The 144179-nt window shown below is 32.8% G+C and overlaps 12 protein-coding genes, 1 long non-coding RNA gene and 1 other non-coding gene across 17 annotated transcripts in view; 8 read left to right on the forward strand and 6 right to left on the reverse strand.

The window, feature by feature from the left end:
* LOC122580313 (putative rRNA methylase YtqB) overlaps nucleotides 1-2600 on the forward strand; it is a 3872-nt gene extending 1272 nt beyond the window's left edge. Inside the window, exons 4-7 of the mRNA XM_043752588.1 lie at nucleotides 1338-1530; nucleotides 1619-1692; nucleotides 1811-1966; nucleotides 2233-2600. Coding sequence (XP_043608523.1) covers nucleotides 1338-1530; nucleotides 1619-1692; nucleotides 1811-1966; nucleotides 2233-2356 — 547 coding nt within the window. The 3' untranslated portion in view covers nucleotides 2357-2600. The remainder of the gene's footprint in view (nucleotides 1-1337; nucleotides 1531-1618; nucleotides 1693-1810; nucleotides 1967-2232) is intronic.
* A 23381-nt stretch (nucleotides 2601-25981) lies between these two features.
* On the forward strand, nucleotides 25982-32500 carry LOC122580191 (protein RRNAD1). The gene is made up of 11 exons (XM_043752467.1): nucleotides 25982-26187; nucleotides 26271-26366; nucleotides 26736-26819; nucleotides 26950-27024; nucleotides 27095-27175; nucleotides 28247-28386; nucleotides 28511-28684; nucleotides 29144-29318; nucleotides 29389-29611; nucleotides 31850-32025; nucleotides 32096-32500. Exons 1-11 carry the CDS (start codon nucleotides 26065-26067, stop codon nucleotides 32276-32278), a joined length of 1530 nt encoding a protein of 509 aa, XP_043608402.1. The 5' UTR covers nucleotides 25982-26064; the 3' UTR covers nucleotides 32279-32500.
* An 8194-nt stretch (nucleotides 32501-40694) lies between these two features.
* On the forward strand, nucleotides 40695-54729 carry LOC122579844 (NAC domain-containing protein 21/22-like). The gene is made up of 3 exons (XM_043752094.1): nucleotides 40695-41008; nucleotides 53711-53988; nucleotides 54109-54729. The coding sequence occupies exons 1-3, from the start codon at nucleotides 40789-40791 to the stop codon at nucleotides 54640-54642; spliced, it is 1032 nt and encodes a 343-aa protein (XP_043608029.1). The 5' UTR covers nucleotides 40695-40788; the 3' UTR covers nucleotides 54643-54729.
* A 3796-nt stretch (nucleotides 54730-58525) lies between these two features.
* Nucleotides 58526-62411, forward strand: LOC122580455 (dnaJ homolog dnj-5-like). 2 transcript variants are annotated; one of them, XM_043752725.1, is made up of 9 exons: nucleotides 58526-59019; nucleotides 59464-59578; nucleotides 59656-60140; nucleotides 60322-60402; nucleotides 60845-60940; nucleotides 61062-61178; nucleotides 61269-61352; nucleotides 61423-61494; nucleotides 61601-62411. In XM_043752725.1, exons 1-9 carry the CDS (start codon nucleotides 58753-58755, stop codon nucleotides 61871-61873), a joined length of 1590 nt encoding a protein of 529 aa, XP_043608660.1. In that variant the 5' UTR covers nucleotides 58526-58752; the 3' UTR covers nucleotides 61874-62411. The 2 variants fall into 2 exon arrangements, with proteins under 2 accessions (XP_043608660.1, XP_043608661.1); XM_043752726.1 differs by having other exon boundaries at nucleotides 61065-61178.
* Nucleotides 62412-64034: 1623 nt separating this feature from the next.
* On the reverse strand, nucleotides 64035-78766 carry LOC122578116 (peroxisome biogenesis protein 5). Its single transcript, XM_043750001.1, has 14 exons — nucleotides 78452-78766; nucleotides 78089-78317; nucleotides 77696-77889; nucleotides 77341-77589; nucleotides 77079-77201; nucleotides 76832-76990; nucleotides 76546-76739; nucleotides 65655-65901; nucleotides 65331-65415; nucleotides 65152-65261; nucleotides 64850-65074; nucleotides 64625-64690; nucleotides 64415-64509; nucleotides 64035-64330 (listed from the first exon to the last, which is right to left on the reverse strand). Exons 1-14 carry the CDS (start codon nucleotides 78563-78565, stop codon nucleotides 64252-64254), a joined length of 2169 nt encoding a protein of 722 aa, XP_043605936.1. The 5' UTR covers nucleotides 78566-78766; the 3' UTR covers nucleotides 64035-64251.
* A 3233-nt stretch (nucleotides 78767-81999) lies between these two features.
* On the reverse strand, nucleotides 82000-87702 carry LOC122578953 (chloride channel protein CLC-f). Its single transcript, XM_043751017.1, has 9 exons — nucleotides 86920-87702; nucleotides 85828-86224; nucleotides 85157-85351; nucleotides 84625-85079; nucleotides 84415-84519; nucleotides 83893-84111; nucleotides 83602-83814; nucleotides 82518-82744; nucleotides 82000-82408 (listed from the first exon to the last, which is right to left on the reverse strand). Exons 1-9 carry the CDS (start codon nucleotides 87298-87300, stop codon nucleotides 82327-82329), a joined length of 2274 nt encoding a protein of 757 aa, XP_043606952.1. The 5' UTR covers nucleotides 87301-87702; the 3' UTR covers nucleotides 82000-82326.
* A 14293-nt stretch (nucleotides 87703-101995) lies between these two features.
* LOC122578888 (photosystem I reaction center subunit V, chloroplastic) lies at nucleotides 101996-102655 on the reverse strand. The gene has a single exon (XM_043750937.1). The coding sequence runs from the start codon at nucleotides 102537-102539 to the stop codon at nucleotides 102093-102095; it is 447 nt and encodes a 148-aa protein (XP_043606872.1). The 5' UTR covers nucleotides 102540-102655; the 3' UTR covers nucleotides 101996-102092.
* Nucleotides 102656-102874: 219 nt separating this feature from the next.
* On the forward strand, nucleotides 102875-102946 carry TRNAW-CCA. The gene has a single exon. It is a non-coding gene; the product is annotated as a tRNA-Trp (tRNA).
* Nucleotides 102947-104190: 1244 nt separating this feature from the next.
* Nucleotides 104191-107665, reverse strand: LOC122611232 (uncharacterized WD repeat-containing protein C2A9.03-like). Of its 2 annotated transcripts, XM_043784221.1 has the most exons (11): nucleotides 107341-107665; nucleotides 107082-107160; nucleotides 106625-106770; nucleotides 106348-106515; nucleotides 106154-106240; nucleotides 105932-106066; nucleotides 105714-105824; nucleotides 105520-105611; nucleotides 105316-105421; nucleotides 105116-105202; nucleotides 104191-104831 (listed from the first exon to the last, which is right to left on the reverse strand). In XM_043784221.1, the coding sequence occupies exons 3-11, from the start codon at nucleotides 106763-106765 to the stop codon at nucleotides 104418-104420; spliced, it is 1341 nt and encodes a 446-aa protein (XP_043640156.1). In that variant the 5' UTR covers nucleotides 106766-106770; nucleotides 107082-107160; nucleotides 107341-107665; the 3' UTR covers nucleotides 104191-104417. The 2 variants fall into 2 exon arrangements, with proteins under 2 accessions (XP_043640156.1, XP_043640155.1); XM_043784220.1 differs by lacking the exon at nucleotides 107082-107160.
* A 12502-nt stretch (nucleotides 107666-120167) lies between these two features.
* Nucleotides 120168-126158, forward strand: LOC122580412 (actin-related protein 8-like). 2 transcript variants are annotated; one of them, XM_043752679.1, is made up of 13 exons: nucleotides 120168-120440; nucleotides 120545-120959; nucleotides 123844-123962; nucleotides 124052-124122; nucleotides 124212-124279; nucleotides 124386-124447; nucleotides 124534-124631; nucleotides 124720-124801; nucleotides 124905-125047; nucleotides 125131-125279; nucleotides 125355-125488; nucleotides 125655-125689; nucleotides 125807-126158. In XM_043752679.1, exons 2-13 carry the CDS (start codon nucleotides 120553-120555, stop codon nucleotides 125879-125881), a joined length of 1443 nt encoding a protein of 480 aa, XP_043608614.1. In that variant the 5' UTR covers nucleotides 120168-120440; nucleotides 120545-120552; the 3' UTR covers nucleotides 125882-126158. The 2 variants fall into 2 exon arrangements, with proteins under 2 accessions (XP_043608614.1, XP_043608613.1); XM_043752678.1 differs by having other exon boundaries at nucleotides 120179-120440; nucleotides 125571-125689.
* Nucleotides 126159-126798: 640 nt separating this feature from the next.
* Nucleotides 126799-128950, forward strand: LOC122580182 (probable calcium-binding protein CML21). The gene is made up of 5 exons (XM_043752456.1): nucleotides 126799-126869; nucleotides 127548-127743; nucleotides 127822-128024; nucleotides 128334-128499; nucleotides 128599-128950. The coding sequence occupies exons 2-5, from the start codon at nucleotides 127563-127565 to the stop codon at nucleotides 128694-128696; spliced, it is 648 nt and encodes a 215-aa protein (XP_043608391.1). The 5' UTR covers nucleotides 126799-126869; nucleotides 127548-127562; the 3' UTR covers nucleotides 128697-128950.
* A 2072-nt stretch (nucleotides 128951-131022) lies between these two features.
* LOC122579140 (THO complex subunit 3) lies at nucleotides 131023-133315 on the forward strand. Its single transcript, XM_043751252.1, has 10 exons — nucleotides 131023-131159; nucleotides 131296-131548; nucleotides 131627-131718; nucleotides 131815-131883; nucleotides 131999-132056; nucleotides 132161-132260; nucleotides 132411-132497; nucleotides 132584-132662; nucleotides 132917-133049; nucleotides 133120-133315. The coding sequence occupies exons 1-10, from the start codon at nucleotides 131079-131081 to the stop codon at nucleotides 133152-133154; spliced, it is 987 nt and encodes a 328-aa protein (XP_043607187.1). The 5' UTR covers nucleotides 131023-131078; the 3' UTR covers nucleotides 133155-133315.
* A 2143-nt stretch (nucleotides 133316-135458) lies between these two features.
* On the reverse strand, nucleotides 135459-137463 carry LOC122609761. The gene is made up of 2 exons (XR_006325389.1): nucleotides 137090-137463; nucleotides 135459-135850 (listed from the first exon to the last, which is right to left on the reverse strand). It is a non-coding gene; the product is annotated as an uncharacterized LOC122609761 (long non-coding RNA).
* Nucleotides 137464-141638: 4175 nt separating this feature from the next.
* Nucleotides 141639-143384, reverse strand: LOC122580326 (transcription factor MYB80). Its single transcript, XM_043752600.1, has 2 exons — nucleotides 143122-143384; nucleotides 141639-142419 (listed from the first exon to the last, which is right to left on the reverse strand). Exons 1-2 carry the CDS (start codon nucleotides 143382-143384, stop codon nucleotides 141639-141641), a joined length of 1044 nt encoding a protein of 347 aa, XP_043608535.1.
* Between the last annotated feature and the right edge of the window lie 795 nt (nucleotides 143385-144179).

Here is a 144179-nt window from a genome sequence, read left to right on the forward strand (position 1 = left end):
TCTGAGGGAGGTTAATCGGGGAAACTCATATTATTAACTTTTATAAGTCTTTAAGGTCATAATCTCTCGATGATTTTTTTGATTAAAATATATATGAAGTGACACCCTTTAGATTTTTCCTGATTCCTAGCTAACAACTCATATTGATTAATGAATACATTTGATAGTCTTCTTTCTACTTTTTGGGATAGAAAGGAAAGAAGGAAGAAAAAAAAAATTCACTTCTAAATTCTGACTATGAGATACGAATACTCCTGACCTCTTGGTAAATTGTACAAGTGAGATGACATTTTACACGTTATAATCCAGGATGAGAATGTCATCTAAAAAGAAAATTTAATGCAACATGCCTCATTATTTTTATAATAATAGCCAAATAACCTTTAACAAACCAAAAACACATCTAAAAAAGTCTTGCCACCAACCATCAATAGATGGATTGGTACTTGGGGTGACTTGAGACTTTGAGGTATTGGGTTTAAATCCTAGTGGTGAGCAAAAGTGCTAGGTATATGAAGAGGCAATTCGCCGTTAAAAAAATAATACTAAAAAAACAAACCCGAGCCAAATACTGATTAGCTAGCTAGGACTGTGGTAAATTTCAATTTTCGACTGGTCATAATCTCTAGGAAATCTTTTGATTAAAATATATGAAGTTTTTGTTTTTCGTGTTTAGTTAATGTGGTTTTAATCTTTCTAACCATGCTTATGTTTAAACTACATTAATTAATTGATTAACTTCTTGTAAATGTTGGGTGACAACATATATATGCACCTCAAGCAAAATGAACATGCACATAGCAAAAAACACAATAAAGTAGGTTACTAGCTGAGAACCTTTCCCCTATCTTGAGTGCCAAATCCACTTTGAAAATCCCTCATTCCATGTTGATAAGAAAAACAGTAAAAACGTTAAAAAGCTTGTCTTATTCGCTCGAAAGTTGGGGATTGTCTTAGCGGCGTGAATCGTTGATTACAGTTTAACTACCTAACCTATGTATCCCTTAGTAGTTGCTACCATGGAAATACTATGGTTAAGCTTGTCATACTTGAGATTGGACATGGGTGCTTAGTACAAAACTCAAATATAAAATGAACTGAACTTAGTACGAGAAACTTAGGTTTATTCGTTTCCGTGGAGTAATAACAAAATGAAACGCCACCTGCTATATTTATATAAGTTTCTATAAATACCAATTTACTTAATATATGTTCTCTAGTTACATGATGAATCTATGTTCCATTTAAAGATATCCACGAATCCTTATAAAAAAACTGTTCTTTCTGGATTCTGCACATCCATGTTTTACAAATTTCTTCTAATTCGTGTATTACAGTATCTGGAAACATGTTGTCCAAAAAGGGGACATAGTTGTGGATGCCACTTGTGGAAATGGTTACGATACCTTGGCGATGGTGTATATGGTTGCTGATAAGTCATGTACCGGCCGTGTTTATTCAATGGACATTCAAGAAACTGCATTACAGAATACCACATCTTTGTTGGATAAATTACTTGATCCTGATGAGGTGCCAATTTTCTTAATTTTCCATTCCTTGTAATCTGTGATATACTTTTGATAAAGTAATTTAGTTTATTTATATTTATTGCTTTCAGAAAGAAATTGTAGATCTCTCTATTAAGTGTCACAGCAAAATGGAAGAAGTTGTTCCAAGGGGCATCATGGTGAGGTATAGAGAAACTCATGTATATGTTATGTACATATTATCAATTACTCCGGTATTAAACTATTATAACTACTATGAATCTATGCCCTTAAAACACCTGCGTGTTGTCTTTTGGGTATAGGCTAGTTGCATTCAACTTGGGATATCTTCCGGGGGGTGACAAAACAATAATTACCAATTCAAAAACAACCCTCCTAGGAATGGAGGCTGCAAGCAGAATCATAGCATCTGGAGGTCTTATCAGCTTGTTGGTTTATGTGGGGCATCCTGGTGGAATGTAATGATACTCTTTCATTATGTTATCAGATATATATATTTTGTATTTCCATGTTTCTTTGAATGATTTTTGCTTCTTAAAAGTATAATATGCAAAGAGAAAAGTACGATTTATTAACATCCATTTTTCAATTTTCTGAGCTATAGAATGATAACATCCAACACTTCTCAACATAATGAGTAATTTTCTGGAGATAGAAGACAGAAAATTGTTTTCCGCTACTAAACCATCTTCAGATTTAAAATCAGAATGTTGATGATATGCAGGGAAGAATATAAGATGGTGGAAGAGTTCGCTTCTAGATTGCCAGTCAATGAGTGGATATGCTGCAAGCTCCAAATGTTGAACCGGCCACTAGCTCCCATAGTTGTTCTATTATGCAAGAGGTAGATGGAGAGGAGATGCGGTTGCCTCTCTAAACTTTAAAAGAAGGATCTTAATTAATTTAATTATTGCAGGTGATTTATTATTGTCTTCCACTTAACGGGATCTGTTTTGTTTTTGTTAGTGTCCTAAATCTGAAAGTGACTTCCAGTAAGGGTCATGTGACACTCTTTTCTCATTGTTTATTGAACCGGTGATGATGCTATTATTGCAGGTATGTTGTTGCAACAAGAGTTTGTTTCTATATATTATCCTATGGTTATTTTTTAAGATGATTAGAATGCGAATGGTCTCATACATTTTGGTCATGCTTTTAAGTTGTTCCAAAAGAAAACTTAATATTTGACGTGTTGTGGCCAATGTTTTGAAAATCATGTTGGACTCTAAACTGGTCAAATCGGAGTCGGACTAGACTATATATAAAATAAGCAAGTAACACCCATTGTCGTCTTTTATGGAGTTTGGGTCTCAATACCCCGATGGTATGTAGCCTTGTCCTTACCTGAGGTATATAGGATTTATCTAAGATTGAAAAGAACCGCTGGTTTGTAAGTCATGAGGATAAATACTGACCTATTGTCTCGTTAACCACATGTTCCAATTTTTTTGGGTTTCCGACGAGACTATGTATATGTAGTAATAATTAGGAGTCAGGCCGGACTATTTATACATAATAAAATTCTGTAGTCGCACAATGCACTAGTGACAATTTGCAGCGCATGAGATGTCATGACGGTGATAATTTACACGTGATAAGCATTTTCTACTATGTAGGATTTTTACTGACGGATTTAAATTGTCAAATATTCCTTAGAAATTCACTTGTTAAATAATCAAAGTGCTTACACTTGTCTAGGTTAATGCTATGTTTGCTTACCGATTGATGAACAATGTCGCTAAGTTAACTATTGATATCACCAATTGCATTGTTAAAGAAGAAAACAGTGATCCTAACTTGACAATTGTTGAATCATTTACCTTTGATACTACAAAAAACAATGTCTTCTATAAGTACCTAAAAATGTTATGAACTGTACACATATGTTTATGTTGTTTAATGAATTACTTAGATACTTAGTGTATGTAACGAATTTTAAAATCCCGGTTATTGGATGTATCTGTTAAATAAAAAGCTTACAAGTGGCGGAATACTCGGATACATATTGTAATCAGGATTTTGAAAGTTCATTACATAAAATAAACATCCGAGTAGTTTATTGCGCAACATAAAGATTCGTGTATACTTCATTACACTCTCAAATACTAATCCCATTTATCTGTTGTAGAAACGGATAGTTAACATAGAGGCAATTCAGTGTTGCTGAACTAAAGAATGTATCTGTTTGGTAAAGATTATCCGAGTTAGACTTTATTTTAGAAAACCAATATTAGAGGTACCAAGACAGGCAAGGGCCAAGGACCCCTATAAAATCAACATGAATCTAGTGATTCTAGTCTAACAAAACAAAAATTATACTACATGACAAATAGATTAATCAAGCAACACATGCACCTCTTTATGAATCGGGTAGTGGGCTCTTCAACTTCAAGAACTTCACCATCATTCGAATGGGCTGAATCATTTTCTGTAGTTGAAACGTTTGTGTATTTATTTGTAAATATATTAAAAAATAATTTTGAAGTTGAAATATTAAGTGAGTTCTGTATTTTCAATTTTGATTCTCATCGGTTTGGTTGGGTATCCGAGCTTTTGTTATATAAAAGTTCTTTCACGCTCATGTCACGTCGAGGTACTACTGAATCAAAAACTGACTGTTGGCGGGTCGTTGCTTTTCTTTCTGTTACTTCGAAGAGTTTAAGGCTTGAAAGCAATTGAATTGAGGTCTTTAAAGCAATTATGTATAATTTGATCCCATTTATTCGTGAGGATAGTAAATTTAGCTACTGGGTATATGAATTAGTTGTTGGGTCGGATTCTCTGTTGTGTTATCAAAGTCTGCATTATGACTAGTCCAACTAGTCAGACACATTTCAGGTTTACCTAAGGTCTTGAGTTCTTGAGTTCGATCTTTAGGGATGGCAAGTCTTGGAGTTTTTTTGCTCCGAATATTTGTAACGGCCCATGGTCAACATTTTGTTGTTTAGAGTACGTGCAAGACTTCACCATTATAGGGTGAGGTTTCCCTGATGTCCATAATATTAATGCATTTATATCATCCACAAAATTAACACTAATCTGTTCACTTTTTTTTTTACAAAATAAAAGGGTTTTTAGTTTCTGAATTGAAGTGCATATTAGGTCCAAATTTATGATCACTAAAATGAGCTATGAGGATTTCCTCAACAATTATTTTTCGTAAATATTTTAAGAGTTAAATGCTCGTATGGTCCTTGTGGTTTGTCAATGTTTACAACTGACAGTCCCTCCCTGTTTTTTTTAGTAACAATCCCTTGACTTCTAACTTCCAGTTTCGTTACAAGTGCGGTCCAATTTGATGGATCCGTCTAATGAGAGCCTTTAAATGCCCCATGAGCCCCTCACATGAGGGGTAGAAATGACCTTTTATACATCTCATCCGCTTTATATATTTTTTTTCCCTTTGCTTTTTTTGTGTAGACATCATCACCAACATTAAATTTGTATCAACAAAGCTAAGGTTATTTCAAATGGAGGTGTTCTTGGATGCCCTTAATTGTCTTTGGATATCCTTCACCGTTGAACTTTGGCCAAAACTGATTATTTTTTGAAGGACGCTCTTACGTAAGGGCATGCCTTTACTTGTCCTTAACTAATATTTTTTTGTTTTTAGTGGAGTTAAGGGATATGTAAGGATATTTGTATAGTTGGAGATAAAATATAGAATTTGAAAGATTTATAAGGATGTGTAAGAATTTGTAAAGATATGATGTGACAACTCAAAGACGCTGAAAAGCGTCCTTAGCATTGGAGATAGCCTAATAGCCATCAACATCTAAGCTTAGATGGGGAACCTCTCACATTCAAATATTTTAATATTTTTTGTATTTCAAATAAAACCATGGGCCCCCATGACTTTATGATTAAAAAAATAATGCGAATGGTTCCCCATCTAAGCTTAGATGAGGGACAACCCTATATTTATTTCCCCATATATATATATATGGAGTATGTGGCTGTTAGATACCCAAATTGGGTGTAAAACCCTTCACATCTTGCTTTTTTAATCAATGAAAATCAGGGGCCCAGGCATTTATACATATATATATATATATATATATTAAAATATTGGTATGTGAGGGGTTCTACACCCAAGCTTGGGTATCTAACAGCCATATACTCCACTCCGGTGAGAACACTCTTAAAATAAGAACGGTGAGAACACCTTAAAAACATCATTTTGATGCATTAAAAGTCCATAAAACTAACATAGTGTATAACTAATTATTATTATTTAAGTGTTTAACAATACATTCATCCGTCAAAATCGAAATAATCATGTTTTTTGTTTTGTGCATCCATCTTTGATGCATATTCATCAAAATTATGCATCCAACAAAAACCGTGATTCTTTCGATTTTGATGAATCAATGTGTTGTTAAACACTTAAATAATGATAATTAGTTATGCACTATGTCGGTTTTATGAACTTTTAATGCATCAAAATGATGATTTTAAGGTGTTCTCACCGTTCTTATTTTAAAACTGTTCTTATTTGATTGTCCCCCTATATATATATATATATATATATATATATAGTTAGGTTATTGTGAGAACTTTATTTTTGTCGAGAACTATGAGAACTATTTAAAACCATCTGATTAGATTAATCAATGGTTATTAATAGATGATGACATATTTGTAATTATTGTAAATTCAAATTAATTTACAAATAAATAAGAATTAGAAAAGGACATAATAGGAAAATTTAAAAAGTGGCATACGTACAAACGGTTGAGATAAACATGGAGCTTTTTAGTTTGCAAGTCAACTTTCTTTTTAGTATTATTAATATTAATGATAATAATTAAAAATAAATACAAACTTTTAATTATTCAATAAAGATTTTGTAAAATTTAAAGAACAAGTAAATTCTTCTTTTATTATTATTATTATTATTATTATAGGTATTTAGTTTAATTTTATTAATTATTTAATATATTTTCATAACATAGGATTATAACATGTGATAATATTTAACTAATGAACATTTGCCACAAAAGTATACTTTGAAAATCATAATTATTTGGGTGGTATACATGTGGATAATTTTATTCACATGTGTTCATAGATATCTTTAACTATAAAACTTTCAATTGGTACACATGATTTAACTTGTACACATGTGTAATAATTTTAAAAATTATAAATTTTTTAACTAATACACATGTAAATGATCTTATTCACAAGTGTATATTAATTTTAACTATAAAACTTTTAACTAGTACACATGTTTTAACTGGTATATACATATAATAATTTTAAAGACTATAAACTGTTAAACTTTTACACGTGTTTTAATAATATAATATTATATGATTACATTTAACTCGTGAGCAAATTGTAAAATTATAACTTTGTTTTAGTCTAAACATATGTGTTCCACAATGTATAACGTTTATATATATAGGTTATAGCTTTCCCTTTGGTTCAGCACTTCAGTGTGAATGGATATGGTAAACATGTTAAAAAAAAATTTAATGTGTTGTTTACGTACGCAGATGGTCTAAGGATTTTAATTTTTTTGTAACTGCCTATTATTAATGGAGGACCTATTCATGGGGGATTTTTATTTATATTTAATAATTAATTAAATTGTATTAATTAAGTGACATAATTACCCCTAAACATATTAATTAAATATTAGTTCTCGCAGTTCTCAACAATTACTTGGTTCTCATTTTATCTTTTTACTATATATATATATAGTGGCCATCCAATAAGAAAAAATTAAATAAGAACAGTAAGAACAATTTTGGGCCTTAGGATATTATGATCTATGGTTGAGATTAATTGAATGATATTTTAATTTAAATAAAGGGAAAAAAGGGCAATATTGGAATATAAGAAAAAGAAAAAAAAAACACGTTTACACTTTAGAAAAAAAAATAGAAAAGAGAAAAAAAGGAAAACAATAACTGCCATATATAACCGACATCCATGTAATCGTGTACCATGTTTCCATATTGTAATTTTGCATTCAATTAACAATTAACTTGTTTTACATATTGATGATTGTCTTTTAATAATAATATAATAAATTTTTAGATTCTAAACTTTTTTGTTTTATGGATGAAAACATGTTGGTTTGAATTGTACATTTCTTATATTTATTTTATGTATATTCAAAATTTCGTACATTCATATTCTTTATATATACAGAGATAAATATAAAATTTGGTGCATCCATGATTTATTACAAAAAATACTATATATGTAAAATTGTTAGCCTTAAAATTTTTATGTATATCTATAATTTGGTGCATCCACAATTGTTTATGTGTATGTAAAACCTTTTACATCCATTATTTATAATTATACTTTTGTGAATCTATAAATTTATAATTTGTGCATCCATAAAGTTAATGCATCCACCATTGTTTATGCATATGTAAAACTTTTTGCATTCATTATTTATAATTATAATTTTGTGAATCTATAAATTTATAATTTGTGCATCCATAAATTTGATGCATCCACCATTGTTTGTGTATGTAAACCTTATGCATCCATAATATATAGTTTATAACCTTGTGCATCCATTATTTATAATTTATAATTTTGTACATCCATAAATTTATTCTAGAAAATTAAAAAGGATAAAACAACTAATGGTATAAATTTTGTTATTTAAAAAATTAATGTGTTTAATTTAATTGCAATCAAATAAATTGAAATGGAAGTTTTTTTTTTCTCTAAAAAGAACTAGAATAATAGGTGGTTACACTTTCAAATTAATTGAAAAATAAAATCCATCCCATGTTAAAATTCCTATTTTACCCCTTATTCTCACCATTCTTATTTTAAACATGTTCTTACTGGAAAGTTACCCTATATATGAGAGTCATCTAATAAGAACCAAATTAAAATAGGAACAAGTGAGAACCAATCATAAATGGCCACATCATTAGCATTTTAAGAGGATAATATTGGAATTTAAAACTGACAGTTTTTTTCTAATAATAAAACGGTTATAGAACAAGCTTTTTATTCTATCAAAATTAATTTAATCAAACTTTCCGTACAGTGCATGTTGCTATATTTTGAAAAAATTGACTTGATACTTCATACTTTATATATGTCAGATGAAGAATAGCGACAATCAATAAAGTAGTAAATTTTTTGTTTTTGTTTTTGGATGCACAAATACAACATCAATTAATTTAGGATGCATAGTTATATATAAGGATGCACAATTATATCAAATGGAGAATAGCGGCAACCAATAAACTAGTAATTTTATTTTTGTTTTTGGATGCACAAATACAACATTAATTGATTTAGGATGCACAATTATATCTAAGGATGCACAATCGAATATTAATTTGGATGCAAATGTCGGAAACATGATCCACACGTAGACTAACCAACCATTAATTTTGAAAACTTCCACATAAAATGAAACTGCCATGTACGTGTGTTATGTTTAAGTATTTTCTTTTTCTTTTTGGATTTTTTAATTACCATATTGTCCTTAAACATTACATGCAAATAGACAATTTTGCCATTAATTAAAAGTCTTCTTACAAAAATGCCACTCATCATCTTAGATGTTCATTTTTTTCTTCTGAAGGACCAAAATTGTTCTCACCATTTTTATTTTAAATCTGTTCTCACTAGAAAGTTATATATGTATATATATATATATAAGAAAATGGAGTATGTGGCTGTTAGACAACCAAACTTGGGTGTAGAACCACTCACATACTAATTTTTTAATATATATATATAAATGTTTGGCCTCATGCTTTTTATGGATTAAAAAAACAAGATGTGAGGGGTTTTACACCCAAGTTAGGTGTGTAGATGCAGATTCGTGTGACAATCGCAACATAGATTTGATTATTGTTTTTGTTTTAGGAATTATGTTTGTAATCATTTAAATAAGAACTTCCGTTGGTATTTAATGATTACGTTTGAACTTCAATATTATATCTGTTTGTGTGTTATATATTGTTTTGTAGGTACAAGAACATAGAATCAAGGTTTATAAGTGTCGTAGGATACTTAAACGATGATTGGATGTTATGTACAGTTCAAACGAAGTCAAACAAAGAACCAAGGGGTCGAACCTCATGCTGACGTCATCAGCATGAAGGATCAACCTCATGCTGACGTCAGCGTGAGGGAGACCGATTGGTTGATTGTTAATCGGGCCTAATACTTCGATTAAGGCCTAAGCCCACACGAACCAAAACCCTACTAGTATAAATACAAACCTAATCTACGAAATTAGGTTAGTTGTTAATTTAATATTGAACGAATTTACGAATCTAGGTGACTTGTTGCTCGTGTGACCTCCTACACGAACCACGAGCTTCGTGCACATCCTTAGGTTGATTAATTGCTCATTAATCAACAAAAGGAAATAGCAATCTAGTTATCTCAAGAGGATTCCACACTCTTGACATAACGAAACACGTCTTATTCGATCCATACAACCATAGGATCTTACAAGTGGTATCAGAGCCCTAAGGTTGATTACCAGAAGGTGTAAGATCGTTTGATTAGCTTTGATTGCAAGTTCGTTTCGAATTTCGTGATTATAAGCATTTTCGTGCTCTTCTTCGTGTGACCTCGTGCATACGTCAGCACGAGGTGAACTTCGTGTATTGCTTACGTCAACTGTCAGCTCGTGTCACGTGTGCCTCGTGTGACTTCGTGTGTCGGCTCATGTCACGTGTGCCTCGTGTGACTTCGTGTGTCGGCTCGTGTCACGTGTGCCTCGTGTGACTTCGCAACATACGAACTTCTTGTTATTTCATTTAATTTGATTTAAAAAGATTCGAAATGACTACCATACCAGCTGCTGCAAATTCACCAAATGCCCTACTTACTAGTCAGATGATCATGCACGATCATGAAGTTGGTCGTGGAAACACACCTCCGAAGTTGTTCCGTATGGAAAACTATTAGATGTGGAAAAGACGTTTCGAAGATTATATTCGTCTGAATGATATGGAAATGTGGCTTATGATAACTCAAGGTTTCGATTGGCCTACTTATGAAAAGAATGGAGTAATCAGGAAACATACATATACTGATATGCCAGTTGAAGAGAGGAAAAGGTACGAAGTTGAGGGAAAAGCCTTATCGACACTTACTATGGCCTTACCTCAGGAAAGTGTACATCTATTTAAAAAGTACACTACTTCAAAGGACTTATGAGGGCGATGCTACTTTGAAGAGAAATTGTATCAAACTTCTCAAGCGGCAATATGAAGCCTTCAATGGACTGAAAGGAGAATCTCTTGATGAGATTATAGCTCGATTCAGTCATTTGACTATTGAGTTGTCATATTTTGAAGTTGTGTATCCTCAAACTGAGTTAGTTGACAAGTTTTTGGATTCACTAACAAAAGCATGGACTGATTATGTGCATCATCTTCAAGATGACAAAGAATATAGTTCATGGGACTTTGAAATGGTAGTTTCAAAACTTACAAACAGAGATATGAAAAGAAAGATCAAAGAAACTCATTTTGATTTCACTCAAGATCCATCTCTATATCATGCCAACACTGTTCATTTGGCAAGTAATAGCTCAGGTAATGCATTTCTAAGTGGTGCTGATGCAACACCAATAGTAGATCCAGATGGTCTTGTTGGGTATGTTGCTTATGACAATGTGAATACTAATGTCAAAAGCAATGCACAATCCTTCCACTCTATGCCAATGAGTATGAGTTCTGCAGAAGGTAGAATGAGTATTTACTCAGCTTTTTGCACTGCTCATGAAGCATTTATTGGAGGAAAAGTAACTGATCCTGCACTGATCGATGGGGATTACAATCAGATAGATCCTCATGATTTAGAAGAAATGGATTTACAATGGCAGCTAGCTATGCTTACCATCAAGGTCAGAAGATTCACTCGGAGAACTAGGAGACCTATAGGTAATGGCACTAAAGGTTTTGACAAATCCAAGGTGAAATGTTATAATTGCGATGGATTTGGTCATTTTGCAAGAGAGTGTCAACGACCTAAGAGGTTGGATAGTACCGTTGCCGGTCGTCAGAATTACAATCAAGGCGGTATTACTCCTCCACCAAATCAAAAGACTCAAGCAATGATTACATATCCTGCTACTCCACAACAATCTGTTTCTACACCATTCTTGGAATCCAAGGTTGTTGTTGTCCAAAATCCAGATGGTACTTATCAATGGGATACACAAACTGAAGATACCTCAAATCATGCTTACATGGTTGAAGTTTACGATGAGGTAGCTGCAACGATTGACTATGTTGTATACTCAAGTGAAGAAAGTGCATCTAAGATAGTAAAGCAGAATGTACGAAATGTTGTTGAGACTGTAAGATCTGAGAGTGAAGTTATGACAGCGGTAAAAGCATCTGAAGAAAATGTTGAGTCATCTTATCTAGTTGATGACATGTCTAATAAGAGCATTGAAGATCAAATGAAGAACTTTGTGATACCTGAAGGTATGACAACTGAAGATGTCGTTGCATACATGGCAGATTGCAAGGCTGCAGATCAAAAGGTATCTTGTTCTTTATTTTCAATTATTGATGTTTGTAAAATGGTGTCTGATTTGAAGTTAGAAGTATTAAAGCTTAGTGAAATTGTAACTAGTCTTAATACTGAAAACGCTATTCTTTAGAAGGAAAGTAATGTCTAAAGATTCAGTTTTATTTCCACAACAAAATCACCAACAGATTGAGTTAGATTTTGATTCTAATGAAGTAGTCTCTTATACTCTTAAAGACTGTGAAACAATTTTTCTTGATAAAGAAGTTTCAGTAACTAGGATACACCCTAAATCTATAATTGATAAAGTCTGGTGTGTGGATAATAAAGAAGAATGGTTGGCAGAACAAATTCCATATAAGGATAGACACTATGCTCCATTTAAGCCTGTAAGAACTATGGAAGAAACGGTAAAGACTTTAGATACCATAGATGAAATGAAGGTTTATGGAATACCAATCCCTGAAATAGCTTATGATCATCCTAAGAAACAGACTAAAAAGTGTTATACTTGTCGGGAAAGATGTCATCTAGCTAATGAATGTCCAAATAAGAAGGACAAAAATTCAAAGAATGATATTCAAGTCATGTCAAAGGATGACATTGGAACTTCTAAAGGGAAGGGTAAATTAGTTGATTTGGTAACTTCACCCAAATTTATGAGTGCATATAAAAGAAAATATCATGAGGATTATGCTAAACGACATCATGATGAGAAAAATGCACAAAATTACGTGAAGTTTCTCAGATCAAGCAATTATGGAGATTTAGATCAGTTGAATGAACAGTCGAGGTTATATTTGAGTAGTTCATCTCCTCAAAGGATGCAATTTACAACTAAAGATATTGCAACTCATAACAATAGATCTAAGACTCCGAAACGACAGGGACCTTCACAGAATACTACTACTAGTAGTGGAAGTCCGAGTCGTTCTCGTACACCTCAAAGGAGTAATTCACCTAGGAAAAATGCTCAACAGATCCGATCACCACCTACTAGAATTAATAGTTCGTCTAAATTCTATGATCGGTTAGGGAGTCAGCCTAGATTTGGTTCTCATTCACCAAGGAATTCTCCTCCCAAGGCTTGTTTCAGTTCACCAAAGAAACAGTCAAAGACATCATCCTCATCCAAGGCTCCAATACAGAGCGATGGATATTGGACCGAATTAATTATAAGAGATGAATTCGGTAAACCTAAACCTTAGAAGGTTTGGGTTCCCTTCAGAAACTAACCATCTTATTGTCTGATGTGTAGGGAGAACCAAGGAAGCCTATCAGTCTTTGGTATGTTGACAGTGGATGCTCTCGGCACATGACAGGGGACAAAAATGTGTTGTCCAATTATGAAGATGTTATTGGTTCATATGTTAGTTTCGCAGGTCCTAAGGGCGGCAACATCTCGGGCCAAGGTGATGTTGTCAATGGGAAGATTACGCTGGAGAAAGTCAATTATGTGGAACAATTATCTCATAATCATTTGAGTGTTTCTCAGATTTGTGACAAGAGAAATCATGTCCAATTTACTGAGAAAGAAGCACTTATTTTGAAGTCGGGATATGTTATTCCTGAAGACTGGATCCTGCTTAAAGCTCCTAGGAAGAGAGACATCTATGGCCTTGTGTTAGGTGTTGATAATCCTAAGGAGTCAGTTTGCTTATTGACTAAAGCAAACGAATCTGAATCTTTACTATGGCATAGAAGAATGGGACATATTCATTTCCGAAAGATGAATGAAATTGTGAAACATGGTTTGGTTGAAGGTGTTCCAATGAAACGGTTTGAAATGGAAGACAAATGTGTACCTTGTCTGAAAGGGAAACAACAAAAGTCTGCCCATAAACCGAAGCAAGTAAATTCTATTGCCAACCCATTTGAGCTACTTCATATGGATTTATTTGGTCCAGTGAATGTAAGAAGTATCGGTGGGATGTATTACTTTTTGGTGGTTACTGATGATTACTCAAGATTCTCATGGGTATTCTTTCTTCAGTCGAAAGATGAAACTCCACAGATTTTGATAAATTCTTTGTCGAAACTGAAAATGTTTATGGAGTTCGTATCAAGAGAATCAGGAGTGACAACGGAACTGAATTCAAGAATAAAATGTTGGAAGTCTATTGTTTGTCCAAGGGAATTCAACATCAATTCAGTACACCGTATGAACTACAATAGAATGGAGTTGCTGAAAGAAAGAATAAGACTCTAATCGAGACAGCCAGAACAATGCTAGCTGATTCAGGGCTTCCTACTATGTTTTGGGGGGAGGCAGTGAATACAGCTTGTCATATTTTGAATAGGGTTTCTGTAGTTAAGCGTCATAATAAGACATGCTATGAGCTTCTACATAAACGGAAACCAAACTTACAGAATGTTGAACCATTTGGTGTACCGTGTACTTTCTTGAAATATCTACCTCAGTCAAAGTTTGATCCAAAGGTTGAAGAGGGATTTTTCATGGGTTATAAACCGGGTACTTCAATTCGACGGGTTTACAAATTAACCGGCATAGTTGACTTGGGTACTAATGTCAAGATTGTCAGTCATAAGCCCGTTGTACATTCTGGATCTGTCAAGAATTTTGATTATGACAGCGTATTTCGTTCTTTACACGGTCCTGCTTCTTATTCAGATTCTGAAACAGTCGACGATGTGATCATTTTAAGAGATCATTTGGACTATACTCCTATTCCTACATCTTTTCATGCTCCGAATGTCGATACTACTCCGACCAAAGTTCAGTCTTCTACTGTTGTTGGTGAAAGTAGTAAGGACAAGAATAAGTCAACAGATTCAGATAATAGTGAACCTGAGAACACTACACCACTTACTCTGTCAAAGGTTTCATTGCCTGATGATGATCCTATATCTGAAGAATCGGAAAATGATTTTAGTTCTCCAGAGTTGCAGATTCAAACGAACTTAGGAGAAAATCTAAATGTTAATTCGGTTCCTCAATATAGAATAAATAAGGATCATCCAGTTTCAAATAATCTTGGTGATGCTTCAAAGCCTGTTCGAACTAGAAATGAGTTGAATGAAGAGATGACTAGTTTGTTTTGTGAAGTTAAAGACACTGGATTGATAACTGAGTGTTTATATTCTGGTTTCATTTCACAAGTAGAACCAAAGAATATTAAGGCGGCACTTCAAGATCCTTGTTGGGTTGAAGCTATGCAAGAAGAATTAGCTCAATTCTAAAAACTTGGAGTTTGGGAGTTAGTAGATGTGCCTAGAGGTAAGGAACCGATTGGAACTCGTTGGGTATTCAAATGCAAACGAGATGACAAAGGGGTCGTTAATAGAAATAAGCCATGTTTGGTTGTTCAGGGGTTTGCACAACGAGAAGGATATGACTATAACGAAACTTTTGCACCAGTTGCTAGGATTGAAGCTATAAGGTTATTTTTAGCCTATGCTAGTTTCAAAGGTATAAAGGTGTATCAGTTAGACGTTAAGAAGACCCTAATTATCCAAGAAGAGCATATCGATTTGATAAGGCTCTTTATGGATTACATCAAGCACCCAGAGTGTGGTATGAGAAGTTGTCGACACATTTGTTGACAAATGGATTTACAAGAGGATCGATAGACAGCACATTGTTTATCAAATGGAAGAAGCGAGATTACTTGATTGTACAAGTTTATGTTGATGATATCATTTTTGGTTCATCTAACACAAAGATGTGCAAAGACTTTGAAATGAGCATGAAAAAGGAATGTGCTATGCGGGAACTGCAATTTTTCCTCGGACTGCAAGTTGATCAAAGAAAGGATGAATTTTTCATACACCAGTCTAAGTATGTCGATGACATCTTGGAAAGGTTTCAAATGTTAGAATCCAGGACATATGGTAATCCTATTCAACAGAATCATGGTTTAGGAGTTCTCAATCCAAAAGATGAACTTGTGGATGCAACTTATTATCGTGCCATAATTGGCTCATTAATGTATCTGGCTGCTTCGCGTCCAGATAATATGTTTGCTGTTTGTCTTTGTGCTAGATTTCAAGCTAGTCCGAAAGAGTCACATTTAACTGAAGCAAAGCGTATCCTACGTTATCTTATGGGAAACCAAGGGCTTGGCCTATGGTATCCAATGGAAGGAACGTTCGATTTTGTTGCATATACTGATTCGGACTTTGGCGGTTGTAAAAATGACAGGAAGTCTACGACTGGAGGTTGTCAATTTTTAGGAGGAAGATTAGTATCATGGCAATGCAAGAAGCAGACATGTGTTGCTCAGTCTTCATGTGAGGCAGAGTATATGCTTCCTGGTAGCTGTTGTTCCCAGGTATTGTGGATTCAGCAACAACTTCGTGACTACGGTATGGATTTTCTTGATACTTCTATTAAAATAGACAATAAGTCAGCTATAGATATTACAAATAACCCTGTCATGCATAAGGTCACCAAGCACATTAATATTAGACATCATTTCTTGCGTGATTGTGCCCAAAAGAAGTTAATTCATTTGGAACAAGTTATAACTGATGATAATTTAGCCGATTTGTATCCCAAAGCATTTGATAAGACTCGATTTGAGAAGTTAATTCTTCTCAATGGGATGAAGAATGCTGATTCATATTAAATCTCTCAAAGAACTAATTTTGTAAGTTTGTATAAATAGCTAGAGTCATAAAAATACAAAAAGAGTTCATAGTGTCATGAAAATTATAAAAATCAGAAAACTGAGAAAATGACAAAAATAGATATCACAGAGATTTAAGTTGATGTGTTAAGACGATTAGAAGTGAGGAAAACCTTAGCTTTTAAGCCTGCTTAATCATAATATAACTGTTTAGTTCAGTGATTACGATTTAGGATATATCGGTAGGCACAAAGTAGCAAGGTTTCCCTGAATTAATAAGCTTTCAATGATAATGCTCTTGTGGGAAACATGTTCATATATATGGCTGAGAATGGTTGCTTTTCAGAAATGATTAGATCTGGTCCTTAAATTATGTGAAAGATCTAGCATTACTATAGGATTTATTCAGTATATATGTAAGAATTTCTACAAATCATGAGCATGAAAGTTAATTTAGTTATGATGTGATATTTATTATTCTGTTAATGCAAATGAAATGAATGTAAATTAATGGGGCTAATATGGTCTTTGAGATTCGGACAAGTAAGTCCTCGGGGTGTCTTCGTATACCTAGCCTACCTAAAGCTTCCAACTTGGGATAGGTTGTCAGAAAGTTTGCTACACGGGTCTCATAGAAAATCACGGATTCCTAAATGTGTTGAAATGCAAGAACAAATAAAGAAATTAAATCGCAAGATACTAAAGTCACTTAATTGTTTAAATCTTAAAAAGTATCTCATGATTTGTTCAAGCAAGTTGTTGGATATATATTGAATATTTGTTATTTTAGTGCTTGTGTCGATTATGGAAGTATATCTGAATGTGGGTCACATAAGTTTGCAAATAATAATGTGGCATGAGTAACTTACTAGGTTACATGGTGACTGTCCTTGGCTAAAGTAATACGAAAGTGTCACAACCCAAAGGAAACTGGAAGCACCGAGTGTTTAAGAGGACAAATATACCGGTAATCGTTGTTGGGTCATTGTTCATAACTAATAATAAGAGAATTATTTCTCACCCGCAGGCTTATGTAAATGCTAATCTGATCTAATCTGCAGAAACTTAGAGTTTCATGTAAATAAATAAAGTGGTTTAGTTTTTTTTATTTATATTTATTTTTATATTTATATTTAATTTTCTTTTATTTTTGTTTTATTTTGTATATAAATAAAGTTAGTTTCTGAGTCAAACTAGTTCTTATTGCACGAGAGGTTAATAAGCATCTAAGGTTCCATGAAAGTTATATGATTCTTAGTGAATTATATAAGTCTTGTTGCTTACGGTATAAATGTTTAAAAGATGGATTTTCTAATTATAGACATAAGTTGTTTAAGGTTAGAAAATGATTTTATCTAAAAATTGAAAATGATTTTTGAATGTGTTTCAAGCAATTTTTGAAATTTCAATTGTCTTTGGTTGATAAGTATGCTTGACAAAGATTGGACTTGACTTAGTTTATTAGACAGGTTGCTAGGTTGAGATTTTTGATTGTTTTGCATATTTATGTTATTTATGTTGTTTTTGGTGCATTAATGAAGTTTGTTAAGTGTGCAGGTTACAGATATCAAATTTCATTTTTACAAAGAAGGTCATTTGTTGATTAGTGTGTGTCATTAATCATATGAATACAATCACCAAATGAGTATACATCTAAGGTTGAATGATGTATGAAGATTATAACCTAAGACTTAGTGTGATATGTTATATTTATCAAGTTCACAACCTAAGATATATTGTGATAGGTTGTTGATATGACAATTTGATGTATTTGTAATGCATTATACATTAAATATGTTTTGATGTAAGTTTGCATTTGTTAAGTTGAACATCAATTGAGAAATGATCGATTTTGTGTCAAGATGATAATGTAAGATTGAATTGATACATTATTTTGATGACATGTTAGTACGGATGATTTGTATACGATTGTATATTCGAGCAGATATAAGTTTTTGGTAAACAAATATCTACAGGTTTATGTTTTTTGTAATTTTTCTATGTTAAGTTTTCTGGAAAAATTGACAAAATTCGAAGTTTGCAGCTCGTGTGTAATTTAAATTCATATTCGTCTGTGCTGACGTCAGCATGGCTTGCGCTGACGTCAGCTTAAAGCCCGTGAAGGACTTCTTTGGCCCGGCCCACGAGTTTGGATATATATATATACGGGTTTTAATCTTGGTTATTTACCATTAATCGGATATTAACCCTAAAAAATTAACCACACGAACCTCCTCCTTCGTGCGACTGTTCATCCACTTCCTTTTCGATCGATTTCATCATCTTTTTGTGATATCTATTCAGATTTGTTGGTATATTTACAATCTGGAATAGTTTATTGATGTTCTAATTTCGAAAATCATTAATTTTGAGCCGTTATAATGCCCGATTTTCGAAATTCCTTCGCGTGAACAGTAACATGGACGAACCAAGGATTAGATCTTCTATTCTTGATGATTTGACTTGTAACTGGACTTAAAATTGGATTAACTAATGTTTTTACATGTTAAATCTAACAAAATCATTAATAAACAAGTGTTAAATCAGGATTAATCGAAGAGAATGTGGTTCGGTTACTATTCACACGAAGCAGACGAAGAACATGTCCCTTCGTGCATATAAAATCGAATTTAGATTGATTTCTGGACATTTAAATGACGATACTCATGATAAACAAGTCCAAGTTGAAGTGTTAGATTGATTTCAATCAATTTTCACATCGAATGGAGATGTTTTTCCATGAACATGAAGTGCAGTTCGTGCTGACGTCATCACGATGAGGCTTTCCTTCATGCTGACGTCATCACGAAGCAGGTTGTGAGTTTTGTAATTTTTGATTTTCTAACTTAATTTTTCTTGTCGTTTTTGTCTGTTTTTGTGCAGGTTTGGCAGGACAAGGTGCAGGTGCTCGAGTGTTCATCAAGGAGCATAATGCTGCTATAGATCTCAGCATTACTCAGCCGGGATGCACACCAGAGTTTCACGGTGTCCTTCAGTATCTCACACGCTCCCGCATTCGATATGCTTTGACCGAGATTCCTCCGTTGGTTGAGAGTCTGATTAGTCAGTTTTGGAATTCAACTAGACCAGTGTTGGTGGGAGTTCACACTGCTATTCGTACTACTGTTGCTGATCGTACTTTTACGTTCACTGCTGGAGACTTGAGGACCATATTACATTTAGGAGATGTTGATATTGAGCAAGGTCCGATAGAGTTTGCAGAGTCATTCTGTGATGGTGCTCTTAGACGTATGGGTTATACTGGTGTTATTACACATCCATATCGTCGAAAACATCTTAGAGGCAAATGGAAGTTGTTTGCCTACTACTTATTAAGGTCCATTAGTCATCGGAGTACGGGTCATGATCAGATGAATATCTATTCTGCTTCACAGATGATTACTCTTGTGCTGAACAAGCCATACAGCTTTTCTCAGTACATATTTGATAATTTCATTAAGCAGTTAAGAGGATATGACACCGACAAAAAGTTCTTATTGTTTCCAAGGTTTGTGATGCTGATCATTCGGCACTTTGTAGCTGATTTGCCATTTGACGATCCTACGTTCAATTTAGGTCGTCTTACTTATAAGGCTTTTGATGAAAGTCTTAAGCAGTTTGGATAATCCACCATTGTTTGGAAATTTGATTAATCCTAACTATGTTGCACCAAGAGAAGGTTGGGAAGATGAAGAACCCGTTGTTGCTGCTGCTGCTGGTGATGATTAGGCTCAAGAAGATCCTCAGGAAGAGCGAGCTGATCAGTTTGAGGGACTCAATGATGTTCCTTTATATACTGGAGACTTGGAGAATGATCCATAGTTTAATGCTCTTGTGGAGGATATTGATGATCCTGCAAATCTTGTGCCACCAACTACTGGAGTTGCTACTACTTCTTCTGCTCCAGTTGGTGATGATGCTGGTCCTTCTGGATTACCAGTTACTGTTAATGCTGGTGATGATTCAGAAGATGACGAAGATGAAGAAGAAGAAAGATTGCCAAAGAGAAGAAGAAGACAAAGGAAAGGGATTGAAGTTGTTGAGCGATTACAGCGATCACAGACTAAAGTTGATAAAGATTATGCTGCATATCAAGAAGCCATGGAGAGGTCTCATGCACCTAATGTTGGTGATACTTCATTGGTTGCTGCTTTACGAGCTTCAGTTTCTGTTGTTCTTGCTTCGATGTTTGCTACTTCTGTTGGTACATCAGTTGGAGAGAAAGGGCAGAGAACCAGGTTTGTTATACGTGGAATTGGTTCTAAACCTCAAGTTGTTACTGAGGCAACGACTGTTATGATTCCCTCTGCTCCCGAATCGTTAGTTCGTCAAGAACCGGAGCCGATTGTTGATGCTCCTAGGCCTTCTTCTACTCCTGCTCAGGCTACAGTTCATGTTTCTACAGTTATGAGACGTTTGAGGATGCCTTTGCAAAGACCTCAGATGCCTCCACCAGGGACTTTTAGTGCTCATATGCCTTCATTTGAAGCTACGTTGCCACAACCTGCCTCTACATCTGCTATTGCTTCTACTTCACGTTCAGTTTTGCCTGTTCAAGTGCAGTTGAGTCGTGTTATTTCCGAAAACAAGATGTTAGAGATGAGAGTTCTTGTAAGCATCAAATGAAGATCCAAGCTGATAAGCATCAAGAAGAGATGGACTTAATGACAACACTTGTTCATTCTCTTGGTACTCGACTTGACCAGTTCTTGGCTCAAGGAGGAGATAAGAGTGTTTGTAAGGATTATGAGCTTGCAAAGAAGACTAGAGATGATGATCATGAAGATCAAGATCCAGATCAAGGTCCAAATCAAGCACAACCATCAGTTGGTGAGCCAGAGAATAGAGATCAAGGTCAAGGTCAAGATGCTACTGCTACTGCTATGGATTCAGAGACTGCAAATATTCAGGGGGAGTCATCAAGACAGAGAGAGTCAGAGGTTGCTGGTACAGCTAGAGCTAGTACATCTGGGACTCAAGATAAAGGAAAAGTTGTGATGGTTGCTCCAGATGCAGATCCTGAAGATTCAGATGATGATGATGATGATGATGATGAGGAAGATTCCAATTCAGGTAACTCCAATTCTAAGTCTAATATAATAGAAAGGGAGATACGATAAAAGGTTGCAAATGATTCTCATCAGAATGTTGAAAAAGAGTCTGAAAATCATAGCAATACCTCTTCAGAGTCATCATTGCATCCATTGATTGTGCATAGACTAGAGAAGAGAATGGGTTATGATCCACAAGCTCATATGAAAGCTAGAGCTGTAGTCTGGGATCCTAAAAATTATTATGATCCAGGATCAATGAGAGATCAAATGAAAGAACGGTTAGGATTGACTCATACTCCTTCAGAGTCGGAGTCGAATTCTGATTCGGATTTCGAACCCTACTGCTAATGATTTTTGTACTTTAGATAATAATTAATAATGATTATAAGATAAATATGAATGTATTAAGTAGTTACATTATATTTATGATATAATATTATTAATGTAAGTTAAAATAGATAAAGATTGTAAGATAAATGTTAATGTATGTTTACATTATATTTATGGTATAGGATTATTTATTTTTAAGTTGTTGTATGTATTTATACTAATGGTTTATGTCTTGACTTATGTGTTATGTTCTTTGTGTTTGCGTATTTGGATTGTTAAATTTGCAGATAAGCTTCAAAAGATAGGAGCTTTGGACGATCTCGATGTTGAAGATGATTTTGACAGCATAAATGATGAAGATCTGGAAGAAGGAGAGTTTATTACTTCAGAGGTTGACTGGAAAAGGTTACTTGATATACCTTATGACTTTGATGCAGATGAAGTCTTTTAAATCGAACCGATAGCTGAAGAAGAACATCTCAATCTTAACCCAATCAGAGAAGGTCCAGATGATCCAAGGAATGCAGCAAGTTTGAGGTTTGCTGTATATGCAAATATAGTAGACGAAGGACAAGACAATGTTGTTAATCTAGACTGGACGATTGATGCTACTTGAAGGATTAATTTTAGAAGATTTAATATTCCTCCGATAGAGCAAGATCCTGAGTTCCTTATTGATCGAAGGGCTCCAGTTGTTTTAACTCGTGTTGGTTTTCACGTGGGTGGAAATTTGAAACCATCGGTGTTTTGGGAGTTTATCTCAGACAAGGATGCACCCAAGTATTTCTCAGTGATACAAAGTTGGTTTTATGATGAAAGAATCAAATTGTTTATTATCAAGAGAAAAGAAGGATGCCAGTACATGTCAATAAGTCAACGACACTTCCACTCTCTTAGTGATTCCGATATGTTGGATTTGGGAAGACGTTGGTTTGTTAATCTTCAACAAAACGGACTTGCAGACTTCTACTGGAATAAATTCCGAGATGAAAGAATTAGGAATTTCAGTGATGGAGGTTTGAAGCCAAAAGATAGGTTTATTAAGCCTACACCATTAAAGAAGATTAAGAATCAAGATGGCACATTTAGGTTTGTCCAGAAAAGGATTAAATGTGTTAAGAAGGTTCCCGCAATCAAATGGGATCAAGATATGCTGACAACGATGACATTTTGGCAGATAGATATCAAGTCAGGCGAAGCACAAATGTTTGTTGATAATTCAAAGGAACAGATGTTGCTACGCATGTATGATCCAATGCAAGTAGTCAATTTGTCAAGAGGTGATCAGAGAAGACTCTTAGATACACCTTGCTCAGCAGTGGAGTTTTAGAGAGTTGAAGAAAGGCGCTATCGCAAAATTCTTGCTTTTTGTTTAGCTGAAAGAATTCATGCGAATAGCATAAGACTTTTGTTTAATGGATAGCTTTGAAGTTCAAGTTTTCAGAACTTTAAGGAAATCTAGTTGCAACTGTCAAAGGGGAGTCTGTAGCTGCAGATTCATGTGACAGTCGCAACAAAGATTTGATTATCGTTTATGTTTTAGGAATTATGTTTGTAATCATTTAAATAAGAACTTCCGTTGGTATTTAATGATTACATTTGAACTTCAATATTATATCTGTTTGTGTGTTATTTATTGTTTTGCAGGTACAAGAACATAGAATCAAGGTTTATAAGTGTCGTAGGATACTTAAACGATGATTGGATGTTATGTACAGGTCAAACGAAGTCAAACAAAGAACCAAGGGGTCGAACCTCATGCTGACGTCATCAGCATGAAGGATCAACCTCAGGCTGACATCAACGTGAGGGAGACCGATTGGTTGATTGGTGGTACCGGCTTGGGTAATTCGACTAGTAGTTAGGTGATTCGATAATTTGTTCACGGTTGGTGGTACCACGTGAGTAGCTTAATCTTGTCACGATTATCTTTTAAACTCTAGAGAATTTGTTTTTCATCAAATGCAATCACATTTGAAGTCAAGGGAAGTCAAGGTGGATGACTTTTAATTATACTGTTTGAACTGTTCTTTTAAATTTATGCAATCATTTTGCAAACCAATTTATTTAATTGTCAAAAGGAATTTCGAAGCAACACCTGTTTTCCAAACCATTTTACAGGCAACTAATCATTTCACAGTCCCTGAGAACGAACTCAGACTCACCTCTTAACTATATTACAAACGATCGGGTCCACTGCCCATGAGTGCGTAGTAGTGAGTTCTTTGGTAGTTTTAGTTTATAAATTTTAAAGCTCGATTTTGCACATCACCCATTATGTAATGGAGTATGTTAGTGCATAACTTGGTGACAACCGCATCTAAGAAATGTTGTCTTGATTCATTAGTATATGTAATTAGTTAAACGACATGTTTTGTATGTAATAAGGTCAAAAACGACAAATTCAAACGAAGAAATTGACCAAATGGTCTAAGTTGGTCTAGGTAGACCTAGGTGGTCTAGCTAGACCTTGGCCGAAATTCTTAGTATAAATAGGAAATTCTTAAGGTTAATCTCTCTAGCTATTTGTTCTCATTTTCTCTAGTTGGGAGAGCTCGTTATTATTGAAGTAATACAAGGCTTCGATTATCCCATTCATATATTGTTTATCATATATTGTTCGTGTTTATAGTATTGTTGATTTTTAGCTCTTGAGAGTTTTCGCACTCAATAGTTAGTTATCTAATCTCGTAGATCTGGTGGCTAAGGGACTTTCAATTGGTATCAAAAGCTTTGGATTATGTATTCGTTCGGGGTTAGAGTTTTCAACAATTGTAAGCCGGTTTTTTTTGGTACGTTTCTTCAAGGTTTCGAGAGATTAAGCAAGAAAGAAGGTACGGTTCTTCAAGGTTTTGACAGGTATAGGTCTAGCTAGACTGGTCTAGCTCGTGTAGTTCGACCAAGGTCTAGCGCGGCCTTCTTGCCGATCAAGTTACTTTATTTCGGTTCCTAGTCCTATAAGTACATCTTTCGGCTCATTGTGTAACGAATCTTTTATGGATTTGTTTTGGATTAAGGTTAAGCTCGACCAAGGTCTAGCTCGACGAGGTCTAGCTCGACCAAGGTCTAGTTCGGTTTCATTGGATGACAAACTTTTCAGTTTTGATCAAGTTTAGGTCTGAAATTTTCCGACTCTTCTTTGAACTCATAAACTCTCTTGAGTTAAGGTTTGAAATGTGTCTTTCGAGTTTGGACCTGTAAACTTGAACAATCGTTAGGTTCTGAACTTATCCATTCCATTGAAATGAGGAACTTGTAATCTTGGTTAATTAAACTTGAAAACTCATTTGAGTTTTGGTTTGAAATTCTATAATTCGAGTTTGAGACTTGTAAGCTTGGTCGAGTTTATGTTCTAAACTTAACCTTTCGAATCATTGACGGCTCGAGGTCTATCTTTTATAGAAGATTATGGGAAATCTTAGAGAAAATTTAAGATCATGCCAAAAAGGTTTTTCTGACATGGTTGTTCTGGCACGGAAGATAAGAATGAGAGATAAGCTGAAACCAAAAACAAGCATAAATAATATCACATTATGAGTAAAAATGGTTTCAAAAAATTTATAGTTGAAAATTTATTGTAGCATGTGTCTTGTGAAATGACTACAACAAACAATTCCATCTATATGTCTCAGCTAATAATGACAGTGACAACCATGTGATTATTGTATTACAACTTGCAAAGTATAACACTTAAAACCGTATATCTTCAAAAAATATAAGCTTTTATAAATGAAATGTATGAAGACCTAATACGATGATAGTTATGACACACGTTGATTTTCAGTAAAGAGAAACATATTCTTTTATTTGTTTTTACTTGTAAGCAACCTTATCCTTATCACGACAGTATAGAGAGACTGTTTTCAAGCTCTTTCTAAAGACAAAAAAATATCAAACCTTGCAAGGGATGGGATACCTAAATATTTGTGAATTGTGTATTCATTAATTGAGGTTTACTATGACATCCTTTTTTATTAACGATTACAGTTTTTTTTTTTTTTTCTTTTCCAATGTTTGACATCCTCTTCTGTTAACCATCTACGGGTGCTTATCCCCTAAACCCCAAACAATACACATCCGTTCATCATTTGGATGGAAAAGAAGGCTTACTCATGCGGTAATGCTGGTGAAACCCTGGAATGGATTGGTGCCATCATTGATTTTATAAAACCTTACTCTTTCTTTTGGGATTCTCATGTCGTTCATTTCCTCACGGTAATAGGTCACCACTCCTTTCTATTTGTTTTTTATTTTTAAAAAATTCAACCAATGGATCTCTTATTGAATTAATACTACAGCATAGATTGTGGGAAGCTGTTGATAATGAGTGGCTTGATACCCTTCGGAATGAACCTCTCGACTATCTTATTCAAATTCCCTCGGGATTTGTCCAGGTTTAAGGATTCCCAATGTGAAATTATATATATTAATCTGTGTATGTTTCCATCCGATCTTCAGATACTGCAATGGTCCATATCTGATTCACGCAGAAGTCGCCACGCCATACATATAAAAATAGAAATAAACACACACGATATAAGTCTACATTCTATAGACTTTGGACTTACAGTTTGAATATATTTTCAGACACATTGTATTATTTCTTAATAATTCAATCTAACTCCAAGAATAACGTGTAATTCCGCCTTGTATTATTTCTTAATAATTCAATCTTAGATGAATAATTTTATTGTGCACTCATCTTGTGTTGAACCTTAGTTAATAGATTGATTGATATGTGTTTTTTTTTTTTTTTACACCAGGACCGCTGGCCTTCTTCATTGAAAAAATTTATTACTACATCGACTGCCCTTTCTTTCCCTCGTGAGCAGGCAGATTTCAACAAGGTTTGTATTGCTTGTGGTAATTTTTTACACATAACTCCTATCACACTTGGTGGTAATAAATTTATGTCTATCTTCTTCATTTTCCTAACTGCAATGAGCGTTTAGATTGTAATATATGTATGTTTTCTAGATATTCCCGAATACGCAGACGATTTTGCTTAACAATGTTATAACTCAAGGCATGAGCCAGAAGAAAAGACATGAAGTAAGTCACCAAGACATTTCTTTTTTTTTTTCACTTGTAATATGAATCATTAAAAAAATATTCTGTGCAGATAGAGGCTCTCGCAGCAGTCATTGGTTCAGTGGCAAAAGATGTTGATACTAATACAGTTATTGACTTAGGTGCAGGTCAGGTAGATATCAACCCTGTGTAGTCAATTTATATATCTATATATATATAGAGGGAAGGGAATATGTGGCTATCATGTAGTTAAGCTTGGGTATAGAACCCCTCACATGCCATTTGTTTATGCCATCAAAATCATGGGGGCCATGTGATTTATTAATTTTATAACAAATATTAAATATTGATATGTGAGGGGATCTATACCTAAGCTTGGGTACATGATAGCCATATTTTCACTTTTCCCATATATATATATATATAAGGGTGGGATAAATTGAGTCTAGCTAATTTGAGTCCAAAAAAAGTTCATGTAACTTACACATGTGTAAGTTAACTCCGACCACCACCACCATCATCTCCGGCCACCACCATGATCCTCCGGCGAGACATACACATGTGTAAGTACGTGTAAGTACAACTTACACATGTGTAAGTTCACTTTCCGGCGATGATGGTGGCTGGTGGGGGGTGATAGGTCATAGAGGGTGACCGGTGATGGGTGATCTACCTAACGGGCTCCGCCCTTAGCCGCTATGGCTCCGCCATGGACTGACGGGCTCCGCCCTTGGCCACTGCCATAGTGCCATGGATTGACGGGCTCCGCCTTTAACCTTCATTGTTGTGTACATAAGTTGTACTTACACATGTGTAAGTCTCGCCGGAGATGGTCGCCGTGGCCGGATGATCATGGTGGTGGTCGGAGATGATGGTGGTCGTGGTAGGAGGTGGTTGGAATTGGAGGAGATGGAAGAAAATCAATGGACTTTTTTTGGACTCAAAATAAGCTGGACTCATTTTATCTTTCCCCTATATATAAAATTAAGATTGACTTTGATCTCTCTACCAAGTTTTAAGTATTAATTATTAATTACAATAATTATTATGAGAAACGTGAATATGTGGTTGTTATGTACCTAAGCTTAGGTATAGAACCCCTCAAATACTAATTTGTGTAGGGTTATAATTACGTAACGCCTACCATCTTACATTCAAGCTGCCATTTCCCCTTAATATCCGATTATCGATAAGTATATAGAATTCAAAGTTTCCTACATCTGTTTGACTTGAATTTGTGTAGGGTTATCTGTCTCAAGTACTCTCTTTTGAGTACCACCTATCTGTAATTGCAATTGATGCCTCTGATCATCATGGAAGGATCACTCATGCACGTGCACAGCGTATTAAGAAACATTATGATGCCAGGATGCATAAATCTAGGTATTATACAATATGATAAAATATAAGTTATTCTAATCTGTATCGACACAAGAATTTTAAAAAAACCATGATAATGTAATCTTTTGTGAATATGCTAACCTTAAGCATATAAACTTTTTATTAGTTTAGGAGGAAGAGAAGTAATGACCCCCAAGACAGTTACTTGTAGTGTCCTCTCCCCAGACATGTTGAATACTCTGCTTAACTTCAAGGACATTGATGAATGTTGTCTCCCATCAAAACCCTTGCTTCTCACTGGTCTTCATGCTTGTGGGGATCTATCTGTAACAATGCTGAGGTTGAAGAATATTATAATGTCAATTTAGTTATTATTACCGTTGTAAATCTCTGATTACATGTCTGAGTTATTGACGAGTAATTGCTGGACGGTTAGTGGCCCAGGCAACTTGAGCCGGATAGACCAAAATATCAGTTTGAACAAAATTTGCTTTTAATTCGGTCAAACTTGGTGTTAATTTGGTCAAAGTCGGGTTGAAGTAGTTGAACAATTCTGTTGATGTTTCTAAACATAGTTCTAGGTTCTTATGAACTCGAGTTAAAACTTTGAAATATTGAAGACATATATATTTGAAGTTCATATAATTTTGAAGTTAATGTCATACATATAATTCTACATCTCAACAGACTTCTGGAGTACCATCTAGCAAGTTTTACACCATTGATTAATATATTATCTTGTGAATGGTGCTAACACAATTAATATTACACTTATTTATGGCCATTCTTATTTATGAAGGACGTTTTTGGCAAATGAAGAAGTGAAAGCAATAGTTAGCGTTGGCTGTTGCTACAACTTGCTATCAGAAGAATCTGGAATGGATAATGATGCATTATGTGGTTTTCCTGTCAGTAAAGGTGTTAAATCAAGTGGCTTACATCTTGGGAGAAGTTCACGTGATCTTGCTTGTCAGGTATCTAAACTTCTACCTGTTTCTCAAGAATGATCAACTGAAAATAATCTATGAAGTTTTTTCATACTAGAGTGCAGATAGATGGAGAAGTATGGAAAAGGATGCTAGCCTTCATAATTTTGAGTTGCATGCCTTCCGTGCTGCTTTCCAAGTGGTACTTTCTAGATATTTTCCTGAGACTTTGACGATAATTCCCACAATAGGACGACAGGGAAAGGCTTTGCGCCGCCGACAACAAAGTTCTAGTATGCATGGTTATTTTTCCACTGTTAATTGTTGCAGAGCTGAAACAGGTAATCAGAATATGTATAAGTATAAATTATTTATATTGCTATAAAGTAGGCTGGGGTCTGGTATTGATTTAGATCCCGTCTGATCCCCATGTGTATGACCAGTAGGTCGAATACTTGAGCCAATGGACTGGCCCATTTAAATGGATCAGTACTTGCTTTGATTCATGACCTGTCTCGGCTAATCCATATATGATAGATCTATCATGTTTTTTCCTTAAACACCCCCTACGTACCCTCTCATGCCCTAGCTCTCATACATCACATCCATCATCCTTCTCATCCCCTAACCTTATGAACCTACATTTTAAAGATGAGTGAATTTATTGTCGCTAATTTAAAAATCTACTAGTTTCTTTAAGAAAAAAGTAACAAACTTTTTTCATTGTGATACCTTTTGAGAGATTGAATGTTTAGTAGACCTTTTGATGCATGAGAGTAGCATGAGTGCATAATTATTCAATATCTTAATTATTGTTTTAAAATATGTTGTTTTACAACCTCAAAATTTGAAAAGATGTTCAAAACTTCCTTTTTTTTATCAATCACATATGGGAATACTTGACAAATTTTCTGGTCTTTAATTGTCTAAATAATCTTACAATCTTATTGAGGGTTCCTCGACCCCAGCTCCTCCACCTCCGGCGACTCCCTTCTCGTTGGACTTGTGTTTCATATAAGTTTTTTAAATTAGATATAGACTTATGGTATTTATTTTTAAGCATGCTAAACTTTTTAGTTTACTTACTTTGTTAGGATATTTCTAATATTTGTTTATCTTTTTTAATCAAAATCCCTTTGTAATTTATGGTCGCCGCCAAGACCGACATATCACGGATATATCACCACCAAGACCGATTTATCGTTTCAAGGTATATGATACCTCAGACCGACATTTACAACCTTGTTCTGGAATAACACTTCTTACCATGTCTTCACAACACGACCCCCTTTGAAATTGTATATGGAAGGGCCCCTCCGGTGATACCCCTGTTGTTCATGGTGAGGACATGAGATATGGTTAAGCACTCATGCGTGATTGTTAGATAGGGACGACTGACGAGACACTTAAGTCACTTAAATATTATATTACTGGAGCACATGAAAATATGAAAACAGCAACTGATAACCGTTGTCGGGATGTGGACTCTGCAGTATGGGATTGGGTATTTTCCAAGCTTTGTTCCCCATCAGCAACATTCAACAGTTGGTAGAATTAACCAAAAGCTTGCGACTTGATTCTTTGCACCATTCATTATCATTGTTGCTTTGGAGAACTGGCTTAAAAGCTCCAACTCCCGAAAGGTTCAAAAACCATCCCGTATTCCATGTTTCACTTTTAAAAAATCTGTGGGATCTAGTCCAGCTGAAATTTCCTTCTCTTGAAACATATAAATGTTTAGACACTCATGATGTGTTCAAGAATGGTGAGCTATGGTGTATCAAAGATGCTACCTGAGAGTATGCTCACCGAAGTCAATTTCCTGTTTTCGGACTTGGGACAATTTTGCTTTTCATGAAGCCGGTATTGATAGAGAAGGCAATATGGATCAATTGTTAGCCGAGTTGGGCAGCCCAACGGGTCTGAAGTTTGGAAAGTTTACAGAAGGAGATGTGGGGAGACACACGTGTTATGTGTAGAATAAATGAGATTATGTTATTATATTTCCCTAGTAGTGGGAGTAATTAGGGTATTCTGGTAAAATAATTTTTGAGTGTTAGGGTAACTGGGTAAGTAGCTTGGGCTGAGATTTTAACTATTTGGCTGGTTCTATATATTCTAATAATGCAAACCATCTTTATGTGGTGACGGTATTTTTTTTTTTTATGTGACTCATATATGTAATCAAAATTTCGAAATACATTTTTAAAATAGGATATTATGAAATTTAAAATAATAGGTTTTTGAAAACGTAAAGGAGAAAGAAACAAAACAAAGACAAAAAAGACGTTGTGAAAATTTGAAAACAAATAGAGCGAGGGACATCAAAATAGGGTTGGGGTGGGTAAAATGGTGGATCAAATGTTTAAAAGCAAGTGAATATTAAATGCCATGCGTTGGATATAATTCGTCTATGTAGATTGGTTGGGTCTTGGGTAAGGTTTTGATCCAATAATTCAATGGTTGGATACTGATCAATTAAGTTTGGGCAAGGGTGATGGGTTAAATCAGATCGTTTGTTGATGGATTCCTATAGATGGGACTTAGTTTTAAAGGTTAGTATTCTGTTAACATTGTAGGCTTGACCACGGGCGGGGTTCTCTGTAAATCAAATTCTACTGGTGGAAAGGCTGAACATGATGACAGATGTTTACTTTTTGAGAAATTCAGTCAGTGTGGAATGCATCGTCTCAATTTAAACCAAATGCACGGTATTGATTTTGCTGGGATATGGAAGGAAGCAGAACCGTTTGCTGTATGTTTTTTTCTCTCCTCTTTTAGTTTTAGTTTTGAAATAATGAAATGATGTGGATGTGATGATGTAGGAACTGATAGGGCCATATTGGTCGCTTAGAGCAACTCTTGGTCCTGTATTGGAGACGTTGATTTTGCTTGATCGACTATTGTTCCTTCAGGAGCAAGGTGATTCGGTGGAAGTGAAGATGTTACCCATTTTTAATCCTAGTGTCTCGCCCAGAAATGTTGCTTTGATAGCTAAGAAGGTTTAAAAATAATGATATAATGTTAACTAATTTAGTAGGTCTGAAAACATGTCAAAAAATGTAGTGTTAGATTTATGGATTTCCCTTATTTTCTTTCATAATATTAGCCTTTGATCTTTTATGTATTAGCAAATTTCTAAACATGTTTGTAAGCCAGTTATATTTGTCAACTTTTCTTTTTAGCTTAAATCATAATTTGGTGAAATAAATCTGAAAGAGTTTATGTCATCGATCGGTGGACAGCTGGCACATTACGTATGAGTGTAGTAAAATTAATTTATGTATTTGAAGAGTGGACTATATTGGAATGAGGTTGACAGTCTTGTCATATTCGATTTGTAAGCTGCCTCACAAAATTCTTGCTAACTTTAAAAAATATTCAAGTGGGTAATTTGTTGTTATTTGATAGGTTTGTATAATAATATGGAAAATTATCTGGCATGGGATTATAGGGGATAGGGATTTCAGTTGTCAATTGCAACCATGTATGTATCGGGTCAATAGCATCATTATCAGAAATACTATTCAGTTGACAATTTTTTTTTCCTTCTTCTAATCGCAAAGTTAAGGACGGCATCCCAGTCATTATAATTCTTTCTATTTTCATCGACTTATAAAATCTCGTGATTAATGGTTATCTGAATTCAATTAATAATCAATATTATTATACTACTTCCTCCATTCAAACTAGATAGGTCGAGCGGTCCGATGGGCAACATCGGCTTTTGGAAGCAGCTATGTTCATGGGCAACAGGCAACCAAAAACTACTTCGAAAAAATCTGTGGTATTTACTTTAGTTTTAAAAAAAAAACAACTGGTAATAGAAAAATAAAGTTATAACATTAAAAACTATTCCTTCATGAAAAGATAGAAAACACTTTTTGAAACCGTGTAATGTTTTTTGGAATGGCTATTATATTAAACATCAAGAAACATACACCATGTAGTTAAGTTACAGTAATAGAAAACACACCAAAGATATTTACAGTAATATTTGAAACCGTGTAGTTAAGTTAAAAAGATGATACCAAAAAACAAAAGCAACAAAACTAAAATTAAAATTTGAAAAGAAAAAAGAGTAAAGAAAAAAAAAGAAAAAGAAGAAGAGTGTTTTGAAAAGGCTCTAGCCAAAGGATCTCACAAACAAGTTAAAAGGCTCAAACCAACCCATCCAACTTCATGATTGTTTTACCTTTTAATTCATTCAATAGACGAGAATAAGTATTCGTGCGTTGTGGCGGTGAGATAGCCAAATGCCTTAACCATACGGGTTCGCCCTCGGATTTAAAAATTCGTCGAAAGTATATCGAATAACATCTCTAATGAAAGAGCATGAAATTTTAAGAACATCCATATAATTTTTATAATTTATCAATGTATGGTTTGTGAGATAAAAGATTTTGAATGAATTGGAGGAATAAATGATATATGAATTTTTTTTTTTTGAATGACTATTATATTAAACACCAAGAAACATACACCATGTAGTTAAGTTAAAAAGATGATACCAAAACACAAAAGAAACAAAATTAAAATTAAAATTCGAAAAGAAAAAAGAGAAAAGAAAATAAAAAAGAGAGAGTTTGAAAAGGCTCTAGCCAAAGGATCTCACAAACAAGTTAAAAGGCTCAAACCCACCCATCCACCTTCATGATTGTTTTATCTTTTTAATTCATTTTAACCTTTTACTTTTGTCACATAATTTAAATTTCTTTTACTTTTGGCACGAGATTTTGTTTCACTTTTGTCGTATAAATTTACTAAAGTTTTCGCTCTTTTACTTTTGGCCACATCACTTTCGTTTCTTCTACTTTTCGCTCGAAAGTTTTGTTTTACTTACCTTTTACACTTTCAGTTTTCTAACTTTTGCTACGAAAGTTATATTCGCTTACTCTATACTGCATAACTTTCAATTTTTTAACTTTTGTTACGATAATTTTGTTTTTCTTACTTTTTGCCACATAACTTTAAATTTTTCAACTTCATCCACCAAAACTTAACGGAAAATTCCATTTTCGAAAAAAATCCCGCGGCAACACGCGGGGTATTTTTCTAGTTTAATTGAAAAGGTAATTGGGGATAACAGGATTTAGTAGGAACTCCTTAATCCAGTTCCAAACTCGTCAATCAGCTTGTAAGTTGCTTAAAAACAACACTGTAACATGTTAAAGCTGAGGATCCCCAGGTCATTAGAAGCGACAATATCGATTTATTTATGAGTAACGAGGGATACTGCCCGCGCGTTGCGGCGGTGAGATGGTGGGGTGATATGTCATAAGAGGTGATAAGTCATAGAGTGTGATAACCAAATGCTTTAGCTGTACGGGCTCCACTATCGGATTCAAAAATTAGTCGAAAGTATATCAAATGACATCTCTAATGAAAGAGTATGAAATTTTAAGAACACCCATACAATTTTTATAATTTATCGATAAATGGTTTTTGAGATAAACGATTTTGAATGAATTGGAGGAATAAAATGATTTATGGAGAAGAGAGAAAAAATGAGTGGTTGAGATCTAAGGGTATTATAGATATATTATGTAGAGATTTAAATTAATGAAAAAATAAGAGGGGTAATTTAAGTAATGTAAATCAATTTTTGAGATTTTAAAGAGCAAAATGCTTTATAAGATATTATAGATTATAGATATAGATAGGCAGTTGCAATAAAGTTATCCGTAGAAAAAAAAAACGATTGGAAACTAAAATGGTGAAATTTTCCATGTCTCATCCTACATCGTAACGTTTCAAATCGACCGACGAGCGTTTACAACCGAGTACACTTTCCATTCAAATTATATAAACGTAAAGGCTATGAAATTCACAATGAATAATAACCACATCAAGTATCATAGCATCCATTATACTTAATTAATCACTAATTTGACCTCGCTTTGATATGTCCTTTGGGCATTGACAGGGTATGTATACAGGTGATATCATTGGCTTTCCCTCCACCCAACCAACGCACATTAAGCATAGAGTTACCTACAAACTCTAATCATATAAGTACATCAATGAGTATCATATGCCACATCAAGAAGCATAGTCGGCTCAACAACTAGTAGGGATTAAGCAATTGCTTTAGGCTCTCAAAAATTTAAGGCCTCATTTTTTGTATAATAGGTTTGGTGTTTGATCTTTGAGTTTAATATCATTATATAATTTGCATTGCATTAACAACTTTATTGATTTTGTATCAACTTCTACCCTTTTTTCCGTATTAGTTTAACAAAATAAGTGGAGATATCTTTTTTTTTTTGCGTTCTTTTACTTTAATTAGTATGCTAATGAAGTAGGCCTCTAAATTTGATCTCAATTAAGGCTACCAAAAACCTCAAGCCGACACCGTCAAGAAGATCACCCTATCATAGCTTACAACAATCTGTACGTTCACACTTTTACCACCAAGATACATGCATGTCTACCTATAACATGTACTAGCACAAAAACATATACATGTAAAGTTAACATAAGCTTAGGCTACGACATAACACATTAGCACATAATCAGTATCTTTCCATCTCTAAAGCATGCAAACACCTGACGCGCCCAATACAAGTTCCTATGAGTATTGTCCTAATCTTACTATAAATGTTTTATTATGTCCATTATACAAAGGTTTGATACAACCAAAGTGAAATCATTTCATTTCATTACTCAATGGCTAAACTCGACTTGACCCATACACTTTGAACCCACTTTCGGATGAATCAAGTAAAGGATGTTACCATTATAAAGTAGACTCTCACACATTTCCGTGGATAGCTTAAATGTCAAAAAAGGAGTTATGGTTTAAAAATTACGGTTGTTTCAACATTGGGTATTATGTTGTTCGGGGGAGAAATTACGAAGACCCTTGAAAAGTTGCGACGCAACTTTGAGAATTTTAAATGGAACCATGAAAAGTTGCAGCGAACCATTAAAAACCTATTTTCGACACAAGTTGACCATCCAAACGTGATGATCAAAGCTTCCAACTTTGACATATATGTTAGAGTATTTTATAAATGTCAATGAGTCTTCTTCTATCCTATATAGCACCGAAACGGATACGGCAAAAAGGAACGGGAACGATACGGGAACGAGGAACGGTAAAACTAAAAAATTTAGGATGCGGGTACGGCAAAGATACGGCAATAAAAAAATTAAAATATATTGATTTTATATAGAGAGTCGAGACTTAAGAGATTATGTATAATTATATATGTATAATTTTATAACATATGCTTGATGGTGACCAATGATCACGGATTAAATTTTCACTAATCAATTTTGGAATTGAAAAAGTCATATTGTGATCTCAATTGTATAATGTAGTTGGTTTGTGTTTGGGGGTATGCATAGTCGCAAGATGACAATCATTTTTAGAATAGAAAAAGCTCATTGAAACTTTAATATTAATTAGATACGGTATGGAAGCTTCACGAAAATGTTTTGGTATAGACGGAAACTTCAAGGAAACGTTTCGCACGAGTTTCGTACGAGTTTCCATTCCCATGGAGTTTCCGAAACGGGTACGCCTACCTGTTAGGAGTTTCGGTGCATCATAGCTTCTATCATCCTTTAGCACAGATGATACCTCAAGTGGTTTAGTCAATCTAGATGAGGTAATTGGTAGTAAGATTTCTTTAACCATTAGCAGGATGATACAAGCCATGGACGAACAGAAGTAGGATGGTGAACCGAAACTTAGAAGGGAATGTGGCAAATTTTGGTTAACAAGGCTCCCACAACGATGTCAACGTGTTCGAGTCATCGCCTATCCTTCAAGAAATTATATCCGTTTCGGTGTCTACATGTTAGTTTTCTTATTAATGTATAATTTTTACCATATGTTTAACTTTTAATTTACAAGTTATCCTTTTTAACTTATAGGTAAATTGTTATCTTTAAAATGCAGAGTACTATTTGAGCAATGACATATATATGGAGTATATATGCAACCTTTGTGAAAATTTATATAGATCCAATTAATGATATAAGAAAGTAGTACTAAAAAAACAAAAGACACAAGAAAACAGTCAGGATATATATCGATGATTCATAACGTGACATATACTTGTATCATTTTACATGACACAATTTTGCAGGTTGACAAATTAAGTTTTTTGTCTAGACTACGGAAGACCTTACTCTAACCGAGTTATTGGACACAAGAAACTCCAATGGAACAACAGGTTGAGAATTCAAATGCGGTTAGAAGCTGATAGATACACAGCATACTATTGGTTGATTTTGGTAGACCATCTATGGGAAAACCGCTCGCCAACCGAGGAAGGATACGTGCTGCCCAACATCGACAACTACTTAAGTGACATGACGTCACAAGGCACAAGGCACAATTCCCTCTATTGAGCAGCTTCGTCTTACTCTAAATATTTATAACGAAACATAAAATTGCTATTTGTGAACATGAAATTCGTATCTATATCTATATTATACAATGAATCATTTGATCCTTCTTATTTTATCAAAAATAAATCAACCAAACTACTCATCTACTTATTCACTAATATAAATACATACCTAATATATCTATAATATCTTTAATGAATTTATTTACATCATACATCTCTCAATCTTTAAAATAACTACACAACATCCTTTTATATCAAATACTTTTACATTAACTAGTCACATGTCCGCGAGACGCGGTGGTGTTATGGTCGAGGCAGTAGCAACGACGGTGGTGGTGGTGGTGGTGGTGGTGGTGGTGGTGGTGGTGTAGTTATTTTAAGGGTTGAGAGATGTATGTTGTAAATAATTTTATTAAAGATATTATAGGTATATTAGGTAAAAGATATTCAAATTAATTAATAATGGAAATGGATAGTTTGGGTAGATAAAGTTCTTTTATGAGAAAAAAAATAGGAGTCAAATGCTTTATATAAGGTAGTATAGATAGACAGATAATCACACCACTACTGTCACCGTCGTCGCCACCACCGCCACCATCATACCGTTACATCGTGCGAGCATGTAACTAGTTATTAACAAACCATCCGAAGATATCAACTTTTTTAATATTTTTTTTTTTACAATTAATAATGTATCTTTAATTAATAGATGATATGTAGCATAAACTGTTTTTACAATTAATAATGTATCTTTAACTAACTAGCACGTTACCCGCGCAATGCGGCGGTGGTCGTGACAATGCCGTTGTAGTGGGGGGCCGAGTGTTGGTGGTGGAGACGGCGTCGAGTGGTGTGGATAATTGATGTAAATGGTTAATGAAAATATATTAAAGAATAAAGGATTGGTAGTGTAAATTAATCATTAATGTTATGGGGTAGTGTATGTTGAAATATTTTAAGGGGTGCTAAGTGAAAATATTACATATTTTGACTATTTCTTTTATAATATAGTATAGATAGATCATATATATAGCATAAAATAAAGGTGTGAAGTTTGAAACCTTAAGCATGTACTGTAGTTAGTCGATATAAACCAATAGTAATCTAGCATCCGATTCTTGTATTTAGATTTTTAATATCTACCAATAAACTAAAACAAGAGTGAGACATCTTTTGATCGACACGTGGCGTGTTTCTTAAGCGATACGTGTCAGTTTAAATCTTTATTTATATATTTTTTAGATTTTAGATTCCATATACAATTAAAACTTTTATTTATTTAATTGATATATAAATATAGACTCCTAATATAATTATGACTCTCATATTAAAAGTTATATTTATTCATTATTACCATAAGAAAAGATTTCCATCATCAATCTTATTTTTTACAATAAATTTGATAATTTAATATATCTATTGTATATTAAAAATTATATTTATTCATTATTATCATAAATATAGATTTCTATCACCAATCTTATTTTTTGACAATAAATTTAATAATTTAATATATCTATTGTATTAAACTAAAACAGGATTGAGAAAATTTTAAAATGACATGTGACGTAATCCTTGATTGACACGTGTCCTTTAAATTAATTTATTTATATTATAATTTTTTTTAATAGTATATATTCAATTTTCTTATTATACTTATAATTAAACTCTAACTGTTAACTTAAAGATACAAAACAAATTATAACCATATTTGATTGATCGTTTTCTCATTAATAAAATTATAACTTTTTCTTTCTTAATTCTTCATCTCATAACAATTATATTACTTATAATAAGTTATTAGCATGAATACTTCAAAATTTGAAGTTTACGATCCGAAATTGAAAGGTTATTTACCGTCATCCACTATGCTTACAAGCTCTAATTTTGATGTGATTGTAAAAATTTAATGTAAATCCAAAACTTTAATTAAACGTATATTATATTTATCAATACCGTTTATTATAACTTATTTTCGATCATCGGTTTACTTTAACCACAATTTATTTCGTACTCACGAATCATGTATGAGCCTATGAGGCATATTCATATTTCTTTATGGTACAATCCATATAACTACCGTATATCATATGGGTATTAAGACTAATACAAAGATAAATAAAGATGTAGCTAGCCTTTCCAATGAAATGTGTATCTAAAGTTAAGAAGTTGTGATGAGACGTGTTGGATGTGAATTGAAGTTGGTGACCAATTAATCCTGGCTTGGCTTGAGTTGGTTGGACATATATAGGAGGGAATTCCTTAGGATTATCTCAATTTGACTAGTTAAATTGGGATAATCTTAATCATTGGATGATAATTAAGAGTCAAAACTTAAAATTTATCTTTAAATCTTAACTTTTGATTTTTATCTAAGGGTTAAAATCTTCCTAACTTGACTAATTAAGTTGTGAAAACTTTAAGGAATCCTACATATATAGAAGGATCACTGGTTCATCTTCCTAACGTAATTACCTCTTTAATTAATTTGACGTTATTACCCTTTTTCATTCTTATATATATATATATATATATATTTATATACACGAGCATGATACCCGCGCAATGCGTCGGCAGTAGCGAGGAGGCGGTCTGTTTTATTAGAGATTTTGGGTAGTTACGGAAAGAAAAAAAAAGTCCAAGGGCAATTTGGAGTTTTCAAAGGCAAAATTTTCTAAATTAAAAAAAGGCCCATTTGTGTTATTAGGTAGTATAGATATATTAATTTAATTTAATTACTCATTATTTTTCAGTCAACCAGACTTGTGAATATTATATGGGTTTTGTTAGTGACAGCCCTTAGGGTTGTCAGTAAAAACTAATTGGGTGCATTAAAATTTGTACCTTACTGTTAAAAAAATCAGGGGGCGGTTTTTAATATATAATGTACAAGTTTTTAAGCATGTAATATGTTGTTAGTGACAGCCCTTAGGGGTGTCATTATCATTTTCCGTATTATATATAGGCATATATATATATATATATATATATATATTTTTGATATATAAAAACGGGTTAATTGGTGGTCGATTTGGAGTGCTTCCTCCATATATATATATATAGCCTCGCTCCGTACTCATTATATATATAGCTAAACACATATATATAATATATATTACTGATTGATCGAGATATCATCATCGTCTGGCGGCATGAGCAATCTGAGTTTGGTAGAGGCAAGGTTACCCCCTGGGTTCAGATTCCATCCCACAGATGAAGAGCTGATATGTGATTACTTATTCAACAAGCAGCAGCAGCATCTCCTTGTTAATAATAATAATAATAATAATAATAATAATAATAATAATTCCTCTCATCGGCATCTTCTCCTTGAAATTGATCTCAACAAGTGTGAGCCATGGGACCTTCCTGGTAAGTACCTACCTGTAGTGTAATAATCAATAAGCTATAATTGTGAAGATTTTCGAGTTTAACTAAAAAACTTAATTAATGAGGCTCCTCGATCATTTTGATAAAGCTGTAATTAACTCAGTTGCCCGTTGTGCGGAGCTTGGATGTCTTCAATTGGGTAGATTTCTTTGGGAGAGGATTCCTTACAGGGGTAGTCATGTTAGACAATTCTTAACTCTTGGATTAAAATCAAGGGTAAAAATTCAAAAATTAACTTTGAATCTTGACCCTTAATTTTCATTCAAGGGCCAAAATGTTTCCAACTTAATCTATCAAGTTGAAAACAACTTGAGGGAATCTTTCCCGATTTCTTTAGTTTGGGTATAGAGCTTCATGTTTTTAGTATTATAATGGGTATAGAATCTAAATATTGGTATCTAATGCTGTATGTATGCTAAATTTGGATCTTCAGTCAAGCCATTAACTACGTTCAACAAAATTCATAACAGAAATAATATAATAAAAATGATGCTATGGATATATTGTCTTTAAATAAAGCTTTATGTATGTGGATTAAAAACTTTCGTTTATAAATATCTACCAACATACTAAAACAGGATTGATGTATTATTTGATTGACACATAAAATACTCTTGAACGCCACATGTCATCTTGGTCCCACCAAATTTAAATTTATCTCCACTAAAAAAATTTTAATTAATTATTTATAAAATTAAATAATATGTATTTGATATTTGCTTATATTCTAATAACTTATCCTTGGTAATTGTTTTAGTTATTTTTGTAACGATGAAATAAAAAGTCGACACCGTAATTGTGTTGTAACATAACATGGTTACATACTTCCAACTCAATATATATTTCGTAATTTCCTAACTTTAATATATAGTTTATGCATTTCTTTTCAATACATAGTATATTATTTCTTATCATTAATATCTATTTACCAATAAACTAAAATAAGATTGAGATGTTTTTAAAATACATGCGACGTAATATTTAATCGACACATGTCATTTTAATTTATTTAGTTTATTAAATTAGCTTTTTTAATTGTATATAATCAAGAATTCAAAAAATTGAGTTTACGATCCGAAATCACAAGGCTATTTGTTGTCATCCTCTATTCTTACAAGTTCAGATTTTGATGTAACTTAAAGATTTAAGGTAAATCCAAAACTTTAAGTAAACATATATTATATTTATCAATACTGTTTATTATAAATTAAGTTTCGATAATTGGTTTACTTTATTTAGGGTAATGAGGGGAACCCTTCCCCGGTACTACAACTGGATACCCATCGACCCACCCCGTATGAGCCATATGATGCCGGTAAAATACCTCCATCCTAATCCCCACATGATCTGGGTACCCCGAAGGATCGAACCCGCGTATTTAAACTTCACATGTGGGTCTAGGCTTCACTGGTAACGGGTATCTTAAAGAAATTATTTTTTGTCTCCAGTGGGGATCGAACCTAAGACCTTAAGGTCACCAAGTGCTTACCTTAACACTAGGCTAATTCCTTGTTGGTGGTTTACTTTATTTAACCACAATTTATTTCAAACTTTACAAATCATGTATGATGCATATTCAAAATTATTTATAATACGATATATATGTATAGGTACCCTACATCCTATAAGTATTAGGACTAGTGTATATATAAACTAGGTATTTTATCTGTACGATGTGCAGATTGTTATAATTATTGTTAAAAGATTGAAAAATAAAAGCTTAGATAGATATGATAATGTTTTGTTGTTTTCATTTTTATATCATCATTTTATACATAACTATTTGGTAAGATTGAAGAAATTTTTATCATGGAACGACAATCACAAAAGTGATCAATAACTCTTTTTAAAGGTAATGTTATGTAAGTATAAAACTCACCTTCTTTGTTGGCTTTTTGAACGGATTGATATTAATTACCAGATAGTATAACCTGTACAAACTAAAATAAATAACATGGGAATCATTGACAGTAAATAAATATATTCTTCGACATCGCTATGTTATTTTGTGGTCAATTAGCAATTTACTTGTATTTGCGTGTTATTCATAAAAAATATAGAAATTATTAGTATATTTTTTGAAAGGTAATGATTATTATTAGTATATAGGTAGTAATAATTAAATTGGAAATGATATTGTTTTTTCATTTTTCATCTATAACATACGGGATTTATATATAAGATTTGATATTTTTTTTTACATTTTTAATATTTTATATAATGTTTTTACTTAATTAGGTTCAATACATAAAATTTGATAATTTTGATAGAAGATTTTTTTTTTGTTTCTTTCTATTTCTATAAATATAGATAAAATATCGTTAAAAAATTATGATAATGTCACATTGGACAAATTTTATTTGGCAATTTTTTAATATAGAGTTGAATTTGAAGAGTATTTTAAAAAGTTCGGTTAATTACTGTTTTATTAGATATAGATAGATATATCAATTGATATATATATATATATATATTCTACGTGTTATTTTGTCACTCACACACATACGGATAAAGATGGATCCTATTAATATGTTCATCCATACTACAACTACATATATGTTTCTTTCACTCACTTTATCATAAATCGACGTTTATCTTAATTTGTCTTCACTTAGAAAAAGAAAATAAAATAATCAACTTTGCAATCAAAATCACGTAACTTAAAGGTTAGGATCCTAAGATTTTTTTTTTAAGTGGTAATAAGTTAAAATCTCGTTGAGTATATATAATATTGAATAGTTAAAGAAAAGTTTAAGAATTGTCACGAAATATTCCGAGTATTAAATTTATATATCTAAGTTACAGACTACTCTTCTAGAGTAAATTGAATAGAAAAAAAAAATCTCATTTTTAGTTTTATTACTAGTCTTAATATCCATTTGATATATGATATCCATATAAATTGTATCATAAAAAAATTGGAATATATCTCATACATGATTCGTGAGTATGAAATAAATTGTGTTTAAGGTAAACGAATGATTGAAACTAAATTATAATAACAGGTAATGATAAATATTAAAATTAAAAAAAAAAAAAAAAAACTGACTCATTTTTATTTTATGAAATTAACCATTTTTTCTCCTAAAAATATCCTTAATATTCAGACTTCCCAACTTATACAGTTTTTATTTTCAATAATCACAACATCGAACACATTCTAGTAAATAAAGATAATGATATACGATAATATATTGAACTAAATGAGTGCAGTGCGCAATTAACAAGTAATGTATATATATATATATAGAGAGAGAGAGTTAGGTTATTACGAGAACTAAAAATTTGTTGAAAACTGCGAGAACTATTTTAAACCATTAGATGAGACTAATCAATGGTTAGTAAATAATATGCATTTGAATATTCCACATAAATATATACAAACTGTAAAAGGGTAAAGAAGGAATAATAAAATAACTAATTAAGAAAAACGCAACTTGCAAAACAAATCCCCAATAAACTCGGCACCCACGTTCGATAATTCAAATAGTCATTTGATTACAAAATTATTTAATAATTCGTGAGATTAAAACTCTTATCCATCGAGATACATATATTTTTTTTTAAAAAAAACACTAACAAAACTTTATGAACTCAATAATATTTGTTAATAATAATAATAATAATAATAATATAATAAGTAATAACATAGAATTATGAATCTATTGTCATATTTAACTTGTAAACACATAAATCATAAAAATATTTTTTTAGAACATAATTTTTTTTTCGAAAATATAAACCTTTTAGTTGGTACACATGTGAATAAACATGTTCATAAATGTATAAGTAGATATTTTTTTAACAAAGTTTAATAGTGTACGTATTTTAAAAAAATCATTTATGAATTGCGTTAACATATGGACAACTTTTATTAACACATGTGTATGATGATGTTCACATGTGTACAACTTTTATTTACACATGTGTGATGATGTTCACATGTAAACAACTTTTATTTACACATGTGTATAATGATATTTACATCTAAAAATCGTTATAAAATAAGGGTTCATATTTGAATGGAATGTAATTACACAATCTAATAAATTATTAATGTGATTTATGTTTTAAACTTTATATTATAAAACTGTTATGATTTTATTAAACGGTTGAGAGACTGCTTGATCTATTAAAATTATTATTAAGGGGACATAAAGTGTCAACATCAAAATCTATTTTTAACAATTTATATATTAGTAGTACAATATTAGGAAACCATTTAAAAAAGAACACGTAAATATTGTTTTTGTTACCATTAATATTGCATTTTAATCAAATGAATCTTGTAAAATTTACTTTGCTAGGTTAAAAAAAAAAGAAGTTTACAAATATGCTGAATAAAACATACGTTGAAGAAAATTGAATAATCTTGTAATCATAGAAAAAAATGGGTGAAACATAATTTTATGAAGATATTTAAGGGATTTAATTAATTAAATTAGTATTTATTTTCATATGATTATTGAAGTACAAAATTACCCTTGTATAAAAAGGTTCTCACAGTTCTCGACATTTCTTTGGTTCTCATTTTATCTTTTTACTATATATATATATCTATATCTATATATCTAATAAAACAATAGTTATCCTAGCATTTTAAAGTCATCCAACTCAACTTAAAGCTATCTTTAGATTTTGCCACATAAGATATATTCTATGTGTCATTTTTATACATTTTTCCCATTTTTTGTTACAATATCAATAAAATAAAATCACAACATATTATGAATAAAATAATCAGTTTTTAATTTGTTTTCAAATAAATAATTGCTAGCACCTTTTTTTCAATATATAAGTTTGTTAATTACTAACATATAAAAGCATATATATCAATATATGTTTTATATTAAATCAATATAACAAGATTATTTCACAAAATTGTTGTTGCTAATTGTTTAAATGTATTCTAATATTTTGTTTGTCCACTCATTTATGCAGTGGATTTGACTATTCAGAAAATTTTGAATATTTGATTTTTAAATATTTTTAATTATTTTATATAATTTTTTTTATCTAAACGTTGCTTATTAGATATTTTATTGATTCAATACTAAAAGTTTTGAAAATACAATTCAAGAGCCGCACATCGTACGGAGTAAAAATCCTTGTATATATATATATATATGGTGATCATCTAATAAGAACAAATTAGAAATAAGAACACTTTTAGGCCTTAGGATATTATGATCAATGGTTGAGATTAATTGAATGGAATTTTATTTAAAATAAAAATAAAAAGGGCATTAGTAGAAAATAGAAATTTACATTTAATAAAGGGGAGAAAAAAACAACAACAACAACAGGACCCAATCCCTGCGCGGGGTATGGGGGAGGTAAGCTTTAGACAGTCTTATCTCTACACAAAGGTAGAGAGACTGCTTCCATAGGGACCTCCGGCCACAAAGGAGTGCAAGACGGAAAATGAGAAATGTTTAGAAAAACATACCTGTCTGCCGAGAATTTGAAAAACAAAAATACCTATCCACTAGGTCCAGTTACTATGTAATTCGAACAAGTAATGGGAAACAACCAAGACAAACATACATATAAATAAAGGAGAGAAAAAAAGAAAATACTAAATAACTATCATGTGAAACCGTCATGCATGTTGCGTAAGATAGTTCTTTCCTTACCTTTTATTTGCATTTAATTAATTATCAATTTGTTTTTATTTCTTATGCAATGATTGTTGTACTTTGTTTTATGAATAGATGCATGATGCTTTGAATTGTACAACCATTATTAAGTGCATCCGTCCTTTATATATATAAAGTATTTTGTGCATCCATGATTCCTTATATAAAAAATTGTGTATATAAAATTGCTAACCTTAAAAAATTTATCAACATATATAATTTGTTGCATCCACCATATGTAAAATCAATTATGCATTCATTATCTATTTTATTAATTTGATGCATCCATTATTTGTCATACAAATATTTGAGGTAAAATTTGATGATCCATATGTAAATATTAATGCATCCACCTTTATGTGTTTATGTAAAACTTGATGCATGCATCCATCATTTATAATCTATGCATTCATAAATTTATCCTATCAAAATAAGCAATACTAGTCTCAAATTAAAGGTAATTAAAAACTAGATTTTTTGATACATTGAGATGGAAGTTTTTTTCACGTACAAGGAGTTATAGGTGGTTACATATTCAAGTTAATAGAAAATAATATTTTTTTTAAAATAAATCAACCCCATGTTAAAATTCCTAATTTACCCCCTGTTCTCTTCTTATTTTAAGTATGTTCTCACTGGATAGTTACCCTATATATATATATATATATATATATCTATTAAAAGAATAGTTAAACAAGCCTTTTAAAACATTCTTCAAACTAAAAGAAATTCTAAAAAATTACCACGTAGGATTTATCCCATGTGGCATCTCCATATTTTTTTAACAATATTTTATAGCCTATTTTATATTTATAGAAAGTTTTAGATTAAAAAAAGAAAAAATCTTCCATCAAAATGATCAAATCTTATGTATATATAATCACAATTACAGCTTTATAATTCAATATTAAATATTATATTAATGCTACAGACTACAGTTCTTTATTATATTATTATTAATATCAAACTAATATGTTGAGTTTTAATGATTTTTTTACGAATTTTTGTAAGGACTTAGGTTGAGTGTATGTGATTATAAGATATGTTCATGAATAAGTTTGAAAAGAAACGATTCATATCATATTATTGATAATTTTAATTATGTGATTAAATTTTAATACATGTTTATCTTTAATCTTATAGCTACAAAATAAATAACATTAATCAAAACTTTGATAAATGATTGTTTTAAATAGCCTCACATTACAAAATTAATAACATTAGTCAAAAAAAAAATTTATTTTTATTTTTTATTTCAGAACGATAGTCAAAACTTTATTAAATAATTATTTTAAATAGCCGCACATCGTGCGAGTAAAAAACCTAGTATATATATATATATATCAATAAACTAAAACAACATTGAGTTATTATTTGATCGATATGTGACGTATTATTTGAGCGACAAGTGTCCAATTTAATATTCTTCATTAATTTAAATTAAAGTTCCTAATTAGTTTCTAGTTATACCTTATATAGTTATCAAATTAAGTATATATTATATTGTATTATCTACTTACCATATATTATATCAAATTAATCCAATTCGAAATAAAAACATTCCGTTCGAAATATCTTTTGTAGTTATCTCTGCTCCCTTATAAAAAAAATGGCACTTTTTTATTTTTGGTAATTTCTGTCTTTAAATTAACAGAATTGTCCTTGGACATTTATTTTAATAATTAACATTTTAAGTCCTTATCTTTTTAAATATTCCACTATCAGCTTTACATCAACCTACACCATTTGAGACTTGACACCACCACCAGAAATAATGCTGTCACCGACAATACTAGACTGTCGTGCCCATTACCGTCGCCGCATTGCGCAGGTACCATGTTTGTGTTATAAAAATAAAGTTCAATTCTTCCATTGTAGTTACCTTGATTATTAGTTTATATTAGATGGATACCCGCACGATGCGGCTACTGTATACTGTGGCAGTTGACGGAAGTGACAGCGGTTGATGGTAGTAATTTCCATATTAGTGTTAACAAAATTACGGGTTTCAAAAAAGGAACAGTGGTTGGAGCGTGCCTGATTTTAGGGTGGAGAGGGTATTATGAGAATAGAAAATTTTCAAGGGCAAATAAGGTATTTCAAAGACAGAAATATTTAATAGGGGGAGATTTATTTTATTAGGTAGTATAAATATTCGTAGATTATTATAAATAAAATAATCAAACTTTCTTATTTGTAGTACCTTATGTTTATGACATGCTATTAGTATTGATAAATATTATAGTAACATATATAATGTCAATCTACCAATAAATTAAAATAAGAATGAGATCTTCTTAAAACGACACGTGATGTAATTTTTGATCGACACATGTCTTTTCAATTTATTTACTTTATTAAATAAGCTTTTTGGATTGTATATAGATTTAATTTTCTTATTAGACTTAGAATTAAACTATAACTATTATCTTATAGATAGAAAACACATTATAATCTTATTTGATTGATCGTTTTTACTAATAAAATTGTATTTTTTTTCTTTTGTAATTCTTCAACTCCTATTACTTATATTACTTATAATAAGTTATTAACATGAATACTTAATTTGAGTTTACAATTCGAAATCACAAGGTTTAGCAGTCATCCACTATGCTTACAAGTTCCGATTTTGATGTTATTGTAAAAACTTAAGGTAAATCCAAAACATTAACTAAACATATACTATATTTATCATCTCTAAATATATATAAAAAAGAAACCTTACTTCATATAGAAGTATGAACCTTTAGATGAAGTTCAACATTTAATTAGAGTCATTAGATCAAATGATGATGTCACATACCTTATTTAACTTTTTTAGATTTAATTTTATTTTAATAAATTTAATTATCTCCTTATTTAAGTTTGTAGACATTAATAGTTAATGTTTTTAATGATATAATTATGAAAACTAATATTTTTATATTTTACATCATTTGTTATCTTTAAAACTAATTTTTAAATATTTTACAATAAAATTTTCTTTTTTAATGTAATACGTTTTTATTAAGTTATATTTTTGTATACAATTTTTATCATATAACGAATAAAATTTAGCTATAAGAAGTTTTTTTTATAGGATTTTTATCATATAATATTTTTATTATTTCGATGTTTTGAAGAACAAACCGAATGTCAAACGGGCCTTCTTTAAATAACTAAAAAATAAATATAGAGTCTATAGCACAATATCACAGTTATATGTCAAAAAAATAATTGTATGAAAATTGCAATAATATTATGCATAATTTTAACTTAGATTACACAACATACAATATATAGATTGATAATTAAATTGCTTATTAATTTTAGTCTATAACTAAATTATTTAAGCAGAAAATGTTAAAGCACAAGTACAATGACAATGCAGACAAATCCGGATGAATGAAAGACATCCAAAGAGACGAAAACCTCTACTTAGCGAGAACTCTAATAGATGATGTATCTATTTTTCAATTGTCTGGTTTATGTTAACTAGAATCTTAACGACCACAACTTTAACTTCATGTTTGTTACATGGTTAAATATTTGTCAACTTATGATATTACGAGTATAGAAATTTAACATGTCATTAGTTATAATTGCAATAATATTATGCATAATTTTATCTTAGATTAACACAACATGCGATATATAGATTGATAATGAAATTGCTTAGTAATTCTAGTGTATAACTAAATTAATTGACCAAAAAACGTTAAAGCACAAGTAAAATGACAATGCAGCCATATTTGGATGAATGAAAGACAGGGGGAGTTTATGTAAATGAAAAATTCAGGGGGAGTTTATGTAAAATTCAGGGGGGTTATATATGTTTATTAAATTCAAAGGTTTAATATGTAACTTTTTTTAATGTGGCAGTACTTAAGCTTAGGTAAAGTCTGCAGTACGGATCATTTTCTCTATTATTATTAGATTTGGGCATTTTAGCCGGATACGTAAATGAAAAAAAAGAAAAAAAACACCCGTAATTATCATTCACAAATCACAACCCACGTGCTTGGCCCAGATACTTTTTCATTTTACATTCATGATTGCTCAATTTATATTTTTTTTCTATTTCTTTAAAAATGAATTTACTAGATTTGTGTTACGCATATATTAAATTGATAAAATTAATCTCCTTTAAATTTTTTTGAAGTCAATACCTCTTATCTAATATAAAAAAACCTTAATTCATAATTAGAGAAGTAAGATCCTTTATATGAAGTTCAACTTTTATTTAGAGCCATAAGATCAAATGATGATATCTAACTTCTTTTAGATTTAATTTATTTTAATAAATTTAAATTGTTATTATTTCTTTATCTAAGGTTGTAGACACTAGTATTTAATGTTTTTAATGATATAACTATGAAAACTAATATTTTTATATTTTACATCATTTTTTTATCTTTAAAATTAATTTTTGATGTTTTTACAATAAAATTTTCTGTTTTAATGTAATACATTTTTATTATAGAATTTATAATAAATTATCACAATTATATATCATAAACATAATTGTATGAAAATAAAAATTTAATAATGTTTGCTCACCAATTTCAAGGGTACCGCCTCCGTTAAAAAAAAGGGGTGTTTTTTTTCTAAAACCCTTATTTATTTTTTATTTTGCCTTTTTCAGGTCAGCGAACTTTTTTGTTTCCTAACAGGTCATTAAAAGTTGTCAAATTATCTCATCTAGATAATCAAACTTTTAATTTTCTATTATGTCACTAAAAGATGTTATTTGCCATCTTTTAATATTTATATAGTAAGTAAACTGGTTTGAAAAAATATAATAATGGATCCTTGATGACCAATGCAAAAACTCATTACTTGATGGTTAGTAAGTAATAGGGACCTGTAGGGTTCTAGTTCGGGTCTCGGATGAGGACTTTTAATGCAAAAACTCATTAAAATGTGAGGGTGATGTTATTATACTCAAGTTTAATGAATTATTGTTTTCTTAGTTTTATAATTCTTAATAATAATTCGCCACAATAATATTAATTATAATTTTATGAAAAAGTGAATGTGTGGGTGTTATGAACCTAAGATTAGGTATACAATCTCTCACATATTAATGTATAGATAATCAAGATCATAGTTCTTTTTGGTGTTTTTTTTATTGTTCTCTTTGTAGTGGTCGTCTTTGTTACCGTGTGATTCAAGTTATTACATGCTATATAAAAAAAAAGTTATTAAGGGATATCAAAACACATAGAAGTGTGTAACCTCCCAACAACTTTATTATATAAAAAAGTAAGATGGTTGAAACTGTTTACTAGTGTATACAAAACATTTAATGTATAATGTATCCCCTTTTGGCTTTTAAAATGTTAACCACTATGACTTTTAGTTGTTTTTCTTACATAACGAGTCACCGCAAAAACATTGTCTTAATTTAAGTTAAAATTATGTTTCTATATAATCTATGTTTACTTCTCTGATGGTGGACGGAGTATGTAAGAGAGTAAGGTGGTGACCGACCGGTGATCAGGTGAAACAACGCCACACCCTGTAGGTACCTATATATGGGGTGGGTAGCAAGGTGGTGATGGTGGTGCCGGGTTTTTTCCTCACCCTCTCTTCTTTTAAGTGGGGAGAGATGGAGAGAGAAGGATGAAACATTCCTTATTTGTGAGGAGGAGATGAGAAGGGATGAAAAAAGTGAGGACGAGTGGAGAAGGGATGAAACATTCCTTTTTTGAGTTTTGTTGAGTTATTTGTTAGAGATTTGTGATAACTCGTGCAACGCACGAACCAAAAACCTAGAAAGTATATATCAACATATGAAATAAAACTTACATAAAATTTCCGACAATAAGTATATTAGTAACTATGTGCGTGGCCTTGATTTACGTTTTGAAATGTTTGCATTGTTTAAGATATTTGTGTTGAACTTCCAACTACCTAATTAATGAATAAGTTTGTTTCAAATATATATTTATTTAAGAAATACTACAAACGCTTCTTTAACTTTATAGTATCAAATACATATAATGAAATTTTTCGATATATTAGTTGAAAACACCAAACAATTAATGTATAAAAACCAAATTATGATATATAATGGTACGCGATATGACAATAGAAAAGTTGCAATATATTATTTGGAAACTCAAAAGGAAAAAAAGTGTACAAAAAAACAATTGATAACCCGTAATAGAATATGCGAACGGGATGAGATGTGGTAAAATCTAGTTAATGGTACGGAGTGTTATGGACGAATAGTAACCCGTCTCCCCTCAAAAGAGAAAATGTGCAAAACCAAATTAGGATACATAATAGTACATGATACGATCATAAAAAAGTTCAATATATTTTTTAGAAATCTAAAAGGAAAAAAGTATAAAAAACCAAAAACATGATTTTCTAAAACCGTCTATATATCACATGAAGAATGAAGAAAGCTAAAAAAGTTAATAATTTTTGTTTTTTATATGGGATGCACAACGAAACTGAGGATACACTATTTTTCTTATAGGTGGATGAAAAAAACCATTTGTCTAAAAACCAATAAAATGGAATCAGACATGCTACCACAATAAAAAAAATACGGTATATTATTAATACCATGAACGTGTAACTTCTTTACAATCTAAAAAACTGCCCTTAATTATTTTTAATTAAGGGCATGCATTTTTCTTTTTTATTATTTATTATTATTTTTTTTGAAAGGTGAATTTCGCTTGAGAACTTCGTATCGCGATTCGCCAACAGGAGGTCTAACATACGTTGTATTAACCGGGTCCGCGTTAGAGAGCTCCCTCAAAGTAGAAATGCCTATTTCAAATACCCGATTGGGGGAAAACCCCCTACTAATCCGCCTGAAGGCACGACGATTAATAGGAAGTACTAAGAAAAATGCATATTGACCCTTAATTTTATTAAATATTACAAAAAATACCCTTTATCATCTTAGCTTTTAATTTATTTCATCCAATGGCCATAAACTATTCTCATTGTTATCATTTTGAGCATGTTCTTATCGGAAAGCTACCCTATATATAGTATATATATTATATATAATATAATATATAATTATTATATATTTTTGTAGAAACGGCTTGCGTGGGGGGTAAGGAATGGTACTTTTATAGCCAACGAGACAAAAAATATGCAACAGGACTAAGAACGAACAGGGCGACGGTGTCTGGGTACTGGAAGGCAACCGGAAAAGACAGATCGATATTAAGAAAGAGTAAGGGGGGCGTTGTTGTTGTTGTGGGGATGAGGAAGACTCTCGTGTTCTACCTTGGAAGAGCTCCTAAAGGAAAGAAAACGGATTGGGTGATGCATGAATTCAGGCTCCAACCTCCTCCTCCTCCTCATCATCATGTAAAATTAAGCTAGCTAGATATTTTCTTTTTTTAATTTTTTGTTAAAAAAAACAAAAAAATTAAAGCCTGATCGATCATTTGTATATATCTTTTAATCAAAACAATTATACGCGCGCAGGTTGACGATTGGGTGCTTTGTAGAGTGTTTTGCAAAACTAGAGAAATAGTTGATGATGATGATTATTTTGGGGAAATGCAAACAGTTCGTACGAGTAAGAAGAAGAAGAAGAAGGTGGTGAGACATGAATTAGCATTAAGCAGCTGTTGCTCATTTCTCCCACAGCTAACATTATTTGATAACGATAATTATAACCAGCAGCTGCAAGTGCCCTGCTTCTCCACCATTTTGTCTAATCCCAAATTTGCAGATGATTCCCTCATAATTAATCCCCATTACCTATTTACAACAACCACTCCTACATATCATCAACCAATAATTATACCACCAGCAAACCGCCATTCATCGTCATCATCCTCGTCACAATATTGTTGTGAGAACAAAGAGCAGGCTGCCGTTAAATCTAGCTTTCATAACTCACTCTGCCATTTGCAAGAGTCAACCACGACATCGTTGACTAGTTTTGGTGAAGGCATTTCTGATCAAAGTTTTTTGTCTGATGCAGCTTTACCCGTTACCATGTGGTACCCTTAGTTAAAATTGTAGAGTAATTACTACTCGTATTATTGTACATACATATACATATACTAAAATACATACATATATACATACATATGGAAATTAATGTGAATATTGTACGTACATACATACGTACTATAGATTATCTACCCATATATAAACAATATAAACAAACGTTTTATAATCATCCTTAAATGTAAAAGCCATTAGATACATTTATAAAAATAAAATAATTTGTAGCCTAGGCTACAACAAAAATATCATTTATTCACACTTACTTTAAAGAAGTGTGAAGAAATTTCTTAATTTGTTCACACTTAAAAATGTCGCTGCCTTTAGATTAGATCATTCGATGATGTCAACCTTTTAATTATTTTAACATTCGTTTAAACATTATAGTTTATTATTTATTATAAATAAATAATATGTTAGATTTTAAAATTAAAAAATAAATTGATTTATCTAATTTAGGCGTCTAACACGCCAAAATATAGTTTGCGTTGATTTAAGAAGATATGGGTTGGAGTCCTAAGCAAGCAACGTTTACTATAACATCCATAGTTTAAAAAAGTGATTTTCAAAATTTTGCCTACGACGTTTAACTTTATGGATATACAAATATTAAATACGTTGCCCACCTATAACAGATGATACTTTTCATAAAATAGTGCTAATAAATCTTACCATCACAATAATCTAAGATAAATTAAAGTTATGACACTGACATACATGTCAACATTATTAAATGCAACATAAGTCATAGATAAAAAATAGCCAAAACAAACACCTAAACATAATGTTTAAGCATTGGGAAAACTAATATTAGACTTCTTTATTCTTCTACCCATCTCACCGAGCTAAGTCTTTCATTAGTTCACGCTTGCTTATATTAAAGACACATTTTTAAAAGAACAAGTGTTAGCTTAAAAAGCTAAGTATGATAACATGCATTTGAAAAAATTTGCCATTTCATAATATATTAACAAAATCGTGACGTAAGTGTTAATATCACAATAAACATATCACATTAGGATCATCATATTCCTAAATGTGTCTAACTTTACTTTCTTATCTTTCTTTACTTACTATCTTTGTATATACGTAGGCTAAGTAACTTATGCCACCCACTTAGAATTGTGGGATTCTGTGTAGGTGGTCATATACATGATGTCCCTAAACCCGACATGATGGGTAAACCATAAGGTGGTTCATCGGCGCTGTTAAGATGTGAACATCTAGTAATGTACACTTTTGTATGACAGTGAATACCAATTTCCCAGCACTTTCATGTCTTTGTTGGAAATATGTATATTGCGCTTCCAAATCACCAAAAGCTAACGTTTAGACATACGAAAACATCGTCTGAACTGTCTAGCGTTAAACGTTGGTTGCCCAGCAAAATAGTGGCGCGTTAATTGATCGTTTGCCTCCACACGCTTTCACACAAGTGTGGTCCTTCGCCTAACCATTTTCTCCCTAACCTCTTGCTCATCTTCATGTTGCGAGACTTATATCGCGAGATTGACAACGACGATAACGACACTCTCCACAACATCATCGTACTCGTCTAAGCCAGAGCTAGTAGAATCATCGTTACTAACATAGAGATAATGATGATCATGATGATGAAATATTTTTATAATTTTTAGAAGAATTAGATGGAGAAAATTATAAGGTATTTGGGAATAAAAAGATTAAAGGGTTTATATAACGAAAAAAAAAAACGAAAAAGCTCAAAAGAGCCATTGGGAAACGGGTAAATATTTTTTAGTTTTGTGGTGGGTGGGGGGCCAGGAGAGAAAGATTTATGCGGGGCTACAATGTTTTGGGCAAAGTCGCCTCTAGAGCGGTGTTCAAGGCGGCGGGGAGGAAAGGAGCGGTGTTGGAGCGGATAAGCGCCCCACTCTGAACAGTCTAATTCACTATCACTTCATCTCAAATTTTTCCAGTCTTTTTTATGATCTTAAATAATTCTAGAGATGGGTAAATGTTTGATAATTTATCATAATTTAAAAAAATGGTTTTTTTTTTGTTAAATAAGAGAATTTTCTCAAGAAACTTCAACAAGGCAGCATAGAGGATAATTAAATCAAAAAGCATAAAAGTCTATCGTGATTAGATATCCATAAGTAAGAGAATGATACAATAAAATGAAACATTATACTATTTGAATAGGAAGCCTTAAACCTCACTTTGTTTTCAGTGTTTTCAAAATGGCCACCATCAAACGTGTAACTCGATCCATAATTCGATCTAACATCAAGACTTGTTATCCATTCAATATATATAAGGATTGTACTTGTAATAAAATTTGTGTTAAGCTACACAAATTACAAAATTATAATACTATACATGGTGTATGTACATGACAATCAATGATTAGTAGAATGCAAACAAAAATATGATTTGCTGAAAACAATTGTCAACGAATAAGTTATTTACTTTTTACTAGACGTACGAATGTACGTCTCGATGGAAAGTCTAACCTAACAGCATAGACATGATCATTTTTTAATAATTGAATAAACAAAACATTAGAAAAATAAAGACCATACATAAAGAATGAATATGATAACGGGGTTAGGTTAATTTGTATATCAGAAAGTCTAAAAGAATCTCAGTTTGTAGCTTGAAAGCAATGTGCCACCAAACTTGATTGCTTTTAGTCTACCAACTTCAAATGTTGTTGAGTTTCAATTGGAAGAATTTACCAAATTGTAATAGATATTGGAGTTTGCTAATTGCGCTAATTGGTTGTTTTTGACGAACACACGTATATATTCATTTGGAATATTTATATTTGATCATAAATCTTATATTGTGTAAGCATTTTTTACTAGTAGGGATAAAGGTTATTTGGGATTGTGTTTATATAATTAAACGTTTAAGAATTGTGTTTTGAGAAATCATGTGAAAACTGTGTTTCTATAACATCCTAAATTTTTTATATAGTGGTTAATTTTAGTCGTTAAGTCAACACTTTATTTCAGTTAACCATGTGAAAGTATTATTGTTAACTCATGCTAACCTATGTCAGGCTAGTGCATAGATGTGGTTGCTTGGGTGACTCTTATTAGTACGTGGAAGAGTTTCTCTGGCCGCCTGACTACCCACCTATCTCTAAGAGCATGACGGAATACTCCTAGATAGCATTGCACTTTCTTAACGACAATGAGGTACCGCTGAAAGGCTCTGCTCGCCGAGTCGGGTGTGAGGTTACTTGTTAGGTCTTAGGATTACGATCACCAACACACAACCACTCTCCTTAGATGTATTTAGTTATTTATGTCACTGAGATGTGAAAACAACGTAAGATGTGTAATGTTATATGCAAGATGTGATAATTGACATTTGATATGTATATAAGCACAATTAGTAATGATGAGATGTCACTGACCGGATTATAATGACCATATGTGCCTTAATATAAATGAAAAAGAAACCTTCTTTGATGTTTAAAATGGAATATATATATTTTTTAAACTATGTATTATCTTACTTAGCTTTAATTAACTAACATTTGCTCTTTAAAAAATGTGTTAGTGCCCTAGAATAAGCAGTAAAGAACATGTGTTTATCATGTATGAGGCTGGGTAGATGCTTATATGAAGATGCTTAGTTACATGCCATTAGCCTTATTTGACTAGACATAATTTATCATATGTTCAGGTGTTATGACTTTGTTATTACGTTGACTTGGTTGTTTTTATGTTTGAACAATCCTTTGGATTTCCTTTAAATTATTGTTTTTATTCTGTCTTTTCTCTTTTCATTTTTGATTATTTTGTAGTCATGTTTTTCAGATTTTGCCACTCGGTTTTGTTTTTTTTTTATTCTTTTTGATTTTCTGTATATTTCATTTTCGATTTTTTTTTAAAATCTTTTTAAATGGTTTAGTTTACGGATTATTGGGTTAGAACCAAACGGGCTAACACCCTTGGCCCATGGGCGGCATGAACCCATTAATTGGAACTAAAATTGTGTAAATGAGAAAAGTTAAGTTAGGGTTCTGTGGTGAGTGCGGATAAGCCCTCTTTCCATCCAATTGGGGAAGTAATTGGAATACATATACATTGTACTCCTTCCATTGTCAAGGTGGATATTTATTAGAAGTGTGAATTAGATATGGGTTTGTTGAATCATCAAGGGTGGAAATGGTTTGAAGGTACACAAGTTATGAGTGGCGGATATCTGAAACACAAATTATTAGTGTTGAAGCAATTCCGGGGTTTTGGTAAAATGATATGGATGTTGTTAAGGAATTGGAAGGAATGCGTATTCCGGGGATTAAAATCGGGGACGGTTTCGCTGCTGCTCGTTATCATCTGGAGCTCCTTTATTACTTTCACTTCCATCTCTTATTCCGCCCTCTTCTTCCTTCTTCTTACCATGGTACTAATTTTTTCTATTACAGATACATTTTAGTGCTGTCCAGTACACTCGTCAAACTGTGATTAATCTATAATCTATGATATCTATACATATACATACAATAACTATTGTATGAAGCATCAACCCCTCCCCTTTTATCAAATAATTTACAACATAAACCACTAACCCTTAAAATAACTATATTACCCCTCTTCTCTATTAATTAATTTAAACATTTCAACCTAATACGAGTATACGTGCTATTAATGAAGTAATTTACAATATAAATCCCCCAATCCTTAAAATAACTACACTACCGCATTTAACATCAATTATTTTTACATTCATCACCATTGCCGCCCCCACCATCCGTCTTCTCCACCACCGCCCCGCGGCGTTACCACCATCGTCGTCGCATTGCACGGGCATATGACTCGTAATTAATTAAATGCATCTTATTTTCAGGGAGCTGCTGTGCATCACACGCCCGGTCTATTAATTGTAGGATTGTTTGCCATTTTGATTCTATGGATGTATGCCAACTTTTGGACGACCTCTGGCTTATTGTTTATTTTCGTAGGTATGTCTTCAGAATTATGAAGGATCCCAGAAAGTCATATATCATGCTTGCGTATCTAAACTGTCTTCTTCTCCCAGGCTACGTGTTTTCCCTAAACCAAGCAAGGTTGGTGGTTTTAATTGCAGCCATATACGCGCTCTATTGTGTTAAAAATCAAGCTGGGTGGTCTGGAGTTTTGGTATCAATAAACCTGGCTTTCCTCTCTAATGATGCATTGACCTGTATGCTCCGTTGGAGTGAAAAAACTCAATTTGAAGAGCAGAAAGTTCCGGATTCATTTATTGATGATGAATTTGTATCAGAGTGTGAGTTTCCTATACCTACTGATGAACCTGAAAACATGCACACATGTAAAGTTTCAAGCAAACCAGTAGCTGCTACAGAAACTGTCGAGAACATAAAAGAAAAAGAACCTTCTTCTATACCTGTTGTCAAACATGACGGGGAGACAATTAATGAGATGAAAAGAATTCTTAGCTGTTTGAATCATTACGAAGCATTGGGTGTTTCTCGTTATGATAAACTTGATGCTATGTTGTTGAAGAAGGAATATAGGAAAAAGGTATGATGTTTTAAACTTTAAGTTGGCAATATTCATGATTTGTGTTATCAACCGCATTCTTTGTGATGAGTTCTTGATGTATGACTGTATGAGCAGAGAGTAGTCAAAGGACAAATCAGAATATATATGCTTCATATAGTGTTTTCTCTTAACGTGACATTACATCATTCTCCCCTTACAGGCCATGCTTGTGCATCCGGATAAAAACATGGGAAGTCCACTCGCAAGTGAATCCTTTAAAAAAATTCAATCTGCGTATGAGGTAAGTGTCATCTTTTTTTTTTTTTTTTACTTAGAGATGGCAACATTATTGGGTAGGAAGGCTAGGTTACGGTTTGAAACGGTATTGGATTGAAATTAGGCATTTTTAGTAATGGTTCTTAATGGGCTAGGTTAGGCTGCACTGCCAACACTGATTTGTAGATAAACTATTTCTTTATAAATAGTTAGTGTGGGAACTAAGATTGGAAAAAAGCAATATTATTATTATTACAATAATAATAGGTATCCAGAATTTTTAATAAATTGGGAATGCGTCAAACATAGACCATGGGCAATTTTGAACAGGTTCGATCCATTTGACCTGTTCCACTTTAGTGCTCTTTATTTTTTCGTGAACACATTAATCGTAATCAACCTTTTCATACTTAAGTGGGTAGAAACTTATATTTTTAGTTCTAATACAAGCTTATGGGTACTGGTAGGTTCTTTCTGATTCTATAAAAAAGAGAGACTATGATGATCAGCTGAGAAAGGAAGAATCCAAGAGTTATCACAAGGGCACGAGTACTTCTTATCAGGTAGAAATCTTGTATAATATTACTTTGCATTATATTACAGGTGCAAAATAATATTGTTACAAGACATTGGACATCTTATTTCTAAAATGTGATGTAATAGTTGTTTACCTTCACTATACAGCAGGAAGCTCCTGCTTATTGCTCGGAGGAATCGAGACGAATACAATGCACAAAATGTGGTCATTCACATATATGGATATGTACAAATAGGACCAAATTTAAGGCAAGATGGTGTCAGGTGGGTCTCAATTTTTTAAAAATAATTTAAGAGGATTATTCTTTTAATTCTTCCTATTACCATTTTTGTTACCAATTGTTTTTGTCTTAGGATTGCTGTCAGTACCATCAAGCCAAAGATGGGGACGGGTGGGTAGAATATAAAGGCTCACTTGTATTTGATGGCCCTCAAAAGGTTAGGGGATACTTATTTGTATGGTATTGTTATCTTTATGTGTATTTGCTAATTTTTAATTTCCAATTAGGTGGAAATTCCGCGTGCTTTTGTTTGTGCTGAGAGCAGGATATTTGATGTGTCAGAATGGGCCATTTGTCAGGTCCGTACATTTTTAAATATATCATTTATGTATTTGGTAGTCTATATGGATTGGTTATCATTGGCATTTTTCCGATGTAAGAATCTAAAAGTAATTAGGTGTTCAGGGAATGGCTTGTAAGCCGAACACACATCATGCAAGTTTTCATGTAAACATGGTAGGATTAGAGAAAGGCCGGATGTCAAATTCAAGCAGCAGATATCCATGGGATTTGGATGCTGAAATGACAGATGAAGAGGAAGAATTTGAGCTATGGCTACAGCAAGCGTTAGCTTCGGGTTTATTTTGTGAAACCTCTAAGCGTAGAAAAAGTTGGAGCCCATTTAAATTGCCTCAAAAGAAAGGTGGAAGGAAACAATGGAATCGTATGTCTCAATAGTCTTTAGATAAGGTGGTTGTGGTTTACCTTGCCAACCTAATAGCGGAACAGATGGATTGATGGATTAACATAGATGTAGATAACTGCTTTAGATATATGCACCTGGTTTTGAAAGCAAAATGGAGTGGGCTACTTGTGTTGGGATAAAGAGAGGTGGAAGCATATAGGTTTTAGGCCCTTCTTTTCTTTCAACAGCAGAGGAGAAAGCTTGTTCTCAGCCTTGTTGGGCATAGCCGCAAAGCTAGTCTTGTCGGACTAGGAGCTCCACTAGGCTTGACCGAGTGCTTTGGTAAAGATACATCTTGTGGCATTTTTAACGACAGTTATGCAAATTAATTCGAAGTATTGAACCATATTGAAAAGAGAAAAACAAAAAGACGACGTCCTCTCTCTCTTTCAGTCTTTATCTCTTTGATGCAGATTTCAATGATTCTCCCTATATATCTTCCAAAATGTAATTTTCCTCTACAATAACAATCACCACTGTTTGTACCATAAATTTGTTGCTATATAAGTTTGTACCATAAATTTGTTGCTATATATTCTTCCTTCCATCTCCGACAACCACCACCACCATGATCATCTTCGACCATCACCATGATCTACCGGCGACGGCGACCTTCTCTGGCGAAACTTACACATGTGTAAGTACAACTTTTTTTAGCATTTTAAGGTTTAAAATTTCTAGGTTTTTTTCTTCGCGAGACAACCACCAGCCACCATCATCTCCGACCACCCCAACCACGGCGCCGGTGTCGGCATCAAAGGCTTCGTCCGTACCGTAGCAAATCGTCACCATCTCTTGGATCACCGCCCATCAAGTCCATACTATTCCCATATGCGTCCCTTAACGATTAGCTTAGAACGGATGAGGGCCTCTGGCACGTACCGTATCCACCTGAAAACGAACCTGATTCTCGCCGGAAAGTTAACTTACACGTGTAAGTTGTACTTACACATGTGTAAGTCTCGCCGGAGATGGTCGCCGTCGCCAAAGGATCATGGTGGTGGTCGGAGATGATGATGGTGGTGGCGGTGATCGGATATGGAAGGGTCAAGCATGCGTAAGTTAACTTACACATGTACTTTTTGTACTTTTTTAAATGTTTGTACTATACATAAGGTTGTCGGGTATCTAAACTTAGGTGTGGAACACTCACATACTAACTTTTTAAACCATAAATATCATGAGGGCCCAATCATTTATTCATTAAACAAGAAATAATAAAGTATTGGTATGTGAGGGGTTTCACACCTAAGCTTAGGGGTCAGACAATCTTATATTTACTTTTCCCATATATATATGGTAACACTCCAGTAAGAACACTTTTAAAATAAGAACGGTGAAAACACTTAAAAACATCATTTTGATGCATTAAAAGTGCATAAAACTAACATGGTACTTAACTAATTATCATTATTTAAGTGTTTAACAAAACATGGATACGTCAAAATCGAGGAAATCATGTTTTTTGCGTGCATCCAACAAAAAAACGTGATTTTTTCGATTTTGACGGATCTATATGTTGTTAAACACTTAAATAATGATAATTAGTTCTACACTATGTTAATTTATGGACTTTTTATGCATCAAAATGCAATTCTACTCTATTTTAAGTCTACACTATTTTGATTGTCTATAAATATATATAAATATATAGCCTTTGCAATTTTAATCATCAGTTGTACTTACACGACTAAATATATACTCCCTCCGTCCCATTTTGATTGGTTAAGTCTTTTTTTTTCAAGTTTGACCTTTAATATTATTGTTTGTGTTATATAAGTTGATAAAAGTTATATTAATGAAAAGTTCATATAAAACTCAATCAATTCATATATGTTATAAATATATACTAAAAACAAAAATATTTACGATCAAAGTCGAAAAAAAAACTCAAAAAGTCAAAATATAACACCTAATATGGGACGAAGGGAGTATATTCTTAGTAAACCATAACTCTCTTCCTGTAAATGAGTTACATGAAATAAAAGATTTAAAAGAAGAAAAACTTGTTAATGGAGAAAATATTGAATCAAGTGTCTAAACATAAGCAACTTTTTTTAGTGTCATTTTTTAAGACATTATAAACCGAGATTTTACTACTCACACAAGCCATTGTATAAAATTAATGCACAATCCAGCAGTGCAACACACGTATACTAAATCTACTAAAATATATATGATATAAAAATAAGCTATAGTTTAATGCGGATTTTAATATTTATTGTTACATACAAGGAGAATGAACACCCAGGCTACAAGTTGTTTATAGCTTTTATATATAAAACAAAATGTTAACGTTGTAAGCCAGCTGCATGCAGTCCTGTATCAGTAAATGAAACACGTAGGTTTACCAGATAAGTTATAACACCATTTATAAAGGGAACTCTTTTTGAAGAACTTCAAGATTCCGGGAGTCGCACGCTTCCATCATATCATTCCTTGAAGCACAGCTGCAAACAAGTACAATATGATTTCTAGGTAAGACACACACACATTGTCTTTCAAAGATGTTCTAAAACCATAAATTCATTCACCTCAAAGAAATTCTCAAGTACTGCCAGGCATTATCTGCCTTTGGGTTCATTGCCAGTGCACGCACATAGTAACGAATTGAGTCCTCGTACATACCCTATAAGTATATAACATAAATAGATTATCTCGTAATCTAAGAAACTTTTGAGGTACACTTATAGGAGAGAGAGAGAGAGAGAGAGAGAGAGAGAGAGAGAGAGAGAGAGAGAGACCTGATTTGCGTAGCTTATACCCATGTTAGCCCATGCACGAACATAATTGGGCTTCAGATCCAATGCCTAACAAAACAAAGTTAAGCACAATTAAAATAATTACAAAGATCAAAATACATGAGGAATTTGCATATCTTCTACATTTCTACAGAGTACTTGTCTTTTTAATATATAGACGCATGTTGCAATAAAAGATCAGTAGGAATGATGTTAGCGAAGATTTACTTGTTGATACGCGTATATCGCATCAGCACTCTGAACACTATTTGCTTGCGTTGCCCCAAGTTTGTTCCATAATGAGTAATCTCTAGGCTTGAGCTTTAAAGCTGTCTGGAAGGAATCAATGGCTTTGTCATATTCTCTTGAAAGATTATACAATACACCTAGTACTATGTGTACATCCGCATCATCAGGTGACATTACAGCGGCTTCATTGAAAGTCCTGGCAACCTGTAACAGACATACCACATAAAGACCATGCTTCAACTTTATCTCTATCACAAGAATGATTTAAAGATATCACTCACGTCAGCATAATAGAGCGAATCTGAAAGTTCAGGAGGAGCAATTGTCCCATACACAGGATGTTGGCGCAACCAACTATACAGATATTTCAGTGCCGCTTGTTGCTCCAATTCTGTTGACATTATAGAATGGTTAGCAGAATCCATTTATAAAACCAAAGGACATTTTGGCAAGTATATACCATTTGTATGGCTGACTCCAAGTGCAAGAAGAACTTCCAAGTTTGTTGGGTCAGCTTCTTGTGCACGCATCATTGATGCAATTGCCTGCCACATACAGAGAAGCACAAAACAAATCAAGAGAATTATTGATGTTAAAATATGTGAATATTCGAGATAATTAATGTATAAGAAAACTAAAGGACTTCTAGCCTAGTGGTATGTGAGTTGACCACCAACCATGAGGTTCTATGTTCAATGTTCATGCCCCGTAAGGGCCAAATGTGAGAAAAACTAAGTAGCGTTGATCATTGCCTTTCTAAAAAAACCTAATATAAAGTAAAGACCTGTTGGTCATCATCATTCTCAGCATGTGCTACACCAAGTAACCTCCAGCCTTCAGCATTATCAGGGTTCTTCAAAACTTCGGCTTCTAAAGCAAGAACTGCTTCACTTAAAAGGCCCTTACGGAATAGCTCCTGGCCTTCTTTCAAAGGATCAGGATGCCCAACATAAGGATTTAAATCAGAGAACACATAAACTCCCCTCGAACTATCAGATTTCTGTTTCATAACAGCTTGCTCATTTAAATACCTACAAGAATACCAAGAATATCAATCAATAGAGTTCTTAAAGTTACATCATTAAACCCCACATAAAAAGGGACAAATCAATGGGTGCGGGAGTGGAGATAGACTGGTGGGTTGGCAGCGGTTAGCCGGTTATTACTTGCATAATAGCAAAAATCATAAGGAGAAATCATCATACACATAAATCCATATACTTATTCACCTCTCGGTTATTACAACACCACCCAAACCCGTCAGAGGTGGGCTATAGCCCGAGGGCAGAGAGACAACTTCCAAAAATACCTCCCGCAAAATTGTGTGGCAGAAGTACAAGTGGCATACAAGTGAGTGTGTGCGTTTGCGCGCGGGGCCCGGGGGGGTGGGGGATAAGATTACAGATGGTATATGCCAACGATAAAGAAGAAAACTTACATGCATATGGGCAACTGAAAGAAAGTTAAGCATATCACGGATGTAAGGGTAACGGCACACAAACGCACTTGTGCATGCACACGCGCACACACAAAAGAAAATAGTAAAAGAACAATATAAAGGATGAATGCCTGAGCATGTAAGCGTATGAACATTTATAATTATAAGTTTATAACTAGAGGCAAAAGGCTATAATTATATATAAGTGTTTGTATCTATGTAGTATGTACCCAAGGAAGTGTGCTTTGAGTCTCCTCTTTGTTACTCCGTATTAGAAAAGCAATGAAAAACTATAATTATATTAGAAATGCAGGTAACAGATTTCAGTAAAGAATCTAAGAGCTTCACATACATAATTCACGTGTAAGTGTAACAAGAAAAACACGTAAGGTTCAGCTCTGGCTATTAAAATGATAAGTACCTGACTGTTCTCAAACTCTCTCCCTTTCATCTTTTAAGATCCGTTTATACACATCTCCCTAAAGTGTCTTTCTTATAGTTATAGGATTTACATACTTATTTTTGTGGTCCTCATCTCTTGCTTTAGTTTTCTTAAATAAGGAATTCGTACATCTTCCACGTGCGCGTGCACACACACACACACACATACATAGTTGTAGGTTACAGTGCGAAGCGTCTCAAAGTGTGAAGTGTGAGAAGCACTACTATACAGTTTAGTTATTACCTATGTCGTTAATACTCAATTATCGGTTATAACAGCCGAGAACCGATATTTGATATACCGATTATAACGGTGGTATAAAGGTGATTATATATTATGCAATATAATATATATATATAAGGTGGCTATCAAATGAGAACCAAAATAAAATGAGAACACTTAAAAACTACATTTTGATGCATTAAAAGTACATAAAACTGACATAGTGCATAACTAATTATCATTATTTAAGTGTTTAACAACACATTGATCCGTCAAAATCGAAAAAACACGTCTTTTGTTGGATGCATCATTTTGATGAATATGCAGCCATGAGCCCAAGATGGATGCACAAAACAAAAAACGTGATTTTTTTCGATTTTGACGGATTAATGTGTTTTTAAACACTTAAATAATGATAATTAGTTATGCACTATGTTAATTTTATGGACTTTTAATGCATCAAAATGATGTTTTTAAGTGTTCTCACCGGAGTGTTATATATAACACTCCGGTGAGAACACCTATGGGGAACAAAGGACGAAATACAATCGATTTCGGCATGCAAAGGTTCGAATCCTTTTACTCCAGATTATGAGATTACGAGGGAATGGTCTTTTACAAGACTAAGGGCTTAGAGATAAAGCAAGGAATCCTATTAGAGTGATGTTCATATTTTTGTTCACCATAGGGGGACTCACTAGAATAGGTCTGGCAAATTCTGGGCCGATTGTCAGCTTGTTCAGCTAACCTCATGCATAGGACTACTAAGGTGAAAAGACAGGATGTATTCCGACGAAATGCTAAGTGCGAGATTGGATCAAAAATAACGTATAGAAAGGATTTGCAATGCTTCCGTTGTTCACTTTGTAATGTTGTTGAAAAGAGAGGAATGAGATGTTGCGCTTAGGTCCCTCTCGTCTTCCGCGGCGTTCAGAACCAGTCTTGAAGTGAATGAATTAGAAAGAACGAAGAACTAAGAACTTAACTTCTTTCTCCCTTTACAGAAACAAGGAGAAGCGAGAACCACTTAAATGGAGTGTATATATATATATATATATATATTAAATTCCAAAATGATTAATACTTAATACTAATATTAAAAGTCAAGCTTAAAAGTATATGAAAAAGGATAGAGATATGAAGACAGAAAAATTGATGGGGTCGCTTGAGAAGTGAAGACAGAGGAAAAACCCTTTTTGATCGCTTGATTGGAAAATTAGGGCTGGACTCTTTTTTTTTATTTAATGTTGGAATTAGGGCTGGAAAATTGGTCTTTTATTTATTTAGGATTGGACTATCAAGTATTTATTAGTTTTGGCCCCCCAAAAAAAGAAAAAGAAAACATGTATTGACACCGTTAAGACCGATATTCAAAAAGCTAAATATCGGTAAATACCACCGTTAATATCGGAACCGTTATCTTGACCGTTATTTTGACCGGTATATTAAAGGAAGGACCGATAACTATTATACCTTTATTAACAACATAGATTATTACTAACATAAAGCACCGTGTCTATGGGAAAACATATAAATTTCGTATTTCTTTTCCTATCAATTATGTGTCATCTCAGTGTTTTAAGATATATGTTAATAGTTACTATTAACATAGAACTTAGTTAACACTTATTAGTAATGGTTAAGAAGTACTAACATACAACTTAACTGTGAAGATGTATATCATAAGTTGTATTTTAGTACTTCCATCCATGGCAAAGCCATAGCGGTCCATGGCAGAGCCATGGCAACAAAGGTGCCGACGGTAGGTAGATCACCCCATCACGGATCACCCTTGATGACCTATCACCCCCACTAGCTACCCCTTATTAATGTTTTAAAGGCGCATCCCGCTTCGAATCACAGGAACTAACGGATTTATTAAGAGGCCAAGGGGGTTTTGTCCCCCCAAAAAGATTATTAGGTTGTGTATATAATTTTTTAAATATACTTTTTGAAAATAATTTACATATCATATTGGCCCCTCCAATATTTTAGAGACAAAATAAGAGTTAAGGAAAACGTAACTATACAAAAACGAGAAGGGTAAGTATCCCAGAATGTAACTAGCAATGACCATACAAATAGAGGGTTTGGACATTGTATGTTGACAACCTAGTAAATTGTCCAAATAATGTAACATACGATTTTTTGATTGGTCTCATTACATGATTTGAATATTTTACTAAGCTTTTGGCACAAAATATCTAAGTTGATAGTTGCTTCTCATTATAACCTTTCGGCCAAAGTTAGCTCCACTTTGGCGTACTTAACCCAAACAAAAAATGCAAAATATAAATGAAGAAGACGGGTTGTAAAGGCCAACCCAAGATTTGAATTGATTATTTAAGGTAATCACTTTTATATATTTGTTGTTTCTAGGAATTTTTCGAAGTATTTGCAGAATGGTAGTGAAAGGCCATGAAGTGTTATCTCTTAATTCGTGGACTATAAAAATTCAATTTGAGATTAAAATAGTTGTTCCGACAGCCTGTGATTGTTGTTTTCTAGTGGTTGAAAGTTTTTATTGTTTTGGCGTCATCAAAATCTCCGGTCAACTCTAGTTTTGCTAAACAATAAGAATATGATAAATTTTATTTGAAGGCTACTCTCTTATGTTGTTGATATGGACATCATTTAAAACCCTCAAAGGTCAAAAACTAAATTGTAAGTTCTATTCAACTTTAGACTCTATTTATCGTATACATATAACTATATGAACGTTTTGCTTTTTGCTAAACAAAGTTAGATTTTATGTTTGACCAAGTCCGCCCCCCACTATATGTGCTCAAGTTCAGTAGAAGATCCAAGCACTTCACACCCTTCGCATTTTAAGAGTCTTCACACAGGAACCTTCCCCTACATATATAACCATTTGTTCACATGTGAACGGAAACGTAAACAAATTCATTCACAAGTTCACACAAGGCAATATATAAGGTTTTGGAAATACATTCATTCTATAACATCCATTTTTATAATGTTTCTCACGTGTGAATGAACTCTAAAACATGTGAAATATATAATTTAAGAGTTCTCATGGTTCTTGCGTAACAAAGGGTTCACGAAATAAGGAAAGTCTATATATATATATATATATACACACATATAGTGAAAAATTATTTTGAGAACCTTTAAAAAGGCAAGAACTTTTAAAAACTTTTTAAAATCAAGCTTAATCCATAATTATTATTTACATGATAATTGTTTTTTGATTGTTTTTGAATTGTTTAGATGAAGTTTTATATTTTACAATTATGAAGAAATATGGATTATCATTCATTATGCTACATTTGGAGACATGAATTTTATGATCATATGTGCACGAATAACGTTATGATCACATGTATGCAGGTTGATCATATGTATGCAAGTATTTTTGTAAAATAATATTTTCATGAGATTGGTGATGATCAAATGTATATAGATGGTTATATGAACATTTTTAAGCAATTATATAGTCATTTGAACATGTGTAAGCAATCATATAGTGAATAATTTGAATTTAAAAAGGGTTCTTAAAGGTTCCTGCCTTTTTAGGGGTTCTTAAAATAACCTTACCCCATACATACATACATACATACATATATATATATATATATATATATTAAGATAACAACATAAGGAGATAAACTTATAAGCATGTAGCATATGAACATCTAAAACTAGTGGCAAAAGGCAATATTATACTCATTCTGATTACATGTTTATATCTCCATACCTAAGGAGCAAATAACTCTACTATGAGACTCCCCTTGTTCATTAGCAAAATAAAATGATAATTATAATTGAAAATATAGGTTACAGCTTTCACCTTTCACCACGGCAGTAAAATCAAAGAGCTTCGCATACATAATGCACGTGTGACAAGAAAAATACGATGGGTTAGGTCAACAGCCAGCTTTCCAAGCACATGATCATTCTCAAGTTCTCCCTTTCATCCTTTTTATTGGTTTGAACTCATCTCCCAAAGTTGTCTACTTATGTACTTATTCTTATTGTTCTTGTCTTTTGCTTTAGTTTTTCTTAAATTTCCCTAGGCTTGTGTTGGGTTTGAAGGCTTGCTGGCCAGAATGTCTGATCTATTAAGGAGGCCTGTTTAGGTTTCCTTGGGGACCAAGTTATTTACCCTAGCTGTTATCCTATATATATCTTCTCATTGTAATTGTAATTAACTGGCTTAGAGCATCAATAAATAAACCTAGTTTGCAGTCGGTCGATTAGGCTATCTTCTTGTTTAATTGCTTCCGCTGTGCTAAAGCTAAGGCTTTTCCTAACAAGTGGTATCAAAGCTTAGGTTCCGTTTGATTCGATTGTCTTTGTTCGTGGCTGTTGGTTATTCGCGATTAAGGTTTAGTTCAGACTTTCTCTTGTTCGCCGTTTTTCACAGTCGACCAACAGAGCTGCTGCTGTTTGTTTCCGTCGCGATTAGGGTTCTTAAGAGCAAGGCTGTTCGGATCTGTTCCTGCTGCTGCTGTACGCGTTTAAAGTTTTTACCCTTGTTTGCTGCTGCTGCTATTTTGCAGCTGTTTGAGGCAGTTATTACCTGTTGTTTCTGCAGTTTTACAGCAGTGATAGTTATTACCTGTTGTTGCTGCAGTTTTACAGCAGTGATTCTGCTCGTGTTGTTCTTCCTGTTTCAATCTGTGTTGGGCCTGGTTTGCAGTTTTTTTTATGCTGCTGTTCCGCCGTTGTTTCATCACCAAACAGCCACTTGTCTGCCGCCGCTGTTGCAGCTGTCTCTGCTGCTGAGCCGCTGTCGTCCGGAACTCTGTTAGGGTTTTTGGTTTTGGGGGTTATTTGGTATTATTGATCAATTGGAAGATGATAAAAGCGTTGTTCCCGTTTTTATTGTTCGAGAGGTATTAGCTATTGTTTGATTAGAGGTTGAGGTATTTCAAAGCAGTAGGAGCCAGTTGAGATTGAGGATGAGTCAATGGTGGACCTTGCCATGACTGAGTTAGCTGTGTCTAACTTTATTGGGGCGGTTTACAGCTTCAATGGGACAATGGGCCTTTTAGGTGACTCGTGAACAGAGCCGCTGCAACTAGGTACACTTGAGATGCATGGATTGAAGTTTGGTTTGTTCGTGGGAGCTGCCTGTGAAGACTTCTTTTCCTATCTGGTTTTTTATTGAAATTTCGGCTTGTTCGTGTAACAACCCTCAATTTCCAACTAGGACAAGTTTACTTAGATTTATCTAGGTATCTATCCCTAAAGGTTTATTAAGAGAATTGACCTTCTAGACATTTAAAGCATAGTGATAATTGCCCTCTAGTTCAATGAAATACCGTAGATGACTAGCTATCTTAGAAATGCCATAAACAATAGCTATAATCATTCAAGACAATCTCAAGCTATAGATCGGTTCTAATTGAACTATTAGAAGTTGATGAAATTTGAATGAACAAAAAATGTTATTTCGAGAAGTTAAGTGATATAAATAATTATACAAGGTTCACAAGTTGTGATAACCACCAAAAATCTTTATAAATGTCCTTAAAAAAAATATCCAAACACCAAGCTAATTAAAGTACATTTGAACATAAATATATAATGACTACCTTGAAAATTCATTTATGAACTATTATTTACATAAAAGTGAATTTGAATAATATTAATAAGTATATATGTGTAACTAAAATAAATACAAGTTTTGGATGATGAATTATGTGACAATTTAAAGTACAAAATGTACATACATATCAACTAGCCAATAAGGATGCACCTAGTTCTTACACTTTTTACATCTTAACATACAAGTACACTCTAGTCCCACATACACACATACACTCACATATACACATATATATATACACATATTACAAAAATTAAAGCACAATTTTTGGGATTCTTGGAATTTCTTACACACCCACACACAACATATACAATGCACAAGCACATGCATACACAACTTTGGCCAATAGAATTCTAGCTAGTACATTTATTCTTTAAACTTCTTACACACTCCAACTTTTCTTTCATTCTCAAAAAAATTTCACACATTTAACCACCCCCTCTTTCTCTTGTGAACAGCCATACACAAGAAAACAAGACCCAACCCCTTTCATCTTACACATGCATATCCCTACCATCTCTCTCTCCCTCACACACACACACACACACTCCCCCTCTCTCTTGTTCTCTCTTCTCGTGGACAGTAAAAAGAAGGCAGAAAAATGCCTTTAAACACACCAAAAACAATCAATAAACATCATCTTTGCAACTCCTTGTTGTAAGAAATCTATACCATAATCAATCCCACACAAAATGGATGATATTGGAGCTCAAGAAGGCTGTCAAAACAGCTCCAATAGCTGCTGATTTCAAGACACATGCAAGCTAAAATGGAGGTTTAAATCTTAACTTATCAGCTATAATAATAAGGGTTTGTTAAGGGTTAAGGGGATTCAAGTAAGGTTTAAGGGTTATTTCAAGCGTGGAATAAGGGTTGTTTAGAGCTTAGAGGACCACGAAATTTCTGCCCAAAATGACTTTCAAATCCGAGCTCATCAAGGGAATGGTCTTGTCCTTGAAATGCGAATGAGGAGCGCAAGGAATATATGATCAAGGAAGCTATAGATGGAAGTACTCATTTTGGATAAGTAGATATAATGCCCGGCATATCAAGATATAATGCTCAGCATATGAAGGTGAGTCATAGCCCCCTTTCAAACTCTTTTATGTGTTTTACTTTCGGGGTGAAAAACATGATAAATAAAATTGTTTTCTTTTATGAAATGATACCCTGAAAGAATGTTTATGATATGGGATTTATGTTGTATGTTCAATGTGATATATGTTATATGATGAGCTTGAGTACTGTGAAACGGTGGTCCCCTGTACACTACTATTAACTCATTGAGACCTGTAGTTAGAGGGTTGCGCAGCCAGGATTCGTCCCCTCACTCACCAAGATGGCAGCGGGTTGACTGGCACCTTAGTAGCCACCTCATCTCCGGTCTGCCTAGGGGTGCTCTAATCTACTTTATATATTATTGGTCATCTCCATGGCACGACCCCTTTATCTTTATCATCATTATTGCACGTGATTTACAGCATGTGCTTTTATTATTATTTCTTCGGGACATCATCATTATTATTATTATTTGGACGTGAAAGGGTCTTAGTAGTGGCTCAAGTTAAACTCATCTAAAATATCAATGTAAATGATACTAATGACAAATTTGGGACAAATGTTGTGGATAATATTGATGGTTGGTAATTATTGATGATCACATGGTTTGGGTGTGATATATGATTAATCTATTGAAATACTTTTTCTCTCACGACGATTTTGACACATGAGAGCTTTATAATTAACCATGGATTCTCAACGCTTGAAGTGACATAAGGTATTTGGAAAGTGAGAATTTTGCCGGTCATGTGGTTTGGGTATAATGATATGAATAATATGCTTTCTAAGTTTCGAAATGGATATGTAACGAGATTTACTTGAAAACCTATGCACTCACCAACTACGTTTTCGTAGTTGAAACTTTTTCTTCATGCTTTTCAGGATTTAGTATAAGCTTTGAGGAACTATATGCATCATGATTGTTTTCATTGCACTTTGGAGTCAAAGATCAAACCTTGTGATGGGGAATGGAATCCGCCTTGATCATTGTAGTATATCATTTCATGTATTTGTTATTTGTTTCGTGGACTTAATATCCAAGTATGGTGGACGCATGGTACTTGATTGGTTCACATGCTTGTACAGTTGTACATTTGTAAATTCTTTTATCAAGTAAAGCTATGGTGTATGTTACCTATAATCCTTTGTTTTGAATACTCGACTTTCTCTACATCTGATCGTTCCGCCTTAGTTGGGTTATACAATTCGCGGAGAACAAAAGACTTGGAAAGCTTCCGTTGTTGAAGTTTTAGTTTGTTCTTGCAACTAGAGGCTTAGAGGATTTCTAGGATTACTAGAGTTACTGTTTGACCAGGATATTGTTTGCTTGAATGGCGGGCCGAAGTTTTTCACAAGGCCTACAAGTGGGAGATTGTTGGTTTGAAGGCTTGCTGGCCAGAAGGCTTGATCTATTAAGGAGGCCTGATCTATTAAGGAGGCTTGTTTAGGTTTCACTGCGGACCAAGTTATTTACCCTAGCTCTTCTCCTATACATATATATATATATATAGGGGTGAGATATTTTGAGACCACCTCTTATTTTAGGACCAACTAGGACCATTGATTTTTGTACACCATCATCATCTACTACGATATACAAGACTTTTTTGTAAAAACACTAAGACTTTCCGGCGACGGGCCCACCAGAAAATCATGTGTAAGTTAACTTACACATGTGTAAGTTACTTACACGTGTAACTTACACATGTGTAAGTTAACTTACACATGATTTTTCTGTGGGTCCGTCGCTGGAAAGTCTTAGTGTTTTTACAAAAAAGTCTTGTATATCGTAGTAGATGATAATGGTGGTCTGTAAGTTACGAAAATCAATGGTCCTTTTTTGGACTTTTTTTAGTTGGTCTCAAATTATCTTTCCCCTATATATATATATATATATATATATCTTCTCATTGTAATTGTAATTAAATGGTTCAGAGTATCAATAAACCTAGTTTGCAAATGGTGGATTAGGCCCCCCACTGGGGCCGAACCACGTGTCATTTTTCTAATTTCTGGTTGTTATCTTCTTGTTTAATTGCTTCCGCTGTGTTAAAGCTAAGGTTGTTCCTAACAGCTTGCATCCGAATTACATTCGAAATGTGGGTTCAAGTCTTGGTTGAGACCAACAAAAGTCGTAAATAGAAAAGTAGCTAGGTAAGGTTGATGATTCGGTATCTACTAGGCGAGGGGGAGAAGTCAATTTTCCGGAACTCGGACTTGGCTCTGGGAGTACCCAGATTAGGTTTTGTATATACAAAAAAAAACTTCTAAAATAATATGTAAAAAATAAGTAAACATATATTATAAACTTCAAGTATAGGGACTTCAAGTGTAATTGAAAGAAAGATGATATAAGATAAGTATTACGAACTTTACATGAAACAAGTAATTAGAAACAAATCTTTGGCAGAGAAGTGAATATATGAATTTTTCCAAGAACTGTACTTAGCAGGAACTCAAATATGGTCATCTCGTTAGTCAATTAGATTATTACGGTTCTTTTTAACAATTAGGAGTAACTGGAACTCAAATCCAGTTTAGGAGTTGCTGGTGTTCGAATCCGCTTATTTATCTATCATAAAATTGTCGTTTCTTTGTGTTTACTGTTTACTACTGTGTTTCTTCTAATTCTTCATCATAATCAGTTTGGTGCATACCAATTTCTATACAAGACTTCAGCTATTAGAGCAGCAAAAATCACATTAACGTGCATAAAATAGTTGTACTTTTACCATAAAATTTAGGGGTTGGGGCTTTTGAATGGAAGGTACAATTCTTTTATATACGCTAACAACAACCCCTAGGGTTGTAGTTAGTACTTTCTATATATATAATATATATATATATATATATGGAAAAAGAGAACATGGGGTAGTCACGCATATAAGCATAGATGTGGAACCCCTCATAAGTATATATAGGGAAGAGGATAGACTTACTCGTCATAAGCACTTGCCCAATTATCAGCAGAATCATCTCCCAAAATCCCTTCACCAACCTGACGCCCAAATTCATCTGCCCAGTCGTTCACTTGCAGCTTGGAAAATTCATTCACCCATTGCTCATCTACCGGACCATGGTGTGCACGTTCAGTAGCAAATTCATCCGCCCACCTATCAGGACCCCTAGAAACCTGTATGCAATCATGCATTATCAAATCGTATGCCAATTGGCTGTCAGCTAAAAACACATAACTAGACAATAACAGTTGATATTTAGTCTTGCCTGTTCATGTGCATACTGATCTGCCCAAGAAGACGGTCCTGCGTTATATTGTTGTTGATATTCATTTGCCCAGTCCGCATTTCCAGCCTTTACTTGGTTATCTTCAATAGTCAATTCTCCACGACTCATCTTCGAAACAAACTGAAGAAACTTCGAATTCTACATATTACCATATAAAACATAAACATATAAGTTAGGGAAAGATCAATGTTATAAGTAACATGCATCTCGTAACAGTTATAATAACCTGGAACTTAGGATTATTATTCTGAGCTAAAGTGTGTGCTAGCATCCGAGTCTGCTCCATAGCAGCCAATGACGGAATGTTTGCACCTGCCATTCTATCCACTGACGTCATCTGAGCTTGCTCCTAAAATCAATAGCAAAACAGAAAATTAACAACAGTAAAGCTGTAATTATATCATAATAATAATAAGTCAATATCTATCAATATAGTGAACTATAAATAGTAAATATGATAAGTCAATAAAGTAGTAATATATCCTCACATGCTCAAATTCAGAAGCCCAGCCCCCAGCACCATGTTGTCGTTCAAAGGATAGTGCCCAAGAATTAGGGTCACTTTGTCCTACTCTATTTTGGGAGAATTCATCAGCCCAACCATCTGCACCACGTGGACCAGAAGCCATGGCTTGCGACTCCCCCCAGTATTGCTCCAGCTCCGGGTATCTTCCAGGCATGGGGCCCCTGGCCGAACCATGATTATCTATTTCTAAAGAAGATAACAGAGCATTTACCTGAATAGGCCCATAGGGTCAGAAGGCCTCTTGGAGGAGCTCATAAGAAACAAATAACGAGGTTCATATCATAATAGATAATAAGATGTAAACTTGGGATATATACCTGGCCATTGATGAAATCCTCAGGCTTGTCAGCAAAGATATGGCGAGCCATAATGCTACTACGGTCACGTATGCACCGTTTGTCTCCTTGAGACAATCCCAACACTGGCAATTGAGCAGGACCAAAAGGAACTCCACCATGACTGCTGTTAACAAATGAATGCAAAAAACTTGACAAAACTCTTTGAGGTGGACCTGTATTGAAAGCCAACAATTGAACCGAATGAAAATGGAAGACGATAGGATAGCTTCAGGAAGATGACATTCAAAATGATGTTGGTGAAGACCAGTCATAAGTAACTTTAATATACAACCGAAATTTTTAACTTGAGGGAGAAGAGAAATTCAAAGGTAGAGGATATACATGCAACGAAAAGAAAAGGACAGATTTTACCATTTAATTCTGGTTGAGGCCCTGGATGAATCTGGGGGTTTTGTATTCCATCCCAAACTTGAGAAAGCCGGTTGTCATTTGCGGCATGGAAACCATTAAGGAAAGCCGAGTCGTGGGGAGGGTGATCCAACTCTGAACCAGGAAGGGCTGACAAGGGCTCCCCGGCTCCAGAATAAAGATGGCTGCCAGAGGTATTGAGCGTTGACGTAGGAATCTCCTGCAGCCTTTCCTGGATGGCAATTAATTAACCAACAAACTACCTCAGCACCATATTAGAAAACTCATCTTATCTCTAACTAAGATGATGTTACAATCAAAAGAGTGTATGTGAGACATGGATAGAGAGAGAGAGAGAGAGAGAACCTTTTGGGAAGAAGAGCCGATAAGAGCGTTAGCGAGAGCGCCTAAAGGGTTGGACGAAGAAGAAGATGGATTGCAATTGGCCCCGCCGGTCACCAACTCCCTCATCCCTGCCATCCCTTCAACTTCTCTCTTTCTTTTACTTATCAAATCAATCACTTTTATTCGCTCCGATTCGATTCAATTCCACTCAATCAATCTATCTCTTTGTTTGTTACTTTGTTCGTTCTTTGTATTGATAGACAGATAGATGCCGACACCCACACACAATCGACTCCCTGACTCTCTATCTCTATCTCTCTCTATATACTCTGTATATATATCTATATCTATCTATACTTACTCACAGCAACACAACAACCTAATAATAATAATAATAATAATACCCGCGCGATGGGGCGGTGGTCTTGACGGCGACGGTGTGGTGGTGGAGGCGAATGTTGGTGGTGGATGCGACGTCGAGTGCCGTAGATAATTCATATAAAAGTAATTGATTTAAAAGGTTAATGAAGATATTTTAGAAAAATAAATGATGATAGTGTAATTTAATTATTAATGTTAAGAGAATAGTTTATGTGAAAATATTTTAAAGGGTTGTAGCCTTGTAGTGAAAATATTACATAGAAGAACATTTTAGACATTTCCCCCATGTAACTTTCAACATTGGGGTATTTTCTTTAATATAGAGTATAGATATAGATAATAATAACAGTTAATTACAAAAATCATCCCTCTGGTGGAACTCCACAAGTTTAATAAATTACAGTTTTAGTTCAAAAACTTTGTCCCATCAACACTTTTGGTCCTGGATAGTACCGTCCGTTGAAAAATCCATCACGTGCCAACCTGCCAGGCACATGATGGGTACTTTCGTCACCTCTTTTGTCTTTCTCTCTTTTATCAGCTTCCATAATACCAGATAGACATTTATATGTAACGAGAGATAGTGTTTGCGCGTTACAACGGCGAAATGGTGGAGATGATAGGTCAAGTCATAGCGGTATGATAGCCATATGCCTTAGTCGTACTGGCTCTACCCTCGGATTTAAAAATTCGTCGAAAGTATATCGAATGACATCTCTAATGAAAGAGTATAAAATTTTAAGAAGACCCATACAGTTTTTATAATTTATCAATATACGGTTGTTTAGATGAAAGAATTTGAATGATTTAGAGGAATAAAATGATTTATGGATGAGAAAAAAAAATAAGTTGTTGAGACTTGAGCTGAGAAAAAAAAAATGAATGATTGAGATTTAAGGTTATTATAGGTATATTAGATAAAAATGTTTAAATCAGTGAATAAAGAATAGGGGTATTTTGGTTAGTTCAAATTATTTTTTCTAAAAAAAAAAAAAGAAAAAAGAAAACCAAAATGCTTTATAAAATAGTATTAGATATTAGATATTAGATATATGAACTATTTAGATAAAAAAAAAAAAAAATCAACAAGTAACAACAAATCTGGTAAAAAATCAAATACAAAATCAAAATCAACCTCCATATTACAATCCCATCAACAACAATATCAGTTAAAAAGAAAAATACGTGTATATACAATTATATAGGAAGGGATGATTTTTTGTGTGTTTTTTTTATGCTTCAAAGAGTAATAAACACCTAAATTGGATTTGTATATAAGTGTATGTTTTCAACGTATGTGTATATATTATGTTGGATTTGGATTTATTCAACTTTCTATTCAAATTTTATATTTTGTTAAATCAAGCATATGTTAGTATTTGATTTTGATTCATTATGATAAGTATAGAAAAAGGTGAAAATGGATATTTTAAGTTTTATTTATTTTTATTTTTTTTTGGAAATGGGTATTAATATGAATTGAAGATTTGTGATGATCTTGTCAAAAATCTTATATTCCAAACTTCTAGAAATTGGATCAAAGTTGAGTATTGGATTCGATGGGTTTAGATTGATGATGAATGTGATTCTAATTTATGTTATGAAATGTGTGTTGTTTGTTTTGCTTAATCTTAAAAATAACATAGTAATAAACATAGTTGTCAAACTCGTATGAATCACGAGTCGACTGATACGAATTGAGTCAAAATCAAGTCGAAACGAGGCGATTCGGTGGATTAGGTTTGTTCCAGACTCGTAAGATGACTTGTTTTTTGTTATACGAGTCGGTATGAGTCATGATCCGAGTCACGAGTCACAAAATAATTTTTAATTTTTTTTAAACATAAATATCTTCTACACTTTTAAATTTGATTTGATTTTAATAATGTTACTACTTTTAGCTTGATGTATCAATACACTACAATATTTGTACAATACAAACTTATATATAATTATAAAATTATACATTATCAAAAATCTCTTGACTCTTACGATTCGAGTTACGTTTCAAGTCACGAGTCAAAAAATCACATTTTAAGTCGAGTCAAAAATACCGAGTCGATAACTATGATAATAAATATAAATATAGATTGAGGAATAGATACAGATATAAATCGAGGATGATGACGATGATAATGAAAAAGATAATTACAATTTTAATAACTAGTAGGTTGAGTAATAATTACAGATATAGATTGAGGAATAATTACAATGTTAATAACTAATAAATTGAGGAATAGATACACATATAGATTGAGGAATAATTACAATTTTTATTATTATTATAATAATAATAAATAAATAAATAAATAATAGTAATATTAGAGTTTTATTATGTTATTGTATTTGCGTTGATCGTACAATATCCTAATTATGAACAACACTACAAACGCGTTAAAAAAATTACATCATCGATTACATATATGCAAGAGAACTAAAAACAAAAGAAGCAAAAAAACATTATATTTGAATGAAAATTAGTAATATATTGGTTGAAAATGCAATTTTACAAACGTTTTTTGTAATATCGAACATATATACATTTAGTTTATTTGCAAGAAAACCAAAAATCAAAAAAGAAGGAAAAACAAAATGTTGAAATAAATGTTTGCTATAAAATATAAATAGTAATTTAAGAGTAATAGCACAAACGCGTTGAAAAGTTTGCATTATCAAATACATACCGTATATGCAAGAAAACCAAAAACGAAAAAAAAAATGAATGTAAATTATTAATGTATTTGTTGAAAAGGTGTATAACAAACTCTTTTGTAATATTGAACACATACATTTAGTTTTTTTACAAGAAAATCAAAAATAAAAAAAGAATGATAAAAAAATGTTGAATAAAAGTTTCCAATATATTAATTGAAAATAACAACATGATTAAATCCTTCAATGCAGGTTCACGTTTCCAAAGGACCTCCAACCAAAGGTTGAGATACTCCTTCCAAAAGACCTCCGTCGCTTCGCGCGGTATGTCTAACTTTTTATATTAAAAAAAAAAAAGCAAAAAGTACACCCATATATTTCTTAGAGGGGTATACAAGTGCATACCTTCTTTTGTATATAAATCGACCGCTAGCTGAATAACTTGGTGTATAAGGGTGTCTTGATAACAAGTTTTATAGTCATACACAAGCAAACATATATTTTACTATATAGTGTAAACGGTAAAACATGTAATGTTGTGTAGGAAAAAATTGTCTCGTATATAAAGGGTAAAATACACTACAACCTCAACAAAATAAGGATACAAATTAGGCTTTATTGACCACATTTTCAAATAATCCTCCTATAACTAGAGTTAAAAAATTGTATTGGTATATTACACGTATAATAACATCTACATTTTTGGGATATTTCACCTCTGCCTTCAAAACTCAATAGGGTTTCATACCCTTGTGTCATTTTGGATAACTACAGTTTCAAAACTCTGCTTTCTGTATGGGCTTTCATTTTGGCACATAATATTTGTAAAATCTTCAGTATGACGACTGGCAAATAACTTCAATTTAATGGCCATTGGATATCTTTTCTTCAATATGATCTTCTGACCTCTGCTGATACTCGTGTCCCCTGCGATTCAGTTCCTCTCTGCACCACAATGCTTCGAAATTAAATTTAACACTCGCCAAAGAAATGTCATTACGAGATTGGTAGCCAAATACATGTATTATAATCATAAATAAAGCAATTATGTCACCTGAGACAGTTCCATACTGAATGGTAATAAAGAATAGCAACAATTCTTCTTTTTCTTTCTAAATGAACAGCACGTTGTACCACAGGTAATTGCTTTACTCCTTTCGCCTCCATTAGCTTTTTAGCAATTGCCAAATCCGTCTCAGGATAGCAAGTCAAAAGTCCACGTTTTCTCCCATGATAGGTTATCTCGCGGGAACACACAGAAGAAACAAGACATTCACTGAACTGCAAATAATAATTCAGTTTAAAATATTAAAAGAAAAAAAAGAAAAAAAAAAAGTAAATGTCTTATTAGTACATAACTAGGTTATAAACCCGCGTGTTACCGCGAAACACATTTTATAGGAGAAACTCTTCCGCCTAACCCTATTGTTTGCTGGGAGGCTAGCTAGAATATATAATAGTATAATGCAAATACATTGATATTAAAAATAAGAGCTCAAATTTTAAAAAGGCAAAAGATATATAACACTAATAAAAGTAACATATAAGAACAATAAAAATGATAGGGTGTATAAAAACATTGAATAATACAATATTAACGCAAATAATAACATTCTGATGACGGTGATGTAATGTAGTGTCTTCCATTTAATGTTACATAAACGTATAACGTAAAATGACGAAAAATATAATATATTAAAAAAACGTTATGTATAACCAGATGTCTTAAAAAGAGAACGTAAATTTGTGAAAGTATTTGGATAGAAACATGAGAATTCAAAAGTTTAGTGTCAAAAATTAAAAACGAAATCTTTGATAAGGGCTTAAAGTTGAAAGATAAACTTTGAGGGGTAAAAATGAAATGAGTCAAAAGTGTTAAAGTTATAGAATTGGGTAAAAGTCAAAAGTTAGAAACTTAAGGGTAAAATAAATAAATTGATAAAAGTAAAAAGAGTTGTACCTAATGTAATGAGACTTGTACATATTACTTTTAGTACAGTATATAGATAAAATAATAATTACTAACTTGTAACCTTCTATACATAATCGACTTGTACTTTAATGAATAGATAACTTGTATTTGCATATACCTTTTTAGTATATAGATAATAGTTTAAGCAAAAATTCATTTAACATACATCTGGGGTTAATGAGCCACCATCGGAAAATTCATCATAGTTCCGCAACATGCCACGTTTAATGTCACCATAAGTCATAATCCCTTCTAAATGCTCATCAGAATCAACAACAAGCACGCAAGTTTGTTGTCCATTGTCCATACACTGTACGGCCTCTTTAATAGTCGACGATAATCCCACAGTAAGGTAGTTGGTTGACATAGCTTGTGAAACCTGATTAACAATATAAATGGTATTGTTACCACCAAAGATGCATGTGACAAAATAATAACGGTCGAGAAAATTAATAACCTTCAAATCCTCGAGAATAATATCTTCATCGATGGCTTCATGGTTATCATCAGGCCCCATGATACAAAGTTCCAAATCATCTCCATCGCCAGTTTGTCTCCAGTTCTCGAATTTGTCAACTGGTGAAAGCATAGAATAACCTCTTCGTGCATCAGATCCCTCAGCATCTTTTGACTGGTTTGCTACAGATGGTACCCATATAGCTAACCCAACAGCCCCCTGAAAATGACACATTCAGTGCAAAGTTTACCAAGAAACCAGTGCTCAAACTTAAATAACTTCTCTAAAATGGGTAAACAGATGAGGATTTCCTTATTCAGGTTACCCGGAAAAGGGAAGTTCTTTTTGATGTACAGGCCTAACCGGGTATCCCGTGACCATTTCTGAACCTTTCCCTGACCACCTACAAGATTGTACCTAGCAGAATTCAAATCTGACACTTCTCGTAGAGAGGTCGTAGATGTTAACCACTAGGCCACTTGAAGGTGGATTTTAAATAACATTTCTCAATTACAAAATTACCATGAGTGGAAGCAAGATTCTGTAATCCTTTGTCAGCTCAAACAAAAGTAAAACGGAAGTCAACGGAACAGAACAAACCGACGCCAAAGTTGCAGCCATTCCTACCTATAACATAAGATGGCACTCATAATCATCAACAAAAGATTTAATACTTCAGAAAATATAGGAAAGAGCGAGAAGTAACACTGTAACACAAAGTAAAAGCATTACTAATGCATACGCCTGTGGTTCAGCAATAGCAGTGTTCCCGGGAATAGCAGAGTTAATCAACTGTCCTGCTGAACCTCCGAAAACCGCACCCACTGCAGCACCAATCATTAAACTTGGTGCATACAACCCACCAACAAGCCCAGAACCTTTGCAAAGAGCTGTGGCTACAACTTTTGCTGCAGCTAACTGTGCTAGAAGCCAGATTCCAGGTGCTGAAGCTATCTTTCCGGTATGTAAAATTTCATCAACATTCGTGAACCCCCAGTACAGAACTCCAGGATACTTGAGTGCTATTATCCCTGCTCCTAAACCACCTAAAGCGGGCGTGACCACACTAGGAAGTCCAAACCGTTCTCTTATATATTCAAATGCATTACTAAACCATGTTACCAAACGGGTAAATAATACGCTAACTACTCCACACAACATGCCCAATATCAGGTACAAAGGTAGTTCTGGACATATACAGATAAAGTTAACGAACTGAACACCATCAATATTAATATACATATGAACATGTATGGAAAAATACCTGCAGCAGATTTCAAATCATATGTGGGCACTGTGAACGCCTGCTTTTCACCAAGGACAGCATTGGAGACAGTGGATGAAATAACTGAGGCCAATATAATCATAGCAGTTGTAAATGGAGGTGAGTTTTCAGCACGCAGAGGTCTTAAAACAGTCTCAATGGCAAAGAAGGAACCAGCAACTGCTGCATTAAAACCTGAAACAAGCAAGAGGGATAATAAGAGCCAAAACATATGTAAACATTTTGTGAAACTTCTTTTACGTTATACCACAATAAAAAATAAATGATCCCATTCTGAATGTGTTCATGGCAAAACAGGCTGCAGGAGATAGTATTTAAATGTGCTTCTGCTGTCTGAAGTTTTTGATAGTAAGATAATCAGGTGTTTAAGTGTTTGGAAGAGATTTATTATTAAAGGATTTCCATGTTTAACTGACCCCTGGATACAAATAATCTAAGAAACTTTGTTGCAGCTACTCCTAAACACATTATAAAGAATGAACCATTCAAAGTAATCATATATTCATATAGCTAGAATCAGTTTACTTACTATACCCAATATGCAGTTTGAAAACACAATAATCAGGAAAAATCACTTTCATACCCCTCCCTCCATTTTTTTTCTCTCTCTCTTAAAATGGAGAAACTCAAGATAATAGGTGAAAACCAACCTGAAGCAATGCCAGCAGCAGCACCAGCTGCTACAAGAGCTATCCTACGTTCTTTATTATTTTCCATCATTAACGAGCATCCATTGGCACATGATTTTCCAATATCGACACTTGGGCCTTCAGGACCCAAAGAACACCCAGTACCTAAGGTTACTGCAGCTTGGATAGCTTTAACTGTAGGAAAAAATCCAGACAGGAAACTCAAACCATTGCCGGGAGTTGACTGCTTTATTTGGTCTAATATTTCAAGTAACCCATGTAACATCCCGACTATGACTCCTCCGGTGACCGGAATCAAAAGGATCCTATGCCAAGTGTCGGCCAGTCTTTGCAATCGTAGCCAAGCAGCACCTTCATTTGGTGTGCCAGCCCATGCCCATCCATGTATTACATGCACCTGCAACCTCATCGTCAAACAACGAAGATGTACATTTAACATAAATACATGGCCCAAGCAGATATATGTCAGGACCATGAGATGAATCTGCCTAGAAATTACAGGTCAGGCTCGAAAGCATTAACGTTTGCTATCAAAAACATTTTAATTGATACTTTCCCATCCATTATCTATATCTATACTTATATTATAAAGCAAATTCCTCCAGTCTATATTTTAAGTTTTAACATTTACTTTCCCAAAATGCCCCCTGTCTATTCTATATTTACCTAAAATAACTATAATACCCTTTCTTTCTCTTTAAATCTCAACCAATTATAAAAATTATATGAGTGTTCTTAAAATTTCATGCTCTTTCATTAGAGATGTCGTTGAAAATACTCTCGACAAATTTTTAAATCCAAGGGCGGACCCCGTACGGTTAAGGCATTTGGCTATCACACTCTATGACCTATCACACTTTATGACCTATCACCCCACCATCGCAACTCGCGGGTACTTACTCTCGTATTATTTTAAAGGACCAATGCTGATGCTACATATATAAATAGGTAAGGCGAAAAACATGATATGAAGCAACAGCAAAAAACATGATTTGTGAAATGCGGTTGGGTAATAATTATAATCAAATCATGAGGAATCTAATCTGAACAAGTGAAGTAAATCATCAAAATTAAGTAGTGGAAAGGACATACAGCACGATTAAAAGCGGCGACACAGAGACCGGTAGCAAGGCCAAGAAGACATCCAACAAGGAGTAAAGCCCATTCGGGGGGAGCTCCGTCTGCAAGGATCTCATCATCAACATTTATTATTAGTCTTTTAGTTCTAGGGGACACATGATGATTACGAGGAGACCATCTGCTGCTGCTGCTGCTGCTGCGTTGTTTAATGCTAAGACGCCTTCCCGAAAAGGCTCGATTCCACAACAGATCCTTGATGCTTCTTCTCCCCCCTCCACCTCCACCTCCTGATGCTGATGATGAATTCTGGGCCCCTTCTTCTATATCTAAAGCCGATAAGGAATTCGTTCGTAATAGAATCGGGGACTTATCATCCTCGCCTCCAGACATCATTCTTTACTTTTTGATAAAGATTTCTTTCCTTCTTATAAATATTTACTGCTGCTGCTGCTGCTCATCATTCCATTCCATTCCACAGTCCTCCCTTTCACAAAAAATAAATATAGATCTGGCTGATTTACTGAGTCACGGCTATAAGTTATTCCAAGGCGGTTTTTGATGGATTGGGTGGTGGATCCGCCCCAATCCAAACCCCTCTCTCTATCTCTCTAGACACACGTAATGACGCTGCTCTGGTCGCAACTCACCGGAAACCAAACCCAGACACGATCGGATTGTTGTTGTTGTTGCCTCCTTCTCTCTCTCTCTCTCTCTCTGATGATGATGGAATACAACCGAAACAAAGTTTCACAAAGTTTCTCTTTCAAGCCCTCGTACTCTCATGTTAGCACATCTTTACTCACACAGTACATTATACATAAATTAGTCTTTTGTTATAATTAAAAAAATTAAAAATTAGTCTTTTGTTACTAGGTAAAACCCGTGCATACACCCTATTTTGTGATTCTATATATAAATTATATGTTCATTTGGAGTGAACAATAAAATAGGTTATATAACTTAAAAGTGAGTAGTTTACTGGATCTATATAGATCAAATTTTTAGTACCAATAATAATAAACTATTTGTTAAACTATAATAAATTAACATGTAATATTGATACCGTCGTAGTGTATTGAACACGGGCCTAAAATCTAGTAAAAAAATGTAAAAACCAACTATTTTTCTAAAAAATTAAATAAAAACAACATTAAATCAAAGCATTTGTAAATAAATACATTGATGTTTGATAAATCTTTGTAGTTCGGAGTTCCTGATTAGAGTTATGTGTGAAATAATATTTAAAACACATCTCTAGGTATATATAAAAGTAAAATTTTAATTTTAAAATAAAAAGTTTATACCTTTAGATAAAACTTAACTTTTAATTAAAACGTATTATTAGATCAAAAAGGTGATGTCATATATCTTTTTTAAAATTCATAATTTTAATTCTAATTTAATAAGTCATTACATACATTTTATAGTTATAGAAAATATATATTTTAATGATATAAATATGAAAATAGTAAATGAGGGGGGATTGGTTATACGTATTTAGTTTCACATTGTTAGTATCATATGTTATTTAAACGAGAGCAAGTACTCACGTGTTGCGGCGGTGAGATAGTGGTGGTGATACCTAGGTTATAAGAGTTGATATGTCATAGAGTATGATAGTCAAATGTCTTAGCCGTACGGGCTCCGCTCTCGGATTTAAAAATTTGTCGAAAGTATATCGAATGACATCTCTAATGAAAGAGCATGAAATTTTAAGAACACCCATACAATTTTTATAATTTATCGATGTACGGTTTTTGAGATAAAAGATTTTGAATGAAATGGAGGAATAAATGATTTATGGAGGAGAGAGAAAAAAGATGATTGGTTGATATTTGAGGAGAAAGAAAGAGTCCTATAGTTATTTTAGGTAAATATATAATAGATAGGAGAGGCATTTTGGGGAAGTACTTAAAATCAATATTGAAACTTTCAAGTTCAATGTTGAAAATCTAGAAGAAATCTGCTTTATAATATAATATAGATAATATTTAAATAAAAGATATTAATATGTATATGGTGCTTAGAATAACAATGAAAACAATAAACGATTTTAAAACTGACAAAATCATCATTTTTCAACATCTTTTATTATGTTTATTAAATTATGATATTATATAAATTTAACATGTCATTTTTATCTTTAATATATAAAAACTTTCAGCGGCCAATATTTACATTTAGCTTATATTTTACATTAATTTATAAAAGACATAATTAACATACATTAACTATTAATAATTTCTGATACAAAATACTTTTTTTAGAATAATAGTATCATCAAATTTTAAAATGTCCTATTTATAAATTTTAGTGTAAGTTATAACGATAATTTAATATTTTTAAATCACGTATTACGTGATAAATAATCTAGGGTAAATAATTTAGTTTATATTAAACTGCAAATTCTAAACTTTAGGTATCTTTTATTATAGTAAAGCACATCTGCTCTAATAACTTATCGACTAATCACAACTCTCGATTTCATAATGTTCACTTTTGTTTTTTTATCTATGACTTTAATTTATACTTTTTTGTTTTCCATCCCAAATTTACAATTTTTACCCGATAATTTTAATATAATAAAAAATATAATAATAGCAAAATAATAGCTAATATTTAACCAATAAAATAATAACTAAGATATATCCAATTTATATTTTTTACCCGATAATTTTAATATAATCTATAATATAACTAAAAGAGGGAGTTGGGGGTACACTTGGCACCCCTAATCCCCCTCCTTTAGCTTAATCCTCCATCCTTATTAATTTTCTAATTTTTTAATATTAATCTAAATTAATTTACACTTTTTGGTTTTCCATCACCAATTTACACTTTAACCCCAATCTAAAACAATTAATTTATACTTTTTGGTTTCCCATCAACAATTTACACTTTAACCCAATTTAAAAATAATTAATTATACTTTTTGGTTTTCCATCGCCAATTTACACTTAATAATAATTAATTTACACTCTTTTGATTTTTCATCACCAATTTACAATTTCACCGAATTTAAAAATAATTAATTTACACTTTTCGTTTTTATTGATAATCTATAATATAACTCACATACGACAACAAAAAAGGAAGCTACGATCAACTATAAAAGGGTTTTTCTTTTTATATTCTTTGCACATAATTAATCAGTATTATTATTTTTTAACATTGAATTCTTATGTTATTGTTATTATTATTTCTTTTACTTTAATTTGTTGTCCATTATAGGTTCGTTATGGCTTTTTCTTTAACAACAAAAAATATGACCGCATTAGTTCATCTTGAAGATCTTAAGCCAACACATGTTAACCATCATTTAAGACTCCGTGTTGTACATGTATGGACTGTTTCGGAGTGGAACAACCCGAAGAAAATCAAAACGTATGAGGCGGTCTTTGTTGATGAATTGGTATGTATTTTCAAATTATATAGTTTACAGTTTTAGAATATAAGACACTGTAAATTTTTTATTTAGCTAAAGCTGGAAAAAAAAAGGTAAACAGGAATCAATATTCATATGGAGTAAATTTTCGTATGTTTCTTCTTTAACTTTCATATTGATTAAGTTGTGATATATGTCTTAACTAATCTAAATATTACATATTAAATTTTGTATTTGTAACCTATATTAACTCTTAGGATTTACGATTATATCTTTCTATAACCTTTGTAATTGGGCGGAAAATTTTAGGAGTATTTTGACCGATGGAGTGGCTACTCAGCTAACAAATTTCTAATTTGATTTCGGCATATCTATTTAATATATTTGAATTCCAATTTTTTTTAACTTTGATTAATAAATTTTGAGACTACCCGTCCATTGGACGGGCCTCAATACTAGTAAACAAATATAATAATAACTAATATATATCCGATAGAATAATAGCTAATATTTATCCAATAAAATAATAACTAATAAATATCCAATAATATGTTCTATCATATATATATATATATAACCAATTAATTAAAAATAAATTAAATTTAATGTAATTATATTAAGATTTTAATAGTAATTGTACTATTTTAATTTTAATATATACTAAAAAATAGTTAAACAAATGACTTATTAACCAATCATATCGCACAATTTCATCAAGTTGACACTCTCCCTAATGTCATCATTTAGTTTTTTAATAATTTTATTTACTTAATAAAAAACAAAAAACTAAAATAATTATTTTTTCAATGTTATTAAAATTGGTTTCTAGCTACAAAGTCCGGTTTTCACACACAAACAATTGTGCATTGCAGTATCGATCTCGAGTTAAGTCGATAAAGGACTTTAAGGTGTTAATATGTGACAAAAATAAAAAGACAAAAAACACTACAACAAATTTCGTCTATAAAAAAGTGTTTCAAATGATGAAGGGGGGTATATCCTTCTAATGTTCTTTTATTACATTAGTTTTCTTTCTATTAGCTTAACATTCTTGGCATTTGAATTGAACACTTAGTATCCACTTATATCTTCAACTTTGAACTTATAAACTTTTTTGAGTTTCACGTATTAATATCTAATATTAATAATGTTGTAAGGTCTAAAATCTAGTTTAATAATATATGCTATTAATTAAAAAGCTTTTATATCCGTATATATTGGAATGAAATTAATTTTATGAGATTATATATATGTGAAAATATTGTTGAAATTAGTTGTGATATTCACCTTTCTTATATTTAGTGTGATCCGCCTTTAGTTTATATATTAATTGTAGTTTTCCAAATTTGAATCAAAACTTATCATGGATCAAGTGGAAAATCTTAACACGCCTAACATGTAGGTTGTGAGTTCAGTCCCAACATCCGCACTTTTTTAAAGTTTTATTAAACATGTGCTTGACACTTAATGCTGATCTATACGAATTAGTTGCTTACATGGCTGCTGCCATGTCACACAGATTAATATGGTGACGACACGTAGGAAAATGCTGACGTAGCGGGCTGAGAGACCGCCACCCGAGCAGTTTGAGATAGCCTTTTATATATATACTAGTGTAAGTCTCGTCCAATGGACGGGTAGTCTCAAAATATTCTATTAACTTGAAAATTTTATAGCTGAATAACCACTTCATCGGTCAAAATACTCCTAAAATTTTCCGCCCATTCACTATTGACCGAGCCATGTATGGTCGTGCCGTGCAAATAGCAAAAAAAAAAACATGAAAAAACCTGATAAGTTCTCTTATAAAGTTTCTATGTATTATTAATAATGTATCTATCATCGAAACAGAGCTTGCTTTTATATTAAATTATATAGCAATCGATAAAAATAAACATATACTAATACTTAAAAAATAAAGAAATTGCATTGCGCACGAAGATCAAGTACTAATTCCTGTTGGGTAAGTTTTTGCTTCATAAATCTCTATATATACTTTTAGTAAATTGATTCTTGATTACAGCTTTTGATGTTCTTTTAGTTAAAGCTAATTCATTATTTTTTTTCTTATGCAACGAAAAGCTAGCGAGCAAATAATAATTTCTTTTGGTTTTCATCAAATATCAACGAATTAAAAATTTACACAGTAATGGTATGATTCGAGCAACCATCAATATGACCAATGTCACGACTTAATCAATACGAAAAATAAAGAAGAAACATATGAAAATTAACTCCATATAAATAAAAATACATACCAATTCATCAACAAATACCATCTCGAACGTTTTGATTTTCTTCGAGTTGTTCCACTCCGTAATAGTCCATACATGCACAACACAGAGTCGTAGTTGACAGTTAACATGTGTTGGCTTACGATCTTCAAGATGAACTAATGTGGTCTTATTTTTCGTCGTTGAAGAATAAGCCATAATAAACCAATAATGGACAACAAATTAAACTAAATTAAAAGAGATAATAATAACAATAACATAAGAATTCAATGTTAAATAATAATAATGATTAAATATGAACAAGGTATATATATATATATAAACCATTATGGTAGTCGATCGTAGGTCTCTTTTTTTGCCGTAGTTTTTTTTTTTTTGGTTGAGAATATGTGAGGTTTTTTTCTAGGTGGTATATAGATAAAGTAGTAGTAGTAGTAGTAATAATAATAATAATAACAATAATAATAGTAATGAATTTTTAAAAAGATTTTTTCATTAAAGGTCGGCCTTTTATTAAATAAATATTAAAAAATAGATGATTAATAAGGAGAGAGTATTAGGCTAAAGAAGAGAGATTAGGGATGCCAAATGTACCCCACCTCTTTTAGTTAGATTATGAACTAGCCTTATACCCGCACGATGCGGCGGAGCATTGGAAAAACACTGGTTAATAAGTGGTACCCGCACGATTACCGGATCACCGTACCTATGGCTATGTGTGTTTTAGACAGCGGAGACGACGACGTTTTTTTTTATTTTTTTTTTTTTGGGGGGGGGGGGGGGGCTATATTTGTTTTAGAGAGAGACGGTTCTGAGGGAATGTATGTGTATGTTTTGTTCTGGGGGGATGTATGGGTGTGTTTTTTGGTATAATATGTGAGCAGCTTCGGGGGAAGGGGAGAGAGACAAATTGGGCGTAAGGTTTCTTAAAGGTATTTTTGATATATCAGGAATAAAGTGTTTGGTGATAGTGTAAATTAAAAAGGTAAAATAGGGAATTTAAAGGTAGAGTGTTTAATTTGAAAAGGGGTAGTTTGTTTATATAAGTAGTATAGATATAGAGATTAGGGGGTGCTTGGTTCGGATAAAAAAATGGCAAAGGTAATGGGAAAAGGAATGGGAAAGGAATACTAAGGATATCCCAATATTTTAATAATAAAAATAAAACAAGAAAAAGATAACAAAAATACTCCTGGTAAATCACTCGTATAACTAACTCTCGTTCTCTCTCTCTCTCTCTCACACTAATAATACATATCTACAACCATGTATCACCACCACCATCAAAATACTTATAGCCACAAAGATTAACATATTTATCTCTCTCTCTCCCTCTATATATATATACATAAGAATATATATATATATATATATATATATATACACATAACAGAAACATATTATATATATATAATATAGAATACGCCAGTTGGTGGTCGGCGTATTTGCAACAGGTGTTTGATGGTGGTATGGGTGGCGAGCACTGCTAATCGGTGATGGCTAGAAGTGGGTTTGGGTTTCGATGGGTTAAGTATGGTGGTGGCTGTTGGGTAATGCTTTATTACCCACTTCTAAGCATTCAAGACCATTTCTTTGTAAAACCAAGCATCTTTATTCATTGTCTTTCCCATTCTTTACCCCTAAAACCCCCCAACCAGGCACCCCTTAGATGATTTTGTCTACGAGGAATGATTAATTCTCCAAATTGATTAGCCTAAAAATCCTCCTAATTAATTAGATGGTGATATGTGAAAAATCAATGGGGAGATAAGGAAAGAAATTAAATGGAATCCATTTGTCACATTTATAAAGATTTAAGAGGATTTTTAGGCTAATATTTAGGAGGATTGATCATTTTCCCTTTTCTAATGATGAAAAATTCATCAATATTAAATCATAACTTTTTTTGATTTGAGGTTTTAAAAAACTTACCATTAGAGTGAAAAGTTTTCCGAAAATTTTTTGTTTAAAAAGTTAACCATTGAAGATGTCCTAACATATAAAAAATGGAAGAAGAAAAAAAAGCTCTTCACTGTTGTTTTTCACAGGTTTTAGACCTTAAAATATCGACGGTATATGAGGAAGATTAAGATATAGATACACCTGCATCAAGGTTCTACCTAAATGGTTAAAAAAATTCTCTGGTCTTTGCATGAGGTGATGATCGAACCTCTAACTTCTGTTTTTAAAAGTCATATGCCAAAAAGTTTACACTGATCCAAATCATGTTGCTTTGTGTTAGCATATAAAACATCTTTAAATTAAACTTAATAATTACAACTAGAAATATTGACCCGTGATGTACGATGGTTGAGAATGGAGAATTTTGAGTTTTCGTGATTCGATGTCTTTCATCAATAGTCGGTTTTAAAATATCTAACATTATGTATAAAAACTAGCTAATTAGCCCGGGTTCAACCCTAACCCGGGCTACATAATTAAAATACTAAAACAAAAAAATATATACACTTAGTATATAATTTAGGAGAGTTGTGTATGTCTTCAACCCTATTTGCTTGTTTGGCTTGCTGGGAGGGGATTTAGGGGAATTCTTACCCATACCGCTCGTAATTGTTGGAACCATGCTTGGTTGTATGTACATAAACATGTTTATTACATTTGTAGGGTGGTGTTTAATAGGTTTAAATGCCTCTTTTACTATATATTATCCATTTTACGCTAAAGTGTGTTATGTGGTATCTGTTATTTTTCTCTAATTGTAATGTAGTCAGACAATACTCGACCAACATGTATGGTTACTAAACTTTTTACACTCTATCTTTTTCCTCTTTTTGGTCGGAGATGTTTTTGAAAGTAGTCTATCTATCTTCGTGTAGGATTAAGGTTGTCTACATTCTAACTCCCCCAAACACGGCCTAATATAAAAAATCGATCGTTTTTCATATTAATTTTAAAAAAATATAAGGTTACAAAAAAAAATGTAGAAACTTAAATAATATAGGGCCTAATATAAAAAAAAAGTTTTTAAGGTTACAAAAATAATATGTAAAAAAATAAATAACATAAGGTCTAATATAAAAAATAGATTTTTGAAAATAAAAAAAAATAATTATGACATCATAAATTTGTATAAAATAGCTTAAGAGAAAATATTGGCATGCCACATAAGAAAAAAAGTTTTAGAATCAATTTTGTTTTATTTATATAAGAAATGTAATATAAAAGCACAAGTAAAATCATGAAAATGGACAACAAAATCAATTTGGTTTATTAAAAATTATATCAATTTTTTTAACCTGAAAAATTAGTTAATAGAAATTAGTTATGCATTTTCGTTTCTCTATTATAGATTTTGCTTAATAAATGAATTTTTATTTAAGACTTAATAAGCAAAGAGTAATACAATAAATAATTTTAAAAAAAAAGAACCAAACCAAAAATAAACAACTACACTGTTGGTTTGGTTATTATTTCGTTTAAAAACCTAAAAAATCAAACCTTTGGTTTGGGTTTCATTTTTAAGGCAAATCATCCTAACTATATACAATTATCTTTCAATAATTATAAAAGAGGGCCTTAAATAGATTTCTAAAAAGGTTAAACCATTAGATCAAAAGCTATCTTTGATTGTTACTTTTGAATGATTTTGATGACATCAACTTCTATTTTTAAATTTACTAATTAATCATTTAATCCTATATTATTATTATTACCAACTATTCCAAATATTATTAAATACTAAATGACAAAACAGATTACTAAATACATTACATTTTTACCTTTACATACGAATGCAACAAGCTGCACGAATATATGCTAAATATAACAAATGTAATGTCATAATTAATTTTAATTATAAGTTATATATATTTACAAAGGTAAATTTTCATAATGTGACAATACCAATAATTTAAAGAAATTTTCGGTCACCAAGTATTTTTTCAACATAAAGCATGATTAAAATAAATTAAATTAAACATAACTTTTACATATCGTCTTACATATCGTAAGCCAAATTTATCATTTCTTCCTATTGTTTTTTAAGATTACGAATAATACTAAAGGTTATTTTCTTTGACGTTTTAAACTGGATAAGAAATTTTTATTTGAAATTGTAAAGTTTTTAAAAAAAACATTTTAACCTAAGAAATCTCAAACATTGATTTTTATGTTATGTGTCAAATTTGGTCATTTATTTTAGCGGGAAAAAATATATATATAACCATTTTGTTATACTTTTAGAAAAAAAATGCTATATAAATTATTACATATATCTATATCTATATCTATATCTATATAATTTATAAAATAGTAGTTATCCTGACATTTTAAAGACATCCACATCAACTCAAAACCATCCTTAAAAATTGCCACATAAGATTTATCTTATGTGTCATCTCCATATTATTTCAAACTAAATATTTTGTATTAAATTAAACCTATGTATATACAAAATAAAAAAAACAAATTCCATATAAAAAACTAAATTTATATAATCAAAAGATTACATAGAATATGATAAATCTAAATCTTCACAATACATAATTACACCTTGAATTTATGTGCCAATTTTAAATCTTTTTAATTTGGTAACTCTTTTTTCTTTCATTTTAGTTTGTATGATTATACTACAAACGGGTTTTTAGTTTATTGATTTTGATATAAGTTCATTACCATTCATTTATGTTTTAACCTTTTTTTAAAGCTCGATTTCCTTTTATTTTAGTTTGTAATGTATTTCATTTATTTATATTATTTTTAATGGTGATTATACTGCAAATAGATTATTAGTTTATTGATTTTGAAATAACTTAATCACCATTCATTTATGTTATTTCATTATATTATTAAAAAAAGTTTTTGATAGAGTAACAAGAGTTTAGTGAAACACAGGGCATGTTTTTGATAAAATTTGTAAATGACTAATTTTTTCTATTACTTTGTTAAACAATAGGGTTTAACTTTCATATTATTGCAAAATGAATTCTCCATTCATGTAAATTTATGTGATCATTTTTTTTAACGGCATTTTTATTCTACTCCTACTACTAAATTATACGTATGCCTGAAAACAAGGACTCTCGAAAAACCCCCTATTAATCTATCACCACAAATGTGGGAAGTGGGACTCAGATCCATGTGTATTATCTCAAGGTCAAATACCTTATCAATGGACCACCAACCCAATCAACAGAAAAAAATTATGTGATCACGCCAAACGGATAAATTGCACGGGTTAGCTAAATGGTCAGAATTATCTCTCTTATTGTGATTGGTATCCAATAGTTTGTTTTTTCTCTATACAGTTGAATACCAAGAATTTGTGTGTTTTATAAGTGATTTCTATTATATTTTATAGCTTCTTTTTTGGCTATTTGTGTCATAATCAACATTTGATAAGAAATAAACTTCATTCTTTAGTTAATTGTTTTTTTTAATCAAAACTTTGGTATTTTTTGAAAAGATTTGATAAAAATGTAACACTATTTTATTCTTGAAACAAAGTTTTAAAAATTCACACATTTATTCACTAATTTTTTTAACCAAATTAATTGAACATCAATTTCAAAAGTATCACGCATCGTGCGGGTCAAAAACCTAGTTATATATATATATGGCCACTATAGCTAAGAGAAAAAAATAAGTCTAACATTTGATCTTAACCACTCAAATTAAAGTTCAAATTAATCTCAACCTTTTAAACTAAAAGTCAAACATAAATATTTTAAACATAGTAACTCTTTTATGTATTTACTAGAGGGGTACCCGCACAATGCAGCGGGGTGGCGTTGATGGGTAGTGGTGGCGGTGATAGGCGTCAGTCGGCGGCGACGGCGGCGACGGGAGGGGTGACGATATGGATATTAATATAAAAATAATTTATAGAAGGGGGTGATGTAGTTATTTTAAGGATTGAAAAACATATATTATTGTAATTTATTTTCTTAAGATTATTATAGGTATATTAGGTTGAATTATTTAAATTAATAAATAAAAAATTTAGGCATTTTGGGGTAACTAGTTCAATATGTGGGTAAAGATAGGTTTTGTGTTAGTAGTTTTTTGATTTAGAGTTACGTAAGGGTATTTTAGGATATTTAGTAGGCTCATAATGGTAGATAGGTAATTCAACAAGGGTAAATTGGGTATATCAAAGGTAGAATTGTTGAAGAAAAAAAAAATCACTTTGTTTATATAAGGAGTTAAGATTATACCTTCTTTAATCATGGTAATTTTTTTTTAAAATTATTGTAATGGACATCAATTTGAGACTTATATTTAACTACTTTTTATTATATATATATATATAGCCACCATAGCTAAGAGAAAAAAATAAGTCTAACATTTGATCTTGACCACTCAAATTAAAGTTCAAATTAATCTCAACCTTTGAAACTAAAAGTCAAACATAGATATTTTAAACATAGCAACTCTTTTATGTATTTATTATACCATCTTTAATCATGGTAATTTTTTTTAAAAATTATTGTAATGGACACCAATTTAAGACTTATATTTAACTACTTTTTATTATATATATATATATATATAATCACCATAGCTAAGAGAAAAAAATAAGTCTAACATTTGATCTTGACCACTCAAATTAAAGTTCAAATTAAACTCAACCTTTGAAACTAAAAGTCAAACATAGATATTTTAAATATAGTAACTCTTTTATGTATTTATTATACCTTCTTTAATCATGGTAATGTTTTTAAAAAATTATTGTAATGGACACCAATATGAGACTTATATTTAACTACTTTTTATTATATATATATATGGCCACCATAGCTAAGAGACAAAAAATTAGTCTAACATTTGATCTTGACTACTCAAATTAAAGTTCAAATTAATCTCAACCTTTGAAACTAAAAGTCAAACATAGATATTTTAAACATAGTAACTCTTTTATGTATTTATTATACCTTTTTTAATCATGGTAATTTTTTTAAAAAAATTATTGTAATGGACACCAATTTGAGACTTATATTTAACTACTTTTTATTTTAATTGCCAGCACACGAAGTAACACATTTATAGACTAAAGTACTAAACAATATTTAAAATATGAACTTAACAAATAGTATATAATAAGTGTGGCTTACAAATTTTCTAAATAATAAAAAAAAAGCATTACCATTTAATTGGGAGATCATATGTCAAAAGTAAATATTTAAAATTGTTTGAATCCTACTGTAATAAATTATAACATAAAAGTTTAATTAGGAGTTTATATGTCAAGTAAAAATATTAAAAATGTTATTTTCTTGAATCTAAGTAGAAAGTCATAAGAAATAATAATTAGAGTTAATTACACTTTTCGTCCCTGTGGTTTGTACCAACTTTCACATATCATCCTTGAGACCACGAAATTACGTGTTTCATCCCTGAGTTTGGAACTCCGTTAACAAGTTTGGTCCGCGACCTAAACGAACGTTAACTTGGCAATCACGTGAGAGGCACAATATGGGTATAATGGTCATTTTCATTCTCCAGGGAGAAAAAATGTAACTCTATAGTTTTATCAAAACCCTACCCACCAAACCTTATCTTTCATCTCACCCAATCCAACCTCCTACCTTCACTTCAAGATCTAAAACACACCCAACACACATTATTTTCTTTAATCTTCTTCTTTATTTCCGGATTAAATTACAAGGAAACACAAATTTTCGTTCCATGAAACATGCGAACATCAATATAGATATATGAATCCATATACATCTAGAACCCACCATTCTATTTGAATTGCTTTCGGGTGATATATTCTGGCTGCTCTACCACCATACCATCGGCCTCCCCATCTCCGATGTCACCATTTATAACCATATAGATATATAGATCCATATATATCTATATATCTAGAACCCACCACCATCGTCCATCGTTCTCTTATTGATGATATTAGTAACAATATATAACAATATTAGAACCCACCACCACCGTCCCTCGTTCTTTTCAAAACAATATTAGTAACGATATATAACACTACAACAATAACAACAAGTCCATAAAAGTAAGTTGTACAAATTTCAAACATTTTATATATAACTATTTATATCTTTTACGCGTTGTTTAATTATACAGTTATTAAAATAAATTATTTTTGTTATATATTTTCACTTAAAACATATAAATGATATTATTATATACACTTAAAACTGCAAATATAATAACATATTTATCAAAAATTAATAATAAAATGATATAAATATAAAATAAAGTAAAAATATATAGTTTTGGTTCGATTTTTCATTAGAAACCAAAACCGAACCACAACTTTCGGTTTTTAGAAAACCAAAACCAATGTTTTTTGGTTTTTTCGGTTTTCGATTTTCATGGTTTTTTCGGTTTTTGATTCGGTTTTTACTCACCCCTAGGTGATATAAAACCCTTCAACCAATGAGATAAACCCATAACTTGTCCAAAGTGGTTAGATACTTAGATGACTCACTTCAACCACCTCGACAAAAGCTAATGGCAAAAGGCTCGATCTTATAGCTAGTAACCAAGCTCATCAGGCTCGATCTTATAGCTAGTAACCAAGCTCATCGATTCTCCTTATAGAGATAAGTATATGAGAATGTAATGAACCATACACGAATGTTTATGTTGTGTAATGAACTACTTAGATGTTTATTGTATGTAATGAACCTTCAAATCCAGGTTATTGGATGTCTCCGACCAATTAAAAACTTACAAGTAGCCGCTTATATAGTTGTCACATACCCCCCGTATGTCCAATAACCGGGATCCGAAAAGTTTATTACATAAAATAAATATTAAGTAATTGTATTAGTCGAGAAATATCAAAAACTACTGATATATTTAAAAGAAGAAGATGGGACGTTAACTCCGGGTGCAAAATTGGAACTGAAGAACAACATATGTGGCAAAAAGAGAAGTAAGATTAGAGCACGTACATTCATATACATATATATATATATATATATATATATATAGGGATGGAATATACATATATATATATATAGGGATGGGAATATAAGGCTATCGGGTATATAAGTTTAGGTCTGGAACACTCACATATTGTTTTTTTTAATCCATAAAAATCATGGGGCCATGCATTTATTCATTAAACAAAAAATAATATAATATTAGTATGTGAGGGGTTCCACACCTAAGTTTAGGTGTCGGACAACCTTATATTCCCTTTTCTCATATATATATATATATATATATATACAGTATTGGCTCAACAGTACTATGGTAATATTAGGCCCAAACAATTCTAAGACCTCAATATTCAGTATATTAGACTCGCTTAATGTTTGGATTTTAGACTAATATCATTATATAATTTGCATTGTAGTAACACCCTTTTGGTTTTTACATGAACATCTGCATCATTTTATTACTAGTAGTTAAATAACAAAAGTCAAACTATTTTTTTTTTCTACGGTTATTTCCAAAAACCTTAAACCGCCACTGTTTCTACTTGATAGCTAGATAGATTGAAATAAAATTTCATTAATCATAGTAATTAAGAATAATGCATGAGAGCTTAAATATATAGTGAAAATTAACACAAGATACATATAGGAATTGGAATATATATAGGTACACACATAACTAATGAATTAAAAGAAGTTGGGATCATAACCATTGCTAGAAGTGGCCAAGATATAGTAAGCCACAATATGTCCAATAGAACCCCATGCAAGTACATCAACTATGTTGAATCCGACCGGGTCGTTGGACTTCAAAAGACTAACATACTCCTTAGCCCGGGTATCCCCTGCCTCGAAATGGGTCACTCCGTTTTGTTCAGGGAGTCCTTGCTTAGCCACGTTCTCTCTTTGGAAGTTAAAGAAGACGAACCTTCCCAAGAAGAGGGACAGACCGGTGCTCAGACTGATCACCAAAGACGGGTTCAGCTCCGCCTTGATGATACGACGACATGACGACTTCTTTGCTGCTGGAAGGGAAAGTGTGTTGGGTTTTAGGAGCAAGGAGGAGTCGGTGGCTAATTTGTTGACTGGTCGGAGACCTTGGAAAGTTGGCGCTGATAACAAACTGGTGGCCATGGGATGGATCGAATATTATTAATCTATGTTATTGTTGTAGATAACAAAATAACTGAAAATGAAGATGAAGAAACAAGCTAGCTAGCTAGGTATTATTATTATTAGATATTATGAAAGATAAGATGGAATATGTGAGATACAAAGTTTATTATTGTGAGGATGGAATTCATGGAAAGGAAGATTTTTGGATGTTGTTTAGGTGGCCTTTTCTTATTGGTTATTTCTGGATCATATATAGATTACAATATTGCATTGCCAATCTTAGTATCTTACTTTTTCCTCCTGTTACCCAACATCCCTATAAGATCAAATATCGGTCAATAATGTCATCCAATGGATCCTTGGCGCAATGGTAGCGCGTCTGACTCCAGATCAGAAGGTTGCGTGTTCGATTCACGTAGGGTTCAATTCCCGTTCCTTTTTTTTTTTTTAAATTTCCTTTCACCATTTAACCACATACAGTAACTACCTGTGTAAGTATGAGGTGTCATCATAAATAAGATGTACTAGTTGTAGGTTCAGCCGTTCAGGTCCAAATATATGTAAATTTGTATAATGAAAAGAATTTTAACTGCTAAAAGTTTCCTTCAAATACTTTCATTAATTAAATAAAACAAAACATAAAAGTCTATACGAGATGGAACCAGAATTTAACATTGAGGGAGCTCAATTGTACTTTCTCCCCGATCGTTGTACATAATATAATGTAAAAGACATAACCATTTAATAAGGTGTTATTGAATTACTTTTATAGGCTCAATGTAAAGGTTTTACTTGCAATGTCATAGGTAAAAGTCATATATTTATAGGTTGGAGGTAACTCGATTAAAAAAAAAATCTTTATATTAGTCGGCTATGAGCTAGCTTTGCAATAGAAAATATGGACGGTTGGCGGGGGCTAAAATTCATCAGTCTCCCTACTGGCTCCGCCTATAGACTCTTACGCACTACGTGAGTAACACAAAAGATTTTAATAAACTAATGACTTTCCTAAAGAACCGGTAAATGTGGCCGTATCTTCCAAACGTGCTTTAGCCAACATATTCCATAAGACTTGGTCAAAATACCAATTCCAACTCGAAACTACTAAATAAACACACTTATTCCTTGCAAAATTACTAGAAAAACCCATGGACATCTTTGTTTGATCATGACCCGACTTGACCCGTGGTTGGCCCGGAACCCTTTGATCCATAAACATCAAGATTAAGCCAAGAATAGTTTAATAGAACTCGGAATCTGAAAAAAGACTAGCAAATAAAATAGTCACCAAGTGTCTAACTGTCTAAGTGTGGCGTTAGTCAAAAAGTTTTCAAATTTAACTTATTCAATAATAATTATTCAATAAACATGTTTACCTGTTCACAAATCCAACCCAGTTATTAAATACGATATTTATGACAAAGCATTATGCGTCGTTTAGCTCCACGGCCACCAATGACCAAACCAAACCCATTTGTTTCCATATCATATTCCTTGCCGTGTCAATGTGTCATATAGGGGTGTAAAGATATCGCGACCTCCACATGTAAAGAATAAAAATAATTTATCGTAACATAAAATGCAAACATCAATTCTTGATTACAAAATTAATTTTAAAATACACTGATAGTGTGACACAAATATATCTACAATTGCAATTCATCTAGGATGCATAAAAATGGGAGTTGATAACTTTATTACTAGTCTGGTGATGTATATATAACTTACAACCAAGACTTCGTAAAAGCTTTTCCTGCTTTTATCTTAAAACACTGGCCAGTTTCTTTGCTATCCTAGCTTTTCTCTACATCTCTTCACTCTACACATGTTTCATGACCAAAAAGAAAAGAACAACATTTGTACATGATTACTCACTTTTTATATCATGAAAAACTATCAAAGTATGGAATCCAAATAAGAGTAATTGTGTCTCCGTCCCAACTCCAATAGGCTGCCATATGATCGATCCCAAACTCCAATGAATAGTGACTCCGTATCAGGACTAAAAGACATTCCAGAAATCTCACCAAAGAAATCGATTTCTTGTTCTTTTTCATAACCACTTTTAACATCAAAAACATGAACAAAGTCGGCTGCTTCAGCCATCGCCATGAACTGACCATCAGACGAGTATCGGATTGATCTAATTGCTCCTAGGTTTCCTTCTAAACAAGTTGCTGATTTTGACAGGTTTCTCACATCCCATACTCTGCATGTTTTGTCCTGGTTCCCAGTAGTAAAATTTTGACCACCAGGGTGCCATGCTGATGCAAATGAGAAATCCAAGTGTCCTTTCAAGGCTGCAACTGTCTGCATATAAACCAACTTATTAGAATGGGCAGAAATTGAATACAAATAAACCAACTTTGGTCAGGGGCAACCAATTCTCCTTTACTTAAAAAGTTTTAACTCTCTTTAATTCAAAGTAATCTACAACCTTGTCAGAGGGTAATTGGTTCAGGAAAAAGGTAAAAAAATGTGCCATTCATGTATTTCGAAAGGTTAACATTTTCTTAAGGGAAAAAAAAAGGATTAGAATTGGCACGTGGCATTAAGGAAATTCACATCTTGATTGACACAAAAACAAGATTTACCTTTCCAGATGTGGTGTCCACCAACATTCCATCTGGGTTGTCTCCTACGATTATAAGAAGCTTGCCATCAGGGCTAATGGAGGTATGCTGCATAGATAAGCAATACAATCTAGTTAGTTATAAGTAATAGGTATCATGTTTCCCGAGAATATGCATATTTGTGTATGTGTATGAGAGAGGGAGAGAGAGAGAGAGAGTACGTTCACAGGCCAAGGAAAACGGAAGTGTTTGATCATACGAAAATTTTCCATGTCGAACTCTCTGACTCCACAATCATTGTTTGATGCATTAAAATGCACTGCTCCACTGCATGATACAACAACATGAAGGATAAAAAGATAAATCAGAAAATAGTTCATAATCATAAACGCGTTAGTCTCATCGCACCAAACAAAGCTACAAACCTTGGAGTTGTGTAGATGTCAATAGCATTAGTAATAGCATTATCATCATATGTTGTCCTCAAACAGAAAGAAACACCGGGTCTATCTAAGTACTGCACTCAATACAACAATATCTCATGTTTAGCTTTCCTCGAAAAGAAAGAGTAAAGGGAAAAAAAACTCGAATTTGGGGATCATGATTATAAAAACTTCACCTTGCATATAAGTTCTCCCTGAAATCCACCGGCAACAAGCAGATTATCTTTTACTGCCATTGTGCTAACTTGAATACAAGTAAATCCTTCCAATAGACTCCCAGGGTGGTTCTGTATACAGAGAATTACATAACTCAATCTATTAAAAATTCAATTGACATGAAAAGTTGAAAACAATATTATATTAAAAAAAAAAAAACAAAAACTGAAGCACTCACCTCACATGGTGCTACGTGTCCAGATACGTTAAGGACATCAGTCTTTTTGCTTGCTAGTGAAGACATATGGATGACAGAGTAATGTGACATGAAGTAGACATCATGCTTTGATGTAGCCCATACTAGGTTTCTTAACTAAATGACCGAAAATTAAACATATCAAGCAGCAACTAACAAACGACAAAAATAACCGAAGCATTGTGGAAAAATGAAAAATCGAACCTGAAAGTGCTGAATTGTGGATTTTACAGATCTTATGTTGCGTCTAAAGTCATAATACATGCCCGTTTTGTCAGTGAATTTGCATGCCTGCTCACGAAAGAGTAAACATATACAGCCAAATCACACTTAATCTTCCTATAGAATGAGTAGTAGATGACCAAAGTGCATTAGAAAGGGGGAAAAAAAAATAATACCTTTTGTGAAGCCTCCCCAGAGTGAGGAATATTTTCATAGTTTTTGTACTGTTGTAATCTAGTTTGTCTATATTTCTCCCTAGTTATGCTCAGCCTTTCCCATGGAATACCTTGCACGTCTTTGCCTCTTCTTGCCTGAGCAGCAGAAGTGTCTTGCAATTTATAATTCTAGAGTCGCATATAAAAGTTGTTAGTGATAAATCTATCTATGTACTCGTATAAATGTAAAACAATAACAACCAGTGTACGAAAGGGGATTGATTAGAGTGGAACGAACCATGTAATCGTAGTGATCCGCGTCAGAGTCAGAGCCATGATACTCATCATCATCATCATCATCCATGTCATCATAATCTACATCCTCCATGTCATATTCATCCACCACATACTCATTATCTTCCTGTTGATGATATGACATGATATCTGCATATTTTATATTATTATTTTTTTATGAAGATATTTGGTTTACAATTAAACAACAGTAAACCCGCAACGAAAATTGCAAACACTGGATAAGAGTATATAGAGCCGGAAATGAAGCAATTTAGCTTAAATATTCGGCCGCCCGCCCGCCCGCTTACTCTGATTACTATATATATGTGTATATATATAAAGGTGGGATAATAAATAAATATAAACAGATGGAAAAAAGTAAATGTATAAAAGTTATCCCCGTCGTATTAACAGGTTCTCGACTCCTATCTTGTTTCTTGTATAAATCCCTCCCGTTATACCTCCTCATCATCCGGCAACAATTGTAGGTTTTTGTTTATTACAACAAACACTAGTTGGATACAAGTTTTGGTAGCTGGCCTGGATATATATGCACAAATCAAAATAATACAAGTTTGCCACATTTTGAGAACTCCTAGTTATTATGTACTGTATGTATGTATATTATAGTAAGTATATGATAAAAGATGGTAGTAGAAACATATATATACACAATAAAGATGGATGAATGATGATGACCAACAAAACTGAATTGATTACCTTGGATTGGATGGGGCTGGGTTTGAAATTAATTAATTGATTGGCGAAAATCAATCAAAAGCAGCCTCTGATTATTGTTATTATTATTATTATTATGTATGAACGAATGAATTATAATCAGCCTCCCTCAAACCCTCTTCTGATTATTATGAATGAATGAAAAATGAATCATCGATCAGAGGATTCCTTCCTTCAGACGGTTATTATTATTATGATGATGAATAATAGTGATAATAATACAAATTAATCTCTCTATCTATTTATCCAAATATCCAAATGGTTGGTTGGTTTGTTTCTTTGTTAGTTGAGCAAAGCGACATCTATCTAATCAATACTCAATCAATAAAAAGCAAATTGCTTCCTTTCATATATATATATAGGTAGATAAATAGATACAGGGTATATAAATATCAAATATCTATCTATTTGTTTATTACAATTACATTACAATATATAATAAAAAAATAATCTCACCAACTCCCTCCCTCCAATTTCTTCTATATTCAACCCTTTACCAACCAACAATAATCGTTATCCGTAACAACAGCACTAGACTAACTCCTCTCTATTACCTATAGTATTATATTAGACCCGTGTTCTGGACACGGGATTTACGATATCTTAATCTTAATATAAGACAGTTGAATTAATGAGTTATTAACCAATCAAATTGCTCAATTTCATCAAATTGACTCTTGCTTATGTCATCATTTAGATTAGCTATAAATTAAAAACTATAATAATCATTATCCAAATATATCATTATATTAGTATTTATATTAATTTGTAGAAAAAATCTTACTAATTTACACTTTTTTGTTTTCCATCAATAATTTACACTTTTTAGCCTTCAAAACTTAATTTATATTTACTTTTAGCATCAACTTGAGGAGATTTTTTTAAAAAGTTACAAAAGCTATCTATATTTAATTTTTTAAAGTTTCAATTGTCACTCAAAGAATCCTAATTGTTATCAAAGAGTATGAAAACAATCCTAATTGTTATCTAATTATCATAGGACATGTGATTGAAAGTAAACCTATTCGTGTTATGAGTCTGCATCATGATCAAATACATATACTTGAATGTCAAGTATGGGATCACAAGTATGTTTATATTTTAATTCCTAATTATCTTTAATAATAATATCAAATTATGAGTACGACTGGTTTCAAAAATTCTATAATAGAGAAATTATTGTAGTATGTGCCTTGTGGAATGACTACGACAAACAATTCCATCAATATGTCTCAGCTAATAATGACAGTGACGACATGTGATTATTGTACTACAACTTACAAAGTACTCCGTGTAAAACTTAGAACTGTATACGTTCAAAATTATAAGCTTTTATGAATTAAATGTATGAACATCTAATATTGATAATATCGTGGACACGGGTCTAAAATCTAGTTATCAATATTAAATCTTAATACATTTAAGTCATAAATTATAATTTTGTAGAAATACGGTTTTAATTGTTATATTTTGCAAGTTGTAGTACAATAGTCATAGGTTCGTCACTGTCATTATTAGCCTAAACATATTGATTGATATGTTTGTCGTAGTCATTCCACAAGGCACATGTTATATATAATAATTTCTCTATTATAGAATATTTTGAAACCATGTGTACTCATAATGTGATATTATTATGAAAAATATTTAAGAATTAAAATATAAACATACTTGTGATTATGTACTTGACATTCAAGTATATGTATTTGATCATGATGCGGACCCATAACACACATAGGTTTATTTTCAATCACATATCCTATAATAATTTGATAACAATTAGAATTGTTTTTATATTCTTTGATTACAATTAGGACTCTTGATTTGAGTGACAATTGTAACTTTAAACATTAATACGCAAAACTAATATATAAAAAAGGAGAAAATTATGCACCTTCTCTATTGATAGATAAAATAAATCTTGATTGGAGTTCATATTGATTTGGACTTAGTATTCAAGTAACGCTCTGTTATAAATCGTGTTTTGTTCTGTGATCATCAAATGTTTTGTAATTTCTATTGTGTTTAAAATGATGATGTTATATATCGTCATCTGTTATTATGTTTGGGATATGTATCTGGAGTAGGGATGAGCAAGATTACCGAAATACCGAAACCGAACTGGTACCGAATATCAGTACCGATAGGGATTCAGCTTCGGTATCAGTTTTAAAGATTTGGTTAAATCGGTTTCAGTATTAATCGGTTCGGTACCGGTTCAGTACAGGGAAACCAGTTATTAGTACCGAAAATATAGTTTCTTTAAAACATGTTACTGTCTTGTTATACTCCACACATTCCTTACACACAAATTGGTTATAGCCTTTCAAAAACACCATATTCTGTTGTTGTGGCGTTGTTGCCTCATAATGGCATGAGTTTTGACTCTGCTATTGTTATATATGATGGCTATTTGAAAGATATATAGTTTCCCAGCATATATTCAAAAACATCTATTCTCCAATATCATAAAAGTGGTTATCAAATACATCTCTCAATTTTAAAACTGATCTAATCTTAAATGAAGAATAAATCTTTTAGCAATTATTTGGACGGTTTTAGACTTTTAGTATTTAACTTGAAAACATAGGAGGTTTATCTCCAACATGCCTCATAACATATCTTGAACTTTTGATATTTATGCTAAATATCAATTATTTTGCTATAGTCGGTCACATTTGATAAAAGACTAAAATTTATTTAATCAATACACTTTTAATTCAGAATTGTCATACAGAATACCATTTTTGCAAATTAGTTTCTAGAATTTTGGTAATCATTATCCAAATATATCATTATATTAGTATTTATATTAATTTGTAGAAAAAATCTCACTAATTTACACTTATTTGCGAACCGGTACCGTACCTATATAATCGGTACGGTATTCGGTTTTCACCTTGGGTTAGTTTTGGTATCGGTATTAGTCGGTTTCGGTACGGTTCCGTACCGAAAACCATCCCTAATCTAGAGTTTAATTTATGTTTATATTAAATATTAATATTTATAATTTATAAAAGTCTAATCTAATATTTATTAATAAGTCATTAGGTTTTGAAATAAATTTTTGTAGACAATATTTCATATGTTGAACTTTTTTTAATTAATTAAATGATTGCAAATTTTAAAGAATTCTCTCAAGTTGATGGCTAAAAATATATATAGATTAAGTATTCAGGGTTAAAAAATGTAAATTATTGATAGAAAACAAAAAAGTGTAAATTAATGAGACTTTTTTTACAAATTAATATAAATATCAATATAATAATATATTTGGATAATGATTATCGGAATTTTTAATCTGTAGTTTATCTAAATGATGACATCATCAAAAGTCAATTTGATGAAATTGAGTGATGTGATTGGTTAATAATTCATTAGTTCAACTGTCTTATAGTATATATTAATATTAAGATTAAGATTAAGATTCTACTAGATTAAACAAACGTAAATAAAAGAAAATTTATTAATAATATTGTAAAGTTTATTCGATTACGAATATATATATACTAGTCATAATATCCGTACGATGTACAATACCTATACGGATTGTATCATAAAAAAATTCGAATGCTTCACATATGATTCGTGAGTGAAATAAATTGTGGTTAACATAAACCGATGATCGAAACAAAATTATAATAAACAGTAATGATAAATATAATATATATTTACTTAGAGTTTTTGAATTTATCTTAAATTTTTAGAATCACATCAAAGTCAGATTTTGTAAGCATAGTGTATGAAAACAAATAGCTTTGTGATTTCGGATCGTAAACTCAAAATTTTGAAATTTCCATGTTAATAACTTATTATAAGTAATAGGAATTTAAGAATTAAGAAAAAAAAAGACAATTTATTAATGAGAAAACGACCAATCAAATAAAATTGTAATAAGGTTATAATGTCTTTTGTATTAGAAAAATGATTAATCTTCTTAATTCATTAGCCTAAAAATCTTTCTAATTTATTGGATAGTGACATTTGGAAATTTAAGAAGGGAGATTAAAAAAGAGATTATGTGGAATCCACTTATCACATTCATAAGGTTTTAGGAAGATTTTTGAACTAATGTTTAGGAGGATCAATCATTATTCTTTGTATCAATAAGACAAGAGTTAGAGTTTAATTATAAGTCTAATAAGGAATCTGAATCCATATAAAATTAAAAAAAAATAAAATTAAAAGAACATGTGTCATTTCAATTAGGGAAAATTTCATATATGCCATTATTAAGTTTCAAAATATCATATTTGCCCAATCAATTTTTAAAATATCATATATGTCATTTTTAACTTATCAATATATCGAATATGTCATTGTTGAATAACAAAGTATCATACATGTTATTCTCAATCTACCAATTATCAAATGTGTCAAAAGGTTACATATATCTAAAGTGTGAGGGGATATCTACACATACATATCAAGTTTTCAATTTGCCCCTCCACTTACAAAACTATTACAAACTTAATACAAAATATTAATGTCGAATCAGGTTGCACCAAACTAAGCTCTTAAATTTCGACGCTTTGAAGATTGTTGTTCCTTAAACATCGGCATTCATTTACTTGTCAGCATTTACATGGTCAAAAAAAAGTTACGCTTGTCACTTGCGTATATTGCTCAGGATCCAGGGACATAAATAAGCTGTAATTTTCTTTTCCTTAATTTATATTGGTAACAGAGGAAGAACAAAAGTCAAATAGTCAGAAAGTGTTAACCTCCATCCTTAACCATTATAGTTGGTATTTGACCATGATTGACAAAGTCGATCTTGTTTAATCTCAGGCAGCATAGCACTTTCTCTGGTAACTCTTCTTGCTTCTGAGCCTACAATTTTCGGATTATATATATACCCTTAAATAAGCTATTTTCAAACATTCAGAAAATGGTCCATCAAAACATATAGTGACCAAATAAGAAATGAAACAGAAGTTAGTTAATACTCATTGTACCTGAATTGTGAGGCCTAAGTTCAATATCCCGTTTTTAAGGCGATCACAAAATGCTTCTAATCCCTTTCTTGCTATGTAACTAAACCGATGAATGTTATAGTCTCCCTGAGTCCCTGTTATGACTTTAGTCCAGACATCTAGTTTTAAAGTAACAATAAGACTATGGTATTATGTTCCCAACTTCAGAGTAACATAAGAGTGGAAGCACCAAACTACGAAGATGATGACAACTCAAAGTCATGCAAAATGTTGTGCAGGCCTTACAGTAACATCCTCTCTTCATATATCATCATAACTGTGAAGACATGATTAGTGAGTATCACAATGTAACATCCTCTCTTCATATACAATCGTAACTGTGAAGACATGATTATTAATTACACTAACATCAAAAAATACGTAGTCATGCACAATGTTGCAAAATGAACACCAACACTATGAAGACATGATTATTGTTTCTCTAGCAAAATTTGCTAGAGAACATGGAAGAAGTTGTTGAAATATAATCACGTAAAATGAACGTATGTCCGAAAAGTATTTAAGCCTACGGGGTCACACCTCAACGTGAATGTAACTATAAAGTGATTAATATATTAAATGTAATTTATTAATTAATTTGATCACGAAAAACTAACGGAGGTTCGTTAAAAGAGTTAAAAGTTAACGGTACTTAACTAACGGACTTAACGGAGAAGAGTTGGAATTAGGAAACAATTAGGAAACCCCTCTAGAATGTTCTAGGGGTGGGGGACGGTTGACTAAGGGTTCCAAAACCCTTAAACTTGGCCATTAAGTTTCCTAAACACTATAAATAGAGGCCTATGTTAATTGTTTTTCACACACAATTAATTAGGTTTTCTAAAACCCTAATAATCTCTTCTCTCTCCCTCCCTCTTGGTTCGTTCGACCTCCGCAAGAAAAAAAGGGGTTTTTGGTTTTTGTTTGGGTCGAAATTATTAGCTAGAAACAAAGGGTTGTTCGGTTCGTGATCAAGTACTAGCATACATACGTTCCAACGTTGAGTGTGCAATCGTAGAGAGGTTAATTTAAACCTTGTTCTTGTTTTAATCTCTCCATCATAAGGTACATATTCTATACTTTGGTTAATTAATTAAACTGCATAGATCTTGTCTTCCGTTGCGTGCTTTATGATTTGTTGTGATAAATAGTTATATAACCCAACAGAAGTGGCCACTTAATTGACAAGGAAATGGTAGTACATCCTCTCTTCAATATCATCATAATAGTGATGACTTAACAATTAATACGGAAAAAAAAGCAAAGAGAAATATGAACATCAGATTCCTAGCAGCATATATCAAGCTGAAACATGAAGTTGAACACTTCATGGATGAACATAGAATTTGACTATATTGGTAGAAAGCACATATTCATTTTACTATGCACTAAACTTATTCAACTCATGTTTTTGGCCCTGATGTTAAAATAACGTAATCATGCGCCCCTAACCTACTAAGTGATGGCTCAGGTCCTGAGATAATCATTTGTCCACCTGCCAGCGGCGGCAATGCCTGAGATAAAAGGCGGGCACAAAATTTCTTTAAGAATAGAGAGAACAAAGATTGTTAATTTCTTAGCTTCATGACTTATAATGTATAGAAGTGGATTATCATATAATTACTGTTGGATATGTTATGAGACTCTTTCCACTAATCAATGGGAGCTAGCTGAAATGTATATGTTACCTTAAGTAGATACATATTTTCACTTTCAACAATTAAATGCATCTGAATTGAATTACCTTAGAAATAAGCTTTCCATATATCCAATCTTTTTTATCTGGGTTCGACACTAACAGCACCTGTGAGGGTAATTCTATGAGCACCCACTGCACGTTTATAACGTAAGTATCTGAACTGAAAGTGCTATCTGTCGAAGGTATTAAATACTTTTCTGATATTGGTGATGTATTCTTGAATAAATGGATGGAACCAGATCATCTGCAAGCCTGAAAGGAAGGGAGAGTCCACAAACCTGATAAGGTTTATTAGTTGACAAGGTAGCTGACGAGTTAACAAACGTACATGCTTTTTGGGAAACTAAATGAATGTTCTCAGAAGTCAGATCACCATTAGGGGAAACAAATGTAATAAAAATTGAGCCTTTAATTAAGAGACTGCACTGACGGCTTCGCAAATTAAGAGCATTTTTCATAATATTAGGGAGAGATACTTACGTTGCAAGATCAGTCATGCATCGGTAGTCCTGACACAAAAACATAAATAAACACAAATTAAGTCTGAACTTAGCTTTTGATGTTTGATATATATATATATATATATAAGATAAGAAATGAGATTTATCTCTCATAAACAAATCATATATATATGAGAAGAAAATCGCAACATTCATGTTATATAACTCACTAATTAAATAAAACTAACTAAAGTTATGCCACTGTCGCCTCAAGAAAATGTGAGTTTTGAAACTTACTTTTAATTTGGTAAGGATGACAATCCCGCTGTTCAGTACAACGGTTAAGTCCCCCTGTGTAGATCATTATGTTATTTAAGGTTAGCTATAAATAATTGTTATGAAAATTTCCGCAAAAATGGATATTGGTAGCTCCTCTCCAAACTTCACTTTTGGCGGCTACAAAAACCCACCGAACAACAACTCCCCCCCAATGATAACACCTCACGAAAATAAGGTGTCTTTTCTTTTTGCGGCTCCTTCTCAAGATGTCAATGCACCAACATGGCTTTTGAATGATAGAATAGATTATAGGATCTACAAGGCAGGAGATCACCACTGACAACCCAAACCAATAATCTTTATCTCCGTACAACAACTATTTTGATATCGATATTAACCAACTAATAGATCACAGACCCTTTATAACTAAGAGTACAACACTCACCTCCCATATTCTTTCAAATTGCTCAGATTGTAGGGACCTTTAATAAGTATTCCCAAACAGTAGCATCACAAAATGGGCCGACTTTCACAAGTAACAATGTAGTGAAACATAGAGCTTTGTTAGTCTCGAATACCAACTCATACATTCAAAATAAATCTAAATGTGGAAACTTAGAAAAATAAGTAAGAACCCTAAAATTTGAAATTTAAAAAACTTGTTAATTGTTATAAGAAATTTGTACCTTCAATGGCTTAATAATATTGATTGGTGGTTATGACCTTCTCAATCACCGTATATTTGGTTTTTTGACAAATACAAGTATAGGCTTGGTCGCATGGATACAGAGAGAAAAAAAAAACTCTAAACCGAAGTTGAGAACCTTGAAGATAGTTTTCTTAATCATAGAGATCTATGAGATTTTTTCTTAAAAAGGTTGATTTTGTTGATCATAAGGATTGAAAAATAAAAACTATCAGAATAACAAATCTGAAGAACTTTTTTTTCTCCTTAAGATACGTTTGACGGAAGGAGTTAGTCCGGCAAACCGCCGCCTCCCCTGTTCTCCAGCCACCCTCGGACGTTGAACACCACAGCTCCTCTATGCCGCTAGCTACCCGCCACACGCCACCCTCCTTCTGCTACTTCCGTCTCCAAACCGCCTTTCCCACTTCCGACGCACCACCGTCTTCTTACGCCTCCAACGCCGCCGTACACCACTGCTCAAAACCTCACACCACTCCCTTTCTCTCTTTTCTTAGATCTGAAAACGGAATATCTTTATGTAAATATGTATAGATTCGGTGTTTTCAACTTATGGATATTTGAGAATCGATGGTCTCTTCTTAGATCTGTGCATCAGTTAGTGTATAGACTTAGATTTGGAACATGGGTCATCAAAGTTAATAAAGTTGAATATGGGTCATCATACTTGATGAGTGTGCATCAATGTTCATACTTGATCAGTGTGCATCAATGTTCTAATATTGTTATCAACTGCTGTGCATCAAATAGATGAATTCCATTTAAATTAACGTTAAAATGCATCAATTTTAACTGTCATTTTCTTATGAGTGGATGTGCATCAGTTCTTAAATAATACTGTATTAATCATCTTTACCATATATCGATATCACGGTGGATCAATGTTGTGCTAATAAAGTTGTTGGTGTTTTCTTAGTACCGTAAATAAAATTGAAAGTAAATAAAATATGGATTTAAATTTGTATTTTAGGTCATTACTATATATATTAAAACTGAATGTACAAATTTGCGTGCCTCTCACATAACCTCCATTCTTTTTCTTATTTTATTCCTACATGGCATTTTCGTAATTATATCATACATGGCATTTTCGTAATTATACAAGTTTTTATTTTAATATTTTTGTAAGACCAGTATGGGTCCACTTTTTTTCTTTTCTACTTTTATTCTTTCTTTTGCTTTCTCTTTTAAGGTACAACTACATAAGAGTAATGTACAAACACAAACATATATACACAGTAATTGGCATTGTTTTTACAACATATACAAAATTTTCCTTATATCCGGTGACAACGCCAACGGATTTTTATTTTTCTTATTTTTACAACATATACCAAATTTTCTTTTGCTTTATCTTTTTGTACCTTTATTTTTCTAACTTTTGTTAAGAAAGTTTCATTATCTTACTTTTCACCACATAATTTTGTTTTTTTAAATTTTTTTGTCAAGCAGTAACTTCTTTACTCTTTCCACTTCTGCAACGAAACTTTTAACCATTTTACTTTTGGTTACATAACTTTACTTTTTTTTTACTTTTTGCACGAAATTTTTGTTTTATTTATTTTTAAACTTTCATCTTTCTCACTTTTGTCACAAAAGTTCTATTCTTTAACATTTTAAGTTTTCGCCCTTATACTTTTTTTCACATAACTTTTGTTTCTTTTACTTTTAGCACAAAAGTTTTGTTTATTTTGTTTTTACTTTTATTTTTCTAACTTTTGCCACGAAAGTTTCATTGTCTTACTTTTCACCACATAATTTTGTTTTTTTAACTTCTCTCAACCAGTAACTTTTTGGCTCTTTCATTTTTGTCACACAACTTTTAACCTTTTGACTTTTTGTCACATAACTTTAATTCTTTTACTTTTGGCACGAAAGTTTTATTTTATTTAATTTTTAAACTTTCATCCTTCTAACTTTTGTCACGAAAGTTTCAATTTCATTACTTTTTTTCGCATAAATTTACTAAAGTTTTCGTGCTTTTACTTTTTGCAACATCGCTTTCGTTTCTTTTACTTTTCATAAGAAAGTTTTGTTTTTACTTACTTTTTATACTTTTATTTTTTTAACTTTTGTCACGACATTTTACGTGTCGTTATTTTTCCCGGAGCAACGCCCGGGTACAAAATCTAGTTTACCAGAAAAATTGATGTTATACGTGGTGAACATTGAACAATATCCGTAAAAGACTATTAAGCCCTTAATTGTTATTTAAAAAATAAAAATAAAAATTTTTAATTTAATTTAAAGATCTGATCAATCCAACGATTCACAAGTTATCTTATTTGTTTTACAATAACTAACCTCTCTCTCTCTATCTCTTTCTCTCTCTCTCTCTCTCTCTATATATATATATTTAGGGAAAAGGGAATATAAGGTTGTCCGACACCTAAGCTTAGGTGTGGAACCTCTCACACACTAATATTTTATTATTTCTTGTTTAATGAATAAATGCATGGACACCCATGATTTTTATGGATTAAAAAAAAATATATGAGTGTTTCACACCTAAGCTTACATACGACAACCTTATATTCTCATCCTCCTAAGCTTAAAAGTGTTCTTACCGGAGTGTTAATATATATATATATATATATATATACATATGGGTGCCCATGCATTTATTCATTAAACAAGAATTAATAAAATATTAGTATGTGAGGGGTTCCACACCTAAGCTTAGGTGTCGGACAACCTTATATTCCCTTTTCCCTATATATGAAAAGTGAATATAAGGTTGTCCCGCACTCAAGCTAGGTATGGTACCCCTCACATACTAATTTTTTAATACTTCTTATTTAATAAATAAATGTTTCCCCCCATGAATTTTATGGATTAAAAAAATAATATGTGAATGTTCCATATTTAAGTTTAGGTACCTAATAGCCTTATATACCCATCCCCCACATATATATATATATATATATATTAACACTCCGGTAAGAACACTTTTAAAATAAGAACGGTGAAACACTTAAAAACATCATTTTGATGCATTAAAAGTCCATAAAAACTAACATATTGCATAACTAATTATCATCATTTAAGTGTTTAATAACACATTGATTCGTCAAAATTGAAAAAATCACATTTTTTGTTGGATGCATCATTTTGATGAATATGCATCCAAGATGGATGCACAAAACAAAAAACATGATTTTCTCGATTTTGACAGACCAATATGTTGTTAAACACTTAAATAACGATAATTAGTTATACACTATATTAGTTTTATGGACTTTTAATGCATCAAAATATAGTTTTTAAGTGTTCTCACCGTATTCTTATTTTAAGGTTGTTCTTAATTGATTGTCCTCATATATATATATATATATATATATAAGGAAAAGTGAGTGTGGGGTTGTCACCAATGTTTTAAATACCGGTATTTTAGTCGTACCGGTCTGGTACCAGGTACCGCAACCAATGATGTTTGCTGGGTCATCTTCATCGACTCCATGTCTAGTCGATCCCATTCCCATTCCCGTAGCCGAACCCACACCGGAACCCACACCTGAGTCGTCCCGCCGTCGAGGAGGGAAAGCCAAAACGATGGCTCGACGCACGAAAAAGAAAAAAGAACCAATAGTCAAAGTCGAAGAGGAAACCAACACACAAGATAAAGCAAACTGGACCGAGTTAGAAATGAAAATTTTAACCGAATGTTGGATTGATGCTTCTGAGGATCCGCTTGCGGGCAAGGACCAAACGTACGATTCTTTTTGGGGAAAAATTATAAAGAACTACAATGCCCAAGTGAACATCAAACAGAGGCCGGATCAATTGACGGGAAAATGGAGAAAGATCAAGGAGAAAGTGGGAAAGTTTCACTCCATTTGGGCGGGCTACGATTCACATAGGGACAGTGGGAGGACGATAATCAAGTGATGGAGCAAGCCCGTTCGGAGTTCTTCAATCAAACGAAAGCTCATTTTAACATGTTCGATTGTTGGAAGCTTTTGAAAGATAGGCCGAAGTTTTTTCAAGTTTCGGGTGTTGATGTGTTGGGTCGAACCATGGAAAAAAGGCGACAACACATCGATATAGTTGATAGTGAGGATGAGCCGCTCGACCCGGTTAACCTTTCGGAGCCCGACATATTTGGCCGAGACCCATTCGTGCCTCCTAGTAGGTCGAAGACACCACGAACCTCGGGCACTTCTGATGCGGGTTCGTCTCGGTCATCGGCGTCGGACCTAGCCGCTAGACTTGAAAGAATTGGGAGCACGAAAGAAACGCTTATGGAGGAGCAACGAGAATCTCTTGCCATGATTCGCGAGGAGGAAAAGAAGCGCACCATGTACTCGGCTTTATCATTTATGGGTCAAACCGAATCTGACGACGAAGAAAAGGAATTCATCACACTCGCAAAAAAGAAATTGATAGCCGAGCATAGCCCGTTCATTCGCGGTCTCAACAACAATTAGGAACGTTATTTGTTTTTTTAATTGTATTTTCGGTTTGTTTTTTACGTTTTTAGGTTTGTTTGTGTTTTTTTTAAGTAATTAGGAGTGTTTTTTTTTAAAGTGCTTTCGTTTTTTATTTTAAGTTGTATGTTATTTTATTTTTAATTTTAATGAATTATGTGTGTTGTTTAATTTTTTTTAAATAAAGAAGGACTACAAGTGTAAAGTTATATATAGTGTAGAATTAAATAAAAGGTAGGTTTTAGATTAATCCTGGGTATAAGGTTATATGTAGAGGGGTTATATGTAGAGGGATTAGTCCTTAGGAGATATTTTGCTGATATGGCGCTCTTACGAGTCTAGTATAAGGCAGCTTCTAAGCATTTTAGATAAATAGAATCTTTTTGTAGGTTTGTGGTTCTCAACAATATTAAAATTTAAGTTGTAAATCTTAGAATTAAGAATCTATATATGCGTATGTGCTTGAATCAACATATTTTAATGTTCGTATGAAGAAATTATCAGGAATCGGTGCCGCATGTTGACTTTGATTTTCATCTTCTTGGGTCTACACAGGTATTTGATCTGGAAATTCTCGTTAGTGTTTAGTTAACAATAATAATAAGCAGAGTATGCATCCAATTCAATTATTAATTATTAATTGTTATTGTTATATACAGTAACATACATGAGCGCAGCAAGTAGTAGTAGTATGTCGAATTTGTTGAAAAAAGTTTGGGGATCAGTTTCAAGCCGCAGTTCCAATAATAAATCATCATCATGTAATCATCATCGTCATCATGAGGAAGAGGAGGAGATAAAGATAATGATGAAAGGAGGAGGAGGGTTGGGGTTGGGGTATTTTGAGAGGATACCAAATGATATATTTTTAGAGAAAATAATAAGGTTAGTGGATGCCAAGGATGTTGGGATGCTCACCTGTGTTTGCAAATCATGGAAACTGTTATTATCTACCGACAATCACTTATGGGCCTTTTTCCTTCAACAACTTCCTCTTCCTCTCGATCTTGTTCACTTCTCCGAGATTTACCTCCGTCATCCTCCTCCTACTAACACTCTTCAACATCATCATCGGTATGTACTCCCTTCTCCATCTTGGATTATTACTCCTCTTTAATTAGTACGAGTAATTTGTTTTCCATTTTGTTAGAGTTTTACGCCCCTGTTATGTTCGAACAATCCTTACAAATCTTAATCAACAATTTGTAAGCTTTTGGTGTGACTTCTTTATTATTGTCTTGAATATAAAACCCTTTACAATCCAAGTTAGCATGTAAGAGTTCCAATAATTAACTAGTCTTGCAATAACCACATATATTTGAAACAATCACATCCTTTGTGATTACATGCACACATCCACGTGATTACTAACTATCCTTTGTTGCACTTAGAACTCCAATGACTAAGCTGCTGCAATAAAGAAATCTAACACTACCTTTATAGCCAATCGTATGCCACTTGCTTCCCTCGAGTTATATCCCTAACTTGAGTCAAGTTAGGGAAATTTTGACCCTTGGATTAAAATTAAGGGCTAAGATTTAATTATCATCTTTGAATCTTGGCCCTTGATTATAATCCAAGGGCTACGATTTCACTAACTTGACCCCTCAAGTTAAAAACAACTTGAGGGAATCTCCATCCATAAAGAAATCTAACACCACCTTTATAGCCAATCGTATGCCACCTTGCTTCCTATTTAGCCTACATGGTTACTTGACTTGCACTCCAAGTAAAACCCGACTTTACATATTTAATTCTAGTCTAACTCGAATTAACATTTAGCCTACATGGTTAAATTAACCAATATATTTTTCAATCCCAACCTTATTAGCTAATTTCCATCTAGCTTCAACCGACTCCAATCCCTCGCATCTTCGACCAACACGAGCCCTTGGACCCTGGAAAAAACCTTCGAGTCACAACCATCCCGTCTACACGTCCAGCTTCCCTTGATTGCTTCCCATAGATACTTTTATCCAAGTCTTGTCCCTTATCTCTCCATCCACTTCCAATCAAATCCCTTTGTAGTCTTCGTATCCATGTGCTTATTACTAGAAGTATTTTCCTTGAGCTCTCATTCTACTTTCCCCACGTTACAAGCCGTTACATCAATTCTTGTTTTCCTCGACCTTGTAAACGTCACCACTTGCTTTCCTTGTCTGTTGAAAGCAAGTTGATTCCGACGATCTTGGAGATGCTTTTTGCTCGACCCTACCACCTTGATCCTTCTTCAACTCATGACCAACTTTAAGTAGCTCCACCTCAAGCTAAACACGTTTGATATTGCGTACAACCAGAACTCTATCAAGAATACAACTTTTACCATCACCAATCTGCATCACCATTCGTCTTGTCCCCGTGACTGTGCATGGTCTATCATCACCTAACCCAACTGTCCCACTCCCAGAAGACTTTTCAAAGTCAAATAAATAGTCTCTTTGGTGTCATGCGATAGAACCCCCTAAATCCATAATCCATTGAGCTTTCGTGTCACCTCTCACAGCTATCAAAACCTCTACTCCGTCATCCTCATCGAAAACTTGATTTAGATAAGTCTTTTTCCGAGCACAATCTGACTTTGTCTTTCTCTGTGGACAATCTCTTTTCAAGTGACCTCCGAGTGACAGATGAAATACTTCAACACAAACTCTTTCATTGGCATTGCCTTTGACCTCGAGCTGTTTCCAGATTGATATCTATCTCGATGCTCCACCTTGCCCTAAGCAACCAATCCATCCCTGCTATCCTCCTTGAAGTCTGCTCTCCTTTTCAGCTCTCTTGAATTCAAAGCTGCAAGAACATCCTCCAAAGGAAGCTCCTCACGCCCATATAACAACGTGTCAACAAAGTAGTCATAGGATTGAGGCAAAGATGTCAGTAGAATAAGAGCCCAATCCTCTTCATCAATCTTGATCTCGATATTTTACAAGTCGAATCAATTTGTTGAAGTCGTCTATATGATCACTCAGCTTTTTATCCGAGCTCATATAGAATATGTACAACCTCTTCTTCAGGTATAACCGGTTTGCTAAGGACTTCATCATGTACAAGCTCTTTACCTTCACCCACACACCCGCCGCCGTTGTCTCCTTTGGGACCTCTCTTAGAACCCGATCATCCAGACAAAGAATAATAGCGCTATGAGTTTTTCAAGCATACTTAACTCCTCCTAATCCAACAAACCCGCCGACAACTTTGTTTCGCCTTCTAAGGCCTCCGCGATACCTTGCTACACAAGCAATGCGCACATCTTCACCCTCCAAAGTGCAAAGTTGTTTTTTACATCAAACTTTTCTATCTCAAATTTCGTGCTCCCGTACGCCATAACACGGTGTTTTTCCCAAGTTTAGTAACCTTGGCTCTAATACCACTTGTTAGAATTTTACGCCCCTGTTATGATCGAGCAATCCTTACAAATCTTAATCAACAATTTGTAAGCTTTTTTTGTGACTTCTTGATTATTGTCTTGAATATAAAAACCTTACAAGTCCATGTTAGCATGTAAGAATTTCAATAATATATGCAATTAACTAGTCTTGCAATAACCACACATATATTTGAAACAATTACAGCCTTTGTGATTACATGCACTCATCCACGTGATTACTAACAATCCTTTATTGTACTTAGAACCCCAATGACTAAGCTGCTGCAAAAAATAAATCTAACACTACCTTTATAGCCAATCGTATGCCACCTTGCTTCCTGTTTTTATTCGACCCAAATAAACCCAAAGAAACCCCTTTGTTTGTTGTTTGTTGGTTTTCTAGTCTCATACAAACTCGAATTTTACCTAGACGTTCCATATTTGTCGGTTACTTGACTTGCACTCCAAGTAAAACCCGACTTTACATATTTAATTCTAGTATAACTCGAATTAACATTTAGCCTACATGATTAAATTAACTAATATGTTAAATATTTTACATATTTATTATGATTACTACTTGTATTGTAGAACATATGCTCCTGATGATGATAGTCATAATCATCAAATGCTGTTGGAGCTGTATCAATATTCATTTATGGATATCTATCGCCAAAGACAACAAGTCCCTGGGACCATCATCATTGATGGTACATCCATCCATATATCTATCTTGTTTCTATCTACACTATTTGATTCTACCTATTACAACTAAGTAATATTGTTCGATTGATTGAAGGTGGTTCTGGCTATTGTAAGTTTGGTTGGAGCAAATTCGACTCTCCATCTGGTCGCTCTGCAACCTTCTTAGTTACTACTACTACCTTCCTTAGTTTAATCACTGCCTACTATTAATTGATGCAATCAACTAACTTCTTCCTTTCATCCCTTCCTGTTAGGAATTTGGTAATATCGAGTCTCCTATGTACTCGAGGCTTCGTCATTTCTTTTCAACAATTTATGCCAGGTGTGTCATCACTTTCTTTCATCACTTACTTTTTCCGATCCGAATCTCATTTCCAGATATTCATTTCTTGACCGTACATTACAAACCCAATTTTACTAACATTCAGGATGCAGATGAAACCCTCCACACAACCAATTGTTGTCTCAATTCCTATATGCCAATATGATGGTACATTTATCACAAATGTTTTTCCTTTTTCTAGCTAGTTTCATATAAATTCCATTACAGTAAAGCTCTAACCATTTTATTCTCAGATACTGAAGCTGCTAAAGCAGCCAGAAAACAACTTAAAGAAGCCATATACTCGGCATTATTTGGCATCAATGTTCCTGCTGTTTGTGCAGTCAGCCAGGTCTACTTGTCCACCTTTTCCACTCTTTTTTGAAAAAAAAAAAAAAATTACTCACGTATATAATATATTTCATCTTGACCTTGTACAGGCAACTTTAGCTTTGTTTGCAGCTAAAAGAACTTCAGGAATTGTTGTCAATATCGGTTTTCATCAAACCTCTGTTGTTCCAAGTGTGCTACTCTATTTCTGTTTTCAAATTCCAATAAGATTTTCATTTTTCCAAATGATTTGAGATTAAAATTACTTGCAATTAATTACGCTTTCTATTTCCAGTATTGCATGGTAAAATAATGCACAAAGTGGGTGTGGAAGCTGTGGGAGTTGGAGCCTTAAAGCTTACCGGATACCTTAGGGAGCAAATGCAGCAGAGAAATCTTCAATTTGATTCATTATACACTGTGCGATCACTGAAAGAGGTATATTTAACCTGTAATAGAAATTTGCTTACATATATACATCCTAATTAAATTCATGTTTTTGGTTAATTGATGATATGCAGAACTTGTGTTATGTTGCTCTCGACTATGAAGCCGAACTATGCAAGGATACCGAAGCATCATATGAAGTAGCGGCTGCTGGTTTGTTTACTCTCAAGAAAGAGCGTTTTCAAACCGGAGAGATTCTATTCCAACCACGTATAGCAGGAATGTAGGTTCATGCATCCATCCTTTGACTTTTACCTTGACTTTTTGTAATATCATATGTTGATTGTTTGGTATACAGGCGTGCTATGGGTTTGCATCATGCAGTAGCCCTTTGTGTTGACCATTGCCACGCAGCTGAGTTAACAGCCGATGAAAGCTGGTTCAAGACTATTGTGTTGGCCGGGGGAACTGCGTGCTTACCAGGAATAGCAGGTATAAACATTTCTTAATTATATGTAAGTTGAAGTGGTTGGTGGTTGTTATATTGTCTTCCGACTGGTTGTTCAACACACAGAAAGATTAAAGAAGGACTTGCGTGTTCTTCTATCACCATCCATAGCTGATGAATTAAAAATAATTACACCCACAAATGGTGCAGATGCTGCATGGTATGGTGCAAAGATTATCAGCAATGTAAGTTATATATTCTTAGTTATAGTTTTGTATCTGGTTTGTCATACGAGGGCATAACGTAAACCTCTCTGGTGATTGAAATGTGAAATAATATCATGTTTTTTGGTTTGGGTTCAGTTGAGCACCTTTCCAAACTCCTGGTGCATCACAAAGAAGCAGTTTCGGTCAAAGGCCAAAAGAAACCATGTATAGTGAAGTTGAGATTTAGGGATTTTATAGCGGCCATAAGAATAGATCAAGAGCCAAGCGGCTTATGTAGCAGTTGCAATGTATCTTGATAAAAGCTTCAACATAACAACGTGGTGATCATAGTAACTTTTACTGTTTTCTTATATAGTGTATCTTTTTGACCCTAGAGGGTTGGCTCATACAAGTGATAAACATATCAACCAATATGCTGTGGGTTCCAATGCCATGGTGGACATTTTGTAAATATCTTTTTACTTTCTGACGGATCATTTTTCCTTTACTTTCTCCCAGTATATATTGCTCGTACAGTCGTACTGCCAAGTATCTAGTCACATTAGTCAGCGTTTGTTAGAAGTATACTGATCTAGAAGTCAACATCTATTAAAAGTAGACTTTGGGCACCTTTCGCCCATATGATTCAGTTGACCCCTTATTCTCTTTAACTAATCTTTATTTATTTGTAGCACTTGTTACAGAGGAATAGTTTTTAACTGTTTTGTCCCATATCACAATTCCGATCACTCTGAGAGAACATTTATTTGACAAAAAAAATAATAAAAAAAATACTAAACAATAATGTCACTGTTTGAGTGGTATATATCGAAACCTCTATGCATGTTATTATGAAAATTTAACATGTAAATAGTACAAGTAATATAGATTAAATTATGTATTATGCGGGACAATAATAATCTAGTTAAAGTTGATTGTGAAGTTAAAAATAATAGTGATAAATAAGTTTAAATTTAGAGAGAGTGGGAGGGAGGGAGAACGTGGAGGGAGCAGCACGAATCCTGGACCAACTAATCAATCAAACCCCAAATTTAGACACATACATTCAAAGTCAATTCATTCATTTGATTCATTCATTTATAATAAATAAATGCGTTTAAATGTAAATGAAAGTTAAATAGGTGCAGGAGTTGGATCACCACCACAATATTATATTACCATTACCATTACAGATGCTGCAAACATTGTTTTGTTACTAGTAATTTCCTTCCTTCCTTGCTTCCTTGTCGATTTATATATGTGCGTTTTCAATTTATTATATACTCTAATAAAAAAAAAAGGAAATCCCTACCCTAATTTCATTGATTGATTCAAGCGGCCTGCCTGCATTTCTTATTTTTGCTAAACTGCATGCCGATTGATTTCTTCTTTTACATACATACATATATTTGTATTCATTTATATATATTTTTTATATTGTGCCATATCGCTCTGTTTGTTGTATATTGCTATTGCTATAAATAAATAGATGGATACATCATTCTATGTTTTCATTTAAAAGGGGAGAGTATGATGTTAATCATACCATCCCCCGTTGTTTCCTTCTTGAAAAATCCTCCTCCTTGACATTATTTTATTTGACTATACATGTATATGATGTGCTCAAGTGCTGGTCACCTTAATTGATTTCATAAGTCACTAGCTAGTCACTGGTACCTCAATTAATTAACACCAAAGTGAGGTTAGTAGACTCTTGCCTCGTAATTAGGAATATGGGAGGAAATAAAAACAAACAAACAAACCCAAATTAGTGCTACTGCATTAACCCTCAATAGTTTATGAAGTTGGATGCATTTCTTTTATGCCCCACCATTGTTGTTGTAGTTGTTAATTCCAAGTTTTCTACTTTTCCCCTAATCATCCCAACTTAATGCAGCCGCCTTGATTGATCATGGCCGATGCTTATCCAAAGGAGGCACCTACGCCCAGCAAGCTTGAATCTCAAATACTAGACGCAGTATTACACCGAGAATCCAAAGGAACTTCAATCAAGTCAATTAATCGAATCATCTTAAAATTCCCTAAAATTGATGAGAGCTTAAGAAAATGCAAAGTTATATTCCAACAATTTGGTATGTATGTATTCACACTTCAACATCCCCCCTATCACTTCACAAGAAAATGATCTCGGGACTTGTGTTTTGATATAGATGAAGACAGAAACGGTGCCATCGATATAAAAGAGCTGAAACATTGCTTTGACAAGCTCCAAGTAAAGTTCACAAACGATGAAATCAATGATATATTTAAGGCATGTGATTTAAACGATGACATGGGAATCAGCTTCAATGAATTCATTGTTCTTCTTTGCCTTGTCTATCTTCTCAAGGAAGATCCTGCTGCCCCCCAATCTGTATCCTTTTATAACCTGTTATAAGACTTTGCGGAGTAGCCCGTTATCAGGCATTCCCACGCCCAAGGAGCGCCCCCGTAATCCCCCTGACCCTCCCCAAAAAAAATCCACTTGTCAACTAATTAGTGTGTGGGGGCATTCCTTGAATCCCACTAATCTTTATAGAAATAATTTTTTCTAAATTATCTCGCCAATCAGTATGGATTATTAGGAGTATGTCAAAAAACATCATGTTTTATTTTTTTCATGATTTCGAGGAATGTTTTTTTTTGTGTTTTCTTTCACAAGGATGTGTTCTGACATTGATAGAAATCTCGAATGGGTATCCCAGATCTAGAGGCAACTTTCGAAACATTGGTCGAGTCGTTTGTGTTCTTGGACAGTAATAAAGATGGCCATGTCAGCAAAAATGAAATGATACGTGCAATAGAGGAAACTAGGCAATCTGAAGGCCAAATTGCCCTCAAAAGATTCGGTCTTTCCCTCTCTCTAATTTTTATTATAGTTAGTATTAGTATATATACGCATAAACTAGGGTGAAAAATACTGAATTTGATGGGATATTGTATTGCAGAGGAGATGGACTGGGATAAAAATGGAATGGTGAACTTCAAGGAATTTCTATTTGCGTTTACTGGGTGGGTTGGAATTGAGGATGATGAAGAAGACTAGTGAATAAATGCTTTGAAGCATAATGTTTTGGTTTGTGTAGTGATGGCTGACCTGATAAAATGGACATAATGTTGGTTTACTCTGACAGCTACCCGGTCTTTCTTCGAATTGGTATTCTTTGCTTATGTATGAGTTATAGGGGGTGAGGTCTGATGATGAAATGAGTGTTCTATGTGCTTTTTTAATTTGTATCTTTATTATTTATAAAGAAGTTGAAGTTTAGGTGGTTTTCTACATGGAAGTTGTATTTCTTTTTTCTGCTAGTGAGACCTTATTTTTTTGGAAATGATAATAGTACTGCTATCTTTAACTAGTTTACCATAATGTATAAGTTTTAAAACACACAGTATAAATTAATAATCAGAGGCGGAGCTAGAATTTTGGGTTAAGGGGGCTATCATTAAAATCGAATAATATCAAGCGATGATAATCATGATATACGAAAATAACATTGTAATGAAAAGACCCTAGCTAATAGTGGATCTTGTTTCAAATATAAACTACTTACCTGTTTAACTAATACATAACCTATATCCAAAATCTAAATCTGATTGATAAGTCATGACACAACTAAGAATTAAATTATAACTTTCACTTTCATTATTTTTCATCTGCAACATATTGCTACATATATCATTTAAGTGCTAATGTCATGTCACTTGTTTCATGTGTGCCACTAACCCACTCAGTAATTGTATTAAATTATAAATTTAGGACAAGCCACACTTGGGAAATCAAAATCCCAGTAAACAAAAATAAGGAATTTGAAAAAAAAATAAAATAATAGTATAACTAAATATGGAGCAATTACATATGAAAACCTTACATGAATAAAATGGATGGACTTTGAAAAATGTAACAATGGAAAAACGCTGATGACTTGCGAGGGTTCTGTGCTACATATATTATTGATATTTGATACAAAAAATTAATTCTCTTTAAGCACGTATAGGTGTATAGCCCTAAAATTAGGGAGGCTTTTAATAGTAAAATTTAGATTGGGCTAGTAAAAACTCACTGAACTTGGGTCTATCGGGGATTTGGGGGAGGTGGCACCCCCAGCACCCCCACCCCCCTTCTGTTAATAATATGTATAAGTAGTATATTTATCATTTGTGGTGATACAATAACAATTCCCTTTTTTTTATGAGTTTTTTAGACTTATGTACCTTGCAAGTTTTGTTGGCCTTTTATTTGGGCCTAGATTTCGACCCACTAGTTTTAAAGGCCCATCGATTTTTGCACTTCTTTTTATACGATTGTAATTTAGAGAAATGATCAATTTATCATATATTTGAAATTTATTTTTCCCTTTATCACAAGTATTTTTTATTATTATTCATAATGAGATAGTTAGAAAAATTATACTTATTGACGTAAATCAATAAGTTCGATAGTTTATTGTAATTTCTTTCTACATCACAAAAGAAGATAAGCTTTACTTATTTACAATCTCATATAAAAGAGCAACCCTTTCCCAAAAATACAATCTCTATTTTATTCATTAATTTAAGTATCCTTCATAACTATAATACCTTTAATAAAAATAATGTATAACATAAACTTAACCTTTAGAATAACTATACTACCCCTTTTATATTAATTACTTTTCCACTCACCACTGTCGTCACTACCGCCACTAGCGCCGCCACAATCACCACCATTATGCCGCTGACGCTACCACTAATATTGTCGCATCAGATAGACATGAGTCTATTTGATTAAAAGATAGCAAATCTTTAAAGATGATTCGGAGTATTAATTTAAAAGTTGTCATTAATATCCGTATACAAAAGTGAAAAACCAACACTTTTATATATTCAAAAAAACCCTATGAATTTTTACATAAAAAAAAATAAAAAACTACCATGAGAAAGTATGTTTCCTTACATAATGTATTATGTTGGAGTTCTACCCTAATCCCTAGGTAGTTTTCACTTATGATGAACCTATGAGATTTCACATCAAGATCTACCATCTATGGGTGATAAGTATTTCTTATCAAGGGTTAAATTGGAAGTATAGGCTCATGAGCAATAATAGACAATTACTTATATTTTAATATATATATATATATTCTTAGTAAATTTAACCACTTAATAAACTTAGTACTTAATGACTAAAATTTATTAATACTTAATGACCAAAAAAAACGAGCACTAGCCTAGGATAAAATAAATTTTCATCGGTTAGTCGGTCACTTACTAAATCATATGGGCCTAGAAACAAAATATTAACCAGATTAAGTATTGGGCCAGGTGAAATGAAATCCAATCCAAAACAATTACGAACGGAACAACAAACAAGTGGTAAAGTAATCGGGGGGTTGGGGTTTCGTGAGTGGGAGCTGCAGGCGCAAGCAAAGAATAAGTTAGTTGAAAAATGGCAGGAGGAGGAAGTAGCAGCGGGGGAGGGGGTTTGAAAAATCTGCACAGCAGGGAATATCAGGGCCACAAGAAGAAGGTAATTTCTTCATTTAATTTTGTACTAATTAAGCTTTTGATGATGAACCCTAATTGTAACCCTAAGGTAATTAAGTTTAAGTTAGTTGATGATGAAGAAGCAGAAGATAACGAAAGAAAATTATTAAGTAGTGTAGGTACATTCGGTGGCATGGAATTGCTTAGGGACAAAGCTGGCTTCTGGTTCCGTGGATCAAACGGCGCGTGTGTGGGATCTGCATTCCGGTAGTACTAGTAAAAACAAAGATTCTGGTGCTGGTGCTGGTGTGGGTGTTACTGAGCTGAAAGGGCACAGTGATAGTGTGGATCAGTTGTGTTGGGATCCTAAACATGCTGATCTCCTTGCCACTGCCTCCGGTGACAAGTCTGTCCGTCTTTGGGATGCTCGCAGTACTGCTCTTTCTTTCTTCATTCTTTCTTTCACTTCTTCATTTCTTTTCTTTAATATTCCCATTTTTGATTTCATAGGTGGCAAATGTTCTCAGCAAGCAGAACTTAGTGGCGAAAACATTAATATCACCTATAAACCTGACGCCACTCATGTCGCTGTTGGCAACAGGGTCCCTCCCTCCCTCCCTCCCTCCTTTTGTTTCCTTTCACTTTGCGTATCTTCAATTCCTGTTTTAACTCTACCATTTTACATATTTTTATTATAGGACGATGAACTCACCATACTTGATGTTCGCAAATTCAAGCCCATCCATAAGCGCAAGTTCAACTATGAGGTGGTCGTCTTCTAAACTACTTTATTCCACCTATTAGTATTATATCTAAACACACTATTGATTGCTCTTCTATGATGGAATGTTAAGCAACCAAATTTATTCATTTGCTTTTCAGGTAAATGAGATTGCGTGGAACATGACCGGGGATATGTTTTTCTTAACTACTGGAAATGGTGAGAATAACAATAGGGTCTGATCAGATGTTTTAGGATTTGGATCTTCTTTCATTTTGCAGCCTGTTTTATTTCTTCTACTTGACTTCGTGTTATATCCTCAGGTACCGTTGAAGTCCTTGCTTACCCATCTCTTCGGGCAGTTGACACATTAACAGCTCATACTGCTGGTTGCTATTGCATTGCAATTGACCCCTTAGGAAGGTTTGCTTAATTCAACTCACCTTTTTTTTCCTTATTTTCTTTTTATAAAAGGTAGTCCCTTTGAAATGATTTGCGGAAGATGTTCTGTTAACTTATGGGGTTCAACTTTTTTCTTTTCTTTAAGTGTGTGTGTGTGTGTGCGCGTGACAGATATTTTGCAGTTGGAAGTGCAGATTCCTTAGTCAGCCTTTGGGATATCTCAGAGATGCTGTGTGTGCGTACATTCACTAAGCTTGAGTGAGTCATTTGATACCATGTTGTACATGAATTTATATCATGCATATGGAGAGTGAAATGATTTGAGATTGTCATGTGTTTCTCAGATGGCCGGTACGGACGATAAGCTTCAATCACACGGGTGAATTTATTGCTTCTGCTAGTGAAGATCTGTTCATTGACATAGTATGTTCCCCATAACATAGCTGTCTTTTATTTTTTTAACGACAATCTACTCTACTCCTAAACTACTAAAATAATCCTAAACTACCCCATGCCAAGGATTGAACCTTTGGACTTCACCCCAAGAGGCAAGAGCCTCTACCAAGTGGGTTAATCCCACAGGCCCACATTGGCATAACATCCTTGTCTTGAGTTATATGGTTCACATAGTTTTTTATTTATTGATGCTTAATAATCTATTATTAATATTATTGTAGTCAAATGTGCAAACCGGAAGATCAGTTCACCAAATCCCATGTCGCGCAGCCATGAACAGTGTCGAGTGGAATCCAAAGTACAATTTGCTTGCATATGCTGGCGATGATAAAAATAAATACCAGACTGATGAAGGTAACCCAGATTTCTGCTTCAGTTTCTTACTTACACAAGAATCACATTAACAAGTTGTTTTATTATGCAGGTGTTTTTCGGATATTTGGCTTTGAGAGTGCATGATTTCTGTATTACTGCTCTAGGTGTACTGTTCTGTTATGAACTTCGTGGATAACCTTTGTAATTTTTTTACCACCAATTTTGTAAACTAAATCTTCGAGTATTCAAGAACTCGAGAGAATGCACTTTATTTCTTTTCTTAATACCTATTAACATATTATCCATTTGTTGAGGGTGAGCTTGGTCTGCCACTATTTGTGAATTGTGATTCCAAGATGTGATCCTATCATGTGTAGTGATTATGTTCATTGGATGCTGATATTGGCATGTGTATGTTGTGTACACGTACATGGAGTTACTTTCTTAGTTTCTGTAATGGACCTTCTATCAGCTTTTCCAGGTCCAATGACTTCTGTGATATGGCTCTTCTTTTGGTCAAAGAATTGAGGTCAAAAGTCAAAACTACATGGTCACCAAGACTCTCACCCAGAAACCGTGTTTGCCTGGAATAAATGAGCACCTATAAAAGTGAATTCCTGTCCTGGCCGTTTATGGTTAAGGTGTTCAAAGACAATTTAATAAGTAGAAATGTTAGTGCCCAGTCCATGGTTTGTGACATTTTATGGACTAGAAGAGGAATTATTGGAGCATGTTTTCAGATCCTGTATTATCGCGTTGCATCCCAGATTTGGGAGTTTCCACTAGTGTCGAATCTTTCTATTTTTTTTCTTCTCGGTTAGCGACCTAGTCGTATTCCATCAAAGTTTAAGGGAAACCCGGGATGGAAACACTGGGTCCAATTGGTGTTTATCAGGCCCATTTGGTGCCTATGGAGGAATCGGAAAATCTAATGTCTTTCGTTTCGTTGGACCAAGAACCAGTGTCTTTCGGCACTGGTGTGACTTGAACATATCTAGGCTTTCTTGATTTGTGGTGTTTTTTCAGGTATATTTTGCTTTGAACACTTGCTGGATGTATATGCTGTGTTTGTGGCCAATGTTTTATCGGTTCCACAAATGACATGAAATTTTTGTTGGTCTTTTTAAAAAAGAATAGTGCGCCAAGATGGATGGATTGGGTGGATTAGTAAAGTAGTCTAACAAGTAAAATTCATGTGGGTGATCGGGCTGGCCACTTTCCTCCACTTTGACCCGTTTCATCACTTCCATTATCTTGTCTAAATGACCAACTTTAGGGTAAAGGATTTGAAATTCAGTGACAATATTGGAATGCAGTGATGGTTTTTGTAGATTTTGCTAATTTCGGATAATAAAGACCGGATCTTTTGCACACTTGTTAAACTAGATATTGTTTGCAGCTTCATTATTCTGTTTTCATGTATCCAACAATACTAGTGTTAATCAATTGATTAAAAAAAAGAAATGTAAAGCTTGAACATATAACAGTACATGAAAGAAATGATCTGAGATTTATCAATGTAATTGCCAACACAAGGAGTGTTACGCAGACATTTGGACGCCAGAGATTGAACGTTGAGTTTAATAAACACGAATCTCAACTCTTTAATCGGACCACAACGCTTCATCGCCCACCTGACTTATCCCAATTTTCAGATGAAATTTCCTGAGCCAACAACGCACGAAAAACCCAAAATCAACTAGTAAAATACCCGTGCGTAGCTCGGGTAACGATTATTAAAATAAATCTATATGTCTCACTAAACAACAAATTAGAAAAAACCAAACAGAAAAAAACACGAAATAAATCATAATAGTCAAGGAACAAAAGTGAAAAGTAAATATTGATCTAAACATAGTTAAAAAAATATATATAAATATGCAAATTATCCAAAAAATAAAATAAAATAATTCTAATGATTAAAATAAACAGCTAATATATAAAATTGTGTATGAAATCATTAATGATTAATGCAATAGCTTGAGGTATTACGTATGAAAAGAAGTAGTTGTGTAACTGTGTCACTTTGAAGAGGTTCATACCGTTGGAATGTAATCCTTTATATTTATCAACACCATTCACTGCGAATAATTCATATCTTAAAAAAAAAAAAACACCTATTACTATACCATTAAATTAATACGAGCAAAATTTCCCGACCTGTACGTTCTTATCAAATCCTAGTAAAATACTTCATATCTACTAAAAGCTTTCAGCAGTGCAATTAATGAATTAAAAACAATATTACATGATCATACTATTTTTTCAAACTAATTATAACTTATTAAATTGACCCAGTCCATTCTACTTAATTTGCCTCCATGAATAATTCAAATATACGAAATTAGTCACAAATGCATTCTTAACATTTTCATCTATTTGATCGTTTCCTTCGTACTTCATTCATGAAGTGCATGCAATATGTTTTGTAACTAAAACATCTACTACTTACATATGATTATATATTACGAGTACAATAGTAATATGGTCATTATTGCAATATCGATAAGAATGCACATTAATGATTAGTGATCAGCATGTACTCCGTACACTGCAGGTCTTATCATGGAGAATAAAAAATGAACCTTAAAGAAACAAAAATGATAGCTAGCCGTGTAATCAGTCTCCGGAATTGAGTATTGCAAGCATATAACATGAAATCAGTTGGGATATCTGTTTGGTTCGCCAAACGTACGTATGCATGGACGTAATGACATCTTTTAGTTGTTTCTACTTTCAAGAACACATGTTACAAATAAAGTACATGCTACAAATACGGTAGGCGAGCATACAAAGATCTATTGGATGATTGAAACCGATGTTGTTTTAAAAGCATGAGCCTGTAAACATCAAAACATCCCAAAATAAATACGACAAGACCCCTGATCATAAGAAATGTACACAATAAACAAAAGAGTAAAATCAAATTAAGCAGATAATCAATCCAGTTGAAAGAAAAAGACCATAATTTTGCAAGTTGAAACACATTAGTAAAAATACATAAATCAATAAAATGTCTATCTTATTAAAGAGCATACAATATGGACCGTAATGTACTTAACACCCAATGTAAATGGTATTGAACCTAACCTACTAGCTACGGTTACCCATTAACCCAAATCATCCCTAGCCTATAATTCTTTACTCTAAATCCTGTTGTTTCTATGTGTGGTTTGTCACCGAAAATTTTCATCTCACACATGGCGAACCAAAACGAACAAAATATACTTCAAGATTTCACCATTTTAATGCATTTACCTTCGGATACCTTGCCAAATGAAGATAATGCTTATGTACTTCAGTTAATGATTTTTCATCCACTTCCATGCACGATAAACCATCAAAACCCACATCCAATAAATGATCAACATGTAAAACAATAACATATACACGACAGTATGCTCAATCAGCTGCAACGAAGTGTTTATTGTTGGAAAAAGAAGAAGAGAAATTACGACATGATGGTGATGGCCGTTTTGGCCACGAATTATACTCTTCGTCTTCATATTTGTTCCACAAACTCGTGTTGGATTAAGTTGTCATTTGTTAATTTTGTTATGAATAATGCAAAGTGAAATGGACACAATTTCAAGTTTATATATATCTATTGTATATATACACACACATTTTGAAATACAATAAAAATACAGACCGGAATTAAGGCCGAAAGAACGTCAATAACCCCAACAAACTAAGACTCAACATAACTTAGCTGCTAAGTCCTATTTTAGTGGAAGCAGAAGACTTGGTCACCGGTGCACATTCTTGAATCACTTCTATTCATTATCGTATCTATCCATTTCAAAATAAAACTTTTGTTGAAGAAAAGGAATTTAGTTATTTAATGTATGGTGTTGGCTGTAAAAATATTAACCCACGTTTAAATTATCCATGTAACAAACACTCCTTTTTAAATGGAGCAATTTACACGGTTAGGATCAAAACAAATTTCAATCCAATGACCAATATTAAATAGAAACTCAACTCATCGGCGTCAATATATATATATAATATAATAACAAGATGAATAAAAGGAAATCAAAAAAGATCTTATTAAGCATATGTTATGGAAATACTACCTTCAACAAAGCATGAATCTGGAAACCGGCCCATAGCACCAACAAGACAGAAAGTAATAAAATACCGACGACAAAACGTCAATGGCTTCCATCTAATCTGAACGCTTGTTGATCCTCTTTCCGTTTCCAGGCTCCTTTGACAAGTCAAAACTAGCCCCTTTCATTCGCAGCTCCTGAACACATCTCGTCAAGGCACGACTGTCGTCATTCTTTTCTGTTTGCATCTGGGCGTACACTTTCCAGTACCTGCAAAGTTTCATCTGCACCAAGAAAACCATCATACAACAGGTAGACAGATTCACAAACATTGGAAGCTTCCATTTTTGACACGAAGAAGAATAATCATCATCGTTATTAGTAGTAGTAGTAGATGTGAATAGAATGGTGAAGAAAAAGACATGAAAAGTAAAGAAAAATAAACAGAGATAGAAGATTTGGCTATGTTTCGGGCGAAAATCTCTGCCAGAGCTTTAGAAGAATTGAAGAAGGTGGCCGGGGGATTTCCATCAATGGGTGGCCTTGTATGGCGTCATCGGAATTTCAATGACATGATGTTTCTGATGGGCGCCGGTAGAAAACCAGGAACAAGTATGTATGAAATAATATCAACAAGATGCGTGTTGTTGGATTCACACAGAGAGAGACAAAAAAATAATTCTAAGTATGATTTTTGATGGAATTTATTCATCAATTCTTGTATATTTTATTTAAACGCCACTTTCATATCTTTTTTCTTTAATTAATTTTCGGTGTAAAATTAAAAGAAAACAGAAATTAGAGAAAAAAATGTGCATTTTTTTATTGCGGAAGGCAATTTTTTTTTCTTTTCTATATTTGTTAATGTCGACCTCGGTTTTTTACATGTTCACAAATTAGGTAGATAACTACGTACTATATAAAATTAGATTATATACGCGTAATACGCTTATAAACATACACATAACTAATAAAATACTAATATTCGTGATATCATATTGACAAATTGTAAAAGTTATATATAACTAATAAAATACTAATATTCGTGATATGGTATTGACAAATTGTAAAAGTAAGGTTGAAAAACATTAATATTATATTTGTTTACACATAATTAAATGAGTTTAAGTATATGTAAAAAAAATAATTACATGGTGTAAATATATATATAAAAAAGGAATAAGAAATTTTAGTGTTTAATTATTCACAAACCTAATTTTTATAATATATTTGTACCTAACAAATATAAATAAAAGATGTTGAAGATTGATGATGTTGTTATTTATATAACTTTTAATTTTTTATTATTTTAGACACTGTATATAGATCAGTTATGTGTTTTATTTAAATATTGTAAGATATTAATGATGTAAAATTAAATATCTAAAATTATAATCAATATTCATTACGTTATACGATAAAACTATAAATAAAGTCTTAATTTAATAACAACTAATAAAAAAAAACTGATTTAAAAAAAATATATAAAGTTTATGAATTAATTTTCATAATTTCATCATTAAATTATATACTTTCTATAATTATAAAATATAGAAACTTAATTTTTATAATTTTATCATTAAATTAATTACTATCTATAATTATGAAATATATAAATTTACTTTACATAAATCATGACCATATTTAAATTTATTAAATTAATATGTAATTTAAAAAAAGTTATAAATGCTATATAACATCATCATTTTGATCTAATGATTCCAATTAAAAGTTGAACTTTATCCAAAAGTCAAAACTTCTCTATTTTGAAATTAAGATTTCTCTTTTATCTATACTATATTATAAAAAGAATAGCCTAATTGTGAAAGTTACATGGGGAAAAATGTCTAAAATACCCTTAATGATTATATTATACTATCAGTCATTTATCTTTTAAAATAACTATATTAACCATTTACATCAATTACTTATAAATCAATTATCTACACCACTAGATACCACATATACCACTAACCTTCTTCCCTTACCATCACACCGTCGCCGCCACGAACGCCGCTGTATTGCGCGGATATTATGATAGTATATATTTGAGATTATTCACCCCTCTTATATTTAAAATAGTAATTATTTATAAATCGACTAAAATATCTTTAATATATTCCTATTTGAAAAGTGTTATAAAAAATTACTCAATTTGCTTTCAATGATTTAATTTACATTTTAAATCTTTATCTTACCAATTTAAACAAACCCTTATATTCTAAGATAACTCCAATAACACTTTATGTCAATTAAATTACATCAATTTAAACCATTCAACTCCACCACCATCATCAATGGTCGTGGGCTCGCCGCTATTACCACCTGTCTTCGCTATCTCATTCATCAAGCCGTCTCTGAAGATTTATGGATATAAGCCGATTGCAAACCAAAAAGGGTCCATAAGATAGACACAACAAATTATATTATATAGATTCTTCAAAAATATATATATATAAAAAACCTTCAAAAATATATATATAAAAAGCCGACCGAGAATGAAAAGTTAGGCCCCTAAAAACTAACCATTTTGAAAACGTAAAAAAATGTTAATTCTAACTAAAGTAAATTTTTTGTAAGATCATAGTTTAAGTTTCAATTGATAATAACTTACATAGTTATTTGAAAAACTAATTACTTGAAGGACTAAAAAGACATAGCAGACTGAGCCTATCTTCTTACTTTCTTTTTGTCATACGCCTTCTCCTTTCATTTATCTTTTACGCTTACGAGTAGAAACTCGGTCCCTCATTTACCGGTGAACTAGATTACAAAAAACACTTTAAATTCTAACTTATTTTCATTTTTATTTCTAATTGGGTCCCTTAAAAAAATGGGCCTCGACCAGTCGGCCACTTTGGCCACCATCAACACCTGCTCTGCCCACCATATTATATTGGTACCATACTAGCCTTTTTCAAAATATGAGATATATAATTTAACTAAGGACATCTCTAACTAATGGTATAAAATGAAAGACTTATTAGGTTAATATCACTAGTAAGAAAGTTTATTTAATTAATAAGTTAAGAAACCTTAATCTTTTGGGTGCTAAAAGGTTTTTCATATATATAAATATATACTAGGAATAAACCCGTCTGATGGACGGACTCAGTGTAGTATTTGTTATATATCATTACTGAAGAAATGAACAACAGCTAAGTCCAATTTAGTTTAACCCTATGTTGACCCAAATCCAAACTAATTCAAGTTAATTTTACCCTAAGCTAACCAAATCCAAGCTGATAAACGCTAAACTGACCCAAATCCAAAATGATTGATCAACCCTAAACTGACCTAAATTCCAAATTGATTCAACCCCACAGAATAATTAAACTTTTAAACAACAATATTACCTTACATCATAAATGAAATGAATTGAATCAAACACAATAATAACAAACAATGAACAACAGCCAAAACAAACAAAATAGACCCGTCTAATGGACGGAACGGATGAGCAATTGGACCGAAACTCGTGACTCGACCTAGAACCAGCCCGCCCAAAACGAAAAACGTGTTGGACGGATCAGGCCGGGTCGGGTGAAGACAAAAAACGAAAAATTGTGAGAAAACCCGTGACCCGCCCTAACTCGACCCGGACCTTCACGGGTCGGGTCACGGTTCCATTTTCATGCTTTCACGGGTCGCGGGTCGGGCCGAATTTTGACCTGTGCACATCCCTATACATACCTTCCAATTTTATATTTTGGTTTATTAAATACAACAAAGAAGATAAATATAAGAAAAAGGTTTAGGAAAAGACAATAAATCTGATTTCAATCCATCCCATTAAAAATTCCCTCTAGGAAAAGTCTTTTATAACCTTTTAAGTAAAATTATTTAAAATCAAAGCAACCAATGTCTTAAAAATATACCCATTTCTCTATTATATATAGTAAAGATATATATAATTATATATATAGCAGTTTAATAAAAAAAACTTTAAAAGAGCTTTATCATTAGAGTGATAACTTTTTAATAGTTTAAAATTAATAGATTGACGAGTTGGTAAAATAAAAAGTTTTTAATGACCTAATATTGTTGTGAATGCTCTAGTAGGAGTAAAATTTATGCGGGAAAAAGTGATTTTTAACCTAATAGTATCGTTTTTAAAAATGTACTTCCAATTAAGTCAGGAAAGAAATATTCGTACCACTATTTTTGATTAATGTACCACAATGTATAAATTATATAACTGACTTTACTAATACAGTTGTGGTACATCCATTAAGTAGCATGTAGGTCCTGATACTTAGCGCATTATTAACAGATGTTCTTGCTCTTTCAATATATTGTTGTTATTCATTCATTGCACAAACTACATTCTCATTCTCGAAATTTAAGGCTATTCATTTCACATCTCGTTCCTATGTTTCTTGATTGTTAACGAATATATATATACCAGTAAACAATGGCACAAAAGAGATATATATAAAAGATAGATGGAATCAAGAAACTAGAGCGCGCAGCACTTGATTTTTATTTATTTTGTGTATGTGATTGGGTACTTGCAATCTTTGATCTAGCTATATATATGTAAATATATTTCATTATTGTTATTATTGTTATACTAAAGGGTGTTCATGAGATCATTGGAAGGAAGATCATCCCACAAATCACAATCCGAGCCGAACATACTTGAAATATTATTATTTCTTGGGTCTTTTTCTCCTTCATCAGACTGATCTGCCCCATTATTATTTTCATCATCATCATCATCCGCCGCCGCCATTATTTTAGAATCAAAGTGATGATGATTTGTAGTGCTCCCGCTCCATAAAGGAGATCCTGCTTCTCCTTCATGATGAGGAAACGCGTAATGAAATCCAGGGAAATTCCCAGCTGCCCCATTAATATTATTGTTGTCCCAAAGTCCTCTGTTGGATGAGATTGGCGGTGTCTGATGATCAGCTGGCGGATCATCTTGTATGATTGCTCTTGATAATCCAATCTTGATCTTTTCAATGGTATCCTCGTCGTCGTCATCATCATTTATAAGTAATTCATGTTTAGAAGAACTAGTGATATTATTGTTGTTATGATAAGAGGCAGGGGATGATGTGGTGTTAACCATGACCACAGCTGGTGATGATTGGAATTGAATGTCAATGTGTTTCTTGGTGAGGAGATGAAGCATCTCGTCTTTGAGGCAGCCGAGGGTTGCTTCCGCGAGGTTAGCCACCTGTGGTGGTGCTAGCGTGGTGGCTATTTCCGCCATGAGGTGTGAGTACGGCTTATGCGTCACAGGGTCAATCCCCATACCCGATAGCTTCTTTTTCAGTTTTGTGTTCCAATGGTTCTTCACATCGTTATCCGTGCGTCCAGGCAACTGTGCCGCTATCACTGACCACCTGCATGTGCATTTCCATTTGCATCACATTTGGCTCTTAAATTCATTATTATTATTATTAATTATATGCACTCCACTATTTGCCTAGCTAGGACAACATACCGAAAACAAGAGGGCAGGGGATGCACTATAATACTACGTACGAGTATTACTTTTATTTTATGTGAGAAAGTTGCGATACCCATTTTGATATGAATTATTTTGGGTAACCCTCAATAAAAGGTAAACTAAACTAAACCTTAATAACCTTAGTAAAAAACAAAAATATTGATCAACTTAACAAAATCTAGCTAGCTAAGCTAAGCCGGTTACCCGGTCAAAAAAAGATGATATGGCCCGCCTGGTATAGTAGTACACATGTGGGTGTTAAAGTGGCGTTTCAAACGTACCGAATTTACTTAATCAATATATAGTTTGATGAGCCTTTATAATGTGTTGCCTGCATATAAAGCGTGTTACCCAAAATTATAGTTACTGTAAATTAAATAATAAACAAAGTTCTCTCACCTTAATTTTTGTACAATTTGTAATTTCCTTATCTTTTTTTTTTTTTTTTCTTTTCTTTTTAAGACGACGCCAAGACAGCACTTGTTTTCGAGGTAAATGTAACGTAGATGCTAATTTCATGCTTAATTTATCTATGTAAGTTTCGTTAATGATATATGCAGACGGACGTTATGCATACGTAGGTGTAGGTACGAACCTGTTTCCTAGGACGGAATGGAGCCTGACAATGATTTGTTCTTCAGCATCAGAGAATTGACCATGTTTTAGATCAGGGCGTAAATAGTTGGTCCACCTTAACCTACAGCTCTTCCCACATCTTTGGAGGCCCGCATTTTTGGGAATCAGGCGCCAGTTACGAGTCCCGTGTTGAGCTATGTAGGAAGATAGCTTGTGATCTTCTTCAGGGGTCCACTGACCCTTCTTTACGCTCTCCTTTTCACAACATGGGATTCGCCCCATTTCTTTATTTAAGGCTAATATTGATATATAGTTAATTAGGCTAATATTGAACTTGAAACCCAACTTACTTACTAATAAAAGTTTTATATATTTTTCTCCAAGAATAGGAATGCTTTGCTTAAATGTGTATACTAGCTATTAATAATTAATGTATTTATTTTGTTGGTTGAGGAGTGAGGGGATTTATTTAAGTAATAGAAATGGAAGGGAGCTGAGGGCATTGAATTGCATGATGAAAAGCATAAAAGGCGCATGACTTGATGAATTTGTGAATAAAGAATTCAACGCCGTAGAGCGTGTGAGACATTGGCAGGTAGCTCACTCATTAAACACTCGGTCAACTCCTCTCCCTCATACGTGCATAATATTGTGTGTCTATGGTTGACTCACTCGCTGCTTGCGAAAAACAGATCCAATTACCAATATACGAGTAATCTGCAGCCAGCAGGTCATACAAAAGTAACAACCAAACTTAAGGTTTTTGGCTAGCTGCTCGCTCATACATGAATTTCATGTTTACTTTGCTTGGTAGAGCATACATGCATGAATATTTTGTTAAGGATTAATAAAAGTACAGTAATTAATATTCTTGTTTCTTTGCATTGCAAAGCTTTCCTGCTTGCAAGAGTTGCTGGTTTGGTTGGTGCTAGTACGTACACTTAATTGTGCACATTACTCACTATCATTTTTTATTAAAAAAAACCAGTGACTATGTATATATGAACCATATATTTCTCTTAGTCGGGTACATCATCAAATCTATATTTTATGGTGGTGTACGTTCGGTTACTCAAA

This window comes from Erigeron canadensis, chromosome 8 (assembly GCF_010389155.1).
Source record: "Erigeron canadensis isolate Cc75 chromosome 8, C_canadensis_v1, whole genome shotgun sequence".
NCBI classification, from domain to species: domain Eukaryota; kingdom Viridiplantae; phylum Streptophyta; class Magnoliopsida; order Asterales; family Asteraceae; genus Erigeron; species Erigeron canadensis.

What these genes read in the sequence shown, in the direction of transcription:
- LOC122580191 (XM_043752467.1), top strand. Translation starts at nt 26,065, where the DNA reads ATGGAAAAGAAGGCTTACTCATGCGGTAATGCTGGTGAAACCCTGGAA. An exon ending in TTGTTGCAGAGCTGAAACAG is followed by an intron (nt 29,612 to 31,849) that starts GTAATCAGAATA and finishes TTAACATTGTAG; the next exon opens with GCTTGACCACGGGCGGGGTT. An exon ending in AGGAAGCAGAACCGTTTGCT is followed by an intron (nt 32,026 to 32,095) that starts GTATGTTTTTTT and finishes GTGATGATGTAG; the next exon opens with GAACTGATAGGGCCATATTG.
- LOC122579844 (XM_043752094.1), top strand. Translation starts at nt 40,789, where the DNA reads ATGAGCAATCTGAGTTTGGTAGAGGCAAGGTTACCCCCTGGGTTCAGA. An exon ending in TGAGCCATGGGACCTTCCTG is followed by an intron (nt 41,009 to 53,710) that starts GTAAGTACCTAC and finishes ATATTTTTGTAG; the next exon opens with AAACGGCTTGCGTGGGGGGT. An exon ending in CTCCTCCTCCTCATCATCAT is followed by an intron (nt 53,989 to 54,108) that starts GTAAAATTAAGC and finishes ATACGCGCGCAG; the next exon opens with GTTGACGATTGGGTGCTTTG.
- LOC122580455 (XM_043752725.1), top strand. Translation starts at nt 58,753, where the DNA reads ATGGGTTTGTTGAATCATCAAGGGTGGAAATGGTTTGAAGGTACACAA. An exon ending in TCTTCCTTCTTCTTACCATG is followed by an intron (nt 59,020 to 59,463) that starts GTACTAATTTTT and finishes TCTTATTTTCAG; the next exon opens with GGAGCTGCTGTGCATCACAC. An exon ending in CAGAATGGGCCATTTGTCAG is followed by an intron (nt 61,495 to 61,600) that starts GTCCGTACATTT and finishes TTAGGTGTTCAG; the next exon opens with GGAATGGCTTGTAAGCCGAA.
- LOC122578116 (XM_043750001.1), bottom strand. Translation starts at nt 78,565, where the DNA reads ATGGCAGGGATGAGGGAGTTGGTGACCGGCGGGGCCAATTGCAATCCA. An exon ending in TCGGCTCTTCTTCCCAAAAG is followed by an intron (nt 78,318 to 78,451) that starts GTTCTCTCTCTC and finishes ATTGCCATCCAG; the next exon opens with GAAAGGCTGCAGGAGATTCC. An exon ending in TGGGCAAGTGCTTATGACGA is followed by an intron (nt 65,902 to 76,545) that starts GTAAGTCTATCC and finishes GTATTCTTGTAG; the next exon opens with GTATTTAAATGAGCAAGCTG.
- LOC122578953 (XM_043751017.1), bottom strand. Translation starts at nt 87,300, where the DNA reads ATGATGTCTGGAGGCGAGGATGATAAGTCCCCGATTCTATTACGAACG. An exon ending in GTGGCTCATTAACCCCAGAT is followed by an intron (nt 82,745 to 83,601) that starts GTATGTTAAATG and finishes TATTATTTGCAG; the next exon opens with TTCAGTGAATGTCTTGTTTC. An exon ending in TCAGTATGGAACTGTCTCAG is followed by an intron (nt 82,409 to 82,517) that starts GTGACATAATTG and finishes ATTGTGGTGCAG; the next exon opens with AGAGGAACTGAATCGCAGGG.
- LOC122578888 (XM_043750937.1), bottom strand. Translation starts at nt 102,539, where the DNA reads ATGGCCACCAGTTTGTTATCAGCGCCAACTTTCCAAGGTCTCCGACCA.
- LOC122611232 (XM_043784220.1), bottom strand. Translation starts at nt 106,765, where the DNA reads ATGTCATATCATCAACAGGAAGATAATGAGTATGTGGTGGATGAATAT. An exon ending in CGGATCACTACGATTACATG is followed by an intron (nt 106,516 to 106,624) that starts GTTCGTTCCACT and finishes ATGCGACTCTAG; the next exon opens with AATTATAAATTGCAAGACAC. An exon ending in GTTTTCCTTGGCCTGTGAAC is followed by an intron (nt 105,203 to 105,315) that starts GTACTCTCTCTC and finishes TTATCTATGCAG; the next exon opens with CATACCTCCATTAGCCCTGA.
- LOC122580412 (XM_043752678.1), top strand. Translation starts at nt 120,553, where the DNA reads ATGAGCGCAGCAAGTAGTAGTAGTATGTCGAATTTGTTGAAAAAAGTT. An exon ending in GTGCTTACCAGGAATAGCAG is followed by an intron (nt 125,489 to 125,570) that starts GTATAAACATTT and finishes TTCAACACACAG; the next exon opens with AAAGATTAAAGAAGGACTTG. An exon ending in GTGCAAAGATTATCAGCAAT is followed by an intron (nt 125,690 to 125,806) that starts GTAAGTTATATA and finishes GTTTGGGTTCAG; the next exon opens with TTGAGCACCTTTCCAAACTC.
- LOC122580182 (XM_043752456.1), top strand. Translation starts at nt 127,563, where the DNA reads ATGGCCGATGCTTATCCAAAGGAGGCACCTACGCCCAGCAAGCTTGAA. An exon ending in ATCCTGCTGCCCCCCAATCT is followed by an intron (nt 128,025 to 128,333) that starts GTATCCTTTTAT and finishes TGACATTGATAG; the next exon opens with AAATCTCGAATGGGTATCCC. An exon ending in AATTGCCCTCAAAAGATTCG is followed by an intron (nt 128,500 to 128,598) that starts GTCTTTCCCTCT and finishes ATTGTATTGCAG; the next exon opens with AGGAGATGGACTGGGATAAA.
- LOC122579140 (XM_043751252.1), top strand. Translation starts at nt 131,079, where the DNA reads ATGGCAGGAGGAGGAAGTAGCAGCGGGGGAGGGGGTTTGAAAAATCTG. An exon ending in ATCAGGGCCACAAGAAGAAG is followed by an intron (nt 131,160 to 131,295) that starts GTAATTTCTTCA and finishes TAAGTAGTGTAG; the next exon opens with GTACATTCGGTGGCATGGAA. An exon ending in AGCGCAAGTTCAACTATGAG is followed by an intron (nt 131,884 to 131,998) that starts GTGGTCGTCTTC and finishes TTTGCTTTTCAG; the next exon opens with GTAAATGAGATTGCGTGGAA.
- LOC122580326 (XM_043752600.1), bottom strand. Translation starts at nt 143,384, where the DNA reads ATGGGGCGAATCCCATGTTGTGAAAAGGAGAGCGTAAAGAAGGGTCAG. An exon ending in CATTCCGTCCTAGGAAACAG is followed by an intron (nt 142,420 to 143,121) that starts GTTCGTACCTAC and finishes ATGCACATGCAG; the next exon opens with GTGGTCAGTGATAGCGGCAC.